The sequence below is a fragment of the Melopsittacus undulatus genome, chromosome 4 (genome assembly GCF_012275295.1).
Source record: "Melopsittacus undulatus isolate bMelUnd1 chromosome 4, bMelUnd1.mat.Z, whole genome shotgun sequence".
NCBI lineage: Eukaryota > Metazoa > Chordata > Aves > Psittaciformes > Psittaculidae > Melopsittacus > Melopsittacus undulatus.
This window is the reverse complement of record NC_047530.1, coordinates 33,329,581-33,451,476: the sequence shown is the minus strand read 5'-3', so window position 1 is coordinate 33,451,476 and position 121,896 is coordinate 33,329,581. Positions and strand designations below refer to the sequence as shown.

The window sequence follows — 121,896 nt, the reverse complement described above, 5'->3', positions numbered from 1 at the left end:
CCTGGCGGTGTTCAAGGCCAGGTTTGACAGAGCCTTGGGTGACATGGTTTAGTGTGAGGTGTCCCTGCCCATGGCAGGGGGGTTGGAACTAGATGATCTTGAGGTCCTTTCCAACCCTAACTATTCTATGTTTCTATAATTCAAAACATTACCTTTTCTTCTTCTGAATTTAAGACTTCTGACTTATCAGATTACACAGTACATACAACTTCAATTTCACAGTGAAAATGTGGACATGATGTTTCATTTTAACATTTATTTAAGTTTTCCCATAGTTCAAACAAAATATGACATCCCATTTAACCTGATAAAATAAAAAGATAAAACACTTCTACAAAGTTAGCCAGTGTATAGACTTTCTTATTTTACAAAACAAAAAGGTAGGAACATGTTACAAAATAATCATCAAACCAATCAATGTCAATAGTGCAAAGAATGAACTGCCAGTATAGGAGAGAGATGGAGGGAGGGCAGGATGGATGGGAGGATGGGAGGATGGATGGATGAATGGATGAATGGATGGATGGATGGATGGATGGATGGATGGATGGATGGATGGATGTGTGGGTGGCTGGACAAAACAGGAAGAACAGGAACAGCTTTGCCTGTTACCACACAAAATTTTGTATCTCAGAGAGCTCATCGTGTAGATTGAACTTTAGTGGCAGAACAGAGTAAACACTTCATCCATAAATGATCTCTGTGTGCTGCAAATTCGTGTGCTGGCTAGTTCTGGACATGAGTACAGCTCTAGACACAAGCTGCAAAGAGTCACTGAAAGGAATTTTTCACCTTCTGGAGCAGAGGTGACCTGTCAAGGGCTTGATTAGTTTGTGTGCATTCAAGGGCGAAGGAAATTACTGAGAATTTAATGGAAGCAACAGAGCAAGTACCTCCAGGCTGAGCTTTATACACTTCTTCCTCTTGCTTTCATGCAATTGCTCTCTGTCCTGGGAGGTGAATGATCAAGAGGGAGTTTTAGCAGCTACTACATCATGTGGACACATAGACCAACAGGTCTTGGATGTCCTATCAAGTACATATACCAGCCACCCACCAGAAAAGGTAAATTATTTCTGCAGTTCCTTATGATACTACTATATCTGTCTCTTTCATGGGATGACTAAATTTGAGTCTAAATAAAATAAAGGACAAAAATAACACCAGTCAGTTGCAATATTTCTCAGCTGAATTTGCCCATTTTCCTTTGCTAGGAGGTGTCCATAGTTAATAAATGTAAGAAGTATTCACTAAAATAAGTTCAGCTGCCCAGAGGTGTTGTTCATCTTTACCTCCTGTGATCAAAGACTGTTTATTTTTCTAGACAAAATTCCCTGCAATACTTCAAGTCTTACCACAGTAAAAAATGAAACAAAACCATCATGAAAAATAGAAAGAAAGCTGAAAGTGGGACTAGCTTCAGGGAGTAAATGAATGCTTACCTTGAAGGCACATTTCCTGCATGGAGTACTACAAAGCTTTCAAATACACCAAAGGACAGTGATGATATCTTTTTCAAAAGGAGCATTATACTGAAACTATTCAAAGAGATTTTTCCCCAGATAAGAAGGAAAAAAAAAAATCATTCCCACTACAAGCATAGCTTGTATCTAAATTATTTCTCCTCTAAAACTGACAAACCTCTCAGATCTTGTCCCCTCACTCCATCAGCAGTCTGTCTGAATTACTGCTGTAGCCCCAGGGATGAAGAGTATATGGTTCATGTACATAAAGTTCATATGTGACAGTATCTAACACTGAAAAATTGGCACTGTTTAATCAAGCAAGAACACTGGAAGCCTCAAAAAGGGCACTTTGGATCCTGGTGTTCAAATGCTCAGTGCTTGTAATGGTGCTGGACTGAAAAAGGAATTCAGTAGTGACACCTGGTGATACCAACACTAGGTTTTCTAAAGCTGTTAGTGCTCGTTTGAAAAATCAAACTACCTCAGTGCTTCACTGGGAAATAAGACCTTTTGAAACTTTGCTCTTGAAAATTCAGTGGCAGGTCGATCAGAAAAATGTTCTTCAGTGATCAGAATGGATTAAAATAACTTTTTTATAAACCAGAACACTTTTGCAGTTTTGCCTGCATAACTCCATGGAAGGACTGAAAGGGATACGTCTCTTGTACTACTAACTACATGAGAGAGATCAGAGACAGACTCATACACTTTAATTCATTAGCTTTGAATAAAAAAAAATAAATCAGTGATGAAAAGGTTGAGAAATTAAGTAAATCCAGAAAATTCTGATGTTCATCTTTCAGTTTTGTGGGCATGAAATACTCTGTAGATGGAGTATGATAAAGACTGAATAGTTTAAGAATTCAGAGATGGAAAATGACATTCCTTCGATTCTCTCCTCTCTTCAAGGAGTACAACATTGTTTATTTGCTATTACTTATTTGTGTTTTCAAGGGCTGGGAGGCAATAGGCAAATATTCAGGCACTGAGCCCGTAGATCAGAGTACGATATCTCCTGACTGTTTCTTTCACAAAACATTCCTGCACTTCCTCAGCAACATCTCAGCACTCCTTCAACTTGGTTTTGTTGGATTTCTTGCTGGTCCTTTTCAGAAACTAGGAGCTACAGTGAAAAACAGGAAAACCACACAGAAGTTCTTTGAAAAGAACAGTGAATCTTACAAAGGAGTTGCCATGCAACTCACCACAGCCAGCCTGTAACAGAGCTGAGAATTAGTCATGAATGGTTCATAAAAGTTGATGGTATTCTTCCATTTACAGAGAGATGCTGCAAAAGCTTAGTACTAACTGGATGGCTCTGGGCAGCTCCCTGGGCTTCAGTAGAACTATCTGCAGCAGAATATTACATACTTATTATAAATTCCTAGAAGGACTGAGACTTTATGTATTTACAGAAGTGTACCTGTGTAAATATATGTCACTAAGTTCACCTAGGATTGAAATTTAGGTGCATACAAAAAGGCATTTATAAGTTCTTGATAATTGTTTTAAATTCTACCACTACCAGTTTTAGGCTAAATGTAATTAATCACGTTTCATTTGGGATTTTAACATTGTAGTGATTCTTAGAGGAGTCACAGTGAAAGTAGCAAATTGAGAATGTATTAATTTTCTGTTATATTAAATGTAAAATAAATCTATAAATTTAGAAAAAAGCTTGCATTTTCATTCATTCTGAATTTCAATTACATTGTCAAGGCTTTCTGAATGTGTGATTTTAAAGTCAGCAGTAACCTTTCAAAAGGTAAATGATTTAATATTTTTTTTTCTTTTTACATTTAAAATTACCTGAACATGAAATATTACACAAGCCAGGGAAACAACTATAAAAATTGGGTACCTTGAACCTTGTTTTCTCTAAAATTTATATGAATGTGAATAAGAATTTTGCCTTCTGCATTTTTATTTAGAAAATAGTTTGAAGACTTGCTGTTACCTTCAGCTAAGTGGAGATAAAAAAGTCTCCATGATAGAAGCTTGTTATTAATTTTTGCAAAGAGATTTTAGGTGCCAGTTAGTGGGGGTTTTATAAAGATACAAGTTACTTCTGTTGTAGGTTCAAGACAGAAAATGAAAGTGATATTGTGCTGGACAGACTTCCAAGGATTTTCAGGAAGGCAAACAGCATTGTCTGTTAAAGTAATTTTGTTCTTACATTTTCAATAACCACCCACCTTTCCCACCCCAGAAAACATAAAAAATTCCAAACCCAAACCCTAGTGTTTCTCCCTTAAATATCTTTCTAGGCAGGAATGATCTAATCTTAGCCAAGTCCCTCCTGTATCACCTCTATAATATACATTCCCTGTTACTAGCAGCCATTACCATGTTCAGTCAAGATAGTAGAACAGACTAACAAATAAATGTTTTAAGAAATTGCAGAGACTTTCTTGTAACTTGTGCAGACCCATGAAAATGTGCACAATGACGTTGTCATTCAGGGGATGAGGCAGCAAGGAGGGAATAGAAGAACAGCTACATGATTAGCTGTCCTGTCTGTAGTTCATGTGCTTGACCATTTACTATGTTTAAGATGCAGAGTCTGTTGATTCTTCAGAATGATGCTCAGTGTTTTCACTCTGTTGATCACTTCAGAAATGAGATTTTACATCATTTTTCACCTGATGCTGCCTGGGTTTTATTTGGCAGTTCAGAAGGAAGTGAATCTGCCAATGACCAAACCAACGGGAGTATAACAACAACAACAAAAAAAGCTTAATATACGAGGGCAACATCGTAAGTGAGATAAAGGCTGCTTTCTGGTTTGACTGTGATGCTTGTCAGACCATACTTCAGTGCAGAAACTAAATGGTGAAGAGGCAGAAAAGGTGGGCTTGACTGTAATACAAGTCATTCTGTCTATCCCCTAAATGTACTTAAATCGTTCCATGGGTCCACTCCAAACAAACCACATACAAGCTTCTTCTCGAAGTACGGATTATCACAAGGAAAAATAATACCCTTCAGAGCATTATTTTGAGAGTAGTACTGCATATTTTGAGAAAAATACCAAATCCCTGCAAGTTCTTTCTTCCAGGTTTTTTAAATTTGACCACCCCTCTTGTGACTTGCAGACTAGTCTTCCTTCACTGCATAGCACATTCATTGACATCTGCTGTATCTTCTCCCTTCAGATCCTCATTCAAGCTTTTTTTCCGCTCTATTTCAACCTGACAGAGGAGAAAGGGGGAGAATATTGGTAATGAGAAAGGAAACCAAAAGAATAACAAAATCTTTCTTAATGGCGGTCCATGTTCCACTAAGGTAAAGAAACTCTTGGTAAAATGAGAATGCTTTGAAGAGAAACAGACTGAGGGAAAGCTGGATTTTATTTACTCTAAGTGTGTAAGTCTAATCCAAACAGTGTTACAATTCAACAGTGTCATGACATCTTTTCCAGAAGACAAAAAGTCATGCAGAGAACTGGTCTCACATGATTTTATATTAATTACCATCTCTAGTTGTACTTTGAATCCAAACCCAGAACAAATCTGCAGAGGACTGGTGGCTTCCTAAGTGACAGAAGACAACCAGCTTAAATGTTAAACTCTGATGTGTAAAGCATGAGCTTAATCTTCAAAATGCACAGAATCACAGAATCATAGAAGATCTTGAGTTGGAAGGGACCTGTAAGGATCATCGAGTCCAATTCCCTGCTCCTCACAGGACTGCCTAACACTAAACCAGACATTGGCACATTCTTGCCATCTTCAGGCTCAGGTGCTTTGGGCTACAGATGCCAATTTGTACTGTGATGGGGCCAAGGTGATCTACATTTGTGCTCTAAATTTGAAAACCTCTGAAAACTCAGGAACGATCCAATGTCCAGCTCTTCAGAGGAATGCTTAGGAAGAGCAAATACCTTCTCCAGAGAATTTAAAAGACTACTAAAAACCTATTACCATTAAACATATTTGCCATGAGAATCTTTTTATTATCTCTCATCTTTGCTCTTAAAGAAGGCAGGTAGAATGCCAATTTCTCTGCTGAGTGATCAACTAACATGCAAATTTGGGCATACTGAGATTTTTGGCAGGTATATATGTAATGCATTTTCCCATCTGCTCCTCTCCTTAGGGCAGGCAGGAAGAAGAAATATCTAAGCAGAGAAATAATGGGATCCTTTTATGTGCTGTAGTACTCCCACTGTAGTTGCTATGAAGAGGAGGAAAACTCCCTGTTCACACTTTTACTGTATCAGCTAATCTCCAGTAGCTGTGAGTACGCTTTTCCACAAAGCAACTGCAAGCAAGATTATTCCATCTTTGCTGAGGGATAATCTGCTGCTTTTTTACCATGAATCAACAGGGTGCACATGGGTAGCTCCTGCACAGAGCCTAGCATGTGTCAAATTTCTACCACATCTGCCCATGGTATTCGTCTGCCTACAGTTTTCAAGACAATGAAGTATGCAAAGTAACCACAGTGATTGCCACATACTCAGTTTTACCTTGTAACTGTAGTGTGCTGAATAGTTGACCCACTTCCTCACATTGGTCTTGTCCTCGACAGAGATGGACCGAACAGTGGCTTTGGAGGCAGAAGTGGTGGGCATGTCAAATTCCACATCTACGTAGCGGACAAAACTGGAAGGCACTTCCCGGTCAGAGCCAAGCTCTAGGTGACAGAAGAAGCTGTGAGGATGGCCAGAAGCTGGAAAAAAGAGCAAAGTGGCATGAAAGTTGTGTTGGATGGTTCACAAAAAACAACATTCAGGAAGAAGCAACACCATGAAACTACAAGAAACTGAGAATCTGCCTGGGTGAACTAGTTCATACCAAGTGACAGTATCTTACCTGTTTCAGTGCTGTAGAAATTTCCAGAGGAATTAAACAAAACTGCAAAAAGGATTGCCAAACACACTGGTTTTCTTTTAGTGGGTGAAAATACAAGATGTAAATCAAGTACAGTAGGGTAAAGATATTTCCTCTCTTCTGGTTTCCCCTGTGCATGTAACATGTTAAGCGCATTGTGGCATATCCTTCTGAAATGTCTGTATCAGTAATGAGGAAAGGTGGGATTTTGCAGATATTTCACATTTGTTTGAAATTGTTATCCTCATTTTTAGCAAAAGAAAATATGCTGGACAACGTTAAATAACTTTCCTGGGTTCAAAAAGCAAGTTCATGCATAGCTTGGAAGTAATTGTTTATTCTTTACCCCACGACAAGGTGGCTAGTCATTAGATTGCAAGGTGAAGAAATAATCATGTTTAGCTCTGTCATCTGTAAATTATAACCTTTGTTATTATTTTCCCCCCTGTGTTTTGCTGGACAGCTCTTCATAATTTCAACTGAACACATGGAACTAGCAACCACTCCTAATATTTTGCTGGTAGATTAAAAAAACCCAAACATGTAGGGCCCAGCCAGCTGCAACTGAAGCTCTGTGGAGCCTGTAAATAGGCTTACTTTATCAACTGCTTTGATCACATTAATTGTGAATATGAGAAGGGCAATAAAGATTGACAAGCTATTTTTGAAAGGATTTAGCAATGTGGTTAGTAGAATCCAGTCCATAGCTTTTTCTTAGGTTAAATCAGTCAGAGTACACGCTCTCCTTCTTTTGTCATATGCTTTTAAGTGTCCAGTCATAAGCAGCCACTTTGGCTACAGACGGAACAGATAACAAGTTCCTAAAGTGAGAGTGCAAGGGGCTCCATCCCATTAGAAAGCACAAAGAAAAAACATTTGGATAAGACAGCAAAGCTACTGAAATAGTTTGGGAGCTAGGATACTATAACCTGAATGCAAGCAGTGAGATTTGGGAGGGACCAGCTCTACTCTCGAGTAGATGAGGTATACTGGCTGTATTTTTCTACTTAGCACTTTAGAACAGCATCATTTATATGGACTTTTGCAAATAGGTGGAGGTGAGTTATTATACGACTTGTGGGCAGGGCTGGATACAGCCAAGCATACACAAGGTTGGAAGTAGATCACACATTAGTATTGTATGGTCAGAAGAGTATGTGGTTCATCAGGAAAAGCTAAGGATCAGGAATCAGTGCTTTTCAGTACCATTTATATCCCTCACTTCTTGCCATGTATTTTGAGTAAGGAAGACTGGGACAAGTGCCATCAAGAAATGTAAACAGTCCCTGAGAAGCAAGGTCAGATTTAAACTACGTTTGGCCTGCCCTGTCATAATTTTTTGATTCCCTCCCTCTCACATAACTGCGTCCTGGCCAAGACAGTGCTTGCATGGCCCTTCCTTTCCCTGAAATTACATCTGACCTGACCGGAGGGGGTGACGACACTCTCTTCCTCTCAGGATGTAAACAAATACTAACTGCCCTGAGTTCTGCATGGTGACAGTGATGGATAGATGCTCTGTGGCAGGGCTCCAACAGCAGCACTAAGTCTGTGATGCATTTCCTCCTGACACGGGGATAGATAATAGAGCCTCACACTCGGAGAGACAAGATTGAGCACACAAGAGGCATAGATCAACATCTCCCTCAAAGTAGTGATGGGTAAGGAAGCATCACATCGTAGGAGGCAGTAGAACCTGGAGTTCTGCCTCTTCTCTGGGTTTGCTACTGGCATGTTCTGTGATTATGTTAAAGTCTGGGGGCTTTCGTTTCCCCAGCTGTAATGTCTGTATGGTATACTGAGATTTTTGGAGAGAAGATGCCACAGAAGTCCTAATTTCACAGCATGCAGATGGCATAGTGAGATTTTCCTCACAAGCATGTTACTGCTCATAAACAGCCTGAGGTTAATTTTGCATTTGCATTGAGTACCCAAGCTCTCTCTTCATATGTCCCATACTACAGAAAACATGGAGCCTTCACTTTTGTTAGCAATACCCCTCCAAATTTGTAACCAGTGGTGTAAACTGGTGTCCTTGGGCTGAAATGTGGTCCAACAGATTAGAAGACTTGGATCACTGTTCTTCTGGCACTATAGCTTAAACTCAGGAAAGACATATGTTCTTAAAAGTGCCAAATCTCGTACTGAACTTGCCTTCAGGGAATACTGAATACAGAAACCCTCCCAGTCACTCAGATGCATTGCTACAGCATTAATACATTAATACTAAAAAGTCCATGTTTGTAAAAAGATAGTCTAGATCAGAGAAATTCAGAAATAGAATTCACTATGAATAAAAGTAAGCTTGAGTTATCTAGCTAAATTGCACACCACAGATGAAAAGCAGGAAGTGGAATGACTGGCAGTGATGGCCAAAGGGAACAGTAGTTTGCCCATAATATTTGAATGTTTAACTCTGAACATGTTACTAGAAATACAAAGAATTGTGGGGTTTATGCTGGTATTCCCTCTTCAGGTTGAAGCTGTATTTACCTGTCTGCACTGGTTACAGAAACACAGCCACAGACTGGTGCTTGAAAATGTCTTTTCTTTTAATGGTTGCACAATATTTCCTGTCCTATTATAATCCCCATTCCAGATACTTTCTAGGCATTAGCTGCGGTATATGCATTGAAATATATAGCACTGGCCCAGTATGCTTGGCAATGCATGGAAAAGAAATCACATGTGCTGGACGAACTACAGCATTTTACGTAGTTCTGTGATTCAGCGCTGCAGCATAGTATGCTGCCTTTGCAAGTTACCTGAAAAAGCCCCTCTTTCAACAACAGTGCTAAGCACACAGAGATGTTTGATGCCTAAGTCCCATAATGTATTCATAAAAGCAAAGCAGAAAGCATATTTTTGAATCTGGAAAACCTAAACCTGTTTAGGTTTTAAATGAACATTTACCTGTTCATTAGCAATGTTTGTAGGATACATAAAACTACTGCAATTAAAGTTCAGATAAATGCTTCATGAAACTAACTGATGTCTTTTGGTATACTACAGAAGGTGATCTATTCCTCACCATGTAAGCCCAATGTTCTTTATCTTCCAAAATGCATAACTCCTTCTAGTTTAGGCCTGCAGAGACGATATGCACCACTTACCTGAGTTTTTGTCAGGCAGTCGGTTTATCCTCCATACAATGGAATTAAAGGCATGCTCATATTTGGCAGTTCCCAAAGTTACTCTCATTACTGGCTCAGAACCAGACAGACTGGTTGATCCAAAAGTGGCCCCCTTGTTCACCTTGGCTTTCAAAGATTTCTCCCCCAGGACGCTCTCCCTGCGGAAATTCTTTACCCACTTGTTTGGCACTGGGTAGCGAATCATCACATTTTCACAAGGGACCTGAGTTAAAGGGTCACGGTTGGAAGAGAACCCAGTGGACATCATCAACCAGCTCTGTACCTCCACCTCAGCACCATTAATGCTGGCAGCTGTCCTCAGAGTAAAAGGCAAAGTTTTCTCAGCAAAGACAGTTCTGAATCGCATCAGTTCAAACCGGCAGGCATCCAAGGGGTTGAACAGGATAATACGGGAGTTATTAAACACATCTTCATCCACACATGAATGGAATCGACAGCTGTATAATTTAATCCACTTAGTGGTAGTAGTGGGCATAATATCCTGCCTTGCAACTATTTCATTCCCTTTGATCAGGATATCATTAAGGCCCAGTCTGCATTCTGCCAGGCCAGAAAGGAAGCTGAGAACATAGATATGGGTCAGCACACTGTGCTGGAGAATCACACTGTCCCCTTTGGCCAAGATGCCATGAAACTCATCCCTGACATCAACTGTGATTTCTTCTTCCTGATAGTTCAGTCCTACTGTGCTCAGATCTGTTGATGAGGCTGGCAAGTTCATCAGCGTGTCTTGCACAGCACTGATGAAGCTAAGGAAGTCTTCATAATCTGTAGTCCCAAGTTTTATAATTTGCTCTCTCTCTGCTGTGTGAGCAATGGCTGGTTTAGGCTGATACTTCTTTTTCTCCTTGTAGGTTGTGCGGTCCAACCGCACACTGTGTATCCTCCCATTCTCATCATAGTTCTGGAGTTTGCGCTCTGAAATCTCATGGTTGATTTCAAGTTTGAATTCCCGGAAAGGTTTCTCCAGTCCTTTCTCATAATAAAGCTGTATACATCCACTGTCAGTCAGCTTGACATATATTGGTCCCCAGTGCCTAGATGACATAATATTCTTCTTCTCTGGGATCCTGAGCATCATTGGCCATCCATCTTTTGGCTGAGCTGGTGCCAGATTAAAAAAAGCTGCATCCAGATCATATGGCATCATGGGATCATCATCAGGCAGGGTAGGGTTGCTCACATGATCTGGGTCTCCAATCTGAAGTTGCTTGAGCTGCTCTACAGCATCTGTGTGGGTTATATTTTTGCTTGCGTCATGGAAACTGATGATATCAGACTCTTGATGAAGAATAATGAGAGAGTCTCTTTGGCTTTTGCCTGGAGCACTGGAGACAGAAGAGCTTTTGGAACGCCTGTCTCGCTCCTCAAAGAATGAGCTGAATGGGTTGATGGGTGATGGTTGGACATCTCGCAGAGATTCATCCAAGAAGGGATTAGTAGCACTCCATGGTGGTGTTTCAACAGAAGGCAACTTGGTTAAGGAGGAGACATCGAGTTTTTGAATTTTGGAGAGGTCCCCCAGTGTGCTTTTAGGACGTTCTCTTTTTTTAAAGGATGTAGTGAGGTTAAAGTTAACATCTGGAGTCTGTGTTTCTGCAGGTGGGGTGTCTGTTTTCAAGGGAGAAAGGTTTGGTGGTGAAAAACTGACTTCATTGTCATCAAAAGTCACCCAGCTGGGAAAGCGAACTGTGGTTGGAGTAGATGAATGCCCATTCATGGAGGTGTTGTTCAGCTGCCGGTTGACAGCCTCCATATCTATCTCTTCATCTTCGTGGAGAGATGAGGAATTGTCTTAAAAAAAAAGAGGGGAGAAGAGGAAATTTCAGCTAATTACTCTGAAGTTACCTAGTTCTCTTCAAGTACAGAAAACTACAGTCTGCACAATGGTTTGCATGCTCAACAAAGGTATTTTCATATTCGGAGCAAGAAAGATAATCAGAAGACTTGGCTAAAATGCTCAAGAGTCTGTCCAGAATTAACAAAGAAATAGACAGCTGAACACAGAAAAGGAATGCAATAAGAAATAGAAAAGGAATTACAGCAATGATTGTGTTGCTTTCATTCCAACATAATGTCTTAAAAAAAAAAAAACAAAAAGAAACTTAGCCCACATGTTGCAGTGATTTTTTTAAAACTTCCCTCTCTAAGCTTTCAGGCTACATTTCTTCTCTCCACTTACTTTCTGCCGTTTGTTCCTTCTCACTCTCCTCATTTTTTCCCTTTCTGTCCCCATACCCTTTACTCTAGAGAAGAATACAGTAGGGGAGGGAATGAACACCGAGGAAGCACTCTTCTGCACTTTGTCTCTACATATTTTTCCGCACATTTGCTGTTAACACAAAAGCACATGGGGATATGGTGAAGACACCATAAAGGGTATGTAGGTGGCATTTTCGCCCAGAAACTGTTCAGCAAAGAGACTCTCTGGGTTACCCAGGGGGAAAGAGTCCACTAGTCCTTGGATGCCTTTGAAGAACCTCTCAGAGAAACGGTGATCTAGGGATGTATGTTAGCATACAGAAAAACGTTTCTTTTAACTTGTGGAAGCTGTCTCTATCCTCTGTCAGGACATGGCACCTTTGATCACTATTTTCCTAATCTCGGGCTCTGCCAAGACACTTTCCAGAAGTTTACATCTTACTGTGCTATTTCAATCCCAGCTCTTCCTGGTGGAGATAGTTGCAGTGGTAATAAGGTGTTTTCCAAAATGAGCATACATTCTCAGAGTTCAGAAATTACAGGGTTTTCTCCCAATTTCTTTCCACTGAGCTAATGAATAAAAGTGCTCCTCAAAACGAGCAGCCAGCATGAAATTACACTCTGCAGCTGCACCATGGGTTTTCTCTATGCATGATACAACAGTACTAGCATTTGTGCCTGTTGCTTCTGATAGATGTATAGGTCCTGTGTTTTCACCTAAGTCACTGTTCTTCAGTAGAAGCAGAAAAGTGAGTATAAAACGTAGCACTTTGGTATGGATGCACATCTGTGATATTTTACAATATTAACAACAACAGTAACAACAACCTATTTAAGTCATTTAAATTGCCACCAGTTCCCCAAAAAAGATGAGCTTCATTTCCATTCTGCCTCAACCATAATAAGACAATTTTAATTTTCATTACAGTTATAATTTAGGGTATGGAATAGGGAATATTAATGGCAGCCTAAGTCCTGCCACTAGGTCATTATAATGTCATGGGTAATTCGGTTTTCCGGGCCTCTCATCCCAGCTGCGTGGAAGTTCACTCAACTTTTTGACCTAAGGATAAAACACAGGATCCAAATTCTAAAGGTTAGTATAACTGAGAATTATATATAAAGAGAATGATACCCGTTTGTTTTTCAAGCCACAATAATAACAAAGCAACAAGAACAGATAGCTTTTACAGACCATCCATGCATTTCAAAGTGTATTTGAAAAGAAGTGACACTATCTCAATTTCCCTGATTTTCTTCTCTACCCTGACATTTTACTCTCAGCTTTGCACCATGCTTCTCTGTAGTCCCTACTACTGTTTACACTACTGGATGTTCTGGTAAGTCTTTTATCTGGTAAATTTTGCCACAAGACTATAAATAGATTTGTGAGGGGAAAAAAACAAGCCACCTTATTATCATTCATCCAAACCAACTTATTATCACCCTAAGAGAGAAAGTAATAAAAACCCCACTAAGAATAATCTGATGTTGTTCTGATCCTCAGGTCCATAGCAATACTTTCCTATGTTGTCTCATGTTTTTCCAGTACTATAATTAGCAAGCATGTAATCCTATGAAGCACAGCAAAGGCAATGAAAAGATGTGGTTAAAGTCTCTAATTTTATGGTATTTCTGGGAAAAATTTCCCCATTTCTTTTAGGACTTCTAGAAGTCTTGTGTTTATAAGATCAGGGTTTCTTAAGAGTGGACCACCTTTTCCCTGCCTGCAATTATAATTTTCCCCTTTCCTATATCTTAGTTTTTGAACTACAGAAATCAAATGGGAATCCACAAATAAAGCAGTAAAATAATAAATAGAGGTAGATGAGAAGACCTCCTTGAGAGTCTATGTGAAAAACACAGAAATCACCCAAAGAATTTCTTTCTAAACTGAACAAGTTCTATAAGATGCTTGTTTTGACTCAGATACCCAGAAATACAGCAGAAGCACTACAAGAAGGTGGTTTCACATGTGTAATAATTTGTGTAATTTTATTTTCTAGAAGAAATCAGTAAACTGTTATTTGATCTGATATGTGGAAGTGTCAAATCTGGGAAGTGAAATAATCCTTCTTTCTCAAACTAAAATCAAAAGCACATTATTCTGCTGCCAAAGAACCATATGGTTGGATATACAAATGTTTGAAGAATACAGAGGTGGCTCTAGGAAAGACAGGTTTTTAGCTCTGTCTGTAAGAGAATGGCTAATAGCAGGCAGTTTAAAAATAACAATATGATAATGCAGCTAAGTGTCCAAAGAAAGTTCCTGAGAATTAGATGAAATAGTGTGTTTCCCAAGAGAAATATTGGAACCTCTGCTGTAAAGGCAAATATAGCATGGTGAAAAATCTTGTCATGGCTACAGGATGTCTTAGGCAATTACTTCAGATTTTCCCTTCTTGACTTTTGATGAATTCCTGAACATGGGTGATAAAGTTTAAAATGCGAATGTCCTTCCATTTGGCAGCACCCCAGTAGGTCTAGGAGAGGACACTTAAGAAAGTCATTTCTAGATGAACTCCTTGTTTTTCTAACTGCTTCCAGAATTCCTTCCTACAAAATAAATCATGAGGATTGATTGCTGATGAGGTGCATTCTTCAACCCAGAGTGACTCCCGACTAAGACTAGATCTGCATAAAAAAAGACATGATCAAAACAAAACACTTGTTTTTTTCCTTTTGATTGACTGACTGCCTTCTTAAGTAAATGACTTGAATAAGTGTTTTCTTTACAAAATTAAAACACCTTTTAATTGTCTGTTCTTGCCAGAGTCCAACCTGACAGGTTGCTCCAGCCGGCTACAAAACACTGGAGCAGATTTACCAAGGTGAAGGTGACAGTAGCTCTGTTTCCTCTCCCAGTGACACCAGCAATGTGAGCCCTGGGCAAGCAGCCTCAGGCTACCCACACAACTATGCATCTCTGCATTCATTCCCCCACATAAGTGGTGCCTGCAACCAGCACTGGCTGTACCTTACTACATACATGTCTCAGTATAATTACCAAGCCATTAAATAATTGGGAAGCTTAAGTCCACAGTGAACAATAAAATGTCAACATGCATTGTAATGTTGCTTTTTTTTTTGTCCACAGACCTCTTCATGTTCTATTGGCTTTACAAGGGTTCAGTAGCAAAACAGTTAATCGTTTCAGTATGATAAAACTGAAAACCAGCATTGTTATAACGGATGAAGAAAATCCCACTATGATCAGCCTCTTATGATTCACTATAAGGAAAGGAGGCTTTGGTTCTCATCTTTTCATTTTTCTATTTAAAGTATTTTGGCCAAAACCACCAGGTATTATCATGCTAAAGGACACTGATAGAGACTGGAACATAGATTTGTAAGCATTCCTGCAGATATTGACTGTCTGCAAGATCTGACATGTGGAAGGGATGAATGCTCACACACTCTACTCCTGCAGCTGAACACACCGTATACAAAAATTTAACAGTAATCTAGTTCCCCAGTGTGTTGAACTGTTAATACAAAAGCTATGTTTATAACTTCATACCTTATGGCATAGCTATGAAACATTACAAAGTCATCAGAGACAAAGTAACCATCAGGAGAAGGTGCAAGATGAAAGACTGATGTAACAGACCCAATCTCTACGGTTCTTTCTAATTTCTTCTCCTACTTGGCAAGTTTCTCAGATCACATTGAAAGGATTCATACTTCAGTAACTTTTCAGGCGATCACACTCTGTCATATACTGTCACTACATCTCTTTGAACTTAGGTATCTAAATTTAGGCCATGTAAATCAGTGGCCTGATTAAACCTAGTACAATTTTAACCCAAATCTGCAGTACTATATAGTCTGTTCTCAGCAGTGGGTTAATGACTAGTTAAATAAGATGCCTCTTGCTTGGTTAACTACTGCAAATTCACCACAAGTCCCAAAAGAAGTTTAATTGTTGAAATAAGTGAAATAATCTGAAGTTACAAAGAAGTTATATCACTGAGCTTCCATCTCTATTTAAACACAATGAATTTCATCTACATCCAGTTAATTTATCCCCATGAATATCTAATCTTTATAAAAACTCTTGCATTTCATTTTAAGTGTAAGCCTTCATACAGATACTAAACTGAAGATGAAATACAAGCAAATTATGAATTAGCCCCGCACAGCTAGATTGCAGCAGTCCTCATACTGCAAGAACAATGTTGAAAAGGACTGTGCTCCATCTACCATCTTAAAGGACTCCAGAAGTTTTTGTGGACTTTAGTTTTTGATGTTTTGAGATTTTCTTATCATTCTGTATCTACACAAATGTATGCATTTATGGGAAGGCAGAGCAACTGTATTTCAGGCATTTATGCTTACTGTGCTTTGTTGCCCTGAATTATTTGCCTTCTGTCTCCTTCCCTCATGCTGCATTTCACTGCTTGGAGACGGAAGGGAACATCATCCCAAAACCTGAGTCTGACCATCAAGAAGCTGGTACTGTGGTACTGGACTACTCATTAGAACAGTGGTAGCTGCAGCTGAAGTCTCATTGCAACCAGCTATGTATGACGCTACTTGAGGGCATTTTTTTGTTTCACCTGTTTTCCTCTCTTTCCTGTTTACCTTTATTCAACTGGAGAAACTAATTAAACAAAGACTGTAATTCAGTCAGAGCCCTGTCATTATTCCTTCAGAAAATGCTCAAGATAACGAAATTTGTTTGCAACTTAGAACTTTCCTGCATGATTAAATTTAAAAATACCCAGTATTTTTATTGTGTTATGTTTACTGTGTAGTTAAAACTGGGTCATGAAAAAAAAAACCATTTCAGATGTGGTATGGAATAACTGAAACAACATTTCAGCAACTCATAATCTATGCACTGTTAAGTCCCCTTTTCCTTGTACTGATCTCAGCTATGCTGTCTGCTCTTGGCTGCAGCTATAGCTTTGCAAAAGTTTCTTACATGTTCTGCAGTCTGTGCTGTGCAGCAGGTTTGGCTAGTCTTAAAACAATACCAAGCATCTCTAACACACCTCATGCAAAAATTGGTAAATTAGATTCTTACAGCAGATATCCATAGTCAGAAAAAGTGTTTTCCAAATATACTGCTTAGGTTTTAGTCTGTAAACACTTAGCAGGCAGTCTACTAATGCTCTTAGAATTACAGTCACTAACAAACACATAACCTATCCTGAAATCACCAAAACATTACAGCAAAAGACATACATATTCCTGGGACTCCATTTAATAACAATTTATGATCTGAACAGTAGACTGCAAATTACAGATAGTTCATGAAAGTCATGGGCAAGGTTGCTAGTGTCCTGAAGAAACTGACAGATCTTAATGCTAAGTAGGAACTATGTGGCAAGAAGTTAGAGGCAATAAGGAACTTTAAAAGGGAATAAACCTCTCCTAGTAATAGTTAGAAAGTATTAGGTACTCTAAGAAAAAGCACTGTTTATCACTTAAACACAGCCTTCTTGTTTTTTGTTTTGTTTTCCTGTGTTGTTTTTTCCTTTTCAGTAAGGGCTACTTTACAAAGAAATTGAAGTAAGTACATTTTGTTCTTGAAACATACTTACAAACTTCTGTGTAAAACAATGATAGTGAATGGGTCGCAAAACTATTACAGAAATGAGGGGTTTTCTATTTAAACCCAGTTGAAAGTCACAGATCTAGAAAGCAAGTGTTCTACCTGAATATCAGTTCATGTGCTTCCATTAGCTGGCCAGAAGGTGGTACAATTAGAAGAAGTCTTCAAGATTTTTACAAGATAGACAACACTATGCCTGTTTAAAGAATTCACAATATATATATGTGACATAATAATACTGTTTTATAATCAAGAATCATTTGAGCCAAATTGTGAACAGATTCCACATAAGCGGTGGAGAAAGCATTACAAACTGCTTGCTTTTCCTTAGAACTTACTTCTATTAAACAAACATAATAGACTCATAAAGCAAACACCATAGCAACTATCATACGTACGTGATTCATTACAAATCAACTTTGTTTCTATCCCTGAAGACATAGCATAGATACCACTGACATATTTTTACCAATGTGTCATCTAACTTTGTGCTCAGCAAGGTGTGCTCGGTCCAGAGGTGACCCAGACTGTGACTACACCCTAGCCTTAGCCATTATTATTACCACTGGAGTACTTATGCTCCCAGTTTGTCTAGGCTAGACAAAGCTTGTGTGTGAGGTGACAGAGAACAGCTAGGAAACACAAGGCTGAACCTGTTCCAGCACAGGGATCAAGAGAATGACAGGTTCTCTGAATCTCTCTGCTGCATCTTTCATCTGAAAGAACAATGAGCAAACAAGAACAACAGAAGATATGCACATAGCATTTTTCAAAAGCAGTTCCTTTCAAAGTACAGTAACGAAGATAAACATAGTCAGTCTGACTGAATGGACTTCGGACCTTGCTTCTATCCATAGGTCTGCTTCCATCCCTGATTTTACTCAACTGTACATATAGCATATCCTTCAGTAGCAGAACTGCCACTGAGACAAGACCACCGAGCTCGTGAAGAAATATTCTGAAAGTGAATAAGAAAAGAGAGAAGCTCCTGCTAGACTAGGATATCTTAGGAATTTATTCTGGCAACCAGAATAAATCTGTAGCCAACCCTACAAATGCACAGACAATCCCACTTCAACTTGGAGGAGCTGATACTAGTGGTTACATACATATCTCTTACAGAGACAATATGCTACTTCATCCTGCCATAATTTTACAAAGAACATGTGATGTACTGGTTTTGACCTCTTAAGTTTTGTCTTCAGTGCTTGAAATAGTACCAAGTGGAATAAACCTGACATTTGTGGTGCCAGACTGCAGGTGGAAATGTGCCAGCTACTGGATCCTCTCAGAATTTGGGGTCCCATTAAGCAGCATAGCCTTTGACTGCAAAGCAACTCACTATGGTCTTATGCATCAAGTTATGGATCCAAAAGACAGCTGCAGCACTGATCCCAGGATCAAGTTTTATATCAAATCAGCAGCTCACATCCTGTCTGCCAGACTTGTTTGCATGTCTCAGGTTATGTCATATTTATACACTACCTTTACCCTGAGCAATAGCAAAATTATTTACAAGTTATGCCACTGCTATTCTAAAAAAACACCCAAGGAATTGTTTCCCAATTTCTAATGTAAAGCTCTGTGAAAACTTCAACTTCACCTATATATTTGAATCATTTAATTACCTGATGAACTGTAAAGACAGATTTGTTCTATAGACAACACAGTTGATAAATATTTGTAAATTACGGAAGCTAACAGTGTTCCAATTTTGCCTGCAGCTTATGATAATTCTTTCCAACCCTGTAGTTTCTTATAGAAACATTTTCTGTTTAAAGTGCAGAGAAGACCATGTAACTACATGAGGGCAGCCAGTCTGATCAGTCCTTCTCGACTCAGAGCATATGAGAGCTACAGGCTATAGTGAAGTTTCATGAATTAACAGGGGAGGTGCTCAATGCAGAGCTGAGAGGAGTTAGAACACAGCCAGGTGTAGGTGAATATGGGTTGTTTTTTTTAATTCCTGGGGGGATATTCGACACATAAGACAAAGGACCAAAGGCAGTTGGCTGGAAATAATGTGAGAAAACAGAAAGGACAGCCTGACCTAAGTGTGATGCCTGACCCAACTGGCCTGCCAAAGCAACACTCCCATCCTCAGCAAATAATAATTACAGGTGCTTGAGAAGCAGCATGATGCAAAGGAAATTACATAGGAATGGGTTGCAAAAGGCTCAGGTGCTGATACAAACTCTGTGATTGTCTAAGTGACCTTCAGCTAGCAATTTATGCCCTCAGCTCCTCAAGTTTTTTCTCTGTAGCAGAGCAAAACCACTAATGTAATGGAAAGTGTTAATGGCCATTGTCAAGTCAATTTGATGAATAGCTTATGATAACTCATGTGACAGCTTGTGGGCTTTCTAGGGACCACACAAGATAAATGGAATAAGCAAGGGAACTAATTGGAGATAGTAGAAGCTGTGGCCCTTGGCTGAGCAAAACGTAACTCGTGTGCCTAGGAATGTCCTTGTGCACTGGCTACTTGCAGGTAGGTGTATTGAAAGGTGAACAATTAGAAAGGTGGAGAAGCTGCAGTAAACACCTAAGACTGGATGCTTAAGTACAGGATTGGCTGTAAACTGCAAGGAGAAATCTGCGTCTTACTGTTTGTTCCTCCCATATGCTGAGAAACAGAGCACTGTCCCCATTATTTACAAGCAAGAAAGATTCCACCAAAAATATTGGAGGTAAGCCAAAAAGGCCCCTAGTGCCATTCAGCAATTGTCTGAGATCCAAGTATGACAACAAATCCTGTTTTTTCTAAAGAGAGAGAGAGTGCATGGCATGGTTTCCTCTGCCAAGACTGAGCTGATATTAACTGGCAAAATTGATCATAGAAAGAATATATTTCTTCAGCTCTCAATGAAAACTGTCATATGAATGAATGATTGAAGATTCAGTTATTTTTTAATGCGTCTGTCTTGCACAATGTTGGAACGCCAAAAAATATTATCAGGGAGACATGTTCTTATACAAAAACAAAATACAGAAAATATCCCTATTATTTTGTTAGAAAAAAAACACATGTATTTAATGCCTGATTTTGCTTCAAATAAACAGCAAGGACTGGGACAAAGAAAAGCTTGTAACACCAAGACTGAGTAGTAAGGTCAGCTGGAGAACATTTCTAAAATGGAAAGAAATTTGGGAGTTCTTCCAGAAGTGTAAGGTGAGCATACAATTGCTCCTCACCCTGGGATTGTAAGGGCACGAAGACTATTTAATACCTCATATTTTAACTGTGCAACTGAAGGACCTTAGGTAGGAATCGGGGTAACAAAAGTAGGTTGCTCAGAGATCCCAAACAAGAAAAGCTTTGCATTGAGTAAAAATACCAAGAGAAACCCTGTAGTTTCTGAACAGTTACTATGATCTCGGAAAGCAAACTCTTGTTGCAGTAGATACTGAAACATGCTTGTTACAGTCAGACAGGCACCACTTTATTCTGGAAATAAACTTTGTCTTCAAAATCCATATTATGCTGTTGCTAAAGTGGTTGCAGGGTTGAGTCAGGGTGCTGCGTTGCTGTTTTTCACCCCTCGAGGCCTTTAAAGATGTGTTCAGAGCAAGACGGTTTACACAGATAGGACATAGTAAGAAGAAACATTTCCACTGGTGGTAACCAAACTTCAGCCTCCTTTACAGTAACACTGTTCTTAGTTTTTGCCCATCCAGGAAAACTATAGTGACATTACATGGGCTGTCTTGGACAGTGTTTCTAAAAGCACAGCTGTATTGGCCGTGCCAGGCTGACAAGCACAACTTCAACCAACTTTGGAGCCTAAGGGAGCTAACCTAGCTCACCCTTCACACACATATAACAGAAGTACTCGCAAGGATGTCAGAAAATAGAAAACTTTACAGTCTGTTCATCCAACCACATTTTAGGTAACTGATCTTGTTGTATGGCCCTCTGACCAAGTCTGAGTCTTATTATTATCCCGTGGTGCTATCAGCATCTCATCTCCAACCTCAAGGCAGCTGCCGACCAGCCCTGAAGGCTGTTATGAGGGAATGGCTTGTTTTACAACATATTGCTCTGATTGATTAGGCCATTCTTCCCTTTGCACACTCATCTGTTCCAGGTCTAGGGCTCCCTTAGTGCAGCCCTTCCTTCAGCCCAGGCTCCCACCATAAAAGCCCAGCTGTTGTGCAGCTATTCACAATTGCAGGAAATCAACAGAACCAAATACTGGGCTGTTATCTATCTTATGTCATTTGGAGTTTTGTTTTTCCTTTTTGTATGTGTGTGTGGAGCTACCACGTTACACAGGATTATTCAGGGTCACTCCACAGCAGCAGCCAAACAGAATGATCCAACAAGCAATTTCTTCCTCTCTCCCTTGGGCCATGCTGGTGTGATTACAGTGAAAAGAAAGGCACAGGTCTCACTGTTAAATGTGGGAATTCGACCAAAAGAGACTCGCATGAAGAATGGAAAGAAGTAACTCATGATGTTATCACAGCGCTTTGTGATGAAGAGTGAAGAGGAAACCTGTACTTCCTCCCCTTACGCACAGACTGTAACTTCCCATCTTCCCATCCCTCTAAGTTACAATTCTGCCTGGGGGCAAAACACAGGGTATACACTGTCCAAATTCCCTTACACTAGTCCTGCACAACTTCTCAGCCATGCTGGTTTCTTTTCTTGGTGTTAAAGTTTTAGCTCCCCCCATCACCACCTGGTCTTTACTGTATGTCCTCTTTCTTCCAGAAATGATGTTCCCCATTCTTTTGATGGGGGTGCAAAGGGGAAGCAATTCAGCTAAGTGACTTTGCGAAGTCACCTTTTTTTCTTGTAAGATAGAAAAAAGTTACGGAAAACACTAAAATAATCCTGTGGAGAGGTAAACAAGAGACCCCCAATGTCAGCCATATCAGTTAGTGAGCCCCTTACTGTATACACACACACATGTGCATATATACATGAGAGAATAAGTTGTCAGCTTTAAAAGTGATGAACAAGGACTCCTGAAAGTTTATGTCCTGGGGCAGCAGTTACTAGGAATCAGGCAGGGTACAGGGGCTGGATGGGATGGGGCTCTGATAGTGGGAGGGCAATCCGTGTATGAAATACACCACAGAAAGCTAAGTGGAAACAAACTTCTGCATTCTTGAATAGCGATTGAGACCTAGCAGGTCTTCAGGGTACAGGACAAGATTAGGTGAGGAAAAAATCAAAAAGAAGATTGACACTGTGATAAGAAACCTTACTGCCTGTATCACCAAACTGCATAGCTGGTTTGGTGGCAGCTGAGAGACAAGAGCTGAGCACAGAATGTGACTGATGTGAAGGAAAACAACAGGGGCCCCACAGCTGCTGTGCCCTGTAAACAAAGCAAGGCTTTCTGAAGGGCCATGTGAGATTTTGCAGAGGAGCCCTGAAAGAGCTGAGGTCTGCCTGAATGAAACAACAGGGATTACAGAACCGAGGAACGTGGGATAATAAGATAATATGAGGACTTTACTGAGCTTGAAAAGAAAGCTACCCAGACTATAAAAGGAAAAAATAATTATTAATGTATTCCTATAAAAGGATGAAATGGACATTCAAGAAATGGATGGGCAACAAACATTTAACAGGTAATTGAAGCACTCTAAAGTGGCATCTTATTATATAGTGCCACCGACTGCTGGAGGAGATTTGACAGGATTTGCCCAAGAAAAACACTGCTATGAACAAGAAAGACTGCCTCATTATATTTGTTTATATTATATTTATATTCATGCATTATATTAGAAAATGTCAAGAAATCAGTTGATCACTTCCTAGGAACAGAGGGGTTTTTCTTTGTGAGATAATGTTGCAGAGGTGTTTCAGCACATCATGGAAATGTGGGGTGGGGATCCCACTGGTGTACTTGGGTACAGTGAATAAACTACTCACAAAGAATCAGAAATAGGCGTCAGATGAAAATGTGCCATCAGCAGCCTACTAGGTTAACAAGTCTAGAAAAAATATCTACATGGGCTTAGAAACATGATGCAATCTGATCTTTTGTGCTGTATCTCATAGGTTTGCAGGTTGGTACCACTCACTGAGGTCACATCAAGGTCAAACGGTGGAAATAAAAAGACCAGTCATGTGAACAAGAACATGCACCTCATGAAAAGCTTTGAATGTACCATCTCATGTGAAATGGCGTTTCTTGTAGGATTTGTTATGTGTATGAGCGCTTGAATTCATGAAGGAGAATTCTGCACTCACACTGGCTTAACGAAAGCATGTTTCAGCTTGGGACAAGGAAAGAGATTGTATTGGGAGTGTGTTTATTTGAACCAGAATTAATAACGTTCTAGAAATGCTGACAGATTGGAAGATTAAATCCTGTATTCACTAACTCAGCAACTCAGATCCTCTCCGCTAAACTTCCCCATCATCTGTGCACCACAACATAAGGGGGTGACCTTAGAAAACAAGATATCCACTTAACACGTGGTGAAATCTGTGCTTGAGCTCTGAACAAAAATCTCTCTTGGTGTCAACTGTGCTGATGATTTTGGATATGAAAACTGGTTCACCCATAAAGCAAACTGAAACCCAACTCTTTTATTATTGGATCCGAGCAGTTGTCAGATGGCAGTAACCCGACTATGCTGGGGTAAAAACTGTGCCACACGCTCCTGCGGGTGAGCCAGACTCCTTGGAAATAGTTTCATCAGGCATCAGGAAGCAATTACCGAATCCCAGCAAAACCTAATTATGCCCCATCTCCTCCTGTGAGAACTATCATTTAGGAGAAGCCAGAATTATTTCTCTTCTCTCTACCCTATAGTTAAAACATAAATTAAGTGGATGATGTCCCCGCTCTTTAAACTTTTATCCCTGTTTAGTCTCTTCTTTGTGCCGTGCCTTTTGTCTCCAGGACAGGCTGCCTCGCTGGGGCTGCACCCCCCCTGCCTGGCCACGGGCGACGGGCAGGCATGAATGAACAGGAAGGAATGTTAACCCCTGCCTGCCCTCTGCCTGCGAGGGAAGGGGCAGGATTGCTGCACTGGGGTAAGCGGCGTCTCCGTGAATGAGGAAGGCAGTGGCAAGCGCGGTCCAAGTGCGCGGAGTGCAAGTTAACTTTCAAGCAGGGCGCTCCTCTGGAGCATCTGCTTGTCCAAACAAGCCTTTTTGCTCATTACAGAATTGAAATAGACCAAAACAACAAACACCAAACAGGTTAAAACCCTAATGTGCATGGAACTGGCATCCATCTAAGCCCACCAGAAATGCTGGAGAAAACAAGACTGTGCTCAGTTGCAGTCATTTTCCAGGATGCTTCGGCTCAGCAGGGATGCTAAGAGGTGTTTTTGCAACTTAAACATACAGCAAGAACTAATCCTGCATATTTTATCTCTTCCTCCCACACAGCATGTTACAGTGTGAACCATTAGCAAGTCATTTAATTGAAATGGCAAACACTTCCCAAGCACAAAGAACAAATATAGATAGCATTGGTAGCATTACTCTCTGTAAATTCAGAGTCGAGTTAGGAGGAGGAGCTACTGGAATCCTGTGTATTTAAACTAACTTTCGGCTCTCAGCATCCAGTCTCTTTATGTACACGCAGCTCTGGAGTACACACATTTATACACTCCACTCCCAAGACTCGCTGTCCAGACTGAAAGCTCCTGGTTACTTTTGTGATAGGCAAAACATTTTTTTAAATGATTTTGATATATATTTAAAAAAAAAGTAAAGAAAAAAGATCAACTGTTATTAGCCTTTTACTTCCCTTCTCAGTACTGTAATGCCAGGGTACAGAAATGGAGGGAACAATGTCCAGCAGACAAAGCAATTCCCTTTTCAGCCAAGAGCCGCCTTATTTTTTATTCGGTTGGAGGATCAAGGATCTGCCTGCAGCAGCTGCCCACTCCAACAGTTTGTAAAGTATGTTCATATAAATGCACTGAAGTCGGAGTGTTTCTTTATCGTCCTTATGGCCTGCAAAGCAGACTGAACATCTCTTGAGAACAGGAGCTCTCATGAGAATTATCTGAACTTCAGGTCAGGACAGAAAGTCTCCTGGATCAGCATTCCTGACAACATTTCAATGATTCTCTGGAACCTGTACATGCTGAGGCAGCTGCAAACAGACAATAAGCTAAGCTCAACTGAACAACTTCTGGCTTTGGAAAAGCTCTGGAGTTTGGCTTAGATCTGGGAAGGAGAAAGTTCAGGTTGATTCTTTTCCTCTACCTTACTTCATTCATTTCCTAGCAAGAGACCACCTGGAAAGCAGATTGCCATATCTACCTCTGGATGACCAGATGCCAAGCAGATTGCAGTACTCAAGAAGATGCTCCTGGGCTGGTTAGGCTGTCTGCATTCTGTATGATGAGGCAGATAAGAGATGTGAAGCAAAATTCCTGTATTTGTGAATGGCAATTTTATTGAAGAGACAAAAGGGAGCCTCTCTTGCTACACTGAGCTAGTAAGAGCTACTTTTGGATGGAAACGATTCTGTACATCTTACTGTCATCCCTAAATGTGTTTTACTGTGAATGGTGTGTTCAGTAGTATGTACTTTGGGAAACTGTGCATGGAGCTCACTCAGGTAAGGAGGGTCAGGGGAAGTAGGGCAAAGGTATGGGATGGAAGGCACCTTTAGAAGCAGTGATTCTGGAAAAGATTTGGATGATTATCACCTCTAGTGCAATTCTAAGGCTAAAAAGCTGTTGTAATACTAAGGAAGAGAGAAACATGGAGCAGAAGGGAAGTCATTCCACTTGTGTATGTAGAGGGCCTGGTTCCTGGTGGACCACTACGACCCGATCTTCTGTCCAGAATGCAGGGAAGTAGGAAAACTGAGAAGGGTTCAGAAAAGACCCACAGAAACTCTAAAGGAATAAAAACCTCTACCACAGAGCAAAACACAAAAGCTCTATTTAATCTGCTCTGCAGGAGGTTCAGGAACAATCAGTGTGTAAGCTCCTACACAGAAAATTATGAAAGAAAAATTGCTGTGATTTAATAAGTGATATGTGATAGTTGGAACACAACACAGAGAAATTGGGATTAGAAGTCATGCAGAGCTTTAGTAGCAAAAGCAATTAACCATGGAACCGATTTACCAAAAACTCTGTGCAGTGAAATCCCATGACACAGGGGTGCTTTAGGGCAGGTAAAACTTAAGTTCTCACAGGAACTAAGTCAGAGGTGTGCTATGGTTTTTGATGTGCAGAAGCTCCAATTACATGATCAATTTTAATCTTTTTGACCTTTAAATCTGCATGGGGAAAATACCCAGCAATGGTTATTTAAGTAGCTCCATCACACTCTCCTGTTGTGTGATGAATTTTGAAATAGCTGCATGAATTTTAGTGCTTCTCCCTCACAGAAAAACATTAATGTAACTAGATTAAGTATGGAGAGTTGAGGTCAAATTGAGCATTTCAGAATTGGCTGTAAAGAATGGAAAATAAAAGTTACAAAGAAAGCCAGGACAGTATTCAGGTTGCTAGATATATCTGTGAAGATGTCCTCACACAACCTGATCTCGAAGTGCTCAGACCTACATGGTCCCACACATAATAATACTGCAGTACAAACTGCTGCTTAAAAATAACAGAGGAAGGAAAAAAAGGAACTGTATCAAATTATTCACTCTTGTAGATCACAACATAGCTGAATTTTGATTTCTTCACTGCAGAACTCAGTTTCAAATTATGTGCTTATGTGTAAATCCAGCTGCTTATTCCTGCATACACGATGGCAACGAATTTCTTGTGTTTTCAACAAACACCGAAACACTGAAGTCCCCTAACAATGCAGCACTTGACGAATCTGAATTGCTCACTCACCCACTGAAATTCTATACAGAGCAGTTAATCTCACAGCAAAACCTGCTTCCGAAACCTTCCCTGAACACTCAGTAGGTACAGACGAAGATTTCCATTATCCCGTCAGCAATATTTGAGAAAATTCACATAGCTCTTTTTTTTTGTTTCAGTTTATCTTCTTATACTACCCAGAAGCTTTTATCAACAAGGAAGCAGCCTACTTTTCCTTGTGGGATCAGAAAAGAAATAACCTCCCACAAAAGTTCGTGAACCAACCAGCCCTCCTCCCCCACATCCTCCTCAGCTTTAAAACACGGCGCTTTTGTACCAATGCAGCAGGCACCAGGGATAATGTGCAGGAGGACATTACATGCTGATTTAGTTGTATACATACAATCTGAAATCCCCTTTTTAATCACTTGTTCCTGAAGGACCAAAAGCCAGCCCTCTGCCTCATCCTACCAGTGTTCACAGCATCAAACTCTTCCTGTAAGTAAAACTTTCCCAAGTTACTGGTATGGAGCTCAAGGTTCCCTTGGACTTCATTGGACTTAATGGGAAGAAAGTTACTGTCTTTCCCAGTCTTTTCTCTCTATAGTTCACCCATCAGTTATCCTCCCATATTCCCACCCGACCCCACCACTTACAGCCCCTGCTGTTAGAGTACCTTTCTTCTAAATGAAGTTTAGATGCTCCTCCTCCCACCGATACTACATCCAGAGCGCTCGGATGAATGGATTTTCTCCTTGCTGCACTTACCCGGGGCTCGGATAACTTCAGTTTGGCGGTGCCAGCTGCAAGCCCGTCGATCCGGCTGGCTGCCTCTGCCCGGGTTTGTCCATGGCTGCCTCCGTGGGAGCCGAGCAGGGAGGTATGCACCCTGCGTGCTGGAGCAGGAGCCGTGGCTCCCCGCCTGCCAATCAGTCCCGTGACACTCCGCAGGGTGGGCAGGGCATCGAGATAGAAAAATGTGCAGGTTACGTTCAGATCTGGCACTCCCAGGAAAGCAGAAGGTGGGGGCAGACAGAAAGGCTGGGAGCAGCAGGCTGAACGGGCACAAGACTCGTGTTAAACCCTGCCGAACAAATAAGCTAAGTTTTGCTTTTTCCTCTTTCGTGTAAATCCTACCTTCTGGGGGAAAAGCTAAAACAAAGCAAATCCCAAACATTCCAACTGATCACCTTGCAAGAAAGGCAGGAGGCTGCTCCCTTGTCATCAGCTGAATCAACGTGTCCAGTTAACTCTTCAGATACCAGATGGTTTTAGGACTGGGATCTTATATCCTCTCAGGGGAACTGTTTTGACTCTACTTCAGATTGGGTAAATACAAAGGTAACTTTCAGGTGCAAAGTACTTGCCACGTTTTGAAGAAGACAAACATTTTTATTCTCTACATTTTCACCTCCTTGGAAATATTTTCCTATGTCTCTCTCAAACTAAAGGACAGAAGTTAGAGGGTTGTTTCTGATCATTGGAAGTAAATGAGATTCTAGTGCAGTCTTACAGAAGGGAAATAAAAAGCATAAAAATCTTAGTTTTAAAGACCAAAACAAGACAAATTTACGATGGTGATAACAGAATATGTCTATTTGTGATAACATGGGATTTGACTTCACGATCCAGAAAGTTATTGTCAGTTTTTCTTGTAAAAGCCAAATGAAAGAAGGAAACCTAACCTGCCCACCAAACAGTCAAGATCACCAACACAGAGTGCTCCACCTGCCAAATACACTTCTGGGTCTTCCCAAATGTCCCATTTTAGCCTATGTCGTTTCTGCCCTTGCCTCACCCCTGCCTCAAGCAGTTTGGATGTAAGGCTGAAAACCACAGGGGCAAACTGTCTGTGCCTCTCAGAAACAACCAGCATCCTTCTGCTCCATTGTGACATTTCTAGGGTTACTCAGGTTTTTCTCATTTCCCCTTAGTGGTTACTATGGAGAAATAAAATGTATCTGGGATTTTGACACAATAAGGAAAACAAACAGATTGTTTGAAGGCAAGGTTATCTGGATAATTTGGAAATCATGCCAGAAAGTATTTGGATCACAAATAAATTATTGATTTGACATTTAAGCATTAATATAAATCAGCATAGATTTATATATTAAATCTATAATTTTAAGTACACTGAATTAACTGCAGAAAGTAAAGGGCTTTATGGTTTGCATAGCGGAGCATGACAGGGAGTAGAATCAACAAGTAAAGACCATGATATGATTTTCTGAGTTTTGGTCTGTAGCTGAGTGTGAATTAAATGATGAAGTGCGGACTAGATGATGGAATGAATGATCAGGTACTGTAGGGACAAATGCGTTGTACAGGAGGCTTTCAGGTAGGAAAGGTTCAGAACAGCATGCAGCAAAACGGGTGCCTACCAGCCTGCAGAAGAGGCACGACTGCCTCACTGACGGGGTATGTTTGTGTTGGTGGTGAGGGTGCGGAATCAGTGGTTAGATGCCTCTTTTGAGGAAAAAAAAAAAAATCCCCATATTAAGAGTGGCCACACACTGTCCCTCCTTGTACCAGGCTCTCCATCTGGGCTTGTGCAAATCTGAGTTTATACTACCCATCTGAAATAAGACAATTAATGGCAGAGGTGGAACATCAGTCTTCTAATACTCCCAGGTCTGCCAGCCCCAAAGGTGTCTCTTATGCAATGCTGTCACTGCTCATCTCCCTCCTGCACTTTGTTGTAACAGCTTCATACAGCAGATAGGGCTTTCTCTATCAGTGTAAGAAAAAGCACTTTTTGTTTCACAGAGGCCAAGAATTCCCAGGCTTGCAGCAAGTTGAGGCTAGGGCAGGAGAGGGAGAAATTAGCCCAAGGGCAAACTACTTGAACAAAAACTTTTAAAGGTGTAAGGCTTAAACAAACATGCTGGCTGGAAAAGATGGAAACTCAGACCTGCTCTTGTGACTTTCCAGATGAACAATGGCTCTTTTCTCATTTCATCCTCCCTCTCCTCAGCTGAGGGAAACCTTTATGTAGATAATTTTGTCTGCTGTTCTGTCGCCTCAAACTTTCTGTGTGAAACAGCAATGTAAGATGAGCAGGGAGATGAAGTCATCTTCCCTTAGACTCCCTCCTTTGTTTCTTGTTCCCAATTAAAGTCCATAATTAATCTGGCCACCACAACAGAGCACTGCATGGGGTGCTGGGATGTTATGGACATACTGAAGCAAACTTGTTTCTCAGGAAACAGAGGGTATTTTTCCTCACGTGGTATTAGTCCCATGACCCTCTGCCTGACAAAAAAAGCACTTTAAAAATGTGAACATCAATTAACTCAAATTAGGAGCAGAATCAGATCTGGGGAGGAGAGTGAGAGCGGAAGGAAAACTCCTTTCCAAAAAATACAGGCACTAAAGTGCTGCTGTTATCTCTAAGCTGAACACCTCAAAGACTCTCAACAGCCTTTATGAAAAATCAGGATAAACTCAGTCCAAAATGCCTGCTAGGCTGATGACTCAGGCTTTCTGCTTGGTTGTGGGAAACCTAGGTTCAACTGTACTCTTATTTATACATGAGCTCAATCTGGGCTTTGTGTCCTTCATCTTTGAAAAGAACCCTACCCACCAGGCGAGCCCGTCAAAACACCACCTTGGACCTTAATGGAAGTTCTGTCAAAACCAGTATGGCCACAAAACTTTCCCAAGACCCCCTTGCAGAAAAACTACAAGCAGCTGATCAGTATCAGGTGTCTGGTTCATCCCTTCCAAGACTGTCCTTTTCATGTTTGACACTTCCTTGGCTGTTGTAGATAGTTGGAGTTTTTACTACTGGGTCCTGTTTGACAGCCTGATGGATATCAGTGGAGAACAAAAGTCTCTAAGCATTCCCAGTTATCCATAACAAGGTCTATTTTTCATCACACCTCACCAGGCTTTATTCATATTAATTTTTACAAAATATGAAACCTGGATGAAAGTCTGTTTCAACTCTGTTTCCCGAGGCATTTAAAGCATTAGTAACAGATAAGGATTTGCTCTTAAGCAGTATCTTGTTGCTGCTGGCCTCTGTTCATCCTGTAGCAGTTGAGAAAGAGAAGGAACCAAGCCCAGCCTGTGCAACTCAGCTGAACACAACCCCCATCAGCCACAGTTGGCTTGTGTTTATAATTTATCTTGCAATCAGCAGCTTCTGAACAGAAGCTATCCCAGGATCCTTTTCTTGGGAGAAGATGGCAAAATTAAAGCTCAGTGACCCAGAATAGGTTTCTGGAGTACCATCCTGGCAGGACAAGATGTTTTAGGCCAGGATATATCCAAAGTAAAACAGCACATAAGGAATGAAAGGCATCAAGATACACTCTGAGGAGCAGCCAGATAATCCTCAGCTCTATAATAACACATGGCTTAATCCAGGCAAGTAGTCAAAGCAAAATTCAGCTTCTCATGACTGAAAATACGAATAGACAAACCCACTAATACCCAGTAGCTCTGAGACATGGTATCAGATGGGGTTCTGCTTGTTACATGTTTCCATATGGTTGAAGTGCTATTTTGCCAGTAAGCCTTTAAGGTCTGTGAGAAGGAAAGTGTGTAGAGAATTTCACAGGCCACAGACGACCGCCTAGCTGGTCCAGTTCTCACACTGGGAGCTCTTTACCCCTGCGGGTGCCCTAACTGTACCTGCCATTCAAATCCATGCCGACCTTGCTATGGTTAGAAATAGACCCCTTCGATTGATAGGTCACAGGTAACCAGGCCCTTCTCTGACTCCAAGTTGCAGGCAGGAGCTCTGTCCTCCTCAAAGACTAGGCTGGTTCAGAAGAGCCTGAGCATGTTATTTTCCTCATACACTGGTTGGATGCCACCTGACCGAAAACATTTTTCCTGGTGCTGTGAAGCAATCTGTGCTGTGGGCCAAGGACTCCTGGATCTGTGTGCATAAAGGGTGGCAAGGTGGGCCAGAAAACCAGGGTTTGGACAAGGGTGTTAACAGCAGCATTAAGCTCTATCCAATTGAACAGCCACTGGGGTTGGGTTTGTGTGATGCTCAGCCTTCCCTTCCAATAGGAAACATGGGTTAGATTTTGGGATGATGTCTTGCAAGAACCTACAAATAAAAGCATGTATACATGCACGCACACATATATAAATAATTATATGCATACACACACAGAATGAGGGAGCACCCTGGCTCACTTGTTGCATGTTTTCAGTGCCTTGTGACTTCAAGGCACAGAAAAGTGAAAGGCTTCATCCAGTGCCTGGGGGAAGAAACCTGAAATCTTAACTCTTGACCCTAATGAATGGACCAGTAGAGTAACACCAAAGGAACAGAGAGCTAATCTGAAGCAGCAGCAAAACCAGTGCCAAAGTAAATGCATCATCCTCAGGATTTATGATGAAGAAATACAATTTAGAACTCTGGCCTTTCATTGTTCTGGAGCAAACTCTGACATGCTCAAGAAATAACGTATTTGTGAAACAACTCCTAAGGCTTTGATGACTATTACAGAAAGCTGTCTGCTTTGTTTGGTATTATTTGTAATAACTGGAAGGTGATTTTTAAATCAAAACCTCATGTATAGTCTGTAATGATACACAGAAGCCACACCTATTGTAACTTACTCCTGGTCCTAAAAAAGAGGTGGTGAACATCCGGACCATGATGTTCGAAGGCTGAGAAAAGCCTCAGTCACCCTAATGACAGACATATTGCATAACCAAGTTTCTTTACATTAATTTAGAGGAAATATAATCTATTACATTTCCTAGCAGGTTGCCAGCAGACACTGCAGAGTGACTAGGACAGCTGGGTGTTACTAGGTTTGTCCTCATCAGCCACTCACTTTCAAGGGATAGGGAGTTACATGGCTAAAATCACATGCTGCTGAATCACTTGAGGGATGCTCAGGTGATTTACCCTGGGAGCAGTAGTTGCACCAAGGGGTGGCATGATCCCACCTTGCCCAAGGAGATGAGCTGCAGAGCTACTAATTGTGTTAAGAATGGGAAAAGCCAAACAAAAGCTTTCACATCTGAGGCATCACAGCTGATTTGTCCAGGTCATGGTCTGAACAGATGATGGGGCCAAATAAATTCTCCAGCCCAGCAACATGAAGCTGAATGAAGTCTTCTTCAGTCAGCCTTATTAGCAAAGAACTCTGCAGTGCCTAAGGAGGAGGGGCTGCTTTGCTTTCAGTAGGACACAAAGGATGCTAATTTCTAATCTGTGCTCAATTTAATGCTCTTTGAAATTCACAGCCAAATTATAAAGTATGAGAAGCTGAGGAAAATAAATATGCAGTTGATAAAGGCAGCCTTTGTATTCAAACTTCTGTGGGAGAAACCAAGGTAGAAAATTATGTTGGAGCATCTTCACTGTTCCCACCATCTCACCTCATCACAGGAATTAAAAAAGACTTTATCCTTATAGTGCTTGTAATAAAGAGAATTAGCAACAGTCCTGCTGTTCATCACAGAGGACAGTGAAACAGTAATGCATATGCTGTAGCCATGGTTCATTGCCTTAGTGATTCTAGCAGTTCTTTTTCAACAGAATTCACATTTTCACTACTTGTTCACCATTTTGTACATGTGTTAACTTGAAATTTACTTTAAAATAAGCTATACTGGCAGATTCAGCATACAGCTTGGAGATCTTAAATATTTCTATATAATCACTATCATGTTTTCCTCTTTTTAAACATCTTCCCTTTCGGTTGTACGTAGTCAATATGGAAACTGACTTTGTTAAACACCTTGTAAAGCCAACTCCATTTATATGAAGAAATGGAGAATATAGCATTCTTCAAACACCTGTGATTTTCTGAGTTGAAGGCTTTTTAAAACAATAAAACTAAAGAAATAAAAAGGGAGTGCTAGATTCTTAAATTTTTTAGGAAAATTTGTGAGGAATATGTACCTCCAGACAATTACTATGCAGTTAGATTAAAAATGGTACAAGAACTTATTTTATACTTTCATTTGGGTATGTGACAGGCTTGGTGAGACTCTAGCAAATCTGCCTGTGCTATGTGGCTCTCTAGCATGCTGCAGGAGGCACTGTAGGTGATTGTACTGCTAAGTGTAGTGATCAGTTGCCTTCAAAACTTGCTCACTGATTTGAGTGGCATTTTCCCAATTTATGCCAAATTAAGTGGGACTAGAGTTATGGTGCTAGAGTATAGGAAATAAAAATTCATTTGGGGGGGTGGGATGGGAATGATTTAATGAATTTTGAAAAATTAAAATATCTATCAAATTTTCACCCAGAAAATGGAATTTTAAATTTGACACACTTTTCTCATGCAACAACAGAAATCCAGATACAAGACTCAAAGTCCTAGAGCACAATATAGAAAGAGAAAATGGCTGGAAAAAAAACACTGCAGTTTTATATTACTGTAAGGTGCAAAAAATATCATCACTGAAGAAATTTAAATGACACTGCCGGACACCTCAGTTTAGCATTAGCTACTGCTAGAATTGGAAGCATTTTCTCAAAGAGTACCATTACTTCATTACCTTGCAACAATGCTACTGTAAATATCCAGTCAAGAAACAGCAATTTAAGTTCTTAAGCAGAATATGAAATTATTTTGTACACAGAGGGGTCTTCTGCCACGTAAAGAGGAATGACAGCCCCTTTACCCTTTCTACCTTCACTGCTAGGAGACAAGATGCAGCAGATTCACCCACAAGGAACAATTTGAAGCCGCCTGCAACACACTTCTTAAGCATCTAAGTTGTCTTAAATTGGAAAGGAACAGAAATGATGCAGCACCCAGAAGAGGAAAAATGGGCAGAAAAAGAAAAAAATCCTGGTATGGAGGAAGGAAAAAGGGACTGTATGGATAAAAGAACATTTCTTAGAGCTAGGTGATGGATTTTAGAGTTCAGCAACTGAAGGCAAAATTGTGTCTCTGCCCAGAATGTTTCTGCATCATAGGTGTATGAAAGTCCTGTAACACAGGACAAAAAATCCTGGACAGCACTACATACTTGGATGAAGCCCATGCAGAAGCTTTACCCAGCTTTGTTAAGATGGTGTTTCAGTGCAGTCTGTACAACAGACAGGCTGTTGGGCTGTTCAGAAAGTGTATTAAGAGTGCTTTGTTAAAAATCTAGTAACCATGTAAGGTTGGCAATTGTGGAGGAAAACAATTACTTCAGTTATGGTATTATCTATGTACAATATGGCAGCTTCCAACCAAAACGACCCCAGAGCACTGCATGGACTTCACTAATGGAAGTATAACCTTCGTATCGTGAATTAACAGCCATCTCTGAGAAAGAATACAAAGTCTTTCTAGAAGTGTACAAAAATCAGCAAGTGAAAAATAGCTTTTTCTCCTTAAAACTGCAAAAGCATGTAAGAAGGCAGTATCATTTACAATTATCACACCTGAAACAGAGCTGCCTTTCACCAGCAAGCCTTTGCTGGCTCCCTTTTATCTTCAAAATGTACTTGCAGCCAGAAGGCATAAGAGCCACCCTGAAACTTCTCTGTAAAGTAGGGGATGGGCTAGTGCATGTGAATTAAGGCTATTCACTATTTAACGCAGCAAGAAAGCATTCAAATGCAGAAAAAGTGTAGCCTAGCCATCTGCCCTAATATTTCCTTCCTCCTCACTTTTTTCCTGGAAAAAAGAAATCAAGAGGCACTTGAGCTGGGTCTCCAGGTCTGGGAGGAGAAGCCTGATGGGACCTGATCCCATGCTGTTTAATTTGAGATCTCCTCGGAAGCAAGTCCTGGGAATTAACGAGTTAATCCCAAATGCTTTGCTTGCTGAAGAACAACTCCTCTCCCTGCAACCTGATGAGGGATGTGCTGATTCCTATTGACCTGCTTTTCCTTTTATCCAGCAGACAGGGGCTACTAGCTCAGGCAAAACCCTTCTCCCTTCACACCTGTTTGCTCCATTAGTTCATACTTGGGTAGATCAGATGCATACAATAAACTGGCTGTGTTCTGTGGTGAAAGTGGATCACACTCAAGGCACCTTCTCTGTATGTTCCTAACCCCCTCCCAATAGCCCCCATTACCACCAGCATCATTCTCCTGGGAACACTCATGTGCCTTGCTTCTGTTCTGTTATAAAGATGCCATCTGGTGCTGATACCTTAAGTACTGAAGTACTGACCTCTCTCAGCTAACCTGCCTTGACCTTTATGGACTGGTTCATCTGACGCTGTCCATCTTTCGACACATATGTGACTAATCAAGAAATCAAGTGCTTTCCATGGTGTTTTAACTATGCTGTGACATACAGGCCTGTCCCTCCAAGCCCAGGACACAGAACAGCCAAGGGAGCTGAAGCAGATTTCTGAGGAGAATCACTGAGTCCTGGAATTTCAAACCAAGCAGAGACTGAAAGCATACCTGCAGGGTCTGACCACATCATGGGGTACACTTGTTTGTACTAAAGAATCTGCAGCGGCACAGACTGTAGCAGAGATCTATGGTCTTCACAGAGCCCTTTGTACACACTCTTATTGATAATCCATGGCACTGTCTTTGCTGCTTTTGTAGTCATGCTAAATTAAGCAGAAAGCTGCTAATGAAAGATGCAATCTGTATTTACCTTAAGGCCAGATTTACCCGGAAAGCCTGAAGTCTACTATCAGCAAGGACTGACCTGTGTGTACAGCGATAACAAGTGCACGGCCCTGCTTAAACCTCCTCAGCTAAGCATGGTCTCAGATACAGCCTTTAAATCAGTACAGCTTGGTGGCTTTACCAGGAAAAATATATTCTACTGACTGAGACGAAGAAGCAAGATGAAGACTGTGAAGTCCAGCTACAGCAATTGCTAAAGAGACACACCAACATTCAAAGAAGGGTAACAATGTACATGCAACTGCGTCAACAAAGTGAAATGCCTTTCTGTATCTCCCTCCTTGGAAACAAAGAACTCAAAAGGTTTGCAGGGAATCCTGCAGGTCTCCCAGGATACACCATAGTTCACACTACTAATGTGTTGCTGGAGGCAACCGAGCCTGAACAAACAAATCAATCCACGGAAGGAGCGGTGATGGGCTCATGAAAGCAAAGCCTCCAGTAAAGCCCCCCTATTTCTTTTGTGTAAGACTTTCTATCCAGGCCCTAGCTTGTGCTGGCTGGCAAAGAGGGCCTGCTGCAGAGGAGGCACAGCAAAGCACCCTGGGCCAACCTTGTGTCCCACTTCCAGAGCCAACTCGCTGTTCTGCCCTGAAGTGCAGTGAAGCAGTAAGTCTGGTGTGTCAAATGCACTAACACCCTCCAATTGTCTGCCCCACCAGATGGACCATGTGCCCCTCTGTACCCTGCACGCTGGCGTGTGCTCCCATTCCATCCTGATCCTTCCCAAGAACTCATGCCTACCACAAAATATACAAATGCATGTTCAGTGGAGGTAGAACATAGCTGGTACAACCACATAGAAATCCTTGTGCTTTTTGCACTGAATGAGCATCTCTGTTGAGCGTCTCAGGAGAACAAACAGTCTGTATGTTTTGAGGAAGAGAATCACGAATGTTCTTGGTGCTTATGCAAGAACATGAATTTATTTCACTTCATCCAAAACAGACACTCTTCTTACCACACATTTCTTGTAAGAACATGTATATCTCAGCACCACACTCACCATTATGCAACCACATTAAAAAAAATCAGGAAAAGGACTAATTTTAAATGTGGGACATAATTAAAATAAAAATCTGGAGAATGGCCTAAAGCTTGGCTGCTGCCTGTGCTAGGAACATTTCCTTGTGTAGAGACAGAATTGTACAGCTAGTTGTACAGATTACACTAACTACTATCAGGCGGCTGCAATTGTTGAGACTATGGCATATATACCATCTCTTCAGAAGACTCACAGATCTTTCAGATCAGTCTGAATATAGCTGCTCCCTCTGGCCATGTCAATGTTCCTGTGGAGAGCTGTCCCCTTCATATCATCAGAAAACCAAGGCTTTTAAAGGTCTATTATAACATAACCTGAAACCTAGGAAAGGGGCAAGTCTAAGCTTACACGTTATCTGCCTTTCAGATAATAATCAAAACAGTTACTTGCTGAAACACCTACTTCTATGGGTTCATTTTCTATTATGAGTTAACCTTTGCCAGCAACCACCAATTTCCTTTTGTCCCACTTTTGGTATGGAGCATTGAAGACACCCAAGTGTTAATTTATCTATTTACACTGTTCATATACTAAATTATTCCACTGCTCCAAAATCTGCCTTGGGATGTTTCTGGAAACTGCACTTTGTATATAACATGTTTGTGAAAATGAGCAACAAACCCTAGGGCTAGAGCCAAAAGCTGTCTGTAACAGCCACCTACCTTCTCAAATGATATCCACACCAGGACTTCAACTAGTGAGGAGATTCCTATGGGCAGTTACACCCACAGAGGTGACAATCTTACCTCTATGCTCAGCAAAGTTTGTCTAAGTGCCAGTGTGCATGTTTGGTCTGCATATGTAAAGCCAGCAAAGAGCAAAGCCCAAGTATCTGCCAACAGTACTGGACTGCCAACGCATGGCAGGTTGCTGGCTACCCTGTGCCAAAACCAGACGCTGTTTGCCCTGCCTCCCACAGCTGATGCTGACCTGCCACAGACCTCTGGTGCTTGCCCCAGTCCTGCCTGAGGTGTGGAAAAGTTCTGCAAACTGCAGTTCCCACATTCTTAACAGCAGAAGGACCAGAAAGCCCCTGGTTCCTGCTTTTCTCATCTTCGTTAGCCTTGCTTCCTCCCTTCCTGTGGTGGAAACAGACCCTGGCCCAACTCGTCTCCTGCTCCTACCCTCTACTATGAGGAGCCAAGCATGGGATGCTGCAGAGACAGGTCCTGTATCCTCAAGGCATGGTGAAGCAGGAGGGGATAAGAAGCAGAGAAAGAGTGAAAAGGGACTCCTGACCACATCCACAGCTTGCTGGCACATCAGACTCCTCATCTGCACAAGGTGCCTCTTCCCACTATTGCACACTCCTGCCCAGCTCCAGCTCCTCTCCTCTCCTCATGTTCCCTACCCAACCAGAGTGCACGGCATGTGGCAATACAGTTGTGCCAGTGTACTAATGTGAGTGCTGAAGATTCCTTTCTTCCTTTCACTCCCAAATGTTAGTTATGCATGCTCTAATCAGCATGTAAACCTATCAGGAAAGGATCCTACCCTAATATTTTGATTTTCAAAGCAGGTTTAACTTCATTCCCGGTCTAATGTTTAAGGCACCAAAAGGGATATTTTTCTTTCTTACAGAGATTATTTATTTTATCAGTCTCCCTGTTTGATTCTTCCCTACTCTTACTGAAGATAAAAGCTCAATAAAGCTAACACAGGACTAGTCAACCCTGAAAGCCGGGTCTCAATGGGGCCTAACTTTCTCAGAAATAATCTCTGGTGGTGATGTTACATACTGGAGCTAAAGCAAACCTCATATATGCATATAGAAAGAGCAAGGAAGCAGGGCTGTGGTGATAATTAAACATTAACACATCTAGACACTGTGCCAAAGCTAATGAATACTTTGCCACTGCTCTTTAATAAGAATAATGATACAGAATGTAGTGATAAGTGCACAGGAGGCAGGCTAGATAATGAAAAGGAGGGAGTGGAAATGGAAATTAACATTAATGAGGCAAGAAAACATTTTGGAGAGGTTACTATGCTCAGATCAGAAGGTCTGATAAGCTCCCTTCCTGATACACGTAATTACAGTTTTCATCACAAGGACTTTAAAGGAACCAGTTGAGATGGGGATGGTACCACACAACTGGAGAAGAGCACAAAAAGTAACTCTATTAATGAGGGGTAAAAATAACTTCGAAAAATACAGGGCTGAATCTGACCACAACATTATGCAAGACTTTGGAAAGGAAAAGTGAAAAGCAGAAGATAAAAAAGGGGATGGAAGCCAGCTTTAAAAGAGGCAGTTTGTTCCAACCAAACCTAAGAGATTTCATTAACAACAGATCTAGAAAAAAAAAAAAAGCCTGTCTGTATTAGAAAAAGCATTTAATATGGTGCCACCTGGGAAGGAGTTAAAATAGAGACCAATACCAATATTAAGACAGAAGTAAAATCCAAGCTAAAAGGAAGATGGCCATTGAGTTTTAAGAGAAATATTAGGCTATAGCAGCCACAGGTAGATTTTTTTGATTAAGACTATAAGATTAAGACTATATTTATTCATATTTTTAAATAATGATCATGGGACAGAAATTAACATGCTAAGGGTATTTGCTGAATGCACACAATTATGAGGAACTGTGCGTATAAAGGAAGCTTTGAACATCATACTAAAAGGAGTAGTTCATCTTGAGGACAGGAGTAACAGAAATGAGATTAAATTTAACAATACAAAGTTTACGCTCAGGCATTTCAGGACAGATACATCTGTTATAATGAAGGAACTCTTCAATTATGTATGAAAGTGATCTACGATATAGACAGACGATCTGAATATAGCGAAAGGGTACCTGCCTCATGCACCAGCATAAAAGGAAAGAAGATACTGGGGTCTATCAAGGGGAAAATTGCAGAAGACAGGAATACAGTAATACCTTGATATCGGGCTGCGGTGAGATCTCAGTCTGTGCACAGTTCTGGTCATCATATCCAAGAAAGATTAATTCAAACCGGAACATGAACTGAGAAGAGCTTGCTAAGATGAGAAGGAGAGCAGAGAACCAGAATACTAAAAAACTTGTCTCATTCAGTTTAGCAAATCAAAATAGAGAGAGATATAATCACACTGTATAAATATATTGAAGGGCTTACACTGCAGAGGGCAAAAAGTTATTTGAAAGACAATATTGGCACAGGAGCATGTGGATAGGAAGTAGTCATGAATACATTTACACCAGTATCCTGGGAAATAGCTTCCATTACTGTCATCTGAAGTAAATCATATTTAAAGCTTTCTGAAATGCCTGCATGTGGAAATATACCAGCTTCAACAAATTGGTGACTAAAGTCTGCACTTACATGGCATAATTTATACAAAGCCTGTCATGTGCATGGGGGCACAGAGCTAAAGGTCATATATTGACTGGATCTCTACTCTCCTTTTAGGCACTAAACTAAATGAATAGGTTTGGAGAGGGGCAACTGAACTGCAGCTATTTGAAAATCTTACCACACCATAGCAGGGACAGCTGAGACCTGAGTATTTTCGAAGCAGTGTTAGATGCCAAACCCAGATGTGGGCTACTTCATGACAGGTGTTGAGTGCTTTAAATAGGTTTTAAATATTGAATCCAAAGTTAATAGCTCAAATCAGTCTCCACAACATTTACTTCAATACCAGTAGGGAGTTTACAACAAGTAAATTAGACTGACTTCCATGTCACAAAATGCTGAATCACAACCCTCATTTTTGGTAACCAAGATCAGAATGAAGAAAGTAGTGTGTGAAGTCTCCTCTTCATTTTCTGTAACACGCATGGTCATAATGTAAATACCAGTTTATACCTATTCTAAGATTAGGCAGAGGTTTTCAGTCTCCTCTGTCAAACATAAGGCAAATTAAGACCAAATTTCTTCTAATAAGAGACGAACAAGCTCATTATGCAAGATTCATGTATTATCTGTGCTCTGGCATTATTTGATTTGATCAATGGTAAATCAGCTAGCAAATAGAGATGCTGAGTATCAGAGATCTCCCTACAGTACTCTCATCCAGCTCTGTTCATTTCTTTTTCCCTAGCATTGGGGCTGAAAAAAAAAGAATAAAAGGGGCAGAAGTTTCAACAAAAATGGGCATCAAAAATAATCATAAGAAGTTTCTAAGTGGCCAGAAAACATAAACTGCCAACTCAGAAGCTGGAAGCTTTGCTTAAATGATTCATACATTCTTCTTGTTTTTAACAAACCTGCTACCCATTTTATCCAACACTGTTCTTTGAGAGGATGACTCTATAACTGATCCCCTAAAGGCATTCATCCTTATTTAGAGTTCCTGTGCTGTGTAGTCCAATGGTCCCATGAGCCTTAAGTTGCAGATGACATCATAGTAAGGGAGAAATAAGCAATTCCATGCACTTGGGTATCACGAAATTTCTCATTCTTACCTGCTGTCTGCTCCTTCCTGCCTTTTCACCTGCTGTTTTACACCACCAATTCTATTCAGCCCCTTGGCATTCAGACAGGAAATTCTAATTAAGAGAAGATGAAATGATTTACAGCTCCTGTTGATTAGTACTACTGCTGAAGCCTTGCTTACTTCTCTGCCATGTAGAATTGACAATGGAAAATGCAGTCCTCAGGTGGTAATTTCTCCATCTGGTGAACCCCACTGTTTGAGAGCTGCAGAATCAGGTTCTCTGGGGTGCAGCCAGCTCTGTGGGGCACCGGCTATATCACCATGTGGCATAAAGCTGGGACAATGCTTCACCACCGCTAGATACTCACTACAGATCATTTTTTTCTTCCTGTCATTGGTATGGCAGCATGTTGCCAGGAACTGAAGGCAAATGGTGAGATAATGACACTGAAGATTGCCACTTTGAAAGAGCTGGATAAGTGGTGCCTTGGTGCTCTTCCTTCAATCAGAAGCTCTTTAGCTTCCTGCAGTATTGCTCCAAAAAAACACTAGTCTTTCCTCTTACAACAGGGCAATCTCAAATAGCCACTGCACTTAAGTGCTCTATCTCCAATTAAGCTTCAAACTGAAATGTCCTGTCCAGCTGCAAAATCTCCTACTGAACTCCTCTCTCTGGCTTATCACATAGGCATGTGGCTTTCTGCACTGCATTAAACAGCAACTGGAACCAATATAAACACCATGGCTGAGGAATCACAGCCTTACAAACACAAATAGAGGGCTTCAAACCACCTAGTCTGCCTCACTGACATGAGACAAACTGCAAGGCATCTAACCACATCTATTCTCTTGGGATACTGCCTACACAAAGGGAGATCAATATGTCAGTCCCATGACCAGAGCTGGAATTCCGTTTGCCTTCCTTTCAGCTGATCTGACTATACAAAATCATCAGTGAATAGGTGTTGAAAGGGTGAAATCCATCAAGAACACCAGGTAGGCTCAGCATTTGGCTCTTTTATAACAACGAATAACCCTGCTACAAATCCAGTTACCGTAGCCTATACTTCAGAACAGCCATAAGGAGAAAACTTAGCACTGGACCTTTAGCTGTTTGCAGCACAGGTCCAATGGACATAGATGACATCAGAGCCGATTCTATGCTTTGATGCAGGCAAGAAAACACTCAATTAAAACAGCAAAATTACAATTTTTAGAAAACAAGTATTTTTAAAATAAAAATGTTTTTAATTAAAACATTTATAAGCAATATTGAAAATCAGACTCAGTTCTTTCATGTTACCTCTTTCTCCTCTCACACTTTACCTCTTCCTTTATCACACTTTACACTCTTCACCTGGTTTTCTCAGTATGTGGAGATGCAAGGAAGACCTGTTAAATTCACAGGAGTGAGCAGGTTAAGACCCAGCCTAGCAGGAATTTGAAGGATCAGACCCCTTTGAGCTTTTTCTAACTCCTTTCTAGTTATTAGAACAATGTTATTAGAACAATGTTATATCCCCCCTCCCATACCCTGAAATTCTTCATCATTCCTGAAGAAAAAGCACAAACCTGACCGTCCTACAGCACCTTTAATCACTCTCCCTTAGGAGGCAGGGTAATAAAGAAGGTAACTAATCAGTGTGGTTTTCTGGGGCACAGACAAGGCAGATACTGAACCTTTTGAGGTTAGGAGACTTCATTTAGCCTCAGCTGAGCACACAAGAGCTGGCAGTGATATCTCAATTCTGCTTTGAGTATTATCACTAGGACAGTCTTTTTCAAAACTGAAGTTTCAGAGGGTTGGAGATTGCTGAACAGGGGCAAATTTTGCTGCAGCTAATGTTAAATCAGAAAAATACTATGAACATACTTGCTCAGGATATGCTATATCTCAAACTGAAGTTATGGGTTTGGTACAGAAATGACTGGGTGAGGTTCTTTGGCCAGAGACATGCAGAAGGCCAGATTAGATGATAATAATGATATCATAGGCCTTGCTTCTGACCTTAAATCAGATGACTGCCAACCAAGCTTAATTTGTAATCCTCTGTACTAAATAGATAGAAAACCCCTCTTGCTTATTATTCTACCTGCTATTCCCTCATTCTAATACTTCTCCCCTTCTCCTGACAGATTTTCTGTGCCTTTTCTTCCTGCTATAAGGAGGGACTGAGACAGTGACTCTGGTCCATGGTTTATACCTGCAGTCTTCAGCTGCTTGAGAGGGTAAGACTGACAGACTATACAGCAAAGACTATTTATACTTCACCTAGGTCAAGCCTGCACAATTGAGCTCCAAGCTCTCCCACTGCAAAACAGGGATGAGGATTCAACACTGCTGCAGAGGTCACTGGGATACTGTTGACTTCTCAGAGTGGCCATGAAGTGTCAAAGAACAGCTGATTTTCAGTACACAGGTCTGAGTTGGGATCAAAAATTTTCTATTGCTATAAATTATCTAGACCTAGCTTCCCAGTTCTGCCCTAGTGATGCACTAACCCTAAAGAAGTTAGAAATGCCTTTAGAAAAATATGGGACAACAAGTATGATACAAGACTCTTGAATTGCTAAATGGTAGCTAATACTGGACATAAGGATGAAAGAAAAATCCCTCTGCCTCTGATGCCAAATTTAGCCCTCACAGGTTGGAGCTGTACAAGAAGACATTAGCTGCTGTTTATTCATGGTATTCTAGGGTCTCCTGTTCCTTGAAGCAAGGGTCTGATGCTCCCCTCTGCAGTCTCTTCAGCTGCCTTTGGCAGGCTCACACATACAAATGTTTTCATGTGTCTGGGACTGGGAGACCAGAACAAGTTGGTTAATAGTTACACAGCATAACTAGAGAGCAGCTCTGGGAGAAAGGTGGTAACCATCAGCATATGCTCTTTTCCCACTTTGCTGCGGTAATTAACATGGAATATCTTCAGATGCAGCCTGTTTCTGGCCTTCAGTGCAATACATTGCACAGCTGTATAATCTGTTCAAAGTTGGTTGTTTGAAATCTACAGAACACCATTCTTGCAGTCATCAGTGTCTAGCTGGCTACAGTTACAGAAAAAAAAACAACCCTATTTGTAAGAGTACTTCTATAGAAAAGTACTGTTTGAAAAGTTACTTGCCCTCCATTACCTCCAAGAAATAGCTGGAGCCAAGCCTGCCAGAATTGTAATCTCCAAGTTTTAAAATAGAAGCAGCAGAACCTCCTTAAACCACACAATTTACTTTGAAAACAACATTCTCAGAACTCATTCCTTGTGCTACCTACTAACTTTCTGGATTTTGAGCAGTTAGGGGTCACACATACAACTATCTCCAAAAATGCAGAAGTTCTCAGAAAATAATAACAAAATGATTTCCTCAGTATCCCAGTAGTCCCAGAGCTTCAGAAGAATGCCAACAGAACAACTGGTCAGCAAACTGAGCCATCAGCATCAAACACGGTGTAGCTGCAGCTCTGCTAAGATACAAATCACAACAGAAACAGCAACAGAACCAGCAACAACACGCCTAAAATAACTATCAGGGAACTTACAAATACAAAGTTAATCAGCTTTTGATACACATACAAACACACAGAACATTATTATATAATATAGATAGCTCATATATTCTATTAAATTTAGATAAATAAACATTATTTTAGAATGAATGGTGAAATGCAGAAATCCAAATCAAGCTGTGAGGTATTTGTGCACAACCTCGGAACAGATCCCTGTGCTTCCAGAGCTATAATCACGGCTACATGAAGGCCTCTCCCTTTCTCTTCTGACATGTAGATACTTGGCCTTTTTTGAAAGCTGAGACAGGCATCTCGTTCAGAATGAATAAATACTTGTAATCAGTAACAGAGATGTCCTGTGTTACTTAACTTGAAGAGTATGGCACAAATGCCAAAAGTTCCTGCTTCTTGTCCATGCTCATTGACCCAAGCTGAGAAACAGCCATACATGATAGGAAGCTCTAAGGCAATGGGCCACTTCACCAGCACCTAATATAGCTTCACAGACAGTGTGAAACCCCAGCTGCTGTGAAGTGCTTGTTGTTATAACCATATAAATATGCTCATGTTAAATGAGCAATCTGCTACTACTTGACCCAAATTTATTGGCTAGCTGCTGCAGGGCCAAATAGCCCCCCATGCTGCCAATGACAACGAGAACATTAAAGGTTTCCTTCTTGATGCCAGAATTCAAACCAGCACAGACAATAGAAGTGTAGCATCTTCTAGCTGTGCTTTGAAAAGCAAATCTTTCTCAGGTCTGTTTCTGTAACATTTACCTTCACCACTGCGAACTCTGCTGCCTTTTTATCACTGAGCTTATCCTGATTCTGCAGTCGTCCTCCCCATAGTGAGGATAAACTCTCAGATTTGGATCATTCTGGCCCCTACCATCTTTCTCACTTATCACCTCCTAAGTCATATCTTATGTAAACACATGCACTAGATAAAGCTCAAACCCATGGAATTGTTTTACACTTTAATTCTGTGTCAGTTGTGAGAAAGCTGATTCCCAGCCATTTCACCTGCTTGAAGCCTACCAGTTCCAGACACCAAGATGTGCGTTCTCAACAGTGGAACTTGGCTCTGTGCATTCCTGCAGTCAGACCCACCTCAGGCTTTCATCTGCTCCCACACAAAACTCTAAACATTGACCTTTGAGAGGCAGCCTGATGCTTACACATTTTGCATGCAGAATAAATTACAGACGAGTGAAATTATGGAATAAAATATCTTGGATTCCCTTCTATGCTGTTCAGGCAATAAAAATTCACCAGGGCTAAAAACAGTTATTTTACTCAGTGTCTGACTACCAAGTAGTTTGCTTTTCTCACCAAGATTTTTCTCACTTGAAACAACACTAAACCCATAACGGTACAGAATCAGGTCTAAGTAGAATTTTGATCTAAGTAGATCAAAAGTTGTTTTTTTTTTTTTTTTTTTTTTATTTCCAGTACATTTTTTTTAGCAGTGAAATGAATCAGATTTTGTTCCCTTCCACCAAGCTTGACCTTAGCATCAAGATACTGGTTAACATGCAACGTGACTTCAACACTCTCTTTTCCTTCATGGAAAAAACACATGTTATTTGAAGGCTGCATCAAGGCAATGAAACTCCACTCCAGACTGAGGCAGACAGTCTTTTGAGAAGAGAAATGCAAATCAAGTGCTTGAATCAAGTCAGGTTTGAATAACTGAATTTCTGGAGAGGAAAGAAGAACATGATTAGGCATTTTTGTCCATTTACACACTGCGAGGGTGAGTGAACAACAGAAAAGCAGCAAGAACTGCCACCAGGTCCTCAGCTCCTTCACCTCCACAAACCTTGCCTGATGCCAGCAGATACCTCCAGCAATGGCCTGGGAGCCATCCCATGAACAGGAGCAAATAAATGTGCTTTGTTCATGCTTTCCTTTTGCAAACTCCATACCTGGTGGTAGGAAGACTTAGTGTATTCCTTACTTCAGGTTTCTATACACTAAGGTAGTATATCTTATGTTTTAGCTAATGACACAGCCATCCTGCCTATATTACCTACCTTTTTTACTTTTACAAATCTATAGCTGATGGGAATGTATTTTTTTTGTACCTGCTTTGCTAATTTATTAACAGTTTGTGACTGACTGGGTAAAAATGGAGTAAGAAGTTTACACACAAAGCTTCTACTTAAGTATCAACTTATCCTTCAGCCCTATATAACAAATAATTCTGTATGTATGTCAGCAATATACAGCAGCACTTTTGCTTTTCATTTTTCTATATGATTCAAAGTTATATGAGCTCAGTGTCCCTCATTTCCCTTGCTCACATGAAGACAGCCCCAGTGACAACATCCACCTTTTGGCAACTTATAACAATTCAACAAGAGAGGAATATCCGGCACATGCTCCAAATCAAAATTCTTACATTTCACCCTAATAGACATGAGCTCATCAGAACAGAACTGATGCCCATGCTGGCATCCAAACAGCTGGCACACAATGATAGCTTGCCTACTCTGTCTTTCTATCAGTGCTTTCCAAACTTGGAGGTACAGACAAGCAGAGTATTCTAAAATAAAAATGGTCAGACTGACTGTACTATTATTAAAAGATGAAAAGGTCTTTACTTATCCAAAGTAAACACTATTTCTTCACCAATCCTTTCTCTTAAGCACCCAGCCAGTACCTACCATGCTGCTATTTATGAACTTTCCTTGACATCCAATCCAGTTTCACTGAACCATAAAATAATACTCTTTTCACATGATGTATGCATATGTTTCTTATGGAAGGGATGTGTGACCCCAGTGGGGCTTAGGAAATCCATTCTCCCAAAACAGATCTTATTTCACACATACTGTGACATTCACTGAGGGAAAACACGTTAAATATCTCAAGTGTGAGCTATCATGACACCAGTGAACCAATTTTCATCACCAAACTGGGTAGCTACTGACCTTCCTCAGCTTGGGGTGAACAGCTTCCAACATACTGCAGGTGCTTCCTCCTGGAGCTGTGTATTTGTGTCCTTTCTGTGTCCTGACATACCAGCTCTTTTTATGCTCTGTGCAAGTTTGCTTTGTTATTCAGGAATTCCTGTCATCCCAATGCTGCACAACCCAGGTTACACCATTTTATTTCTCCTCATCCAGAGAATAACTGAGGAGCAATGAGCTACAATGCCATGCAGCACGTTTTTCCACATTCAGGACACCATCTGAATAGTTCCCTACAAGGTCAGATAAAGGATTCTTAAATGATCTAAATCTATTACTGAACCACCCTCTGTCATCTCCTACACTGTCTGCATTACTTTACAGCAACAGTGCAAAGCAGAGTGCAAGAATGCAACCAGCAGCCTGGATATGTCTTAGCACTCTGAAAGAGAAGGGCATGTGGATCTGCCTCAGCTGAATACACTGGCAAGCTAAGAAAATTTCTGCGTAGAATTTTAGGAAGGGCATCTAGCTTTTCCCACAGAATACTGAGAACCAGCCCTTAGATCAGCTTAAGTGGAATGGGAAAAAACAGAAGTGCTCCAACATTTTACTCAAGTCCACCAACAGGTACATAGTTACACTTGGCTGTTTGGGAGCCTGTACATACTATGGGGTGTGCCAAATCCAGATGTGATTTTTGTTGAGAATTGGACTAGAACAAAGTGTTAGTCTGCCTAATCCTGGAGTTTGTACTACTCCAGATCCATTCCCTGTAGATCACTTCTAAGCACTGAGTTTGAGTAGCATCAAAAAGATTTGAGATCGAAGCTTGAAGGCTTCTCTCTTACCAGCCGAGTCTGCTGCAGATGTTCTTCCACTGGTCAAGTCCTCGGTGTTAACTGACTGCAGATCTGTGTAGGAGGGAGCAATGCTTGGGCTGCTGGTGTCCTCAGAGTTGGTTGTCCAGCTGCTCTCAGAGGCATGCGCTTGCTTCTCAGAAGAGCTGGAGGAGGGGCAAGTCCAGCTGGGTGCTTTTGATGGAGACACTGGATTGCAGAAAACAAACAGGTATTGGTTACAGGGCAATCTTCCAAGATCACTCTATATCAGTGTACCAAAACTCTGTAAACATAAATTCCAACATCCACAGCAACAGTTATTTTATAACAAACACACAGCAACTTAAGTAGTGCCTGCACTGTTACCCTCTGGCACTATTCAGCTGTCTGCCATAGATCCCATACTGTTGGCTGCTGTATGTTTTCCTGGTGTTCCACTACAGCAGAAGCTGTGACTTTTCAAACCAAGAAGATTTCATGTTTCTGCTGCTGCTGCTAAGATCTGAATGTCTGTGTTGTGCAACACACTGGAGTTTTTATAGTACCACAGCTTTTTATAAATAATGTAATTAAGCATTCCCTATCTGTGACACCCACTCAAATGTAGTTGTCATCTCAGGAATGCTCCACATGGGAGGAGAGTATAAAAATAAACTGAAATTGACCTATTGATGGGCACTAGAAATGGCTTTTGTTTCTAAAGATGCAGGATGTAGTGCTGCAATCTGAATTAACTGCTCAGTGTAGGCCAAACATCCTGTTGTACTCACTTGCCGCACTTGCATGTCAAAGACTTCAGTCCTGCCTAACCATCACCCAGAGTTCAGAACACAATCTTAATACATCCACTACTATGAATTCCTATTGCATACTCTCTGTATTGCATCCTTTTAGCCCATAATATCACATAAATATTCATAACAATGTGCGACTCTAATGACGAAATAAATAAATAAAGATGTGGCAAAAACAGTCTTGCTGAACTAAGGAAAGGTGTACTGGTAGAGACTAATCCTAATGCAATGTCAGCATAACAACTGGTTTTTGAGTTAGTACATCTATGCTTAGCTTTTAAACCAACAAAGATCTCAACACAACCCAAATCTTGCAGTTACAGAACTACTACTGACACAGAGGTTCTCTTCACAGCATGTAATACATAAACAACCCTTATTCCTTATTACTTTGAGAGATACTTTGGAAGAAAATGGCAAAATGACATTAAAGTTTATTTCTCTCTTTCTACTCCTTCCAAGTGGTGTGATGGGACACTATGGAAACCATGCTGTGTGCACAGAGGGAATATCCAAACAGTGCTTTCTGCCTTGCCAGCTGAAAAGTGCATATTTATTTTATATAGCTGCACTGTGACTCAGGTAAGCATGCACTAATGCATTTTATCTGTACAGCTGTGAGCTGTACTGAACTGTTTCCAAGTAGAATCCTTATCCTAAGGATGAGGAGCTGAAAGTCAGGAGATCTGATTCCTTACCACACATGTTGACAGTTGTTGTGTTAGTGACATGACCAAAACCCCCCCGCTTCTCCCTTCAGTAATTCTACACTGTGTTGTGTTTGATGCCTGTAGAGAAACAATGGCAAGTGTACGATTATGATCTGTCAGTCCCACCCTCAGGCTTTTTGTTAAACATAGCATGAGGCATCTGAAAGCCATCCTTAAAAATTCACCTGAAATTGCTTTGAAGACAGAGTGCTTAATTTGGGCATAGAGGACCAGCTGAAAAGCTGAGCTCCATATGCAAACCAATAGCAAGAGCCAAGGATTTTAACTATGTTTTCTATATGGAACACTAGAAATTGTGGAATTATAAAAATGATCTTAGATTTTTAGCATTTCTTAAGGTCAGACACAGCAATATGAAAAACATAAGTTAATTTAGAAACATGTAAGATTTAATAACTCATATACTGTCAACTTGATGTGCTTTCCAAAAACAATTTCTGTCTAAGAGGGAGACTGACTGTAATAGTGTTGCACTAATAGTATTCCCTTCTATATAGGGGAAAATTAAATTTATTCCAGATAAGTTGTGCAACTTTGGAAGAATATGATTATTTGATCTTTCTAAAGAATTAGACTTGTACTTTGCAAAACCATAACCACAGAGAGCTTTTCTGCAACAGATACTCTTTAAAATATTACTCCAGTCAGCTTCCACCTATGACTGTTCAAGGTTCCCCCAGCACTAACCTCTGGAACTAGTAAAAGTGCATTTTCCCCTATGGTGAGCCAAATAAATCTATCAGTCTGTAGAAGTAAGACAAGCAAAAGTAAACTTCTACACGTTTAGGTCCTTGTTCAGATGCTCCTGCTGCTCTTCAAATTCCTGGAGGCACTGAAAGCAAACTCATAAGTAGACTTTTTTATTTTTTCTAGAAAATTGGAATCTGGTCTCTAAGTCAACACATGCAAATTCACAGCCTTTCAGCTGCAGAAATTTCTTGGAAATCAGTTCAGAATGAAAGACCAGTGCCGGAACTTCCCCTAATATGCAAATCCTGTAGCATGCATAAGATACTGAAAATCAACTCGTTGATTCATTTCAAACTGAAAAATGTTTACTTCTATGCGCATTTTAATTTTCTTGACATGTTTGTTCCTAATATGATGGATTGGCTTTTAGCATGCAGATTTAACTGTAAGCATTCATTCTTCTTTGATGCTTTGAGGACTCGTTCCTTGATCCCTACACTGTATTACAGTCAACCTTGTTAGCATTCATTCCTTTCCTATCACATAGCACCTCAGATTTTCTGATTTTAGGACAGCATCAGAGCTGGTCTAGTTTTAGGCAGCTGATCTTGTGCTGCATGTACTTCCTACATGCACACAGAAGAGTACTAGATGGTTAAACTGAGATTTGCCTTGGTGTGGGATAGCCTCTCCAGGGACATGGTAGGAGTCCAAGTTACTTGAGCCATTTAAAACCAGACAAAGCTCTTTGAAGAAGTGGGGGTGGTGTGTGTGTGGCGTGTGAATCAGATGATGTAACAGATCTTGCCTTGCTCTAGTTTTGGTCCTTTGCTGAATACCTCATTGAATTCGATAGCACAGAGCTAACACTGGTAGAATATGAGATCGAGAGCTGGAGGCCCATTGTATAAGAAATGCAAATGTCATGTCACCGGCTGGCTGTGATCACTTACAGATTGTGTCGTGTTTGTGATGCAAGCATTTGGGTGAGCCTAAAACTCTATTTTTTCACTTTTGCAGTACCAATTTGACTAGCCTGATAGTAACCATGAGAAAAATCCAATTTTGACTTTCCCCAGCAGAAGGAAAATGGGGAAGAAGGTGCTACAATGCATCATTTCTGCAAGTAAATATTTCTGTGGCTTTGCCCAAGAGTTACTGCTTCCCAGGGAGTACCCCTGTGGATTTGGCAACTGTGAGTTGTCTATGCATAAACCTGAAGAGCAGAAATATTTTGAAAGAAAGATTTTGTCTAGCATTTAGTCTGCCTGAACCTAGCAGAAGGGTCTACAGCAATGTCCTAGATAATTTCCACTAAGAAACTCACAATGGGTGCTTTTCATTTTTATACCTCAGGTTTTGACCATTCTTATCATCTACCAAATTCTTTGCCTGTGTTTTCAACCTTGTTTCTTCCTATCAGTCCCCCTAATTTCTGCTCCCCCAGTTGTGTCTTCACTTTTCCCAGGACAACAAGGATCCAGCATCAGCCTTGGTTTTCTTTTAAGTGTATTTCCTATATGATAACCACTACATGGCAGTTATCTTTAAATTATTATTTTTTCAGACTCTGAGCACTTTGGGATACAAAATTGCTTTCAGGGGAACATGTGCAAAAATCCCGTAGCCCTAAGGTCTGACAGCACCTCTCCCTCCTAGGGCCCATCCTCCCTGCTCTCATGGCACTCTGGAAATGCACATCACAAGCCCTTCTCAAAACATGTTTCCAGGCAGCCTCACCATCAGCCTGGGCAATTATCTAGTCAGCTGTGCAGCTGCTTCTGCATGGACAGACAGACAACTTCCCAACAGTGCTGGAGCTGGGACAGGAATGCAGCCGGGTGTGCTGAACCTTCACGACGTTGCTCTTCGCAGCTGCCTGCACAGGAAACAGATTTCCGACGTCTCCATGCTTCTCATACCAATCCATCTGTCCATACTTGGCCTTTATACTGTCCTTTCTCCCTCCCTCCCCCCCCCCAATCTGGCTATTTGCTATTGTTCTTATGTGGGCTGTTTGCTACTAGAAATGAGTAATTGCTGTCACCACAGGGTTTCCACTGAGCCTGTCAGCATATCCTGGTTATAACAAAGTCCCCAGCTTTGCTGCCGCCCATAGAAAGAAGACGTGACCTGCAGATTAATTGAGAACAACTGAAGGCTGAAGTTTATCCTACCTCTTGCTGTCAAATTCCCCTCAGAGCTCAGAGTAGCGGGCCAGAAGTAAACACCTGTGATCTCTTCTGCCCCATGACCTTCCCTTTAGAGGCTGTGATCTGCAGTGTCCAGGCTGCTTACAATAGAGGGTCCAGAATAGGAGTGGGACTAGGTCACAAAGAAGGATTTTAAAATATCCACACCACTTCCTTAGGGGTTCTGTATAGTTAAAGAATAACAGCTTTCTGGAGAAAGATGACATGGAGTACATCCTGATGTAACTGCCAGGGGAACCATCCTCCTCCATGAATCTCAGTCAGATGCTAAACATTTGTGTGTAAAAACCCCCTCAGTGGCATGGACCACTTGGGACAAGCCTTTACAGGAGAACAAATGGGTGCCACCTTCAAAACTGAAATGTTTTGGGAAAATACTCTCCAATCACCTCTTTTGGATATCCTAGACCTCTTCCTACAACCTAGTGTCCCCTGTGACTGAAAACACAAACCAAGAGGCAGTGGTTTTGCCAAGTACATATCCTAAACCTAAGCCTGGACCACATCCATTTTAGGATGGGAAATCAAGTAATACACCATGAGATTAGTTTTATGGAAGACTCTTTGTTATGGCTTCATTTAGACTGAGCAAAAAATTTGTTTTTGTTTTTTTTTTTTTGTTTTTTTTTAAGCTTAGTAAGAAGGTAAACTTTAGAATTTTCCATTCAAGAAGGATATTGCAACATTAGGAAGGAAACATCGTGTCAGAGCAACCAACAACTCCATTTGAAAATGTATGTGGCTGTATGAGTAGGGGTAAGGATCATCTAACCATGAAATTAAATAAGAGGGAGGAGACCACCTTAGTTTTACAGGTTTACACTCACTGGTGCTCTTCCTTCTCTCCTCACTACCATGATCAGTATTTACAACTAACAACAATCAACAAATAACTATAAAGATAAGAAGGTCTTAAGCAAAGCTTAACAGAAACTTTTTTCCTGAAGATTCACCCACCTCTCCTGCACAAAGGTCTAACCATTGTCTCAGAGTAACCTATAGCATGCATAAAAAGAGCAGATGGAAAACTACCGGGTTTTACCCAAAACCCAACCCAAAGCTGCCAATCCAATTTTTCTGACAGAAGCATTATTCACATTACAGGGAGTATTTGATGGACCCAGTGATCAGAGTAAAGCTGTAACTCTTTTAAACTGCTTTAATAAATATCAGGAACAAAGTGGAATTAAGAGAGAATCTCAAGTTAAACATGAGAAAGTAAACTAATGTTTACTTGGGCAATTGCTTGGCACCCTCCTGTGTGGAGGACCAGAAGTTTGTTTATACACAAAAGCTGGAAGCTTATATAGCCATATGAGTTCACATAAGCTGAGAAGGCAAGCCAGAGGCTTTGCATGCATGTTTGAAGTGTGTCAGAATGAACTTTTACATTTGAAAAGTGCACGTTGTCCTGGAATTACAGTCAACTTCAGTGTTGTCTTTGCAATTCTCCAACTGCTAAATCACAGCACTAAAAGACAGCAGAAAGTACTTATGGGCACTGGCACACTAGCTGTTGGTCTCACTAAGCTTCCAGCAAAAACCATACAGGGATATGAGCAGATAAAGACTAAGACTACAAAGGACAGTGATCACCATTCCCTCAGTTCCAGATTACAGAGGCAAACATGGCTCAGACTTTTTAGATGGCTGTTCATACCTGTACATAAGAAATGTCACTCCTGAAAACACCACTATATTGTTTCCCCATGAATGCATTTCTCCAGGGTCAAGGCATAAGTGGAATGAATCACAGAAATCTTTCATTTTCTTTACAAAAATATAATGCTTCTAGTTCAACTCAGAACAAAATCATGAGCCCTTTTTGAAACCCTGGTAACATTAACTGTGTCAAAGTACAGTACAAACTAGTAAAAGTTCAACCTCTGAGAAATGAAAGAGCAAGGAAAAACATCCTGTAGGCTCTTGGTGTATTCTGTTATGTTGCTGGAAGGGATCTTTTCATGCATTTGCCTTACCTGCTTGTGCATGGTTTGATGGAGCACTGGTCCATGGTGCATCTTCAAACTGAACCCAAGTACTGATGGATGATGACAAATCAGTGCTGGGACACATATGGTTCCCAAGCACAGCAGAATCCACCTTGGGTTGGTCAGCTGCTTTTTCTTGCTCTATGTGGGAGAGATCTTGAAATTCTCTGTCCGCATTGTGGTTCTCTTCTGAGGAGGTGTCTGATGAAAAAAAACATTTCTCTGGAGGCTCCTCAGTCCTAGCTGAGAGATGAAAATAGAATTGCTAGAACTCATCATCATTTCATTGTTTTTTATTTAAATACTTGAATTTGCCATTAAATGTAGGCAGAAAATGTCCTTCACCAAATGTAGTTTTTGGACTAATGCTGGGCATAGTTTTGTACTTGATTATAAAAGGTGAGACTTCCTCTGTATCTCAAAGGACAGATCCAACCCCTGTAATAGATCTATGCTACGGAAATCTCACATCAGAAGAGTATTTAATACTTTGGCCCAATTTCTCCCATTATGCAAGGGTAGCAGGAGATAATTCAACCTCTGCACATCCTGCTTCCACTCAGAAGGCAAGCTTTGTGATGCCAGGTATCTGACAGTAGTTGTTCTAATTCAAACAGTCTCACAGTGTTCAAAGACAATCAGACAGCTTACCTCGTGGGCTAACAGGGAGGAGCAGCTCATCGCTGAAGGACACCCACTCAGACTGGTGGGAGGCAATGACACTAGTCAGAGAAGTCATATTCGCAGCAGGCTACTCATCTTCACTTGGGGATCATAGGGAGGAATCAGAATGAGAGAGAGGCACAGTGAAGATGAGCCAATAGAGGGAAACACCTCATTTGCACTTCCTATTCTGTTCAAGTGCTGTTAAGAAAGGAATAAATAATGTCTTTTATTAAATGGGAGAAATAAGTGCCACCGTAACCAATTTATGTATGGCAGGCACAGTACTGTCAAAGTACTGCCAATTTTGAGACAGGAATGTCTGCTGTGTCTAGAGAGACATTTAATTAAAGCATTTGAGGGTCTTCAAACATCCTCATGTTAAAATCGTCGGTCACAAAAACAATGGTTTATTCCTTACCCAGGGAGCCATACTTCTCATAACCCCAGCATGAAAGTGATAAGACTCTCACAGGGTTAGCAAACTTTGATTATGGTGTAACTTAAACCCAACTCCAAGATGTCAGAATGTTCCTGCTCATCTTGCTGCTTATGATGTCTGATCCCTCTTAAGAGCAAGCAGTAAGCTGCGTTTCTTATTAGCAATAACATATATGTAGTTGGTTCTAGGATTATGATGGGTTGCCCGTCATTCTCATCATGGTCTGTGTATGAATATGTGCCCTCCCAGCCAGCTGCAATTTCAACTCTGCTGCTAGACTGGAACTTCACAATTTAAAAAAGCAACGTATTTGATGTTGTTTGGAGTTAAGCATGATTTTGCTGTATAGCCCAGCAAATGTTTTCACAGACACAGCAACTTAATTAGTATGCACTCCAATAGGATGTATCCCACAAAGATCTGGGAATCTGCTAGACGGAATGGGCCACTGCAAATGTTCTGGTTGTTGGCTAGTAACTGAGGTTAGGACCAGAGAGAGAAATTCTCTGACAAGCATCCATGACTGACTCAGATTTGCAGACCACTTCAAAACTCTCAGAGGACTATTGCCTCCTCCGAGGGAAGCATGTGAATTAGGTACCCAAGTATCTCTAGCATTGAATCTCTTGTTGCTATGGTACTCAAGTACTTGAAAACACTAAAACTCAGACTTGGCTATTCTAAAAAGTTTTAAGTGGCATCTCTTGGCCTGCTGTCTCTCACCTAACTAAAGAGGTTTTTTTGGGTGAAACTTCAAGTTGATATACAAGAACAGATACTTCACTGAGACTTCTCTTTACCCTACGTTAACAACATTTAGGTCCAAAGAGCAGACTGAAATTTAAATGCATTCACTCTAACCATTGACAGTAGGAAGTTTGTCATTAAATAGCTTCCAGTATGATATTTAGCCTTCCAAAGGCAGGTCAGCTAATAAAAGCTGCATGAAAAGAGCTGAAAACTTCAGAAGTTTGTAAATCACAAACCAGCCTGACACTCAGAGACTTCATGGGTCCATGTTCATTGTCTGAAAAGGAATCTTTTCAAGCAGAACTGAACACAAATGTACAGTTTCTTGCAAACACAAAAAAAGGATTCCTGATGAGAATCTTGATGGTTAAGTGAAATTTGTCAGAAGATTGATCCTCTCTCCATAGGCTTTCTGGAGCCTATGGCACCCCACGGTCAGTCACCCTGCATATCTTTCCCTTATTCCACAACCAATTCCTAAATGCTGGAGGAACAGCTGCACTTGAGCCCAAACCACTTTTTCCTCTGCTCCCATGGCAGGATGCCTGCCTTCACGCAGTGTGGGCAGACACCTCTGCCTGCCTTGCACAACATCCATTCTATTACTAGCATTCTGGGTGCTATTAATAGAAACTACAAAGCTAAACATAGAAGCAAGCTAAGAAAAGCAGAATAATCAGATGTTTAGGGTCACCTGGATACCATATGAGCAAAGGAGAGGATGATCTCTGCGTCTTGCTTTCCTTGTGTGACTAGTTAAATTGTATGTTTTGGGCTAGTTTAAATATCTGTAATTGAGTTTCCTTTTCCCAAACAAATGAATGCTGACCTCTCCTTTCTCCTGGAAAAGTCCTGGCAGAAGATTGAAATGGCAGGAAATTAGAAAAGAAAACAGTTTACCTTGCCCTTAATGCACAGAGACTCCAGTATAGGCATGAAAGAAGCAAGAAAACAGACTGCTTTCGCTGTGCAGGTATGTGGGAGATTTACACCATTATTTTAGGATGATTTTGCTCTTTTACCCTACTGCCCTGTGACAAGCAGACTTTTCTAAATCCACTCAGTACCAGACAGCAAAACTTAAAAAACCTTTAAACGGATAGTGAGCACTTAGAGCCCAGAAAAGCAAGAGAGTACTCTGCAGTGCAGCATGGGGTGCATACCCCACCTATGCAACTTCCCCATAGCTGGAATTTTCTACAGACTTCCCAGTTTGGTAAAGGGAATCGTGTTGACTTATAGAGTTAGCACAGTTTTCTGACAAGCAACGTGAAAGAGAGCAAAGTCAGCCTGAGTGTATCATAATGTCAGAGATTCTCAGAATAGAGGCACTTTGAGAAGGCATGTGTTAGGATGAAAAGAAAATAAATTGACACATGACTTACATGGCAGCACCACTGAAAAAAATCCCATAATCCATACAGTGATACTGTTTTTCTTACTTATATATTCTCTTACAAACCCAAGGACCTAAACATTAACTGGTTATTGTACTTTGTATTTGGTTATTGTAGGAAACTGTGTCAGGGACAATAGGAAATGGTCTGTGGTGAAACACACAAAGATAGAAAAGTACTGTTTGTTCGCTTTGGGTACTCCCCAGAAAGTCCAGCTTTCATTCCTACTCGGAAAGTTCCGCTTTAGAACTCCTTGGAAAAGTCTCGACCCTTGGAGACCTTTCCAGATATTGCTGGCTACTTCTTCCCATGCAGTCTGCCCCCCTGCGTCAGAATGAGCATGCACTTTTGTCAGTATAAAAGCCCGAGCCCCATGGGATGTGGGGGAGGCAGACCCTCATACCACCCAGGTCAAGATTGCCTCTCTGTGGACACCTGCTAAGGTTGAGCCTGTCACCTCACACTGCGATGATGATCCTCAGAGCTGGTTTCCCGATCATCTTCACAGAGTCCTTGGGGTTGGTAAGATAACCAGACATCAGAAGTATCCTTTACTATCTCTATATTTTCCTATATTAATAAATGAGTTGTGAGCTCTCTATTTGTCTCTCATTTTCTCTCATCTGGAATCCTCAAACTCTGAAACAGAGACCATGGAAGGGAAAACCACTAGACAAGCTGTTAAATTCCCCATAGCAGAAAAAGAAACTAAGCCAAAGGGACAGTAAAGAAAGAAAAGACTCTGACCATAGCTTTTGTTGTAACGATAAAAGTTTCACTACCACCAGGAAAATCTCAAGGAAAAATATGTCATTTTATCTTGACCACGTGTTTGGCAAACCTGCACAGACAAAACAATCCAGTAGCATGAACTGAGGAACGATTGCTGCCTTGGGCAAATTTCCAAGTGTGAGAGAGAGCTCAGCTTGGCCTCTTACAAGGACTCACCATCAGTACATCATGACCTGAATAATAAACAAGCTCTGCATTGAAAATCTGTTCTCAAGCATCAAAAGGAAATCCTCAGTACTTCAGGGTGCCACAGCAAAACCAAAACCCAGTATAAATGACAGAGAAAAAAACCCCAATCAACCAAAACAACCTCCCCCAAACAAATGAAAAACCCAAGCACCAAAATTTGAGATGCCCAGTGAAATAAAGGAATTGGATTTTATTACTATTACTGAAAATACCAGTCTCTGCCTAGATGCCTGCAGTAAACTTACCGTATTAATTACCTAGATAATGACAGGAATAAAGTCATATTTTGTTATTCAATTATTGTATTCTTAATATGACAATCATATTTTCTTCATGTATAGAGATTATAAATTGTCCTAAGAAAATCTCGCAGGTTTCAGAACACCAGGTTTCAGAACTTACCCCAGTTTTACTTACTCTAATTCATACATGCCCCATGACTTCAAATGTTGCTTAAGCAGCTCAGTTACCTCTTGGCACATGAACACTCATATGGAAGCTCTCAATATCTAAGGAAGGATTAGGACTCAAAGGAAGCAAAACGGATGTCCCTTGTGAAACTCCTGCAGCCTCTCTGGAAGCAGGGATGGCCTTTCTCATTACAGATTACACCTAAGTGAATGGTAACAAGGGCCTTGATAGAACTCTGTCCTTTGAGCTTGGTCAAATCCACTTTGTGTCATTTCAAGGCAGGTCATTACTGCTGTTCCCTGGCAATTTCAGACAGAGATGGAGTGAGGCAGAGTGTGGTACTGAATGTGACTAGAGCCATCTGATATTTTAGATGACAGAAAAGCAGTGGGGGTGTCCCTGAGCATGGGATCCAGTGCAGCCACACTAATTGATGACCGTAGCAAATTATTCCAATAGATACAATCTGCCTAAATCCACACTGCAAGTCAGCAACAGAAGCAGTGTTAAAGCTGAGTTGACCTGGAATGCCCTTATTGTCTATGCACCACAAGAACTCAGCCACAAAGCATAAAACCATGTCCTACAAATACACAGCTTTGTTGTAAGCTCACATTTCCTAACAGTAATACAAGAAAGCTTGCAGGGAACACGTTGGCAAGAAAGTCGTAAGCATCTCCCTCAGGAATATTTGCGTCAAGGCTAATATCTGAAAGGTCAACAGCTGCTGTTTTCTCTGCACCACAATTTATCTGCCACAGAAGCTCCTCTGTTTTCCAGAGGGAGAAAGAACACCTAAGATGTTCTCCTGCAGGCAATACCAGGCAGCTAAGAAGGCAATGGTCTCTCTTCTTCTGCCAACACCATGCCTTCAAAATACTTCATGGTTTCTGGATGCATCATAACAAGGGCCAGTTAGACAAGATACTCTTTAGTGGGCTTCAAAATCTGATACTGGAAGAAAACGGTACAACGTTGTCTTCTACTCCTTGCACTCCCAAGAACCTCAGAAATGTAGAAAGGCACCACAGAAAAGCAACAATTAGAAATCAGAAACAATGTATAGCAGGCAGAAACCAAGGGAGCAAGCCAGACAGAACGTTTGGCAGTGGTAGTTCAAATCCCCAGTCACACTGGCAAACTAGAAGCTCTACATTTCAGGACTTTAAGTATAGCTCACTGTGAGAGTCCATGATGTGTTCAAAGTGTAACTGAAGCCTCCAGCCATGGAACTGCATTAAAACTTGAAGGATAATTTCCCAAACTTCTAGCCTTCCAACTCAAACAAGAATCTGAGGTAAAGATCAGCAAATTCTCTTACCATATAGAGCAACATGGTAGCACATTAAAACTAGATTGATACAAGATCACAGGAAAGAGGCAACATGCCAATTTGTTTAGCAGAACATTTGCATCTGCAAAATCTGGGATTTCTCTCCCTTGCCCCACCCCCCTCCCTCCCCCCCCCAGTTAGTATTACACAAATATGGGGAAAAAAGTAAGCAAAACACTAATTTAAGGGTTTGCCTTCTCCAGGGCTAGACTAATTCAGAATCACTTTACAGATCATGTTTTTCTTTGGTCAACAAAATTCTGTCGGTAATAACAGGAGGCAACAAGAAACCAAAGTGCAGTAAGCAGGGAGAGGTTGGTAGCATCACCTGATGAAAGGGTGAGTGCACAGTCCTCACCACTCTTCCTTCATTTGTCAAGGTCTCCACAAAGCAGAACTCCAAACCAGCACCTCCATCCTATACTTCCACACCTGACCATTACATATGTCACACTTTGCTTCAGGATGGTGAATTTGCAGTATTCACGATTGCACAACATGATGCTATAATAAGTGATGTTCCAAACCATAATATAGGAAGGACACTGGGCTTAAAAACTGATTTCTTCTTTCAAACATGAAAAAGGGAATAATACAAGAAGAAATTCATAGAAGAAAGCTTCCACTGAGCACCCGGGTTCACACATGTGATATTGATGCTTTCATATGTTCTTGTCTAAACTGAGCATAGACAAGCTATAGTGAGATGTATTCCACTTACCAAACCCTCCAAAAGCTATTGTACTTTACTTGCTGTTGTGATGATTATCAAGGTGTGGTATTTAAGTTATCTCACTCACATAAAAGCAATTATGTTCTACAATTAACCACCCTTGAACCAACTATGTCACTGAGGCCTGACATTACTGAAAACAGCCATCAAGAGGTTAACACATATCACAGAGCCCTGCCTGTACTTATCCTTCTTCTAAGCTAGGACTAATGACAGAAGAAGCAGGGAGGTGAGTAAACAGTCATAAGCTTGCTGGAATATTCTGCTGGATGTTAAACACTCTTCTAGTAAACACACATCCTGGCTTGTATGAAATGCCACCCTGTTCTGCCTGCCAGGTACTAACATTCCAGCATTCCCTATATGCATTGCAACAAATCACTTCTTGTATAGTGAATACTGGTAAACTCAAAACCTGATCCTGCCTCCATTAATAAAAGGAGAGACAGCATAATTCTCCCTGTGCCTCAGGACTAGTTGCAATTGCATACATGAAATCAGGGCTTCATCTTCTCAATTGCAACAAAGATTGTTCCAGAAGTTAGGTGAAAAATCTTCCCCCAAAACAGTGTGTATACTTAGTTGCCATTAATCAGTATCAGTTAAACTCATTTTAGATGAAGAAAGCTAGAGGAAGTAAAAAAAAAAAAAAAAAAAACAAACCACACACAAAAACCCAAAAACAGGAAAGAAAAAGAAAGGACGAAGTCAAGCCCTCAAACACTAGCCACATTCAAAACAAGGGAGAAACTGGATTCTATAGACAGAGATGCTTCACTGGAGACTGTATGGCTACAGAGAGGATGGGCATTCATCTAGCTGAGCTGTGAACAGGAGAACAGATTCAGAGTAAGGGAAAAACACAGAATCCAACTGTGAAAGCATCAGGAAGACAAGGACCATTGAGGAAGCGATGCAGTCATGAAAGAAAGCAAAGAAGTTTTCCTGTGCTGAATGTTGGCTGGAAAGAAAGATTAGGAATACTGAGTGAGAAAGCCATCTTCAGTTCAAGCCTTCTCTGTTATTTCCATATAACTAACAACTACATATATAAAAATAACTTCTATATAACTGTACTTCTATGTAACATTTTTTATAGCTTCTAAGTTGTACCAGCAGCTTGTCCCTTTCCAGGGAAAAGAGTTTAAAAAGGGATTTTTATTACAAGGGAGATCCCTTTTGATTGCTGTATATAAAGGCAACCTTACAAATTGTGGCTGTCTCTCAGCTTAAGGAAGTCCTGAATGATTATCTAAAGCCAGACAAATAACAACACAGGTATCACAGGGAATAAGCCTGCCCTGGTAGAAAATTCCATGGATGATCCAACTGGTCTTTCCTCATTTCTAGTGCCTGGAGGGTCAATTAGAGATTATGCAACTTCGTGTGATGCCAGGTCACTGTAGCCCTTCAGGGCAACCCACAAATATCACATTTGTTGTCACTCTCTATTTTAAACATTCTAAATATAGGCCCATTAGACTTGATGGTGCTGTTTGGTTAGCATGACTAGTGTTTCAAGAGAATGAAAAGCAACTCTAGGAAAAAAGCATGCCTGAGCAAAGACTGAATTTAAAGGGACTTTAAAGTTAGATGGAATTTAAATTTCCTGGTGCAATAGGGTAGAGTCCATTGCTGATAATGAAGTTCAGAATACTCTTTCTAACTACCAACACTTTGTCATCATCTGGATCAGTAAGCAGCAGCTGCTCATCGTTATGGTACTGCCCATTTGATAGTTAGCTATGCCTGTGAGACAGCAGGCAAGCTTGTGCATTCCAGAAGAGGAATACAAGATACGTTGCCATCTATCTGCATGAGATCATGTAAGTGCTGCAGGGGTACACTGTGAGAAGCAGACCCCTGTGGAATATGGAGGCAGCAAGTCTCTCATGTTTTATTACACTTGGTATTTTGCTGAGGAAGCTAGAAGAGGAGCCATTGCAAATCTGAGCATCAACAGCAGGAAGAAGGACCAGTTGCACCTCACACTCAAAAGCATCATATAGTTGATACCAACATTTCATGAGATGCTCATCTTTTAATCTAACACAAATGTCCAGTTATGAAGCATTCAGGGTGCTGACAAAACCTCAATATTATACATTGAAATTCATATGAATTCACTCCCACAGTGTGCAGCACAATTCCTGGTTTCACAGTACTTGGAATGGCTCAAACAAACAGCCACTGCACCAATGCATCTGTGAGACTATTCGCCAGCAGGTCATAAACCAGAATGATGAAGAAGAAAATAAAAGCCAAAACCCAAACCATGGACAACAGCTAATCACTCAATGGTTGGGACACCACTATCAAAGTAAACTGTCAAAACTGGAACAGCAGGGAGCTAAGAAACAAAAACTGCTGGGTAAGTGTCTGTAATGGCAGCTCCTCATGAACCTGGCTTGAGGCAGTGGTACCCAAGCTCTCTATATGCTGTATGTATAAGGTGCATGTATTCACACATGGTACAGAGAATCTAAAACTAAACAAACTGGTCTTTATAGGTACAGGAAAAGAAATTCAGGTTCCACACAGAAATAGGAATGTAATATGATCCTTCAAAATTTCATGTTTTGAGGATATGGAGTGATTTAGCTGCCCACTCCAAACCAATCCTCTAATAAAAGAAAAAAAAACAACAAACCAAACCATGAGAGATATTTTGCTATTCTTTTCATACAACTAACTCTTCAGTTTCAAATAACAGGCATTTTTTTAACAATAAATCATTTAAAATGTAACTGCATTAGGTGACCAGCCATCCTGGGTACCCCAAATCGTGCTCTAGTTGCCTACACTTAACTTCTGCATGTGGAAACTAGAAGATGAAACTCACATGGTAAGACAAGTGAAGTCACAAACATGCACAACTTTCAACTGGACTTGGTTAACACAATATCCTGCCTCCCGAATTTTTAGGCAAGAATTTAATCCATGTTACATTTCTGGGCCCTGTCAGATATTGTGTAATTTTCTTGGAAGGAAGGCATCAGGTCTGGCTTACCTGCATCACCTGTTTTGTGTTATCTGTGTGTTTTAGTAGAACAATAGTGTACAAAACCCCACAAAACCTTAAACTACCAAGATGACCCTAACCCCGCTTCCCACCCAAGCCCCCAGAAGTGTAAGATAGGGTTAGGGTTGCCTTGGAGAATCTGCAGTCTAGTCAGGAAAACAAAGCAGAGAAAACTTTGTGAAGACTTCACTTACTTGGTTGAAAAATGAACATAAAGCACTGCAGACATGGGGATGGATCCTGGGCACTCCAGGACAACAGCAAGGCCTTTTTTCATTAAAAAATCTGGAATCCGGTTATCCTCCTCTATGCAGTCCCTCTCAGGTAACACTAGCAGCAGTGCTGTGTGTGCGACAGCACGGCTGCTCACTGAGCCTGCTCTACGAGTGGAAGTAACACAGTCAGGTCACCTCACTTCCCCACCCAACCTTGTGTAGCCATAAGCAACCATGGTTATCCTGCTCCTCAGCCCACGATACGTCTCAGTTGCACAGCGTTAAGATATGTGGAAATACCAGTTCAAGGCAACGCTAATGCAGTGTTACTGCTCTCTTGCCAGCTCTAGGGAATTTGAGCCCAGCTAACATTTGGCAAAGATTGCCTTACCCAGTGGACACGTTTTGGAAATGGGATGCAGACAAGTAGACTTTAAAGCATTTGAGATATTTACCTCCCTCTCACAAAGGCCTAGACCCTCAAGGGGCCTGGGACTCTGTTTCTGCTACCAAGACAGAAGTTGCACCTCATGACTTGCTGGCAGAGTTGCAGGTTTGACAATGGCATAATTCACATAAATAGACAAAAGCATGTTACAAAACTACCAAAAATCAGCAAAATTACAAGAATTACAGTTTTTTTCAAGACAGTCTTCTTGAAAAGAAGGGATTATCACTTCAAAGTTAGTGCCTGCTTCAGTCTCACTGAAGACCTTAATGCAGCTCCCAAAGGTCTGTGCCCACCCTCGATCAGTCTTAGCTCCAAACATACTCATATCAATAGCCTGGATTGAATAGAGGGACGATTTGCAATCTTTTTGGGAAAAAGAGAGAATGCTGGTGTTACACTCTGAGCATGCACACAGTGCAGTAAACTAACACATCTGCCTCCATGCAGAGAGATCGGACAACCAGATTGTAGAAGACAGAAACGAGTTATTTAGAAGGGGAAAGCACTGATCTGTGGAACCTATTTTACCTCCATTTTATCCCCTTCAGTGACATTTGAGATTCTGGCAAATCTATGCACCTACCAGCTGAGATCTTGCTCCTCATGCTGAACTCACGTACCTTGTAATTTGGAATGAGATTTAGGAACACACAGTTGAATTTTGCGCTATATATAATTTTTATAACTAGGATAAACTTTTTAGCCAGGTAAGTATTTGAACTCCAGTGACCTGGAAACAACATGGATCAGAGAGAAAGAAGCATTTCTGGTAATGTCTGTCCTCAGGAGCAGCTAGCAATTAAACAACTAACCATTCATCTCCTTGGGCCAAATTCTTCCCTACAGCTGTTCCACTGAAACTACTTCATTAGAAAATAAACTGTGCTTGTGCTGTGGAGCTTGACCAGCTCAGGTTCTGGTTATGCAGCTAGTAATACTTTTTTTTTCCAAACACTTAGTAGTACTTTTTCCATGCATTTCCATCACCCACACAACCACAAACCACCATGCAGCTCTGCAAAATGCTACCTTCTGTTCGCAAGAGGCCCCTGCTTCAGATAGCAAGAGAACAAAATTACTCACCCCCTTTTTCAAAAGTAAAGATAATTCTTTCATTTCATTTCACAGCTGGCAAACCCAAGAGCCCACAGAGAGAATTAGTTGCTATAAATATTCATGCCTATAAATGCCAACTAAAACTTGGCCTAAAAGAGCATAGTGAAGCAAGAAACACAGCTCAGCAAAAAGATATCCTTTCTCTCCAGCTCACCAGGCAGGTCTGCTGCCCTTGGACCAGGAGCTCTGCTCCGATTCTCAGCTCCAGAACACACTGCCTGCTCTTTGCGCATTAGGGTAGTTCTGTACTAGTGGAGCTCCTTTCTAGGATCCTGAAGGATACCAGTCAGTTCTGTTCTCTGTTTCAAGCTGAAGGAATTGTGCAAGAGATGTAGTTTAGTTACCTTAATAAAGCAAGATGGATCACATCTCGTTTAACTCTAGATGCCCAGTTAGACATCTGAGATAGTCACCTGATGCTCTGTTTATAGTCAACAGACGGAACACAACACCTCCAGAGGATCCTTCCTCTGATCTATTTTTGAATGAGGTAAACCCCCCTCCAGAAAGCCTATGGCAATTAACTTAGGCTTGCATGTCTTCTTTGCACCCAAATTGAGACAACCAAATCACAGCCAAAAATACAATACTATTATTTCCCCTTTCATTGATACACTGTGTTAGTGTACATCCTCCTCCTCTTCCAGGGAGTCTAATTCCCCTGTACAGTACACACTCCTGGTCACACAGTGTCTATGCGGGTATTTACTGTTATAATTAAATAACTCCCTCTGCCACACACACTTCAGGTTATTTTCCAATGCTACTTTTTGGCTCCCTCCTTCACTACTTCTAAGGCTGCTATTTATTTCTTTCAGGACTCTTTCCTATGAGTTTCACTTTGTTTTGTCTTCCCAGAGGGGAATGTCTGTAACAAAGCTTAAAAACCACATTTAATATTCAAGATAAATGACATAATACAATCAAACGTATCAGTACGACTGCAATCTGCCTATCCTGCCTTGTCAGTATCAAACACAGAACAACTGCCTTCCTCTGCAAAGAATGAACAAGAGGCACTGGTTTGCTGCTCAGACACTTATTTCTCATTTTAGATGAATGCCCCTGAGCCATACAAGATGAAATCACAGAGTGCTGACTTGAAGTAATGGCACAACCAATCAAGACGTTCCTGGAGCATGACCTCTTCCAATAAATAAAAATGTAAATTTCAACAAAGTCATACATATTTCTAGACACTTCAGTGCAGTGGACTGATAAACCTCAATATATCACTGCTGAGAAAATACTTTCAACATTCTAGAAAACATTTGCTGTCAGGAAAGTACCTACTGAAGGATTTTGGAGACGGGTGAGAGCAAAAGGTCTTTAATTTCATGGCTGCCTTTCACCAACTGTTTCTCTATAGAACTGATGTTTAAGAAACCTATACATCTTAGTAAGCTACTTGTTTTAAGATTATTTTCTATTAATAAAGCGTTATTTGTTTCTATCGTTATTTAATGGACACATGCATTGAAGTCTTAACTTTTTTAAGATTATACTATGATGTTTACACTTTTCCTTGTATTTTTTCTATAAATATATACTGAAGATTATGTTACATTTAAAAGACTGCTAGTAAGTTGTTCAAGATGTTATATCCTAAGTCTACACTAGCAAGCAGTGTAAAACCCTATGAGTAGGTGTAGAGCTATAGGGTGAAATACTTGGCATTGAGGGCACAGCTTTCACAATACTTTTTTTTGTGGCTTTTACTTCCAATTATCTCCTGCCTGATGCTGGAGGCTGAATTTGTGTTAGCACTTGGAATACATTAAGTGAGCTCCTGGAGTAGCTCTGACGCAGTTTTATAGCAAACAAAATCAGTTTACTTGCTCTGAGATGCAAAATGAGGTGCAATAAGTGCAGATGATCAGGACAATCATTTCAAAAGTCCATTCCTGCTTTAACTAATGCACTAATGTATTTGCATCCACAGTTTTCCAGAAAAGAAGGGAATCCTGGAGCACTGATGCTTATCCCCTGGTATCTTCATGGGACTCCATTCTCCTGGGTCTTTTTCAGTGTCAATCTCTGATATTTTACACCCTGAAGTTATGAAAGGAAAAGGACCTTCCACACCATTCACCTTATTTGCATATTTAAAAGAGATTGAAAATTGATGGCAGAAGTTAAGAGGGAATCCTTATCTGGGATTCATTTATTCTGCTAGTTTAGTGGCAAAGACCATGACAGGTGCTTCTCACAAAGCCTTCGTGCAATACTTGGATTAAAAGCTGCATGAAGAAAGGGTACAACCAGGAACAAAGTGTCAGAGCAGGAGAACCCACAAGCTACAACCTTGTAGCTGAAACCACCTTGGCAACTGCTTCGCTAAGAGGAAAATCCCCCTGTTCTACAACAGGGGCAGAAGCCTTGCAGAGCACAACATCTTGAGAGAGTTGTAACACACAGAGATACCACTTCTCATCTTCATTTGCTGATGCCAGACTTGGGTTAGCTGAAAATTAAGGACTTCACAATTTAGCCCACTCACAGTATGGTGTTAACCCACACACCGTCTGGGTTTCTCAACCAGGGAACTGTACCAGCTGCTAGTTCCTATGGAGATAGCTGGCAAGGTAGCACAAACTATGACTTGAGATGGGGAGCTTGTCACTACTAAGATGTAGCTGTTGCTTTTTTACCTTGCGCCCGTTGGACTGTTATCTAAACCAACCACACAGCAGAGTATTAATTATAACACTGTGTAATGAGGCATCCAAATAACTCATGTAAAGGAGAGATCTGCAGTTAAATACTAAGGTATGCTGTTAAATCCTTAATGATAATTAAGGACATGAATTATAAGAGAGTACAGCTAGTCAGAATGGAGATACAGTGCAACATATGAGAGAAAAAAAACCCTTGACCTTTTCTCCTGTTGGAAAGTTTAATATGAATGCCTGCTGATGGCATTCATATTTTAAAAATAATTTAAAAGCTACAGCTATAAAAGAGCAGCGATCACTAAAGCTGCCAGCTGTATTCCAATTGCCTTAGCTGCCAGCTAAGGAAAACGGTATGTCAGATCTGCTTGGGAGTTACTGCTACTTTGTACTTCAGACCTCCACAGGAGTATCATGAAAAGCCTTTAATGTTATATAGAAAAAGTCAAAGACTTCCCCAACAAAAGCATGATATAACAGATTAAATGTAATTCACAGCAAATACTACTTTATATTACAATTAATCAAATCTGAAAATTCTTGGAGAACAGAGAACCCAGACATTTTAGAAACTAGGTATTTAGGGAAGTTGTAAATGTTGCATAATCCCATGTAATACATTCCACTGGAGAAGGGGACACTGCTCTTCAATTCTGGGGTACCACAAACTTCGTTTACTAACATAAACCTATTTACCTGGAAAAACATTAAGGCAAAGTGCAGAGCTCACCTGCCTGTGCAACACCAGGGACATTTCAGTCCTCAGCAGAGGAAATAAACCAAGAAATCACATGCCACAATTACTGCACTCAAGCATTTTGCAATCAACCTGTAGTTCAAAATTTACTTGCCCAAACTAGTAAGTTTACAAAATGCACGTTTCACAGGAGACAAGAATGATTCATTGCTGATTCACAAGTAAAGGAATGCCAACGTTTGCCAAATTTGTGCCTTGACAATACTAAAAATGCCCTCAAATCCATACAGTGAAGTTATTCTAAGGATAATTCCCAGCAAAAGGCACAGTGAGGCATGGGAAGATGTGAGCTGTAAGGCATCACCTGACCTAGCCCAGCACTGGAGCGCTTTTTTAACTTGTTTCCTTCTGAAAAACTGAAGTCTCAGAAAGGATTGAAGGGGGCGGGGGGGGGGGGGGGGGGGGGGGGGGGGGGGGGGGAGGGAAGAGAGAGAAAAATCATAAAAGTTGAGTCTGATTACAACCAGTTAGTCAACAAAGCAATTAACAAAAACCAACACAGAAAAGGGGGGCTGCAGTACAGAAAGGCTACAGAAAGAAACATGTCCTTGGCAAACGTTTAGAGAGGGGCCTGTCTGGTCATATATCATCATAAAAAAACCACTTGGCATGGAAATATCTAATCTGAGCTTTTAAAACCTACAATTTACCTATTCAAACGAGACGACAGAAAGATGAGTGATTTTTCTTTGCTTTGCAATATCTTACCCGCAACCGTTTCAACAGCAGTACAGTTCAGTAGACTCAAGCAGGGAAAAATCCAAAACATGAGTAATTGCATGGAGCAGCTGAGGGGTAGGTGGATACATGCAGCTTCCACATGCCGCTGTTAATGACTCATTAACCCTTCTGCAGACGCAGAGTAATGAGTTGCTAGGGCTTGCATGGAAACACAACGTGAATTATTACAGACCCTAGAGAACAACCCTGATTTGAGAGAGGATGGATGGGGGTTGCTAAGATGCTTAGCATAGTCTTCTTCGAAAACAGCCATGAGGCGGGTGTGGGATCCGGGGGAGGGGGACACACGGACACGCAGAAGCACAGTCCAGCCGGTCAGGTCTGTGAGCGGTGCCGTGAGCCCCGGCCAGGGCAAGTGGCTAGTGGACGGAGATGAACTTCGGCTCCACCGGCGCGCAGGGGAAGCCGGCCCTTCTCTGAAGTACAGCGGGACAAAGCGGCCGCCCGAGCTCCGCCACCTGCCTTCGGTTTAGGTTTCCCCTGCTCCGGTGCCTGGGACTCCTCCGCCTGCCCCTGCGCTCCGACAAACCGGAGCCCCTGCGCCCGTCCCTGGCTATCAGGAGAGGCGCGCACCCCCCGTCCCGCAGCTTCCCCCGCCCCGCTTCCCGTGCAGACCCACCTGCGGCGGCGGGGGCGGCGCAGCGCTCCCCTGGGCACGGTACGGACAGCGCCGAGCAACGGCGGCGCGGCCCCGTCTCGTCCCGCCCCCCGGGCAGCGGCAGTGCAGGGCCGCCACCATTGGGCGCTCCCCGGCAACGCGGGGGGCCGCGGAGCCGCATTGGCCGGGGCGGCCCGAGAGGCCGGGCGGGACCCGGCGAGCGGCCCTCAGCGAGCGGCCGGTGCAGCCCTCGGCGGAGGGAGGGCTGGAACACGCGGTCGTATCTTTCTTCCCGGAATGGATCCGCGATAAAGAGGTGCACGGCCTGTTGTTAAACAGGAGTCAAGAGCCAACGCGCGTTGCTGCCTGACCGACAGCCGCCCGCTCTTGCAGAAATGCAAAACCCTAATGTGTAGATACGAAAAATACAACACAGAAACCTCATTCTGCTCGGGCTCATTCCACTGGCATGCTTAAATGCGACAATAGTTATTTGTAACTAATGATTTTGTGTACCCGCTTCTAATACAAATTAACAGATGTGTCTCTCTATTGTTTTGTTAGCCGATGGATTACACAGATCAGCAAATAGCCCCATGATTTATACCAGTCAGGACTAATCAAGTGAACTGCAACATCTATGAGCCAAGTTGGTTCTAAGCTAGCAAGTGGTAATAGCGTTACAGACACATAGCTAAACTATTATTTGTGCCTTTAAAGATTTCAGGTTGCAATTAGTATATGCAAATGTCATTAGGGAGGCTTTAATTTGTAACCCTACAATTTCAAAGCTTCCAGTGAAAGGCAGGTTATGGATAATGAGCACATGTGCCAAAAACCACACACAAATGCAAGTACCGCTGTACACACGCACCCCCACTGGTGGATTCGGAGGATGACTGGAGAGCTGAGGAAGCGACAAAAGTCACCAAAGAGCTTCCTACAAATCTGAACGTGGCAAGCTGAGAAAGATTAATAACCTTAATTAGATGCACTAGAACATCTGAAAGTCCTTTCTGACTCTTAACCATTCCATGACTCCAACATTTGCAGTAAACATTATCATAAGAGCCTTAATTACTAGCGTGGACTCACTGTAAAAAAAAAAAAAATGACAGAAATGTAACTCTTCTCCGGGTGAACTATGACAGATCACAGAATCCCGAGGGTTGGAAGGGACCTCAAAAGATCATCCAGTCCAACCCCCCTGCAAGAGCAGGGTAACCTAGAGTACATCACACAGGAACTTGTCCAGGTGAGCCTTGAATATCTCCAGCATAGGAGACTCCACAACCTCCCTGGGCAACCTGTTCCAGTGCTCTGTCACTCTTACAGTAAAGACTATCAGGTTTTTAAGTGCTCATGTAAACCACTGGGAAGTCTCAGGTGGAAAGTGCCAGATAACCACACAGTTATGATAACTGGTGCTCTGCTTGGCAGTTTAGCAGCACTGCTTCACTTGATTGTGTCTCAAAGGAGCTTTCAAAGAGGCTTGAAGGTTTACTACTGATACTACTCTGGGGACACGTGTTAAAACATGCCACCCAAACGAAACACACCACACAGAAACCAAAGCCCCCGTGGTAGAACTGGGGATACCCTCTGGCACAAAACGCTGACAAGAGTGCCAGCTAGAGGTGGTTGAGAGAAAATAATATGCAACTCGAGCATTGCCAAACTATTCGCACATCGTACATAGTCTTACCCAGAAGTATAAAACCACCCCGTGTTTGCATATATCGCCCATTTTGCTATGAGAAGTTAAGGCTGGTAGCCATGCTCATTTACGTGTGTAAAGGTTAACTACAACAAGGACACAGGATAGTTCTGCTCAGATACAACCGGTGTCTTTGTTTCTACTCATAATAAATTTATGGGCTGAAAGAACTACAGATCAGCTTTCCAGTTATTTCCCTCTATCTCCTCCATCTTTAATAAACACAAGGTCCAGAATAACATCACTGACCGCTGATGAACCAGCATGGGAGAGATCCTGACCAGAAACACGCCAGGACCATTAATCCTTTCCTGGTTTCGGTCAAGTCTTGAGCCCCATTTCTTTATTTTTCCTTGTTTCTTTCTGAATAGCAGCATCAGGATCAGCCATTACAGAGTAACTCTGCACAACAGTACTATGAGCCTGTAGTCACAAAGGCAGCTACAAATGCTGCCAGGAACAGTCCAACGGCTGCAATAGTTGCCGTATCTTGCACTGTTAAAAGCACACAGCATGAAATTTCATCAATCAGGTTGTAATCAAAACCCACTACTAGAAATACAGGTTATGTTTTCCAACTTTGCTGTCCGTTTCACCCTCAAGTGTGTTTACTGATAGCCTTTAGATAAAGGCTGAAGAAATTGATGTTTCTTCATTTAAGAAGACGTTAAAGGAAGAAGACTGTCATATAATGTATTGCTTTTTTAGCACTTTTCCCTCTTTTATGTATATTAACAGGTTTAATCTGGCTCTAGCACTGATTACTTTTTCTGATATCAAGTAAATTGAAGTTCCTGCATTCAACATCCTTTTAAATATTGGGAAGGAAGGGAGATGATTTAGGACATTTGGTTCTTTTAAACTACACATTCCATCAAAGTTATTACACTATTACCACAGTATCAGACAGCTCTGTTTAATACCATTATGCTACTTGGACTTGCAAGAAATTTTCATTTTTGTTTCCAAAAGAATTTTGTGAGTAAGATCTAGAACAGAAGGACTTGCAGGTAACATACCTGCTACAGGTTTCTTATGTTTTCAAGCCTTCTGAATTGAAGACACAGAGCTGTGTGTTCCTGTGTTTAGCCATGAAGTGATCAGGCAGTTGGACTAGGTGGTCATTGTAGGTCCCTGATGTAGGTCCCTAATATTCTATACTACATTCAAATAGCTATGCATCAAATTTCTGGTTGAAAACAATTACCCATACAATAGCTAGGGAAATAAGGATACTCTTCTTGAACTCTCCACCTCCTCTCTCTCCAATGTAAGAGTGGTGGTGGCGAAATCACACACACTCCAGAGTCTGATCTGCCTACTTCAAATAGTTTGGGTTTGAGCAACAAAGATTATATCCTTCCATTTTCTAGAATGACATAATATTGCATATTAATAGTAAAAATACAATATTCTATTGCAGACATTCTGACCTATGGTGAACATGTATTTACGATGAGACTCTACAGGATCAGAGCATGTGACATTATAACTATAAACATATGTACTTAATAACTAAAGGCTGGACAATCCCAATTCTAATTCATTTTGAATACACACATCACCTGACTTTTTGTTCTTTCAGCCTGACATATAATTAGGCTTTTAAATGTTAATATTTCATTATAAGGACAATTTATTAAGAATTCATCTTTGGAAACTCTCAGTTATGCTTTTGTTCTAATACAGAACAACAATTCACAAACAAGCTTTACTGCAGATTTAAATGAATTCATCAGTTAACAAAATTCAATATACTTCATTGTATTAAATAAAGTGAGGAAGTGTGATTTAACCCTTGGTGGCATCCCGACAGAGACCCCATTCATTCAGAAGTGTACAGAAGCACTTCCAGAATTTTTTACTCATCTGGACCTGCTTCCAACCGTTAAGTCTGTACTTCACATACTTTATACAGTATCACTACGTAGAGCCTTACAGTTCATGCGTGATCCTCAGCCCATGGGTTGATATTGACACAACACAAAAAACAGTAATAGAAAATAAGTGTGTTGTGTCGAAGAACTGTTTGCTTAGCTTTCTTACTTTGCACATAAGCAGATGCATATGAACAGCTTTTGCTTCAGCCAATACAGTCAAGCCTGAAAGATCATACTTCGGGAGTGATTTATGTAACTGTGTGTCTCAGTTATGGCAAGATTAGTTTAAAATCCATAGCTCTGGGACAAAGGCACTGTTTCCAGCATGGTAGGCTGTCAGTCTTTCCTATTCATAGAGTGGGTATTTTCCCCAAGGACAGCAATTGCTCAAGTGTCCAGACCTGTGCTTTGCCATGTAACAGCAAACCAAACCATTCAGTAGCTGCAGAGCATGTTCTGCCCGTGATTTGACCAAGTGAAGTGTTTGCAGAGTAGCAGTGTTAGAGGTGTTATGGTTAGTGGAGAAATCTTGAAGTACCAAATGCCTGATGTAAGCAGCACAGGGGAGATAAAGGCTTAATACATTCATTTATGTAACTTGAAAATTTCCTTTTCTGTAGCTGCAAGAAGTCTATGATCTAACATCTAGAAATCCAGAGGAGATAGTTGAAATATGCTTTATTTGTATTTGGATAAGGAATAGCTTTTTGAATTGACAGTCTATTGTTCTAGCACCTTTCGCAGTACCAAAGAGTGAGCTAATGAGATTTGAAAAGGGGATTTATTTTTAGGTTACTTTTCTGTTCATTTTCAGTATTTACCAGAAGAGTTCTTCAGTTCTCAGGCAAAGGATTATTTGCCAACTGTTTATTCTATAAAAGCTGTTTTAAGATGCTGAACTAGAATCACCAGAAACAGTTAAAAGTATTTCCCATCAATCCATCTTTTGGAACTGAACTAAGAATGACAAACCTAGTGAAACACAAACTTTTGGGAGCCTGCAAACTCAATGTAATAATTAGGCCCCAAACCAAAACAGTAACAGAAAGAAATGTTACACGTGCAAAGTAAATATTTTTTTGTATCTCTATGGAGCTTTTCACTGAATATGCAAGATAGCAGAGTAGGCAAACACAGTTAATATGCAGCATTTGCTAAAATCATTTGTTAGTTGAGAGATGATACCTTAATGAAGAAACCCCTTTCCTTCTCTCTTTTGAGAACTTCTTACCTACTTGCACCCTTTGCCTTCCACAAAGATCAGACTTCTAGTAGGAAACTCATTAAGGCTGTTTGTTTAGAAAGGGGGCAGAAAAAGCCAACACAGCTGCGTGCAGTGAGATCACATTTATCTCACTGGGGCTGAATTCTTTTACTATAGCCACCTCCCTTCTGCGCAATGTTTCCCAGATTTCAACAATCAAGTCAGCTTCAAAATTATTTGTAAAACATATAAAATCCTTCAGTTACCCAGTTACAGAGGCGCATTTAACATTACACTCTGGATTCCACAATAGGTATCATTTTGGTATGCATATTTTGGTGTGACTGTTCTTCCTAATAGGACTGTCCAGTCCTATAAGCAATAAAATGAAAACTAAAGATGGAAGTAAATACAACTGGATAAGAAGTAGTTCAAGACCTCTTGATTTCACAGCATCAGTAACAAAGGTAATCAACTACTGGAAAAACATATAGATTTTCAGGACATTAGTCTAAAAATTCAAAGTTGGATGTTTCTCTAAGGAATATCCTATTTATAATCCAAAGCCTTAATCTGAAACATGCCACAGTTTTAACATCAGCTATAATAATGACTTGAAGTCTATGAAGTGTATTTGGTGTTTTTTTTTTTAACACATCCTTTTTTAATATTAGCAATGCAAGCAAGCTTTTCTTTTAACATTGTTGTCAAATAGATCTGGGGAAACCTTCCAAATAATAATAATAAAGAAATTCTTATTTAGATACACCTCCAATACCATTAATGGAATTTCAGCATGTAGCAAAGTCCAGAGCCTACCAACTTTAAGATTCCACAGAGAAGAATACTGTAAAATATTGTAAAATACAATTTTCAAATTATTTGGATAGCTCAATTATTTCACCAGATGCTCTCATTCAAAATGTGATTTTAAAATCACCTGTTGCTAAACACTTTCACTTGCTTTAGTGGGAGTTTGTAGTCTAAGAAAATGTGGATTTAACTTTGCTAAAGAGCAGCCATCCTGGAAGGTGTGCCCAACTAGTGCATATTCTATTTGTACATAATATTCTAAAAGATGTTGCAAGACAGACCAGGATGGCGGCAAGTTGATGGACGTATTAAAGCCCCTTTAACAGTCCAGGGAAGGTAATTCTTTATAGGGTCTTTCCAGAAGCTACAGTGACTTTTAATTTTGGACTTTTACTCTGCAAATATGAGAAATAAGAGCACTGAATTATTTAATTTCAGTAAGTTTCTGAAGCTCCTGCAACCACTCTTTCTCTCGCAGTACATATGCAGGTGTGTGCACATATATATGTGCTCCCATAATGTAACAATGACTGAAACTGGGTTATTTCTTTCATGATCGCTGAAGCCTGAAATACTTTTAACAGCTCCAGTTGAGTCACCATTTGATATCTACTGCCCCGTTGTGGCTGAAAACACACACACCAGGCACAAATTTCTGCCTGTAAAAGCAAGTAATTAGAGCAAACAAAAAGAGAAAAAAAATTGCATGAATATTGTACAGAAATAGAGTCACATTAATAAACAACAGATGGGAACTGGAACATTGAATTCTACAGTACAGTTTATGGCCATGTTTAGGAGGAAAGATGAATATGAAGAAAAACAAGCATAGAAACAAAATAATAAGCAAATACAGAAAATGCCTGATATACAGAATAAAAGTGTTTTCTGACACAGAAATCAACCGTCTTCCAAGTTATTTTCAAAAATCTGGAATTGCAAGCCCCTGTTATGTGGAAAGCCCCAGAAGCTGGGAAGCTAAGAAACAAAAATGTGAACAACCTACCCCTTAAAGCGGAGGTCTGCCTGAAATACTGATGCACACAAAAAAGTTTACCAGAACAATTGGCAGTGGCACTGATACCTTTGGGGATAAAAACATTGTCTGAAACTCACTACATAATTCAACTACTGTGCTATGGAAGTTAAATTATGTTTACCTTTCTCTACCTGAAATGCAACAGCAGTGCTCCATGACCACTTATTTTTCTTTCTGAAAGTTAAGACTAGATGTTAAAGTAACTATGCCAGGTGCAAGGTCCTACACCTGGGTCGGAGCAACCCCAGGCACAGCCACAGGTTGGGCAGAGAAGAGATGCAGAGATGCCCTGCGGGGAAGGACTTGGGGGATGTTGGTCGATGAGAAAATGAACATGAGCTGGCTTCAGTGTGTGCTTGCAGCCCAGAAAGCCAACTGTATCCTGGGCTGCATCAAAAGGAGCAAGACCAGCAGGTCGAAGGAGGTGATCCAGCCCCTCTACTCTGCTCTCGTGAGACCTCACTTGGAGTATTGTGTGCAGTTCTGGTGTCAACATAAAAAGGACATGGAATTGTTAGAAGTCCAGAGAAGGGCCACAAGGATGATCAGGGGACTGGAGCACCTCCCATATGAAGACAGGCTGAGAAAGTTTGGGCTGTTCAGCCTGGAGAAGAGAAGGCTGCATGGAGACCTCATAGCAGCCTTCCAATATCTGAAGGGAGCCTACAGGGATGCTGGGGAGGGACTCCTCATTAGGGACTGTAGTGATAGGACAAGGGGTAATGGGTTAAAACTTAAACAGGGGAAGTTCAGATTGGATATAAGGAAGAAATTCTTTACTGTGAGGGTGGTGATGTACTGGAATGGGTTGCCTGGGGAAGTTGTGAATGCTCCATCCCTGTTGGTGTTCAAGGCCAGGTTGGACAGAGCCTGGGGTGGCATGGTTTACTTCGAAGTGTCCCTGGCCATGGCAGGGGAGTGGGAACTAGGTGATCTTAACATCCCTTCCAACCCTAACTGTTCTATGATTCTGAGTATTACCTGGAATGATGGTACACCTCCTTCAACTTCAGAAGTCATTTAGTCTCATGGTTTTTTGTTTTTTGCAACAAATAGACTAGAGTGACTTCTTCCTTAGTAATTCTTTATAAACATAGGAAGTGAAATCAGGATTCAGAAATGCCATTAACCAAATGATCATTTAGAGATGAGGAAGAACATTTTGGCATTATACTAAATAACACATTCTAATGGATCAGATGTCGCAGGTTTACAGACTACACTTTCTATTAATATTTTCATTTTACTAAAGTGTTTTAGTCTTAGACTGAGAAGAAAGCAGCATAAAAACCAACAAGCCAGGAAGCCAAACCAAGTATACTGGGTTTTGAGGAGTATTATTCTGTGGCTCTTTATTAAAAAATAAACAGTTCCCATCTCCCTCCCCCCCCACCAAAAAAAGAAAAAAAAAAATCCAAAGACAAAAAACCCCAAACCAGACAAATCCAACACTCCCCCCACTTTCACAGCTATGTGATATACTTGGCACCCTGTGGCCACCACAGAAAACAACTCCCTACCAATGAGGCTACAAGCAAAACAGGGTATTTACCCTTCTGACCTTGAACACATTGCATCTCAAGTCACAGGCTCTTTTGCAAGGTGAGGGATGGTCTCACTAAGCTTCAGCTACATCAGTCAGTCCCAAGGTGGTTTTACCAACAGCAGTTGTTTCCTGCCTGCAACAAGTACTATTGGCAACAGTTGAGGACATGGGGAGCCTTCAGATGCTTCAGGAAACTCAGGCTGTTCACCTATTGATGCCTTCTGTAGTTGTTATCATTGCTCCTTCACCCTCCATACTTTCCTTCTCCCTAATATTTTTCTTCCAAATTAACAAGCACATTGCAAAGCAAACCAACATAATAAATTTATGAGGGAGGACACTGACTGGTGGAGTGTGACGGGATGAGTAGGTTGAAAAAGACCTAAAAAGCCAGCAAACTTGGAGTAGTGCCTCCCTCAGTATCTGTTTCTAGTCACTGTATTTACCCTGTATTACCACTGAAAATGTAACAGTAATCCTAAGGATACTGGTCACTGTTCTCAAACCACACAGCAGCTCTGGGTCTGCCACACACAAGTACAGACACCACAGACACTGAAGAAAAGGTCACACATGCACATAATACAGAGGGCAAGTTTCTAGCACAACTGAAGATAGAATGCATAATTCTCTATTCCCCTTTTTGTGCAACTCCAGAATTAACAGATTTATTTTATCTTTGAAGAGGAACAGAAGTGGGAGTATCCTTATAGGAATCCAGGATGCATTTAGCAGTGGTATGTATCAGTGCAGAAGACTAACAATTGACATCCTTTGTTATCATAACCACTGTGAACACTGAGGGTAACCACATAGGTGGTATCTTTATTTCACAAGATTAAAGATACAGTACAAAATGAATCTGTACATCTTTCTATTAACAGAATTTGTTTACACAAATATATTACATTTGACCAGCCTTTATACTGATTTTAAATACAAAATAAATTTACAAAACTCCCACAAGACCCTTTAAAGAACTGCAGCTGATAAAAACAAAGGCCTCCCCCCAATAGTTCCTATTTGCCGTATGCATTTGCAGTAGTTCAAATCAAACTAAATCTTTTTAGTTTAATATTCTCTGAAACAAAAATAGAATTTCAGTTCATTGTTGCCTATCGAAAAAGGAAGCAACTTGCAGAGGTGAGTGTGTTCCCCTTTTATAGGCCAAAACTAGCACATAATAGGTGTAAATTAGGTAATGCATAGTCTTAAAAGTCCTTTCGCAATCCATGTTTTAATGTTCCCCAGAGTAACACCTGATAGCTGGGTGTTTTTGGTTGTGTTTTTTCTTAAGAGCAGCTGACTTAAGATGACTAAAAACTAAGTAAAACTGTCTCATAACAGTTTTATTGAGATGTTTGCATCAAAAACCTTATCTTCTGTTGCATTGTGCCACAATGGACAATATAAAGCAAAAAACAAAAACCCAGAAGTATTTCAGCAGACAGCTCTGGGATAGGTTTCAGAGTGAGAACTACAATCCTGTTTTCTCAACAGTTCAGCGTTTTTTCAACCAGCAAGTGTGTCTGATTAATAATTTGAGATGCAGAATGACATTTTCCCCGTATCTTTCCACAGTTGTCCTACATATAAATCTCCCACCTACACCAGTCTACTGCTCTGTAACTGTTTCATGCTCTGTGCAAAGAAGAGCATGTGTCCAAGAAGGTCACATAGGCAAGCTTTGGCCTACATTACTAGAAAGAATACAATCTTTCCATTCAAAGCATGCTGAACATAACCAGAAAGGCTTCTCTTAAATCAAGTTTCCCTTCTAAAATACTTCTGCATATAAACTGCAAGACAACGTGTATGCTACCAAAAGGGAACAAGTTCTTCACTGCAGTAAACTGAGCAACCCAGCTCCTTTAGGAAAAAATTGAGTGCACAAGAAACATATTGCTAGTAAGAATTAACTACCCTCAAATGCAAGTTTCAGAACAGAGTAGCAAGGGATTGTCACAAAAACTTCATTCATGTTGGAGATAACTGATTTGAATTTATTAATTTCTTTAATCCCTGAGTTAACTCACCATTACGTATGGTAAGTACCTTTCTACTACTACCACTTCATTCAAATGAATGTCATCTGAAAAATTAGTGGTAATAATTTGATGGAAGGGAAAAAAGCAGGAGAAAGACTTCCTTATTGCTTCTTCAAAAGGCAATTCTTTAAAGTGAAAGAACTTGCTGATCTTCAATAGTTTTCTTCTGCCAATTTCTTGGGATGTAAAAATGCATCAGGTTCACTGAAAGTCAGCTCTAAGACTGTCACATAGCAGCAATGACGAGAGATTCTCATGCAAATAGTACAGAGCTTGTAGAATTTAGTTCTAGTAGATCAAACCACCAAAACATTTTAATAATGCAGTAACAAAATTGTTAAATTTCCTAAGAGACCAATACCAGTGAATCAATGTTATTTAACTGAAAAACATTTTCCATACAATCTTTAATTTATTCATGCCAAGCTAAAAAAAAGGGAAAAAAAAGCTGTTAAGTGACAGAGGCAAAAATACTTCAGAGGGAGTGTTCAGAAACCACACATTTTAGAAATGCACCTGGGGAGTGCTGTACACTTTAGACACCAGATTAAAGTTCAATACTGTTCCATTTGCTAATGATGATTAAGACTGAACAAGACATTCTTTATCACATGCTGCAACCCTCTAAACTAAAACAAAAGATTCATGTTCACATGACCAGCATAAGCATTTTAAAGTACTGTGAAGTTCTACCTATACTTTTAATACTAGTTATCCATGACATTCCAATTTACAAAAGGGTGTCTTTCTAATCTCCTTTCCCAAATTACAGCTCTATTGTGCAATGGTCTCCTTGCAAATGTACTAAGTATGAAACCATAACAAAATCTCAGTTCTAAATAAACTGAACTGATATGGTGCTGCCAAACCACTGGAAAAAAAAAATTGCATGAAAGGAAGCCCTTAACCCTTTAAGCACAACAGGCTTTTTCATAAAGCAGCTAAAGTCTCCTCATTTTCACTTGTATTTCATTCAGCTTTAAGACACTAGAGGATTTAATGCTAGTACTGAAACAAGTATTTCACTGCCATTAGTAAATAAGAACAGAAACTTCATTTTTTTGCATTTAAGCTACTCCCCACTGCTTCCCACCCCCAAATCCTGAAATTATAAGTCAACAAAAATCATTACTAAGTGAAGATTCCACTTGCAGTCAAAAACAGTCCACAGGTCATGTTCTTTACATTCATTAAAAGGCCTCTGCAATGACCTGATGGTATCAGAAAGCCACAAACCATTAGTCATCTTTCTCTTTGGGTTTTCTTGTTAGAAGGGAACCTCCAGATGGCACAACCAAATGTTATTTTGACTTTCTCATGTATGCCAGGTACAAAAGAGGTTAGAGACAGCCAAAGCATTGATGTAATTTAACATACGATTTTTATCAGTCAGCCAAACTTTGGAGTAGCATCACTGGCATTTAGTAAAGATCTTTGGGGCCCTTTTTTGTAGATGAATTAAACAGATGCATTCATGAGATACCATATTTTTACTTGTTGCAGTGCCGATCACTTACAGGATTGCTGAAAATTAAACACAAAACTTCCACCACTAAAACCAAACAAAAATGTAAGCTAATTCACTAAGATTTCTGGCTCTGTCCTGTCTCCAGTGTCCACAATAATACTGGTGCTTTCTGCAACCTAGACTCAGCCTCTTTGTAAATTTAAATAATTTAGGAACACTACCAATTTGGTTTTATGTTATAAAGTATTGCCAAGTACACAAGCTCCAAAAAAGCTCTAGAAGGATGCAAGATCTGGGCACCATGTGGATAGTTCTCAACTGATGAGCTTTACAGACCCAATCTGTCCCAGTCTGCCTCCTGGGCTACATACTGTCTGCTGAGAACTGTCTAGTCTAGTCTAAGGGGAACAGAGAAACTCCTCAAAACAAAAAAACACAAATAGAGAGTTGTATGTTTGCTGGCTAGTTTTACAGAATTTATAAATAATCCATGTTAAACCACCCATGGCAGAATAAAAGACCAAAGTGTAGGAAATACTAAGAAAATTAAATACGGATTGTAGAAATACTTCGGATGGAGATCAGAATATAAATTTATACAGCTCTAGTATTTTTAGAGTTTCAATATCATTCAGCTTCTAGGGACTTGAATTGGCCATAAAATTGTTCTTACTTTTACAGAGGGCAACTGCTATCAAGCAGGCAAAAGCCTTTCATTGCTAGCCTTCTGCTATCTCTAGGAGATGAAAAGGACTCTGAATAAAGAGGAACTAGATACAGCAGGCAACAATTTTGTAGTAGCACTCTTGTGTTTCCATGAAAAAAGCCATAGTGTTATTCCATTGGCACTGAAATAACATTCAGATCAGTTTCAATAGAATTTTCTTATCCCTGAAAAAAGGCAACATTCTAAGCAGCTTTCAGACTTTTTTTGTTTTCCTCAACTTCTTTGCGCCTCTTTTGGGGGAGGGACCATTGATCCAAAGTCCTAAATCACAATGAAAATTGTTCCTTTTGGAAAAAATCCAGTTTTTTCACTGAGGCTTTTGTTGCTATTGTGGTGGTTGATGTTCTGGTGGTGGCTCTTGTTGAGGCACAGCTGGCCGCAGTCCTGCTGGTCTGGGAATTGCCTGATGTTGCCTTTGTCTGTAAGCTATAATTGTTCCCAGAAGCAAGGTGATGATGGTCATAAGGTAAAGATCCCACTCAGGCCCCAGCAGCTGGTCCATATCAACATTTGAGAATAACTCTCTTATCTAGGAAACAAGAAATCCACATCATCATGTCAAGAGCAAGAATGGGAAGTTACTTTGATTTTAAATTTGACTTGTAACATTTTTTCACGTGCAAGTACCAGTTGCTATCTGCTTAACTTTGACAGCAGATAGACATGGATAAGACCAGCAAAACAGGTTAGGGAAATTCTTGTCAAGGGAAGAACAGCTGTGCACATTTCAGTTTTGCACAGCTGCACAAATAAGAAATAGGCATCACAGGGTCAGTAGCTTTCTTAGCAAACAACAACACAAAATACATCTAAAGTTTTCATAAGGCTCAAGTTAGACTTCTACTTAAGTAAAATTACAAGTCAAGTTTCTTTTAAAACGGAAAATACATTTGATGGGGTTTTTTTATTCTGCATAACTTACATTGATTTCTCGTACATACTGCAAGGAATAGATCACTCTAAGCTTGCAAAGAGCTAGGAAGACAGGAACCTGAGCATCTGGGCTTGCTTCAGCTGCCATGTCATAGAAACGTTTTGCAAGATGAAGATCCTAAAGTTAGAAAATACAAATCTCAATTTTGAAGAACTTGAAAAATTAACCATAAAATGCAGAACTTTTACTATAAGCTAATGTATACTGTCATTTGAATGCATGGCTTTCGGCCAAGTTAAACATCCATTCAGTAAAACTACACCTTTTTCTGAGGTATATTCACCTTTGACTAGAAAAGTAAAGGGAAGTTTTGAGCTGATGCTAGAATTGAAGCTGACAAAGAGATTAGTATTTACATATTCAACCCATGCACTGAAAACTAAGGTGCATATTTAGGTAACTCTGGTACACTGTATCATCTCCAACACCACACCAAACATGAAAGACTATGAAACACAAGCCATGAAAGAGTACACAGCAGCAACCCATCCCAGTTATACCAAAGTATGCCTGCTGTATAGTGCAGCTTCTACCTGTTTCTGCATGTACTCCTAAATTAGATTTTGCTCCTTATCCAAAATGGACATAACTTGCATTACTGAGGGCAGCCTGGCAAGAGCATGAGCACAAACTTTAGGAAGAGCTTAAATTATTGTTCTCTTTTCTGGTAGTTGGAACAAGAAGGTAACTCTAGGAAGAACAGAGGATACATGTACATGAACAGTTTAACTTTCCCTTTTTTGGGGGGTTTTATTGGCTTCACTTCAGACACATACTGTGCAATGTTATGATACCTGAATATAAACTGCTTATGTTCACTCAGTGATGTGAAGGGCAGGCCTGTGTAAGACTTACCTCTAGAAGTGTTCCAAGTTGGACACTTAACAGAAATCTCCAGTACTTCATGCCACATGTTCATTTTATAATTTTATCATGACTATGAAATATCATAAAGATTTTCTGTTCATTGATACAGTAAAGCTTGGTTCCATAACATGTGGAAATAACAGTATGAAAATCACATTATGAAAATCACATTATGTGAATGATATGCACTGGCTCACAATTTTAGCATTTTAAGTTAATAAAACAACTCTGAACAATCCTTGAGCCTCTAAAGACTGTGTTTTGTACAACTGTTTAAAAGAGTTTCCTTATCTCCTTCATACTGTGGTAGTATCAGCGTAGAAGCAGAATAATGGCTTATTTTAATTTCTAATTAGCAAGCACTTCATTCTGCTTATACACTTTTTACTCTCCCTTGACAGTGAGTACTGTTGGAATCTGAGCTTTAACACACAAATGGCACTGAAATACCACACCAAATCTTAAGAGAAGACCATGAGAAAATTAATTTGTTCTTATTTTGAACAGTGTATGGAAACAGTCTTCATTCTGACATGCACGCTCAGGAACTGAACAACCTGAAATCTCATACATGTACACTTTTCATAGATTGAACCTACAAAAATCTATAGAATCTATGAATCTATTGAAATCAAAGATTTCAATCTATGAAAAGTGTGTAACAGTGTACATGTGTGAGATTTCTGAAAGGGCTTAATATTTGGCATTGACCTGGCATGAGTCTGAAAACCAACTATGTACAGGAAATATAGCGTAGAATGCTGTATGTAAGAAAGACTATTTATTCAGTAAGTAAAGAAGAATAAGGTAAAAGCTGTTTGGGAAAAAAAAACAACTACACAAAAGCCAGTAAAAAATACCTTACTGATTCAGAATTAACCAGAACAAACAGTGACCTGAATGGAAATTGTGCAGGCCACCTTACTGGATCATTCTCCCTAACTTTATAGTGCCTGTAGTCTTAATGATGTGGACACAGGTGAGGAGGAAGCAAGAGTACACATCCCTGCCTTCAACTGACTAAATCCCCGTTTGTTAAATACCATACTGCTAAAAGAATGTTGTATGTCCTTTCCAGAGGCCTCTAGTGGAAGAACAGACTTCAGTGGTACATATCACCTGCTACATCAGGAAGCATGATTTTTTTTAAAACTCTCAGTCATTTGGTGCTCAAAATTCAAGTGTCTATTCTGGGAAAAAGAAGTCAAATATTCTTTTGCTTCATTCAAAATTCAGTCCTAGCCTTTTTCAGAATATCCTAAGCCCAGCCCTAGTCTTATTTAGTCAGCCCTAAAACTCCATCCTCTCATCTTAAAATTGCAGAGTTTTAGGAAGCAGCAAGTGAAGGCTTTATACATCCACAATCACCAAGTCCGGTTTTATACATGGAACTTCCTTGCTTAAACATTCTCAGTGCTTCTTTCCCATATTTGTATTAACTATCATAATTTTGGTTTAACTCTTCCTTCAACAGTGGATCTGTATGAGAGGAAGGTATTATTCATCTGCATAAAGCAAGGCTGCACATGCTCATCATGAGCCCTTGTGTACTCATTTCAGCTATCTATGTGTAGCCATCTCTGCTTCAGGCTGGAGAATACTCTATGCAAATACAGCATCAGGAGTCAGGTTTCTCAAATTCTTGCAATTGAACTGAACGTGATGTTAGAGTATTTTCAAAATTTCATTATGTGCTGTAATAGGGCTGTTTTCAATGCAGAAGCAAAAGAAATGAAAACAGTCCATGCCTGAAAGGTTTTTTTTTTTAAAAAACCATAGCACTGTTGCTTTTAGAAGAGTCCTAAAAACTGAAGATAAGCTTTAGAAATACTGCTGTTTGTGTACTGTATTGTCACTTTTATAGCTAGGTCAGTAAGCAGTTTTCAACTGTTGATTGCTTGGTGCTCCCAAAGTAATAATATTGACCTTAAGACTTGCCCTTCACTGTTCTGACCTCTTACCATGAGTTTAGGGGAAAACCAACAAAAAATGGGTCTTCCAACAGACAAACAATTAAAAGGTACATACCTACACAAAAAAACAAATGCTGAAGCTCATTGGAAATATGGAAAACAAGAAAATTTTTTTGCAGTTTCAGGTAGCACAGAAGATACTGCTAAATTAATACATAAATTGCATGCCTTAGTTGTACATTAAGGTAGGCTGCTCAAAATTAGTATGCAATTATTACATTATTTTGACACATACAAGAACATATTGCTCCGTATTGCATAATTTTCACTTAACTCTTGGACAGCAATGCACCATTAGGCTTCCTAAGAAAACCAGATACACTGCTTTCTTTTAGGCAATGTACTTTGCAAAGCAAAGCGTGGCCTAGCCTAATTTGAAAAGCCATAGCTAATAATCACATCGTTGTTTGTGCTTATGGCTTGTTACATGAAGATGCATAGAACTTGTTTTTAAAATGCCATGTTAGAGAACAAATTAACCAGTGTTTTGGAGGATGAGAACAATCTTGTGCCAAAATACTTTGAACCTGCAAATTATGTGCATTCATTTCATTACACTTCAAAGTCTGGAAAGCATTACTCAAGCATATGACACTCTTTTTGCCAGTCCTCACAGTCTTGGGCAAATAGGTTTTTCCCTGTCTATGCCTCATTTCTTCACATAGGCAACTGTAAAGTGGATATATTTATGCATTTGCTGCAGGACAACATATTGGGAGATATGCAAATTCCTACTAAGCAGTTATACAGTGCACAAAACCCAGTACTGGTTATGGACTTAATCTAACATTAGTGAATGTGCTGTAAAAAAGCAGACTATCAGCCTACAGCTTACTCACCTGCTTGATGCCCAACCCCTTCTCATGCATGTAGCCCAGATTAAACATTGCTTGAGCACTGTGCTGTTGCTCTGATGCCAGTCGATAGTGAATAAATGCAGTTTCATAATCGACATCCGTACCAAACCCATAAAAATGGTAATCTCCAAGTTTAATTCTTGCAACAGTATATCCTGTAAATCAAGAAACACCAAAAAAGATCAGACAGGTAGGCAAAGAAGGCCCTGCTAGTTTCACAGGAAGCTGCAATAAGGGCTTTAGTATTACTTTTCACAGTTTCCACGAATTGTCTCCCTTCTCCCTCTCCCACAGACAGTTTAGTTTTGTTGGGTTGTTTATTTTTAATTCGGTTTAGCTAACCACAACACAACTAATTTCTATTTTTAGGAAAGCCTAGTCTTTTCCCAAGTAATCCTACCAATATTTTTACTGCTATGTAGTGGCATCAGTTGAAAAGTTATGTCATGTTTTTCACAGTCAATTATTACAGAAAAACTTTTGATTTACTATGTGGTCAGTAAGGGCTCCGTCTTTGTTTTTGAAACAGAGGCACTTAAAACTTGAAAAATAAAGTCTCTCATCATCATTTGGTAATTGAATACTTAACCATTCTATTCTCTCAATTTCTAACTTTCTACTAAAAGCCAAGTAGGTCTGAAGAATTTCAGATAAAATTCTTTGGCTCCATTTACATGATGCACTTGCTCATAAGTAAAAAGCCAGTAGACAGACATTAATGAAGATGCACCTGTATGGAAGTTAGAGACTCTCACACTGAGATACTTTAAGTTTAGTTTTGCTTATTTTAGGATAGGATCACAAGCACCAGAGTTTAATCTTCGGTTTGTTGGATATCAAGACTGAGCTCTTGACTGAGCTTTGAGTAAGAAATGACATATGACAAGTACCAAAATACTGAAGAGAACTTTGTATCTATTTTCCAAGTGGATTTATTTTTAGAAAAATCAGTGTAAACATTCTAATGCTGTTTAATACTGCTCTGTAATTCCGTATGGAACAGCAAAAGAAACACATTGTACAGCTGTGTTTTAGACCTTTAAATCTTCAGGATCTCAGAACAGCTCAGAACTGCATGCATACTGCAATGGCATCATAGCTGAGAGTGGAACAAAGAACAGCAACTACACTATGTCAAATACAATGAATGTTGAACTGGAAAAGGTAAGCTTTCCCTCCCTCTGTTTCATAAGAAAATCTGAAAACAAACATTAATGGCTCTACTAAAAATAAAATAATTGGAACTGTGAAGTACGGATATACCTTGAGAAGCCGCTCTATTCCAGTGAAGCAAAGCTCGAGGATAGGTTTCATTTTCTTCTACTATGCTAGCTTCTTCTAGAGGAGAAAGTAATTCAGTTAAATAGGAGCACTGTATATGTACACAATACCACACAAAAAAAAACAAACCAAAACCAACTATGCTTATAGTCAATTTGCTGAAATGTATTAAAAACTTGAAGTCATCTGTGCCATAGCACAAACAAGATTCAACTCATCTGACACTTATAAAACCCTCTTTCATTTATACGGTCTTTCCTTGTATCTGCTCACAGAAGAGCTAGGAACAAATTATATTATTTCACCCTGAAATATTCCTTACAAAGTTTCTCTCCCATTCCTGTAGTTGATTCTGAAGCATACTTGACAAATGCCAGAAGATGCAAGCCTTAAGAGCACACAACTTGGTCTCTGAGAAAAGTGCACTCAAATACAAGGCTAAAGTATAACCTATAGTTTGACCATCTAAACCAGTCAAGTAAAACAAAGGCTTAAACTCTTTATCCAGCCAGTGGGTGAATATTCTACACAATAGTGCTACAGTACTTCAGAACAGAAGTTATTTTACTTGTTCATGTCATAAATTGACAGTTGCTGAAGTATCAAGAGTTCAGACAGTTTACAGGATAAACTCTTTTTCATGTCTTGTTAAGTATGGTTCCAGCTATACTATCTCACAGTTGACATATATATTTTCTGTATAAAGTGTATAAAATAATTTTAAATTCATTTCCAGTCAAGATGCAGACATATCTGAGTAATCACAATCAGAATTTTAACTCAGGGAAAGAGGTTATTTGCAAGTCCAGTCAAGATGTCATTGATGTAACTTATCTAAAGGTGAGTCACTAGGGCACTTCTGAAAAACATTAACAGGAAATTAAGGTGTTGAAACAGCTAATGGTGGCTGATAGGATAGTTTTTATATTAAGATACAAAGCCCTAAAGATGGTAATAGGAGTCCTAAATTTCTGGATTTGGGACCCAGAAAGTTTAAAATACTGTAGAAAGATGTCACGTGTACTTCCATTGTTTCCCTATGACCTCAAACTCTAAGAAATCCAAGTTCTAGCCACCTAGTTGGCATTAAGGGATCTAGGACAAGTTTTTTCAAGTCTAAGAACCAACTGCCCAGCTATTCATCCCAGTTTCAAGAGTAGTATGAGTAAAGTTACAAAAAACTTCCGGGGAGAGGGGGAGGGAAGAGTGCTGGGAAAAGACATTGCAAGATAAAAAACAAAGAAAACCAAAGCTTATAGACAATGCACAGTAAAGGCCAAAGGTAAAACTAATGCAATTCCTACTTTTCCTACTTCACAGATTTAAAAATAAAATGTTCAGGCTATGTTTAGAAAATCCAGGGAAGAGATTTTTCAGCACTGTGCAAGCTTCTAAAGCATTCTCTCCCTATCCCATTTTTAAATCCTGTAAGTCAGAATGTAAACGTATTCTAGCTTTTAGGCCACAAAGGTGTCCTTAAAGGTGAAAACTAAAACTGACTTCTTTTGTGTGTGAAGAACAGGCAAGAGGACAAGAATCTCACTGAAGTTCTAACTGAACTAGAGCAAGTGTATCTTCAACTATCCTAGCATTCTACTAAATGGGCTACTGCAGGCCAACTCCAGAAAAAGGTCCTTACTCTGGTCAAATATGAAAGCAGCATTGCTTTGTGCAACTTCATAGCCTTGTTCTGCCAGAAGAAGATACTGAACCACAGCAGAATTTGAATCACCATCTTTATAGCTGTTGTAGGCAGTCATAAGTCTTTCAGACCAACGCCCCCGTTCACATACGTTCTTAAACAACTGCAGGGGAATAAAACAAATGGGGGAGAAGACTGGTTGTTAGGAACTTCAGAAATTCAGGTTTTACAAGAGGTCAACCTTTAACATTCAAATGCCTGTTCAAAATATTCACATTTCTCAGGAAAAACTTGATAGATTAATTCACTGCTTAAGACAGGCTTACTTCAAGATACAGGTTACTAAGCAAACACATGCCAAGATTTAGATGCTTACTGAGAATTATTAAGATGAGCTTTTCTGTTACACTTAAACACGTGCTTAAATGAAGGCTTTGGTACTTACTGGTATTTACTTCCTATTATATTCTTTTGATTTTCTTCAAAGTTAATAAAGCAAATACAAATTTGCCATAACAACATATGAAAATAAAGATTTTTCTCGTGAGATACATAGGAGTTTGATAATATATCACATTGCCTTTTGCTAGCCCTGGCTCTGCAGTCACCAGTGGATTTTAGCCAGGACAGATTTTCTACATAAGCTGACATGGTTATATCCAACTTTCTTCAAGCCAGTATTATTTGACACTTATAAATGGATGACCTTACCTCAACAGCAGTATGACAGGATCGCATCACTCCAGTGCCAGTAGCATGCATCTGAGCCAGATTATAAAATGCAAGAATATGGCCACCCTGGGAGGCCAAGTTGAAATACTTCAAGGCTTGTTTATAGTCTCTCTTTACTCCAATGCCATCTAAAAGTGTAAGTCATTGCTATTAATTCCTCTTGAAAAGCAAAATTATATGAAATACAGTATGTACTTAGTCTTTAAAATTATTAAAAAAATACTGTGAAAGTGTTAGGAAAAAAACAAAATATAAAGTCAATCTAGTTAGACCACACTACAGGCTGTATACACACACACACACACACACACACACACACACACACACACACACACACATTTCTAATGCCACCTAGTGAACAGTTACTGAAAGGGCAGATGCTCAGACCTGGGCAAACCACTACTTTGATGCCACTTACTGTAATACATGGAACCTAGTTGAAGCTGTCCATCAACCCATCCCTGCTCTGCAGCCTTCTGGAAATACTTCAGTGCTAGCTCATAGTTCTGCAGGAAGATTTAGTCCACTCATTAGAGCCTTGCAATACACCACAATTTACATAAAGACAGACAATAGGTGTGTACGCATATATAAGGACAGATCTGTATTACAGAAAAAAAATTACAGCAAGATGTTCTATTCACCTGGTGAAAGTTTGGAAACAAAAAATGAAACACCCTACAATGATATTGGCATGTCTCAAGTCTGTAGTTATCTCAAAACTGGCATACAGAATTGCTATCAATAGTTACCTGTCACAGAACGGGTGCCCTGCTCTGTTTCTAGAACAATTATTTAACTTACTTTCTCAGCTTTGGGCTAATACAACTTTTGAGTATCTGTTCACATAGCTAAATATAAAACATTTGACAAGAAACCTTCTCATGGGATAAGCTACAAGGCCCATGAACCAATTAAAAATTTCAGTGTTCCTCCAGTGAAAGACAACTTACCACTGGAACACCTCTTCCATAAAGGTAAGCCATTCCTAATCCACTCTGTCCAACTGGGTTACCCTGAAAACACAGGAAAACACTTCTGCAAAGAAAGGCAAAACCTACAGCTGCATTTTTCAAATTTACCTTTAAAATCATTAAGACAAGCAGTGCTTAAGGTGTATTTGCTTTAACTTTGCTCTCAGTTAATAACAGTTATTTAGGCAGAAAATAGCATCTTCGGTAACTTTTATTCAGTAACTACGCAGGTAATTGAAGGGAAAAAGGAAAACTTTCAACGCTAGTTACCAAAGTGTACTGTGCACTTTCAAACTGTCATATGAAATGTATAACCCACACTCACAGAAAGGTGGGGCATTAATAGCTTATTCTCCAGTTTTTCCAAGTTTGAGAATGTTCCAGATGCTACAGAACCTCCCAGAACAACTACAGGAAATCTGAGAGTCTGTTTCAATTTAAAAGCAGCTGTGACAATACAGCTTCAGATTAATGAAAACTAACATTTAACAGAATGTCAGGCTAGGTAGGTGGTCAGTATTTCATACTGATGCCAGCATTCAGGTGTTATACTCCTTGTACTGAACACAGCTTCATTGACCACCATGACAACAACTGGAGGCAGTTTCTGACATATCCAGACAAGAAGGGTTTAATTATGGTTGATCTGGGAAGGAAGTTAGGAGTAGGTATATGCATGCAGAAGTGCACAAAAAAAAGCATTTGCATCATTTCTGAGCTAATCAGCTTTTTAGTACATACGCTGTATTTCTAGTTTAAAGATAATCATACCATATCAGCAGCTTTCTTGAAATACTGAAGAGCTGTTTCATTGCTCTGAGGTACAACATCACTTCCTTCTGAATACATCTGAAAGGGAGAGGTGTTACTGAAGAACAACTGAAGAAGTCAGTTTAGCATGGAGATCATGAACCATCTTCACTTTTCGTATGAGTATTAGACTATTCTATTACTGAGGAGTCATTAAAGAACTTGCCTAGAAGCAGAAAACACATCTGTATACTGCAAAATTCAGATTCAGAGGGTTTAACTGTCAAAATGGAGACTGAATTTCCCATAAAATTAGAAAGTTTTCATTATAATACCCTTCATCTTTGAGTTCTACCAGGGTGCAGTAAAGAACACAATCAAGAAAAAACTTTGTGAGATGAGTGGAAGTCAAACTACACTGGCAGTTAAAATAGCTCTTGAAAACAAAGCAAAAATTAGTTACTAAACCCAGTTCACGTCAGTATTTATTAGATACAAACCATTCAAGGAGCAGACAAAGCAGAAACCTGTAATTCCTTCTGTTGGGTGCCTTGACCATCATATTATATTACCTTTTTTCATGCTCTAAGGACATTAATTTTGTATCTCTACTGCAGTGACAGCCTGAAGATGAGATAGAGCTGCTGCTTACAGCCTAACCTTGCAGTGTACTCAAATAGAGTAATCAGGATTTAGCTCCTCAGAGGATGAAGGTACCCTGCAACCTAGATCTCAGGAAAGTGACCTAAATACCTAAATAAAAGTAACATATTAACATCACCATTAGCAGTTTGTCTATCATGTTTTATATTAAATAAGGACTTAAAATCTGAGAAAACTGAATCAATAGCTCTCCTTGGAGAGAGACTCAAGCTTTGGTTCAGAGTACATGAAGACCCACTGGCAACTCTGACTGAGGTGCCTCAGTTTTCTACAATGAGTAAGAATACAGATGTCTTTTCCCTTTCCTTCCTGAACTTTTTATTTCCCAATAAGCAAAATTTTGACAAACTTTTGTCCCACACACTGGAGGGCACAGAGGTGTACTCTGAATTTTGAACTCTACCACAGAAAAATGACATTTAGGTATTTAACAATTTGATTTTTTTTTAATCTAGTTCAAGCACTATTATGAAAAGACAAAAAATCCTAAAGTAGAAAATTCAGACCAGACATAATAGACTAATGAGAAAATTCAAACCCGTAGCAGAACAGAAATGCTTCAAATCAAGCATTCAAGTTTCATATTGCCTGATATCATAAAGTAGGAAATATTTGTTATTTTTCATTGAAAAACAGACAATTTGCTTGCTTTTGAGAGTGTTCATCTTACCTTTCCTAGAAAAGCCATAGCATGTGAATTGCCAGCATTAGCTGCTTGATTGAAGTACTCAAATGCTCGCTGTAAGGAAGACAACAAGAATTTTAGCCACCATGACTAAGATTTGAGTACCTTTTGTTGTAAATGGAGCAGAAGCTGTTTGCCAAGTTACCAGGTTCTTCTGGGGACAAGAGTCATGGATCCCACCTAATTTAATATATGTAACAGGGTTCCCCACTTATAATCACAATACTTAGCAGAGGAAAAAACAACAAAACACAAAACCCAAAACAAACAAAGAAACAAAGAAACAAAAAAAAAACCCACAAAAAACTCCCACAACTGCTACTATGCACAAGCTACACAGATAAATTTTGTTTCCTTATTGCAGCTCCAAAACTTTGTTTAGAAGAGGACAAATCTGCCAGTTCCTATTCAATTTTACACAGAAATTGGTTATACTAATTCTGACCCACCGACGATCTCTGAGCTCTTTTAAGGTATTTTAAATGCTATGACCATTAAATAATTTCTAGCTGGTAGCAGAGTTTGCAATAATTATCAGGACTGCACATCCTCAGTTCTCCATTATTATAATACATACTTTAAGAAAAGGTTAACTATTTTAACTTCTATAAGAAGTACATAGGCTGGCCAACATCAGCAAAAGTTGTTTTCCATGCATACTTAATATCCTTAGTATTGCAAGTTGCACTGTTTTACCTATAGAAGCAAATTATTCTTGCAAGCCACAAACTAGACTATCATTGCTAATGCACACACAATGTGTCATGGAGATTCTACGACATGTAAAAAAGCTCAGCCAGTTTCAAGTAGTACTTGATGAAAACCTGGTCTTTATTTCTGACTTCCTCATTTCTAAGATTAATAGTCTAAAACTGATTGTGTAAGAAAATCAGCTCTATGTATTAGTCACATAAAGATTAAATTTTATTGAATGAATTAAATTTTATCAAGCAAGACTACTGAAATCATTAAATACCTTACAGTGGTGCTTAGAACACTTTTGCTTCACTGTTATCTCAGCTATATTTTTTTCGCTCTCCACCATGGGTAATATGCATAAAAGATATACAGAAAGAGTACCTGATGATTTTGCTCTACTCCTCTTCCACCGTGTAAGTGTAACTGTCCAAGGCCAACCTATAAATTTTACATTGCAAATAATTAACTTTTCAATTAATACAGATACCAGTGAGCTAATTAAATGCACAAAGACAGACTATATCAGACTTACAAATGCCACAAAGTCTGAAGGCACAGATTTGCTTCATTAACTACAGTAGAGCCCTATCTTTCCACATTAGCCTAAGCAGACATTTAGCCTAGATAAAAGTGATTAGATACAAAATAATTATAGTTAATTTGAATTCTGCCTACCTAATTCTTAAGTCATATATGAGCAAATTCAATTGTGACAATTTGCCTGTCTTAGTGTCCTCCCCTTCTGCATTGTGTCTAGAAGAGGGCCAGCCTGCAGCATGCAGAAGTCATGTAAGAAGAGATACAGCAAGAAACTCAGGTCCCCTGACAGGGCTAATTCCTCTTCCACAACACCTAAAGCTATCCTTAAACTATTCTGGCTGGTTTCTAGTGAAAACCAAGATTCTTTGTCTCAAGATACTAACGCTATAATATTTTGAATCTATTTTCCACAAAGAAAATCCATATTCTGTCCAAGTTCTACCTTAAACACACTAAGATATAAGCCTCTTCTCATAAAACTAAACAGGAAATATCAAACAGGTTGATGTAGGAGGAAGAAAAAACCTAAAGTTCCCATGACTTTCCACATTTTATAAAGCTGTTTCTGTAATTCTTGACAACCTCTGCATGTCATCATGTGAACTTAATCTTACCTGTGCTTGTACATCTCCTTTCTCTGCTAAAAACTGGTAATACTGAATCAAGTCATCTTCTAGCATACCACTTGCCATTCCTGGATTTTCTACTTCATCTGCTAAGCGAATTCGCTGAACTACTGTGCCACCAGTCAAAGAAATGTCACTAGCAACTGCAAAACAGGTAAGAAATTCTCATTTTTGTTCAACACAAGTATTACACTCCTACTTAGTAAAAAAGATCTCTACAGAGCTTCAAACTGTTACGTGAAATTAATTACTTTGACATTCTCTAAGAATTAAAGACATTTCAAAAAATAAGAGATTACAATAGCATATCATGACTCAGAGCCAAACAGACAACTTGTTTAATAGCAGGAATTCTCTATTTTTATACTGTCAGTGTTGACAGTGCTTATAGTATCTTCTAGGTGAATGATACAAAAGTACAGATAAAGTCAAGAACATTAGCAGAGTTAACAAGCTTTTACCATGATTAGCTACAAGTCGGTAGTGAGTGAGAGCAGATTCACAACTTGGAAGGACTCCTATCCCAACCCAGTACCGGTAACCCTAGAAAAGAAAATGTAAAAATACGAGACTACCGGTTATTTGACAACATATTGCTTCCCAGGTTACAAATTTTTTTCACCTCACTTGAGCAAGATTTGATGACACAATAACAGGCAAAACAAAAGCCACAAGTCCATTCATTGTGTTTGCTTTAAAAGCAACTGATATAATTAAAGTTTAAGCATAGCCAATATACTTCAGATATCACTCAGGATAAAGCAAATAAGCAGAATGATACAGATGAAAACCTAAAGCCTCTTACACATGTTACACTTTATTGTCAAATCTCACAATATTAATTATATTAATATACATAATTGTATATACGATCTTGTACATAAATATCTTTTATAAAGATTTCTGGCTTTCACAGTTCTCATTAGCCTATAAAGATTAAAAATCTGACACTTCTGCTTTAAGTCAAGAGATGAAAACATGGTCCATCTAAATTCATTTTGGTATATAGCTTAAAATAAGCAGACTTTTCTTTAAGTTAACAAGGAATAACAGGAAGGATACTATTGCCCATGCAATGCAAGCATCATGATCTAACATCTGGACAGTGTATTTACATGAATGTAAACCTTACATTAAGAATTTAAGATTACAAAAAAGTTTGTGCATGTGTAAAGTTAATAAACTATCTTACTTACTAAGATCATATGGGCAATCAGATTTCCTCCTAAAGCTCCAAAAGTGTAATACACCAGGGCCTTAAACAAAAAAAAAAAAATCATAGGTTACTTGGATAACATCTGCCTCCAAGATAGAATACAAGAGCACATGCTGAAAATTTCTGTGTTACCTTAGCTTGACTAGAATTGACTCCTAGACCAGATGCATATAGAAATCCAAGAGCCTAGAAATAAAATAAAGTTTGTCAGCACATACTTTTAAACCAGTTTTCCTGGAATACTTAAGTATAAAGTCAAACAATGATTCAAAGCTGCAAGGAACATGACAAGCTCTACCTTCACTTTGGTACCTCCTGCATCTAGTGCCTTTCCTGACCCTTTTAAAACATTAAGTTTCTAAATTATTCAGTTGTCTATGACACTAGCATAGAAGTCTTACAGTTTGATTTACTGTCTTAACAGATGAATTTCATATTTTGCGTACGTTCTGCCACAGGTTACTTGTAGTTATGACTATAAGCAGTTAGAATGCACAGAGCTGTTTGGCTGAGGATTTTTCACAAGCTATTTTTATTCTTAAAATTTACATAATTACTGCTCTATTTATAACACCTGTTACAGCTGTGCTGCTCAGAAAAGAAACTATTAGCACAGAAGACAACAGTTTATATTTCAGTGTTCCAAGACTATTCTAGATAATTCTGAAAGTTCACACATGCAAAAATAATCACCTCATGCAGACACTACTGAATCCTAGACCAATAAAAGTCAAGATCTTCATTAAGATATAAAAATTGCTAGAGAAAACACGTTCCTGCTTTCTATGCTGAATCAGCACTTCACCATTAAACAGGAAACTGCAGACTTGGTAGCCAAAGAGCTAAAAGAAACAGGATTAATTCCTAACGAAGCTGACACTTCCAAAACAAAAAAGACCAATAAGTATATTCAGATATTGAGACATTAAGACTGGTAACATCCACAATCTAAGACATTACACGTGTACAAATACATATGAACAATTCTATGATGTTCAAAGGTACATGGACAAAGGGAGTCCCATTCCACCAAACAGCTTTCAAGATTCCTAGGAGTTTATAACTTCCTAGATTATAAATGTGTGTGTGTATATCTACTTAAAAGTCAAAGATAAGACTGCAGATGAAAAGCCACAACATCCCACACAAACCACAAGAATAGAACACAGTTTCAGAGGATATTTGTTGGCTGGAGTCTCCTGCATCTACCCATTTTTTGACTTATACACCTAATCTAGTCAGTGACAGAAGACATATGAAATTAAATTATAAGACTGCCACTATACTGTATTATAATAAGCCATAAAATGGTTGTTTAATGATTTTTTTTAACTCAAAAGGGAGAAATTGTTTCCATGTGTTTACCCTGAGGATGCAGGTGCTATTTGTTACCGCACCCTCAGTAATGCTAGCAGCATGCAGAATCCCAGTAAAGCAGAACCTCTGAAACAAAGCAAGGCACTGGCGGAATTTTAAAAGGTAAAAGCAACAAACAGTCAGGGTTAGGAAATGCTTAGGCAAGCATTAATAAAAATACATTTCCTGAATCAGATGTTTTACATCAAGTTCTCAAACAATTTAAAAAAGCAGAACTGTCTGCTTTTTTAACCAGGCAATAGATACCACTTACTGTTGTCATTCTATTCTGGACACAAGAACAATCTATAGAATCACCTTAGAGTAAGTACAACCGATAAAACAGTTTATAAACCTGTAAGAACTTCTGCAGAATCTAACAACATACATACCATTTGTCCTTTAGGAGAACCTTCTTCTGTTAATTTTTCAAATAGTTCTTTTGATGATTGTATGTTCTGCTTCAGGTAATCCCCAAACAACAAAGCATAAGACACTTTCTCCATTGCCTTGGTATGATTCATGTCAGCTGCTTTCAGAAGATATTGATACGCTCTTAAAAGGAAACAATTTCTTAGTCACCTCAAAGCAAAGAAGCAGATTCCATTCATAGACCTGAAGATTCTGGGGAGGCATTTTATTCCCGTTTTAGCCTCTATTTTCTACAAATACATCTACCTCTGTTCCAGCTCTGAACTGTCAACCTATGCAGCAACTAATATGATTTATCTGATAGACAAACTAGATTTTAATGTTCACTCTACTCCTTATGCAAAGTGATCATGTCTTTGTAGCAAGAATTTTAAGTCTTGTATTAGGTATGTAGGACTACTACTCCCAGGAGCTCCACATCATGACAGAAAAAGAAGCCTTAAAGTCTATGGAGTCTCTTTGATTTGTTGAGAACAAAATCATTCAAATGAGAACACTACAATGAGGACTGGGTGCAAGACAATTATATACATAATAAATCTTGTGATGAAACAATCGCACTAACAATGAGAGAGTTTTCTGGAAACTCCCCTTTATTTCAGCCTTAGAACTTACAGTAGTCCTCTAAAATAATTTCACAGCATCTGGTTTCACAGCAATTTAAAAAATTATAACCTTAAGCATTTTAACACAGTAGTGTCAAGCATGCTCATGGACCTTTGAGCACATTCCAAGATTTTTCTTTATCTCTGTTCTATTCTCAGACTTGTTTTCCTTCTTTAGAACAAGCGGAAGCACACCTGGTTCCTCACATAACTTCACCTTCCAAGAAAGGGTGAAGTTGTTCAAGAGAACTAAGGCCTAATATTGTTTTACAATTCCTACACTATTTTATATAATAGAATACCAGTTAGAATCTGACAGATACTTGTCTCTGCCAAGGTGTGATGGACAGCTTCTAGCCGTGCTTCAGTTTACCTGATGGATGAAGTAGAAATACACTCCTTATCTCCATGAACAAGTTTAATATTGTAATAGTGCTCCTGTAATAGTCAGCAGCCTGAAGTTACCATTTACTGATGAAGTTGCCAACTTGAGTACCAGGGAGTTTCTAAATTAACATAGCTATTTTTAATTATAGTGGTAAGCTGACAACTAGTTCAGCAGTTATTGGATATACACAGAGTAGAAAGAAAACAGACCAGAATGAACTGAATACTTGTTTCATTCCTTTTTTTTTTCCTGGTTTTTTTCATCTATAAGCATTAAGTCAATGTTCTTATGACATTCGTTCTTCAGAATTTAGTCTTATAAATTTTTAGTGGATTCAGAGAAAAGCAGGCATAAATTTGTTTTTCTAAATACCCTGAAACTGCTATTTATTTTCAGTACTAACACTGCATAGTTTGATCCAAGTTCAACAAAAGGCAACTCATTTAAGTTCTTTTCCAGTTAAGCTACAGTGACCAGCTATGTCACTCTTTTCTTGCTGGGGGGGAGAAGGTAGACTTACTCTTTCTTCTGAGCCTTTTTACTACTTTCATTAAGGATTTTCATTCCAGTCTGATAAACATCCTCAGCTTCTTGCATCTGCCTTCTCTTATTAGACTGCTCTTCAGCTAGGAAAGAGAAAAAAAAATAAAAAAGGTATCTTAAGAACTACAATTACACAGCTATTCTTTTTAAAGGGAAAATACAACCAGAAGTATGTTTCTGAAGACCACTAAATGACCCAAGTGATTACAAACAGCTGTCTGAAGAAGGTGTGTTGGATATCTTGCTAGACAGTTTCTTTTCACATAAGATCTTCCATGTACAAATTTGCTGTTAGAATATTCTTTTAATTGCTCTACAACAAGCTGTGCAAGGAAGAAAAAGTTTCCTCCTTCAGGAGGACGTTTTTAAGAGAAGGGCTGCTTTCATGCAACAAATCAATGTATACAATGGGAAACACTGTCAAAATGCTATACTCTGACAGCCTCAGAAACTAAGAGTTTTGTAGATGCTTCCACTGCAAGATTTCCCAAACAGTTCTGGGAAGTGGCAGCTGCATTATAATCTTCCACCATGAGAACTTTACCTTATAATTACTTGTGTATCACAGTATAAAGCCTACATTAATATATGACAGGGACTTCTAGACCCTGAAATAAAGAACATGAAAAGGACTGAAACAATTAAGGACTTGTACAAGACATCAAGTTACTTACTTTCACAGAAGCCCCACTTTTGATCTTTCTTGTAGTCATAGGTTGTTGCACACCAAAGCCTGCCATCTTCCCTCCCATCTGCAGTGCACTCTGGATATTCCTTCTCCATGAACAAAAAGGGGAAGTGGCAAGGTTCACCATCTGCAGTGCCTCCTATAGCTGTCAAAACTGCAAACACACTCAGGAATTAAGACTGATTTCCTTTATTTCACAAATTGAAGTCACCTACTATATTCAGGAAGGCCTTAATACGTTGTTTTCAATTTCTGTGAACTTCATTTAATAAAGTTTTCATTAAAATTTCTGATTTACAAAAGCCTGGAAAAGCAATTATATTTCTGAAGAGGACTTCAAAGTACATTATTCTTATTTTTAATTAGGAAATGAAACAGAAGGTATAAGTTTCTTATATCTTTTAGTTCTAAGCAACAAAAATCTTAGAATGGTTAGGACTGGAAAGGACCTTAAGATCGTTTAGTTCCAAGCCTCCTGCCATGACACCTCACAATAGAAAATCCTTTAGTTGAGACTGGAGAAGGCAAATCTGTTACATTTTTATCACCTACCAAAATAAACTGCCCTTCCTTTCAATTTGTCTTCTTTGCACTCCCTTCTTGATGCAAAAGACCACCCTTAAATTACATTCTAGTACATATATATTCCTTTTAGCCCCATGGTTAGACATAATCTTGACAGAATAACTCACATTGCCAAATGCAACACTGAAAGTACTTGAAAATCACTAGGAAGTACACTTTGTACATACAACTGTGAGACGAGACTTAAACAAAATCATGAGTCTAGTAATTTCCTACTGCTGTGTATACTTACATTAAAAACTTTATTTAACTTTGACAATATATTTAAGTTGCATTCAAAATTACTTTGAGCAGCATGATTTATTATTTGTCATGCACTAGGACTTCAGAGATTACTGATCCTAATATTGGAATATTTTAAAATAAAATCAATCTTCTATGAAGACTAAGAATTATCTTCATTTTTTGATAAAGAAACTATTTCAATTAGCATTTTATAAAGATTTTTCTCTTTCACTAAGCTAAATACAGTAGTTGTGTTCTGCTTCATTTGAAGACATTTGCGAAGTCATAAAATTGAGAATTTCGATTGGTGTTTTTCCAAGCTAAGTTTGTAATTCTTGTGGTTATAGAGAAAGCTAGTTCTTTTTTCAAGGTTTATAACTGTAATGCCTACAGACCATACTAATTATAAAGTTTCATGTTGATTTTCTGAAGCATGAGGAAGTCTCCAGGATTAGTTAGCCCTCCAAATTGCTCTTCATAATTCAATTCCTTGGCAGATGTTTCACCATACCACTCCAAATTAATTACCCCATAACACAGAAGGAAAAATGTTACTTTCAGAAGCTGCATTCAAAAATAATGTACCCAGATGCAATTAGCCTGGAATCAATTTAGGTATCTGCTAACCAGAGAGTGATGCACAAACTCGTGCTAAGTGTACATATAACTGCAACTGATGGGACCACTTAAGACTGTCATTCGAACAAACTCCAGGCCCAGGATTTTAACATTACTTGAGAAATTGAAGTTTTACTTGTATTGTTCAGTACCTTGTTCTCTTGTATTGAGAGTAATAGAACATTAAACATTTTTATAGTGCTCTGCATGAGAGTTAGCTGTACATTAAAGTTATGAAATTACTCTGCAACACTCCTTCCCCCTTGCCTCTTTAAAGATTCTAAATTCAACTATAATGCCGTTTTGCCCCCCAGATAGTAACAAACCCTACAGTGAAACAGCAATGCAATCACAGGATAAAATGCTCATCAGTTACTTTATCATGTACCTAAAGAATGATAAATACAAACTGAGGTAAATGATTTACTCAGAGGATAAATTACTTTTTGTGAAATTGAGTGTACAAGTAGCAATTGACCAGTTTTAATATGCCTGATTATATGGCATTTTATCATTATATTTTGTCCTGATTTAGGTATATCTCATATTTTTTGCTGCAGAAGCCCCAAATACAGATTACTTTTAAGTATTGGTTACATTACTATAAGAGTCTTCCAAGAAGGAAAATATACACAGCAGAAATTGTCAGCTCTGTACAAACTCGCGGGCATTTTTCAGCAAAACCTGTCAATATAGAACTCTAGTGTTACAAAAACAAAAGAGTAAAAACTAAACTAAAAAAATACCAATTCCTATACACTAAAGACCTCCTCACTAATCAGAAGAGAACAGGACAACTTTTTTGTTAGAAGGTTAAAAGCCCAAGTAGTACTAATTTTAAATTACTGAGGATTTTTTTTTTCTGTTAAATTTCCTGCAAAATACATGTGGAAACTTGAAGAATACTTTTTCCTTGCCCCCTGTGTAATCTCATGCCTATACACAGGAGCCAAACTATTTAAAAAAGCTTTCTTCTCCCTTAATGCAGTCCTGTCACCAGAAGCTCATCCAAGAGATGCAACATACGTAGCTGAGCTAGACTCCTGTCTTGCTCAGTTAAAAAGTTTTCCAGTAAAGCTGCCCTTTGGCAGGCTTTTTTCCCCTACCAGAATATAAGTACTTTTCCTTCAGAGTTGCTTTTTTGATGAGTAATCCTTCCATCCACATCACTTATTTACTTCCTAAGAGGTTCCAAAAACTGTGCCAGAGTTTGAATTTGTGTTTTTTGAAAGTCACTTGTACTTCGACAGGTATAGTTAAGAACTGTAGCTGCTAGGGAGCAAGCAATCTGGTTACATCTTCCTGTGTGAGATTAGAAAAACATCAAAGTTTTCTTTTGAAACAGACTGCACTAAGTATGCTGTTAACTCACTGTTTTGTGGCAGCAAGCTATTTAGTGAATTTTATATACTTTTTTTCAGTACAACACCATGCCTGCTGCCACCAATAGTTAATCCTCTTACTGAGTTTTGATGAACTGCATACTAGTTCAGTATTAGTAAGGATTGCTTATTAGAAAACAGTCAGAGTTAGTATATAACACAGCTCATTTCATAACTCCTTTCTTTTCACATTCAAATCTGAGTTGAGAAGACAGACTAATACTGGTTACCATATATTTTTTTCAGTGAAGTTGAAGATGGAACTGCTGGAACAAGTCCAGAGGAGGGCCATGAGGATGATCAGGGGGCTAGAGCACCTCCTGTATTAAGACAGGCTGAGAAAGTTGGAGCTGTTCAGCCTGGAGAAGAGAAGGCTGCGTGGAGACCTCATAGCAGCCTTCCAGTATCTGAAGGGGGCCTATAAGGGTGCTGGGGTGGGACTCTTCATTAAGGACTGTAGTGATAGGACAAGGGGTAATGGGTTCAAACTTAAACAGAGGAAGTTTAGACTGGATATAAGGCAGAAGTTCTTTACTGTAAGGGTGGTGAGGCACTGGAATGGGTTGCCCAGGGAGGTTGTGAATGATCCATCCCTGGAGGTGTTCAAGGCCAGGTTGGACAGAGCCTTGGGTGATATGGTGTAGTGTGAGGTGTCCCTGCCCATGGCAGGTGGGTTGGAACTAAATCATCTTAAGGTCCCTTCCAATCCTAACTATTCTATAATTCTATGATTCTATGACCTGCATTTTATGAACAAGTGAAAAGTCTTTGCTACATAGGCTAGGGTACTCAACTGTACCATTTAGTTATCACCTACTATTAACTGCATGTCAAAAAAATTATATCAATATATTTTTATTAGTAGTAAAAAAGAAATAGTAGGATTTTCTGCGAATTTATACACAAGGACATAAATTTTTACCTATATTTAAAAGTTTACTGAAGTCTACATGCAATTTAGATGTTGCCCTAAGGCTCCTGGTGGTGCTCTAGAAAGCTTGTCTTTGCATCACTATTTATTCCTTCTCTTCAACTGCCTCTCCAGGCAAACAGCCCAGAGGCTGAAACACTGATGCAATTTCTCCTTCTACGGCTCGTATATGTATACACAGCATAGTATGTATACTTGAGTCCTATTTGAAGAAATCAAGTTTTCTCCATTTGATAGTGAAAGCTTTCCAACAAGATGGAAACAACAAGAATTATGGAAAACTCTTTCAAACGCATCTAAAAATAACCACTCAGATTTCAGTTATGGAATACTTGAAAACTTTTTGACATTATTTTCTAATGGAAAAGGCAGAAATTACCATTCCATTCAGAAAAGGTTAAGACGCTAGTTATTTTATGTTCAAAATTACTATTTTTGTATTTATTCACATGCCAACGTTACTCAGATGCATCTTTACTGCCACTTGTTCAAAAGTCTGAGTAGTTACCTGGACTCTGTACTTCTGCTTCTTCCAAGTCTTTATTTAATAGATTTGACATTTCTAGAGAGTTCAATTCTTCTAGCGAATTTTCTTTTTCCTCCTCTTGACTGTGAAAGTTCTCTTCGTCCTCTGACTGAGAGTCTGATTTCCCCGATTCGAGGAAGATCTGACCTGCTACCACTCGAGTTCCTGTGGAATGGTCCTTTACCTGGTCCTCTGCAGATAAAGTCTGAAGGAAAGCAGCCACATAATTTAGACAATTAGAAACTGACCAGCAGCTGAAAACCCCACATTATTCTTAAAGATATTATTAAAATACTAGAGTTTAAACAGTAGCATAAAAAGTGAGTTGAGCTACCTCTATCAGCTCTCATTGACTCTACCCCTTTCAGTTTTTTGAAGAGAAAAAAATTATTCAAGCATAACACAACATTAATTCTTATGATGCACAGAAGAAATTAATGAAACAGCAAGAGTTACAGAACAATTTACTATAGGAATCAAGTTATAGTTCTCAATTTCAGACCTTTGCTCTCACTCCACAAGAACAACAGAATTACTAGAAACTTATTTCCTCACCTTTGACTCCAGTGATTCATCCTGATTTCCCTCTTCATCTAGAAGAGATGTCATAAGTCAGAAAAGCTTTTCCATTAATTATTTTCTTAAAAATAAATTTAGCTGTATTATTGTACCATGGTTCTAAGATATTCTAAGGTACTAAGTTGACTAACGCACTTCAGAAAGACTATTGGTGTTGTCAGGACGACTCAAATGTTTCACAGATGATTCTCTTCTTCCTTAAGTTATGCCAACAAAACCATTCATCCAACATTGGAAAAAAAGCATGGACTTTTTTTTTATTTTTATTTTTTAACCTGAATCAATCCTATAGATTGATACAGTCTGAATCAATCCAGACCAACTGAACTACCGGAAGAGGTATGAATCGACTAAAAAGTGTCAATGAAATTTAAGGTTTCTAGTCACCAAATAAGCTTTAATATAAACAACTTCGGTAGTGACCAGAAAATTACATTAACACCACCTTATTTAACCACTGCTCGTTACAGAAAGCCAGTTCATCTTGCCTGACCAGCATATTCAAACCTTTATATAGAGGTCTCTCTCCACAACTGTGAGAAACTAGATTGTCTTCAAGATACCATTCAAGATCTGCAAGCCTTGTTTAACTATTGTTTCTCTTATCTGAATGGGCTATGATATTTGATTAGAAAGATTGGAAAGAGAAAAAAAATGCTAAATAAAAAAAGAATGCTATTAGGCAGAGACATAAAGGAATAGACGTGAAAAGGAGGGAGGAGATAATCAGAAGATCTTATTTATGACAGTTTTACCACTGTTTTGCAGAACTGTGTTTCATTTCTTCTCTTCCTGCAACTTAAATGGGCTACTCACTATGTTTCAAACAACGTGGTTCATACACATCTTGACTGAAAGCGTCTAAATTTATCACTGCCATAACATGACTGTTCTCAGTCATCAGTATCTGATATTACCTCATTTAGATAAACAACCATTCACTCACACACATTTGAAAGAAGGTGCTACAGACCTCCCTCCCTCTGGTACACAAGTCAGTTAAACCAAAATAAAAGCTCAAAGTGTAAATAGATAACTAAGAAAATCTGCTACTAACTCCTACTACATTTAGAAACCCCCTTCTGAGACTCTGAGATGTATAATGCCCTATAGCAGTGGTAAGACACTGAAAGGCTGGAGACCTGCACTGTGACTACAAAAAGTACTTGAACTGATATAAGTTAGTACCCTGTACAAGAAATACACCATTTAATATGTTACAGTTAGCTATTAAAGACAAATACCGAATGCCAACAAAATTAAAAGTTTATAGAATTCTGCTGACTTTCGACAAACATTTGGTAGCAAAGAAAACTTACACACTTCTAATCCTCATGCAAATAAAGTATCTTATGAGAGAGAAATCATCTCTGAAGTGACAAACTACAGACATGACACTCTCAGTACATGTTCTGAAGGCTGTAACAGTGCAACCACATGTATTTGCAATGAAAGGGCTAATCTTGGAAGTCAGGTTCCAGAAAGTGGTTCTACATTATTATTTGAAATATAACCTTTGATTAGAACAAGTAAAAAGATGAGAATCAAATTCAAGCTAAAACAGCATAAAATAAAAATCAAGGAATGCAAAGACTTACAAGTGAAGCTGCAAAACTAAGGTGACAAGATTGATAGTGCAACTGAGACAAAGGGATGATATTCTGTTGAACATAATTAAGTGTATGTAAAGCTCAAAAAGTTTGCCAGGCAGCAGACACAGGATCACAAACTGTCTAGAACAGATGATGTTGGTAAGCAGCTGTAATCTACAGGTTCAAAAATTAATGCATGTAGAGCCCTTCAGAAAAACTAGTGGAGACAGCAAAGGTCACTCCAGATGAAACAGGCCCTGCAAGTAGCAATCAAGACAGCATAAGAACACACAGTGATTTGAAAAAAACATCAAAAGCAGCATTAGGAAAAAACCAAGGGAAAAACAGCTGTATTTTTGGCAGAGACCACAGTGTTTGTCAGTTTGAGGAATCTAACTGATAAGCCTGACTGTGATAAGTCATAGGAAGTTCTATCACTGAACTTCAACACTTCAGATCACCATGTCACAGTTGTTTATTTAAATACAGTAAAAGTACATAAGCATTTATGATACTTGCTGGTCCTTTGCATTTTGAAACCGTGAGACGAAGTTTACCTTGTTTCCCACAAATTACATGCTACCATTCTAAAATCAAATGCTGCTCCTACAACTTCAAACTCCAGAGCTTGCCAAGAGATTCATACATGCTTCTGGAGTGAGAGAAAATGAAAACAGGGTTAACCTACCAAGTAGCTTGTATGCTACTACTAATATATACAAAGCACTTATACAATACCTGTTACTGCAGTAACAAACATCATGTTTTTAACAGCTATACCAGCTAGGGTGTTTTGTTTGGTCTGCTTAAAATCAGCCTACATGACTGACAGCACTAGACCATTCTAACTTTTTGGTAAAGGATTTATTAACTGATTTCAATTTGTGGAAGGCTGACTTTACAAGAAATGACCACACAAAGTCAAATATAAAGAGGGTATACCATTTATGGACACTTATCAAAGAACAATCTTATTGTAACCTCATACGCAAAGAAAAAGATTTACTGAATTGAAGGTAAGAGACATCTGTGCAACATAAGGTAGAGCTCATTAAATGATTGCTCTTCCTCCTTGAAAAGAAATAAAACTGTTTCATTCCTATTGCATCATTTAAATTCTCTCTAAAGGAGCCAGCTTTGTTCCTAAGAAGTTGTACTCGAAGAAATGTTTTCAAAACAGTGGTTCCAAAACAGCACTAAAGCAACAACAAAACTTTAGTTTACTTCTTATCTCTGGGACTTCCTTCTAAGTTTGGCAGATGAGGTTGCAGTGGTGACAGACAATGTGACTAGAGGAGGGATCATTTATAACCTTGTTATTTTGCAGAAGTGCTGACTAATACACACCCACTTCTCATAGAAGTGTGTCTACTTCTAAGAAACAATTAAAAAAACTGTTCTGAAAGTGTTAATGAAAGATCTATGGAAGGTCATAGTTTGACCTAGGAACAGTTTACTAGTCAAAGCTCAACTACTGAACAAAGTCACAGATGTTATGCTTGTACACCTGCTTCAAAGATTAAATCTGATAGTTTAGTTTGGTTTTCCACTATTAACATTTAAAATAGTAACTTTTTATTTTTTCTTTTTTTTTTTTTTAATTTGGGTCTGTTACCAAGACTGCCTAATTCTACAAACCTCTCCTGAAAAGGCCAATTGGAAATTAATCCTACCATTTGTTAAATGAATTAGGGAGATGCAATAATATATTAAAAGCAAAAAGTAGGCAAAAACACTTGTGGCTGAAACGGGCAGCTGCCAGCATTGTACAGAATGCTTCACTTATATATAGTGCTGTAGACACCACTGGGTGCTCTCATGCCCACCTGTGACTCCAAAGCACTTCAGAGAGCTAAACACTTGTTTCAGCCATCCACCACTTCATATCAGCTTTAAAATTTATTCATTTTTCCTCAATTAGAAATACCAGTGTTCAGTCAATTTTAAATATAGCAAAGTACTCTGGCAGTCTATGCTAGATAAAGATCCTACCATATGCTGGATAAAGATTCTAGTATTTTGTGAGAATTACCATTTTTAAAAGAGCACTATGGAGAGAGTGGTAGAAACAAGAAGAGCTACACAGTGTGAATCAGCAAGAATGTCATTCACTTGAGTGAGCCCAACAGTTCCAAAGTTTTGCTGTATTAGAAGAACAAATCAACTGACAATCTATAAAGCAAAACAACTGCTACTACCAGACAAAAAATACTATTAGTTTCAATGTTAGAATGGTCATTCACCTTTGGGAAATTGCCAGCAGCTTGCACTTAAAAACTTTGTGGCTGTCTCCCAAAGTTCTGATGAATGGACTATCACTGTAGTAATTTTCCTTTCAGTTTTTGCCAATCTCTTCAAACTTCAAACACAATTACAACAAAGCAACTGGTAAGAGTCTGAAGTGATGTACATCCCAGTGGGTGTGCTAACCATGCATTGCGGGTACAGGAAGAAAATACTTTTTGTGCCACTAATAAATAAAAACTTATTTTAATAGTGTGTTTATTTCACCTTTATCACACTTTTTTTCATTTTTGTTTTTGTGCATGTTTTATGCTGTGCATAATATGTTAGTATGGTAGTACACAGAAATTTTTTATTAAGTTCAACATTGAAGATGTGTACTTAATTTTTTACTTTTTTTTATTGAGAGGTGTATATGAGCAAAAAAGGCTTGGCAACAACTGCTTTAGAGTACCCATCAGAGATATTTCTGTGGCACTTTTAGTTATTTCTTTCAATGTTCTTTCTGTGAAACTGAGTAGTAAAACTTCAAGAGAATGCAAAGCTTGCTTATCCTGCTCTTGCAGGAAAAAAAGGAAATCTTCAGAAAAATATTACCTGAAGTCGCTTCTCATGACTTTTTCAACTTTAAATTCAGCACAGAAACAGACTCTGTAGCATAGATGCTATTCCTATTATGCACACCTCTAAAGCAAGAAGTGAGTTAAGCAAAATCCTTAAGTGGCATCTATTCAGCAAGACTGATTTCAAATATCCTTGGCAGCAAGTAAATCGTTCTCAGCTACAATCTGTGCAGTGTATTCATTTTAGTGCAACCTCATGTTTAAGATATAGGTCAATCTTCACACTGAATACAAATCTTTTTTTCTAGTCCCCCTTGCAATTGCTTGATAGCTTTTTACAAAGCTTACTCTCCAGCAGTTTCTCTGCAGGAACTGAGATTCCTTATCAGGCAACAAGTTTAGGGAACATGCTTCATTTAAGTAAAATCAGAAGGGTCAGGGAAAGTCACTGAGCTGTGTCTTTTGAGAGACTAGGTAGAGCACTTCCTACAAGTATGTGACTGCCCATTTGTCCTAACAGTTAATGAGACAGTATAAAAACCTCTGCCTATCACTAAAGTTAACCATAGAAGGTGAAAGGACAGTCAGTGTGAATCACTTCTGCTTTCTTCAGGCAGAATGACAGAATTTCTACCACTTAGTCTGAGAAAAAGAAAAAAGAATCAAACAGTATCAGCAATCAGGAAAAAAATTAGAAGTTTTTTTCAATGTTCTCAACAATCAACAGAAGCAGCAGCAGGCCATCGCTGCTGTGGTAAGTAGAAGATATGCAGCTTCATCTGTAACACACATAGAGTCACCATTTTTGCTGCTTTTGACAATTGCCCATAGACTCCTGAATATTCTTTCCCCAGGCCCCATGTGCAACTTCTGTATAATCTGTATTAATATCATAACTTTAAAGTATAGTCCCCATTTGTTTTGGCCTGAGTTTTCTTGCATTCAGCTCCAGTTCTCAATAAATTGATTTAAGCAAAGTTTATGACTACAGTTAGGGTTTAAAGCTATAGTTAAAAGACCCACTAGTAAAAAAAAAAAAAAATCCTCATTAAAAAGCATCTTCTGAAGTCAGGGAATGTAATACTTAAACCATTTTTACTCATCCTTCTTAAAACTTCTCCCTTCAACGTACTCACATTCTAGATGACTGTTTCTAGACCAGACACTAGGAATGAACAAGTGTTTAAGGAAGCATTTAACACACAGTCTCTAAGCTTGTACCAGACTGGAGAAAGGGGTTGTGTTACTGTAGGAAATCAAAACACTGATGACACGATGACTTATTTATTTCAGAATGATTCTTGACAAAGATCTGAGCAAGAAAGATGCTTCTATTACATTTTTTTTTGTGAAAAGCTGGACTGTACATTTTCTCCTAATTAATTCTGGCTATTAATCAACAGTTTACCCCACAGTAATGATTTAAGTTTGGCAACAGCTGCTAATCCTTCATATACTATACCATGTGCTTTCTTGGGCCTACTAATTGTTGTTAGTTTAATTTATTCTAAGGATACAGTTTTGAAAGCCTGAATTAAGCTATTGGAACTTCATATTCACACAGTTCTTTGAAACTGGACAAACAGTCAAAAGAAGAATTGCGCAGCATATGTGCACACCTGAACAGACCTTAATTCTGTCACCGAAAATCCACACTTCCATGTACACAGCAGATGATTCATCCAACATTGATGGTCTCATTTCACCTTAGCTTTTTTCTTTATATACACTATATGTGAGAACATGCCATTAGAAGCCTAGGTACATCTCTTTGGCTTTACAGAACTCTAGGTATCTTCTCCACACCCTGCCAAGAGTCCTGCTGGTTTGAAGCAATACCTACAATGCTCATGTAACTGTGCTTGATATCTGAACTACATAATCTGAATCTGAACTTCAGTAACATAACTTTAAATTTCAACTTCCTAGTAATGAACACCAAACCACACAACTTAGCTCTAGAGAAAGCCTTAAGTTACTTTCCCAAAACACCACTGACAGCCTAAAACATCTTCAGTAGCAGTGGATAAGGCTGTCTGTTAAAGGAGTGCTCTCTGCCTTTAGAAACACTATATAAATAAATGCATTGCACATTCCCCCCACCCGCCCGTGGTGGAAAGAAGGGTGTGGGAGGTAGGAACCCCAGGAAAGGAAGTAGGTGACAACACATGAGAAGCATACAAATGCCATGCTACATAACAACAAAAGAAACTGGAAAAAAGGTTTTATTGCGACATAATGCAGGCCCCAGAAATGCCCTCTCTATATATGTGTAAGAAAACTGTTCTGATAACACTAACATCAGCATTATCAACTCCTCAGCAAGAAAAAGTGTACTAGTAAGAAAAAAAAAGTCTCATTTTGGTTTTGAACAAAGTACGCATTACAATGCAGGCTTCTAACGAGCTGTTTAAAGGCAGAGGCCAAGCTAAACTACCGAACAGCCCCCGGAAAACAGCAGGCACAAGGTGAGCTATGGGCCCGCCGTACCCCGGGAGCCCAGCTATTCGCGGCCAAGCAGCTGACAGGAACTCAGCTCCCTTCCTCCCCTCCGCCGCTTCAGCGCCCCGGCCAGCAGGGAGCTGCCCCCTCACACCCCAAAGCCCCAGAGAAGACACAGAAGACCCCTCCCCCGCTGTCACCGCCTCCGCGCCCCAGCGGCGGCACCGCGACCCCACAGACTGCACGGCAGCGCGCACTCGGCTCCGCCACAGGAGGCCACGGGGGGCGAGGCCAACGCAATGCTCAGGCCGAGCGGGACGCGGAAAGCCGGAACCCCGGTACTCACCGGCGGCGGCCAGTCCTGCGGCCCAAAGCACCACGAGGCACAACAACAGCAAGAGACGCGCCCGCCGCCCCATCCCGTCGGGCTCCCGAAGGGACACCGACGCCGAGGGGCCCTGACTCCGGCCTCCTGACTCCGGCCTCCTCGCCCCGCCCACCTCCCCGCCGCACCAATCTGCCGGCCGCGCTGACGAACAACTACGACTGCTGGCGGCTGCACACGCACTCCTCCCGAGAAACCACCTGCTCTACATGGCCCACTCCGATTGGCTCGGGAAAGGAGTTGCTCTCCTGCCACGCCCTCTTATTGGCCAATGATATCAGAAAAGGAAAACACGTATCTCGGAGAGCGCTAGTACGTAAGTGAGAGCTTTCGAAACGACGGCTTCTATTGGCTCTCGTGCCTGCTCCTACAACACCCACAGTGCCTTGCGAAGGACACGGAGCTGCACGGCAGCTTGGGCCTGCAGGAGGGGCAGAGACTGCGTCTCCCACAAACCCCTGCGCCAAACTGCGGGTCTGGCGGCAGCTCCGACGTGGACGCTGGGGTCTGGTGGCGGCTGCGCTGTTCCTACTGAAAGCGCAGAGGCTGGCTGGGGAGTGGGGTGCGTCCCGTAGGCACCGGGCAGGGGGCCCTTCCGTGGCCATTTGTGGCTGTGAGGAACAGTGGGGCGGGCAGCAGTGAAGGGTGGGGGCTGGCTGTGGGCGGTGAGAGGCGGGCAGCGCTACTAGCCTGGGTAGCAAGGGGGGAGGGAACATCACAGGCACGCAGTGAGCGCCTGCGGGACCGGCTTTCCTTTGCGCCAGGCTGACTGTGTCTTGAGACACAGCTGGGGTCAAGACAGTAGCTCCAGCCGCTTTTTCAGGGCACCTGCAAAGGGAATTTGAGGGTTTAGCTTAGTTTGCTGACTTCTTGTTTTTCTTACAACGTTTTTATCCTCTCATTAGGCTTCTATGTCAACCTTTTTTCCCCGTCCAGTGGAAAAGTGAGGTTTGTGACTTTAGTTTGCAATAGAGAGCCCTATGTCAAACAAGGGAATCCCAGGACCCACTTTCTTGATTATATGTACGGGGGGGCAGAAGTGAATCAAACACCTGCCTAAGTTAGCACAGCTGAAGCATGTGAGACTAAAACGATGTAATTGGTTGAACTTTAATTTCAGAAAGGTGCCAGCTTTGGTAAGAGGATTGAGGACTGTGAACACAACGCTGGTTCACCCTAAGAATCACATCACTGGTGGTGTTCAAAGCCAGGCTGGATGGAGTTTTGAGCAAGCTGGTTACTGGAAGGTGTCCCTGCCATAGGCAGGGGTCTGGAAGTATACTGATCTTTAAGGTCCCGTCCATCCCAGTCATTCAATGATTTCATGATCATTCTGTAGGTCAAGTAAAATGCAAATTAGGAAGGGGTGCCAGAGTCTCGGCCTGTAGTGAAGTGAAAGGCGACTGGGCAGTAAATGTTCCTGTGCGTGTAACCGGACCGTGCCATTGCACAACGCTGTGCTGAATTATAAAGTGGATTTGCCCTCTCCAGCGTGAAGCCGTTACATTCTTGCAGCGCCAGAGCCGCGGCTCTGCGGGGCGGCAGCAGCCACGCCACCAAGCGGCTGTATTTCGCCTGTGGGATGGGGGCAGCGGCAGGAGCCGAGGGACACACAGTCCCACCGGCGCTAGATGAGGGTTTTTCTGCCGGGAGGTGTCCGAACGGTGTGTGAGCGCCTCGGGCAAGTCTCACCAGTAGTTCTGATCCTAATCGGTAGAACGCTTAAGTACCAGTAAGCTGTCCTAGCTACCGCGGAGCTGTAATGGCGCTGTCAGCGGCGGCAGCACGAGCTGAGGGGGCTTTTCCAGTGCGTTACCGTGCTCTGGGGCCACTTTAACCTCTGCCACGGTCAGCAGAACGGTGTCCAAGCCCGCCTCTTCCTGAGCTCCGCTGCCCGCCGCGGAGCAGGGGGGGATGCACTACCGCGTTAAGCGGGACTGGAGGGGAGGGACCGCTGCCGAGAGGTCCTGCTCCGCACAGGGGCGATGTTGTGTGCGCGGCCGGGGCTGTGGCGGGGCAGGTGTCAGGGTATCTTGGCGCTGTCGCAGGTCCGCAGCGGGAGCCGTGTTGCTCTGACTGAGGGGTATTTAGGTGCTCGGGTGAGTTGCGCAGAGCCCTCGAGGCGATCCTCTCTCTCCCCCCCCTCCACTCCCAGCCTCAAGTTTATTTCCCGTAACCGTGCTCAGGTGATAGCCCCCACCAGCAGTCGTAATGGATGTGTCTGGATGTGATAGCTGTGTCAGGCTCAAAGTAGGTTCAGGGGAGATAGACAGCAACACGATAGCTAAATGTAATTTGAGCAACGCACCAGCTAACCATAGTGCTGGTTAAGGTCAGGCTCAAGCCGAGTTTGGAAGAAACACGTCTAGTCAGTGTACAAATACGACTATAAGTCAATTGCCTTACTCCATAAATAATGGATAGCCCAGGGGGCACTGGACTCTCCTGCACGGTAGGGGGCTGCATGTCAGCATCTTCTCTTGCGTAGGGATGCATCTCAAGGTTACTCCCCGAGGCTGAGAGATTCCTTATTGCATTAGACACCCAGCAAGTACAAAACTTAGAAATCTTAGCTAAGTGATATAAAGGGTTGATTGTGCACATGTAATCCTTTAGACATAATTTGTTGACCAAGTTTGGGGCAAAGTCTGGATCTTGCTGCACTTCTCGCTGAGAAGGAGCTTAGAACACAGGGGGCTCCTTTCTGAACCTCATGAGAACAGGAGGGTCTTCCTGGCAGTTTTGACTGACTCTGACCTTTATGTGCAAATAATTAAGTGTACCTTGCCACCGAATCTTGTTAAAACACTGTCACATTTACTGTTAAACTTTATTGTTATACACACAAAATTGTTGTTTTGTATCTATAAATATACTGTTGCTTCTCTCTTAAGTGAAGTGTGTCAACTCCATCCACAACCAGGTATTTAGTCTTGAGGGAACAAATTTCTTCTCGTCCTGATCAAATCAGCCCTTCTGTGAACAGGGGCTGGACTAGGTGACCTCCAGAGGTCGCTTCTAACCAAATTTATTCTACATCTGAAGCTGGAGGAAGAGGGGGGTGTTAAGTGAAATGGAAGAATAAGAAGAAAAATATAATGGTGGAATGGTTTGGGGGTTTTTGATTATTTTTTTTCCCCGAATTCCATAATTGCCTTCCAAATAAAAATTCAGATAATATTGCAGACTGAGTTAGTTCAAATTAATTTAGTATGTGCTGCACTCCAAGAGTGTGGTAAATTTATTGCTGCCTTTCCATTTATGTGTGCAGCAGCCATAAAATTCCCATTACTTTTTGTAATAAGTTTTACACTGTCTCCTATGAAGCTTTGAATAGAAGCTTAGATGGTATTTGCTGTGTTCCTTCTCTCTATTCTATGCCAGAACGTCCAAGTGACCAGACAAACCATAAGAGCTCAAATTGCATCCTTTGTGTTTTAGGTATACCTAGGTGTAATTTCTCAAAGAGTTCTCTAGATTTTCAAGAGGTGTTTGAATTGGGCACATTTAAATACTGCCTAGTATTTATATGGCATGATGTAGTATTAGTCATTCTTCAGGTAAGAGAACGGAAGTATGGGAGCTACATTTTGAGTAGTTTAGTGATATGCGTGATAACTTTCAGGGTATTTCTTATGCTCGGCTTTTGTCTTTGTAATTTGATCACACAACTTTCTCCCTTGGTTTTTACATTGATTGTGAAAATTTTCTTGTATGACTTTTTTTTAATGCAAAACTGTGGGAGAAGTATGAAACTTCGTACATCTTGAAGAGCTATTTCTCCATAATCATCCTTGCAGAATGTTCTCAGAGTTTTTTCAGCTTGCTCTGAAAAAATGAAAAGAAGCAAGCTTCAGCCACCTCTCAGGGAAGATTTCTGTCCCAAAATACACTAGCTTTCTGACAGATTTTTTATTTATCTTTATTTATTTATTTAATTAGAATGCAAAATGTATAGACTTTTTAATTATCATAATCATAGCTATTTAGCTTCCCCCCCCCTTTCTTTGACATACTGTGTGTTTTTTGAAGTTTCTGGGCACTTATTTCTGAGGATAAATTACAAGGAGAATAATATTCCTAAATCTCATATTCATGTATTCAAGGCTGTAGAAGGGTTATGATTCTAGCAAGATCCATATACAAAATAAGAGGTGCAATACCAGTGTTAATTAAGCAACCTGAGGGAGAAAAGGTGAAAATTACCCAGCTTAATATCACCTGGTCTGTGATATTCAAGTACCATGTCACAGGGGATGAGGGGAAGAGAAGCAGTGATGGAGAAAGAAAGGAGCATTCTTCCACTTCATGTTAGAAAGTAAGTTATTGGCATGGCTTTTGCGAGAATTCCAGTCAAGAGGAAGCTCTAAGAGGTAGCTCTAAGAGCTGTTACCCAGTCTAGACTAGGAACAAACTGTAGAGGTACAATTTGTAATATGCCAACATAGTGAACTACTAGCATGCACATAAACAGAAATGCAAATAGCTCAGCCCTGTTTCTCCTTGCCAGCTGTGAAGGTTTGAAGCTTATTAGTGAAAACCTCAGCTCTTGAGCTCTAGCTTCCCAAATATATCCTCAGAGCTTACTACTGTCAGTGTGGGCTCTGATATCTGTGCCTGGACCCTTGGCCATTACCCAGTATGCAGGGCCTACCCTACTTACCAGGTAGGCTTGATGTTCAGTAGCAAAACAGATGCACACACTCATGCACTGTCCTCACAGACACACTTTGCTCATGCAGCCCTCAAATAGCAGATCACTATGCACAAGCCCCGTGTCCTTTACCTGGTTATTGACCTAGACCCAGATGTAGGTATTTCCAGATATAGGTCTTTTACTGGGTAGTCCAATTTAAGGTTTGTTAGCAAATTATGTGTATGTGTACACCTGCATGCACATGTGTACACACAGTTAAATTCCCAAGAGAAATAGTTTGATCTCTTCTGCTGCTGCACTTATATTTATGGGCCCTGTGAGCCACAGACCCTGTTCCAGTTGCTGGCACTTATACCCCTCAACACACACCCACTCCCAATGGTGCATGGTCCCTTCTCCAGTTGCTGCACCCAGATCTATGTTGTATTCTGGTGTCTGTTCTTGGCACCTGGATCTACAGGCCTGGTGACTCATGGTCTGTTTTCCAGCTGCTGACAGTTGGACGTTGTAGCACTCTCATAGGATAGAGTGAGATTACAGAGGCAAAGTCAGTAAGAGGATTTAATAAGAAGACAGGATACACCATCTTGATCAAGTGTAGGGCTCAGACAAATGTCCCATTTTTGTTCTTTCCTACCAATTTTTATCCCTTGGTTTCCTTGCCTTTGTCACTTCTATGAAAATCCCATTATTTTTACATAACCCCACAAGCTCTTTCTGGTTTTCCATGTTTTTGTTACACTCCACAAAATCCCTTCAAAAATCTCATCCAACTTTTTATTCCACCACCTCACCCCCAGCTATGCTTGATTAGTTCCTTTTAATAGCCATCAATCAATGACTGAACAGTTTTGGTCTTTGTCTACCTTATTACCTGGTCATTAATGTTTGTGTGTCTGTTTGCTTTATTGCTTTCCTTTTCCCTTGCTATTTCTATTACACTGAATAGTCCTTAACTGGATAGCTTAATGAGCCAGATGCTCTTACATTCTATGCACTCTTACAATGGCATAGAGGAAGAACTCTTAAGGTCTTAGAATCATGCTGCTTTTTGCATTGGTTCTGGTTTTACCTCAGTTGTTGAGTTAACGCTATCACTTGTATATTTTAGGGCTCATTTTCTCAAGGGGAGAGCTCCAGTTATCTTCAGGGAGTTTTCTTATAGGATTTAATGATACTTGAGAATTACATGCTTACCGCAGTTGTAATGTTACAGCCCCGCAGTCCCAGGGGCATACATTACTTGTATAGATTTATTATGTCTCTGAACTCTGCTAAGAGCTTCATCTCTGCCTAGTGTGGAAACCTTCTGGCAAGGACAGTTGGTGTGCTTGCACTAAAAATAATGTTATACAGTTGGCTGTGTGCTCAAGGTCCTGTCTTTATATGACAATGAATAGCAAACAGTGTGTTAAAGCATACACAAAGCCTAATCTAAAGTGTAGTGATATCAGGCTAATCTGTATACAAGTTTGGTGAAAACACAGCATTTATAATTTGAAATGCATTGCAATTATTGAAGTAATGCTGTAGAATCTACAGCAGAATTTTAATGTATGTAGTAAGATAATATTCAACTGTAAAATCAGTAGAATTCTATCCTAGCCCCTAAATTTCAGAAGCTGGACAAAATGAAGTAAATAACTGTTATGCTATGTTTCTTCTAAATAAAATTAAGTGTCTATAATTTGAAATTGCAAGAGATACTCCATTCCCTTTATGTACTGCTGTACATACGTGTGAATTTAGTCATATTAGAGTGTCTGACATGATTTTCTGAGACATGTTTCATGAGATGGAGTGCAAATGCAGAAGGAAATTAAAACTAATGCTGCCTACAACCTAAAAATTTCATATATGTTGTACTTACGGATGTAGCAGTGTCGGTTATATTAAGAGCAATCTCTTGAGTAACCTGACTTACTCTAAAGTTAGAAAAGCTCAGAGAGACTGAAAGCCTTCAAGGTAAAATAGGACAAGATAACTAGCACAGTATGGAGATGGGTTCAGGGGTAAGTAGGACTTGGATGTGATGTTTTTCTTTTAAGCTTGTGAGCCATGTGCTTGAACATTTCTGTGCTGAATGCAGGCCCTGGACTAAAGCAAGAGCTCTGCTCAGTGATCAGGTGAGAAGGCAGAGATGCATGCAAGATAGTCATTATGGGAATAGGGTTGGGAATTAACTGGGAAACATCCCCAGAGCTGTAATTCTGGGGGCAACACAAAGCCAGATAAAGAAGAGTGTGTCTCTGAGAAGGTTGTATTTTGCTATACTGATTGTACCCCAGCCTTCTGTGACATCTTGGATACCTGATTTGTGTTTACATTATGGCAACAC

General features: G+C 40.0%; 2 protein-coding genes across 6 annotated transcripts; both read right to left on the bottom strand.

Moving 5' to 3' along the window:
* Positions 1 to 241: 241 nt before the first annotated feature.
* STON2 (stonin 2) lies at positions 242 to 72,011 on the bottom strand. 4 transcript variants are annotated; one of them, XM_034062617.1, is made up of 7 exons: positions 71,958 to 72,011; positions 56,306 to 56,518; positions 55,643 to 55,897; positions 49,245 to 49,442; positions 9,415 to 11,250; positions 5,938 to 6,140; positions 242 to 4,657 (listed from the first exon to the last, which is right to left on the bottom strand). In XM_034062617.1, the coding sequence occupies exons 2-7, from the start codon at positions 56,391 to 56,393 to the stop codon at positions 4,574 to 4,576; spliced, it is 2,664 nt and encodes an 887-aa protein (XP_033918508.1). In that variant the 5' UTR covers positions 56,394 to 56,518; positions 71,958 to 72,011; the 3' UTR covers positions 242 to 4,573. The 4 variants fall into 4 exon arrangements, with proteins under 4 accessions (XP_033918508.1, XP_030904698.2, XP_030904699.1 ...); XM_031048838.2 differs by lacking the exon at positions 71,958 to 72,011 and adding an exon at positions 65,581 to 65,710; XM_031048839.2 differs by lacking the exons at positions 49,245 to 49,442; positions 55,643 to 55,897; positions 56,306 to 56,518; positions 71,958 to 72,011 and adding an exon at positions 65,581 to 65,723.
* An 8,911-nt stretch (positions 72,012 to 80,922) lies between these two features.
* SEL1L (SEL1L adaptor subunit of SYVN1 ubiquitin ligase) lies at positions 80,923 to 115,004 on the bottom strand. 2 transcript variants are annotated; one of them, XM_005148856.3, is made up of 21 exons: positions 114,863 to 115,004; positions 107,652 to 107,689; positions 107,079 to 107,301; positions 102,816 to 102,983; positions 102,119 to 102,224; positions 100,566 to 100,728; positions 98,950 to 99,003; positions 98,798 to 98,857; positions 98,063 to 98,144; positions 97,590 to 97,744; positions 96,817 to 96,873; positions 95,722 to 95,790; positions 94,410 to 94,487; positions 93,618 to 93,680; positions 93,083 to 93,170; positions 92,644 to 92,792; positions 91,930 to 92,095; positions 90,273 to 90,347; positions 88,992 to 89,164; positions 85,301 to 85,429; positions 80,923 to 84,907 (listed from the first exon to the last, which is right to left on the bottom strand). In XM_005148856.3, the coding sequence occupies exons 1-21, from the start codon at positions 114,933 to 114,935 to the stop codon at positions 84,704 to 84,706; spliced, it is 2,373 nt and encodes a 790-aa protein (XP_005148913.1). In that variant the 5' UTR covers positions 114,936 to 115,004; the 3' UTR covers positions 80,923 to 84,703. The 2 variants fall into 2 exon arrangements, with proteins under 2 accessions (XP_005148913.1, XP_030904639.1); XM_031048779.2 differs by having other exon boundaries at positions 90,273 to 90,344.
* Between the last annotated feature and the right edge of the window lie 6,892 nt (positions 115,005 to 121,896).

What these genes read in the sequence shown, in the direction of transcription:
- STON2 (XM_034062617.1), bottom strand. Translation starts at nt 56,393, where the DNA reads ATGACTTCTCTGACTAGTGTCATTGCCTCCCACCAGTCTGAGTGGGTG. An exon ending in ATCAAACCATGCACAAGCAG is followed by an intron (nt 49,443 to 55,642) that starts GTAAGGCAAATG and finishes TCTGCAATCCAG; the next exon opens with TGTCTCCATCAAAAGCACCC. An exon ending in ACTGCCTGACAAAAACTCAG is followed by an intron (nt 6,141 to 9,414) that starts GTAAGTGGTGCA and finishes TCTTTTTTCCAG; the next exon opens with CTTCTGGCCATCCTCACAGC.
- SEL1L (XM_005148856.3), bottom strand. Translation starts at nt 114,935, where the DNA reads ATGGGGCGGCGGGCGCGTCTCTTGCTGTTGTTGTGCCTCGTGGTGCTT. An exon ending in TCAATTCTAGTCAAGCTAAG is followed by an intron (nt 98,858 to 98,949) that starts GTAACACAGAAA and finishes TTTTTGTTTAAG; the next exon opens with GCCCTGGTGTATTACACTTT. An exon ending in TGCTTTCATATTTGACCAGA is followed by an intron (nt 90,348 to 91,929) that starts GTAAGGACCTTT and finishes TTTCTCCTCTAG; the next exon opens with AAGAAGCTAGCATAGTAGAA.